At 48.7% G+C, this 141,577-nt stretch overlaps 4 protein-coding genes and 1 long non-coding RNA gene across 36 annotated transcripts in view; 2 read left to right on the forward strand and 3 right to left on the reverse strand.

The window, feature by feature from the left end:
- LOC103352267 (uncharacterized) overlaps positions 1–4,424 on the reverse strand; it is a 20,811-nt gene extending 16,387 nt beyond the window's left edge. Inside the window, exon 1 of the long non-coding RNA XR_001795649.3 lies at positions 1–4,424. This exon is cut by the window's left edge and continues 847 nt beyond it. This is a non-coding gene — a long non-coding RNA (uncharacterized lncRNA).
- Positions 4,425–11,001: 6,577 nt separating this feature from the next.
- Positions 11,002–30,766, forward strand: ECI2 (enoyl-CoA delta isomerase 2). Of its 9 annotated transcripts, none has more exons than XM_070074469.1 (10): positions 11,002–11,084; positions 12,738–12,931; positions 16,050–16,148; positions 16,376–16,564; positions 18,251–18,320; positions 20,717–20,819; positions 21,502–21,622; positions 27,519–27,608; positions 29,012–29,155; positions 29,753–30,766. In XM_070074469.1, exons 2-10 carry the CDS (start codon positions 12,824–12,826, stop codon positions 29,906–29,908), a joined length of 1,080 nt encoding a protein of 359 aa, XP_069930570.1. In that variant the 5' UTR covers positions 11,002–11,084; positions 12,738–12,823; the 3' UTR covers positions 29,909–30,766. The 9 variants fall into 9 exon arrangements, with proteins under 9 accessions (XP_069930570.1, XP_051711869.2, XP_069930572.1 ...); XM_051855909.2 differs by having other exon boundaries at positions 11,024–11,084; positions 27,519–27,629; XM_070074471.1 differs by having other exon boundaries at positions 11,030–11,084; positions 12,763–12,931.
- On the reverse strand, positions 16,152–51,778 carry LOC100352202 (testis expressed protein 56). 5 transcript variants are annotated; one of them, XR_007923330.2, is made up of 6 exons: positions 51,448–51,776; positions 44,385–44,583; positions 30,393–30,615; positions 27,741–29,996; positions 23,982–24,085; positions 16,152–16,777 (listed from the first exon to the last, which is right to left on the reverse strand). XR_007923330.2 is itself a non-coding variant. In XM_002720963.5 (5 exons), the coding sequence occupies exons 1-4, from the start codon at positions 51,635–51,637 to the stop codon at positions 23,999–24,001; spliced, it is 699 nt and encodes a 232-aa protein (XP_002721009.3). In that variant the 5' UTR covers positions 51,638–51,773; the 3' UTR covers positions 16,152–16,777; positions 23,982–23,998. The 5 variants fall into 5 exon arrangements, 3 of the variants coding, with proteins under 3 accessions (XP_002721009.3, XP_051711881.1, XP_069930576.1); XR_011388847.1 differs by having other exon boundaries at positions 27,741–30,615; positions 51,448–51,774; XM_002720963.5 differs by lacking the exon at positions 27,741–29,996 and having other exon boundaries at positions 51,448–51,773.
- A 63-nt stretch (positions 51,779–51,841) lies between these two features.
- On the forward strand, positions 51,842–69,938 carry FAM217A (family with sequence similarity 217 member A). The gene is given in 11 exon segments (XM_008274268.4): positions 51,842–52,155; positions 55,612–55,844; positions 60,364–60,438; positions 61,565–61,690; positions 62,673–62,769; positions 64,276–64,357; positions 64,478–64,491; positions 65,063–65,137; positions 65,226–65,293; positions 68,450–69,609; positions 69,612–69,938. Coding segments are annotated over 11 exon segments (1,998 nt in total). The 5' UTR covers positions 51,842–52,137; the 3' UTR covers positions 69,662–69,938.
- A 6,434-nt stretch (positions 69,939–76,372) lies between these two features.
- PRP4K (pre-mRNA processing factor kinase PRP4K) lies at positions 76,373–111,305 on the reverse strand. 20 transcript variants are annotated; one of them, XR_011388839.1, is made up of 20 exons: positions 111,080–111,305; positions 103,210–104,409; positions 100,092–100,265; positions 95,074–95,229; positions 93,933–94,014; positions 92,509–92,719; positions 90,617–90,690; positions 89,384–89,474; positions 88,635–88,782; positions 87,302–87,439; positions 86,501–86,654; positions 83,129–83,243; positions 82,419–82,570; positions 81,710–81,796; positions 80,500–80,777; positions 80,043–80,174; positions 79,486–79,531; positions 78,883–78,969; positions 78,067–78,112; positions 76,373–76,545 (listed from the first exon to the last, which is right to left on the reverse strand). XR_011388839.1 is itself a non-coding variant. In XM_051855894.2 (15 exons), exons 1-15 carry the CDS (start codon positions 111,118–111,120, stop codon positions 80,574–80,576), a joined length of 3,027 nt encoding a protein of 1,008 aa, XP_051711854.1. In that variant the 5' UTR covers positions 111,121–111,305; the 3' UTR covers positions 76,373–80,573. The 20 variants fall into 20 exon arrangements, 1 of the variants encoding a protein (XP_051711854.1); XR_011388845.1 differs by adding an exon at positions 83,901–84,024 and having other exon boundaries at positions 76,373–78,112; XR_011388844.1 differs by adding an exon at positions 83,901–84,024 and having other exon boundaries at positions 80,043–80,777.
- Positions 111,306–141,577: the final 30,272 nt, after the last annotated feature.

The raw sequence follows: 141,577 nt of genomic DNA on the forward strand, positions 1-141,577 counted from the left end.
GAGTTATGGTGCCAAGCGAACTGGCCACTTGGACAGCTCAGGCCACCCTTGCCTTTCCCCAAGTTGTAGAAGAAGAAGATCTGGAGAGAATGAAAAACTGGGAGAAAAAGATGGAGGAGGAGTTGACAGTCAATACCCCTGGCGTAAGGTAGAATTAATTATTGAGAAATTTCCTAGGAGCAAAAAGGGGACCATGTCGATTCAGTTACAATCTCCGGAGACAGCAGAACCAACCCTAGCAAGGGCAACCCCCAAGAAGGCCCCACAGTGCTATGCATTCTGTCGCAGACACTGTCCCAGATGGAGTGAAGGGAAAGGAACTAGCTAGGTGCGTACTAGAGAACACTAAAACAAACCTGTTTTCAAAAAATAATCCATTTGTAGAGGACGGAAGACCCAAGTCCAGCTTACCAGTAACAACCAGTAAGGAAATTAGGACTCAAAGAACAAGGGTCAGCACAGAAACTAGAGAATTTACGCACGCTGAACTTCAAAAATATAGGCAAGTACGGCCGGCGCCGCGGCTCACTAGGCTAATCCTCTGCCTTGCGGCGCCAGCACCCCGGGTTCTAGTCCCAGTCGGGGCGCCGGATTCTGTCCCGGTTGCCCCTCTTCCAGGCCAGCCCTCTGCTGTGGCCCAGGAGTGCAGTGGAGGATGGCCCAGGTGCTTGGGCCCTGCACCCCATGGGAGACCAGGAGAAGTACCTGGCTCCTGGCTTCAGATCAGCGGGGTGCGCCGGCTGCGGCGGCCATTGGAGGGTGAACCAACAGACAAAGGAAGACCTTTCTCTCTGTCTCTCTCTCACTGTCCACTCTGCCTGTCAAAATATATATATATATATATATATATATATATATATATATATATAGGCAAGCTTTTGCATAAAAGGGGACTTGAGACGTCGAGTTCTTATACAAGCTCTGGATTGAAGGAACCAATAGCGTTATAGTGAATGGATGAGAAATGAATATTTTAGCCAGAGTAGCAGAAACTCCGGTAGTACATGGCACACTTTGTCGGATAATGGACAACCTGTAACAAATGAACAATTGACTTTCAACCAGGCAGCAGAAGCTTGGCAGCAAGCCTCCTTCAATGCCCAGATCAAACGGAGCCTGGACCAAGCTGGAAGACGATGCAGGCAAATCAGCGTGCTGACATAGTCTCAGGAGGCGACCACCCCAGGGATGGCACCTGCAGGTCAAAGCATTAAAAATTTGATCATTAAAGTTCGGACCACAACATCTCCATGTCACTGTGGCCTCCGCCCTCCTGGGGGCCTGGGTAATGCAGGAAATTGCTGGCTACTTCCTCCAGGCTAGAGACCTTAAGGAGGGCTGGAATTTGTCATTCATTACAACCCAAACTCAGCTGCCACCTTCTTTGCAAAACCTAACGGGGAGAGATTCAAAAGCATTCAATGGAACTAAAATTCCAACTAATTAGTTTATAGAAAATATACCAAAATATTCCAACAGGGGCCCAGGAGCAGCCTATGAAATGGTGCAGGTCCGGTGGGCCCCAGATCACAAAATATCCCCATGAGGTCACCAAATTGTATCAGCCTCCCCTACCAAGGAAAGAGATGGGACCCACGGGATGGCAGGAACAATAAAACCCTCGGTGGGGAAACAGAAATTCAAAATTCCCAATTGGAGACAAAAATCCTGAGAATACAGTTAAAATGTGATTATATAGATAACAGATCATATATAAATCTAGTGATAAACTTTAAAAATGTAGATTATAAAAAAATTTAAATTTTTAATACATACAGGAAGCCAGTAACTATAATTAGAGATATAGAGGCAAAAAGTAAAAATAAATTAAACATTGAGAGCATTAGTGGACAAACCATAGAAGGATATGAAATCTCGATTAAAATTAAAAATTTTGATAGGGAAGATGTTTCAGGAAAAGCAATCTTGGCACTTGTCCCTTGTAATATTTTGGGAATGAATTGCATCCCAATAATATTTGAAGATGATATTCCCCTTTAAAAACTAGGAAAACAATCCTTAGTTGTTAGTAAGTAAATCCAACCGATTGAATTACTGATTACTAAAACCAAGCTTCACTAAACAATACTCATTAAAGGGGGGACATAAAGAAATAACAGCTAAAATAGAAGAGCTTCCAAAAGAAGAAATAACAGAACAAACCCAGTCCTTCAATTTTATAGCCCGGTATGGCCAATTAAAAAAAAAAAATGGTCATTATAGACTTACAGTAGATTTTAGAAATTTAAACAAAAATGTACCAACCATACCAGGAAATTTACCAGAAGTAGACAAGATTATGAATAAAACTACTATGGACAATCCTAAATACTTAATCACTATAGATTCAACTGATACGCTTGTCTGTATTCCATTATGTGAAAAATCAAGGAGACACGGGGACCGACATGGTCATAGCAGCTCCGAGTGCCTGGTTTACAGATGGCTCAGCCTTGGCAGACACTGGGAAGCTGCGCTGGAAAGCTGCGGCCTACAGACCCTCGGACAGACCAGACCGATCTTGACAAAGGAGAGGATAGGCAACTCGGCACAGCACGCAGAGATCCTTGCACTCTGGCTAGAAAAAACAACGCAGGAGGGACTAAAACTTATTTACATCTTTAGTGATTCATGGTGTGCACGCAACGGAATCACAACCTGGCCTAGTAAATGGAAACAAAATAATTGGCCAATGAGTGGCAAAAACACACGGGTCCAAAGAGAGCTGGACTGAAACAGCAGATTTAAACCTTAGAATAATGATTACCCACGTGGATGCCCACTCTTACAAAACTGACCATGAAACAAAATATAATGAGGTGGCAGATAAACTTAGTGCAATATCCCAGGTAGCAGCCATTAAAATTAAGACAGACCCCAATCATTGGAAAATCGACATAACTAAGTTAAAAATAACTAAAGAAGAGGGAAAATATAAGGAATACACTAAAATTAAAAAGAGAACCTAAATGGAAAATAGTCAACACAGATCCACTAAAAATAACAAAAGGAGAAATTATTCAATTACACCAATGGTTAGGACACATTGGAACGCGTGGAATCTACAAATAGATAAAAACTTACTTATTACGTGGCAACAGTGCAAAGATGCTATTAAAAAATATAACGACTGGGGCCGGTGCCTTGGCTCACTTGGTTAATCCTCTGCCTGCGGCGCTGGCATCCCATATGGGCGCCGGATTCTGTCCTGGTTGCTCTTCTTCCAGTCCAGCTCTCTGCTGTGGCCCAGGAAGGCAGTGGAGGATGGCCCAAGTACTTGGGCCCTGCACCCGCCTGGGAGACCAGGAGGAAGCACCTAGCTCCTGGCTTCGGATTGGCGCAGCACTGGCCATGGTGGCCATTTGGGGGGTGAACCAACGGAAGGAAGACCTTTCTCTCTGTCTGTCTCTGTCTGTCTGTCTGTCTCTCTCTCACTTTCTGTAACTCTACCTGTCAAAATAAAATAATATATATATATATAAAGACTGTCCAAATTTAAAACCTAGATTCAGACACAGAGAACCACCATCAAATTATAAAATTAGAACATGTACCTACCTATGACAAATCGACTTCATAGCACCATCACCTAAATTTCAAAATAAATGCCCTGCACAATGGTCGATACAGGAACAGGATAGGAAGCGCTAGAGAACGCAAGCATCCGGCATTCACACCTGAGGACACAGATTCACGTTTCAGCATCCCCACAGTTATTGAGAGTGACCAAGGATCCCATTTTACTGGATCTACAGTAAAAAGGTGGGCAGAAAATTTTACATAACATGGAACTAGCACATGGCATACAGCCCACAAGCCAGCGGTAACATACAAAGATTCAATGGATCAATAAAAAATAAAATACTCCAATCTAACAATAAAAAATCAGAAAACTCCATAGACATTGCAGTTTACAAATCAAATTTAAGGCCCAAGATAAACAGAGAAAGCCCACACAGGGAAAGCATAACACAGAACACTAATCACTTATTAGAAATGATACCACAACAAGACTCAAAACTAGAATAAAACCATAGAAGGGAACTTTAAAAAAGCATTAAAAAGAAAGCAAAGGTTCTCTCCACAGGGAATTATTGCCAGTGGACCGGGAAATGCCTACTGCACCACCGGCAATAATGGGCAGTTAGAACTCTCAAGAAGGACTAACCCACATTTGTTTAACCCTATCAACCTGGACCCTTCAACGGCAGACGTAACTATTACTCTCCTAATCACATTCTCGCCCTTGGCTGCTGCACTGAAAACCAGCTCCTAACCATCCTTACAGACACCCTGAAAACTACCCGACAATGCAGACCTGGGAGCTGACGGCACACCCCATCCGGACAGCACTGAAACACCTCCCGTCCTCTGACTATGGGACGCCTGCATGTAGGGTCAGCCCCTGCAATCAATCGCAGAGCTAATGAAACTCGTGATCTTTGCCCCCCCACCCCCACCCCACTCCGCCTGATCTCACAGCAATCGTCCTCACAGGACACCATCCCTTCTGCAGAAGGTGACAAGGAGCGAAGCAATACTGACCCGCAAAACAAGCTGGTTATGATAGACTCTGTGCCTAACTGAAACCTCGGCACAACGCTGATGGATACAAATAACTGGAACATAGTCTCTGCTAACCCTCTCCTATACACAGTAGACCTACAGGACCCGGATGCATCATACACGGGTTCCCCACCTCACCATTCCAATCAGACCAGCTACCAGCTGGGTAAACAATCATTATCCCCAACTATAACGAAGATAGTACACCTAGTCTCACCCCCCAGGAATGCATGGAAACAGATGACAACATCATAACTGACAACAGTATTGATGCTGAAAATTTAGTTCAAGAAAACATACACCAACTAATAGCCTGCCTTGAGGACTTACTCCCAGAACTAAATATTCATGAGCTCACTCTCCTGTACCAACTTCTGGCACAGTTAATGGAAACACATGTTGACAAGCTCTACAACCACTTCCAACAGGATGAGAAAACAGAACAATGAAACCTGATAAGCCTCCTCATTCTTCATCTCGCCTGGCAACTATCTAGTGCAAATGCAGATGCAACCGCCAACACAGCTACAACTGGTATTACCCCAACCCACAGCTGAACCAACAGAATGGATTTACTTGGACAGAAACTTCACCCAAATAGCCGGATATTTTGACCACAAACAGCTTGCCAAAAATATTTCTTACAACATGAGAAGTTTCTATGCAAAATATGCTTTTTGTCTTCACATTGAAGACCAATGCGGAGAACATTATAAAGCTAATAAAAAATACAGTGTTTGGCATTACATACACTTTGACACCACAAATGGAGGACCATCAGTGCATTCAGCTGACCCACACAAATGCGAGGAACTGGAAGTCTGGTGGCAAGTCACTGTATCCAAAGCAATATATCCATACTACCAGCAAATACTGGGAAAAGATGTAGCAGAAATACAACCAATTAATGAAAAAACAGGACTCGCTACATACATTTTCAATATAACCAGAGATGTGACAGAAAAAGATACGAGTGAGGGCACAACATTTAATGGATAATTTAACTGTAGAAATGCCATGAACTTCAAATTCTTCTCAGCACGGAACCAGTTCTGGTACCAGCCAGACATGATATCAGACGAGGACTACAGCTATGAAGATGAAGAGGAAGAATCAACAAGTACACCCTCCACTGCACCCTCCATCACAACAGAACAGCCTGCATCAACTCCACATGCACCATATAAGCATGCAAGATTTGAGGCACCCATCAAACCAGTACCTTTCCCGTACGCACTGGAATGCCCACAGCACGTTCAAGAACAGTGTAAGGAAAATACAACTAGATCACATGTAGTTGACTTTCTTAATTTACCATACTTCGGACAACTAAACATACTAACTCACACCAGTTCAACAATGGGCCCAATGATAAAGAATGTCTCACAACCAAGTGTAGAAAATTCATGGAAAATTATCAGATTAGGAATGCGGTATTGGACATACCCATTTGTATTAACAGAAACCATTCCACAAGGATTCAAACAGACAAGAATACATTATGGGCTTAATACTAAAAACACTCTCCAGTGCAAACATATTTCTAACACTTGCCTGGTTGGACTACATAAACCTGGGATTGAAGATATACAAGAGGAATCACTCAACCAGTGCAGTGGAATGCAAAAATAACCATCATCTGCATCCCACAAATCAATATGACAGTATCACCATCCTTCAGCGCCAAATTTAGATGGCATGCACATTTGGGAAGTGAATCAAGGACATGGGTCAACAGAACCGTCCAACTGACAACAAAAAAACAAAACAGACATACAGAAAAAAAAGAATTATAGACAGAAACATGACAATAGAATACACACTCAATGAGGAAAATCTTAACTTCACCTTTAACTCAACTGGACTCTGCAGAACCAATCTTGTCCACATTGCTCAACTAAATATCACAGAAATTCATTAATGTCACTAAACTACTGGAAAAAATAGATGAAAAATCACAAGGTAGTGGCACTTAAATAAGAACATTTCCAATCCTTGACTCACTATCCTTCCATGGCGCCAGATCAACCTACAAACCAAACCCTGAATGCATGCCTCCTGACTATGCATTCCTAGTCTGCGATGACTCACAAAATCAAAACACAGCAGTCCTCGACCCGCATGTACCACTGGACGTGAAAATAACAAACACCACTTCCAGGGGCTGCAAGAACAGCACTCGGCACAATACTGCATGTAATACGAACATCACTGATTATTCCATCCCAAAAATCCAAACCAAACACTCACAGCTACCGAAGTGTCCAGAGAACAGTTCACCAACATTGACGACTGTACAATATCACCTATCACAGGCAGACAACAATCAGCCCACTTTTAACAACATATGCACAAAGACTCCATAACATCCTATCACAGCAATTATCAACCCTCCCTTACTCTTCAATTACTAGCACCCCATTACGGGAAATGGACATAATGATTAAAGAACCTATTCTCTTTTTTTTAATTAAAGATTTATTTATTTATTTATTTGAAAGGCAGAGTTGCAGAGAGGCAGAGGCAGAGAGAGAGAGGTCTTCCATCCGCTGGTTCACTCCCTAGATGGACACACTGGCCGGAACTGTGCTGATCCAAATCAAGGAGCCAGGAGCTTCCTTTGGGTTTCCTCCATGGGTGCAGAGGCCCAAGCACTCGGGCCATCTTCTCCTGCTTTCCCAGGCCACAGCAGAGAGCTGGATCGGAAGTGAGGCAGCCAGGACTCGAACCGGTGCCCAAATGGGATGCCGGCACTGCAGGTGGTGGCTTTGCCTTCCACGCCACAGCACCAGCCCCGAAGAACCTATTCTTAATCACACATTACCAATTGGAAACTGGCAAAAGATCCGCAACCAAAAAATCTACGTTTTTCCAATTTCCTTCGGAAAATGGTACATTAAGAGGATCATAAAAACCATGTGGAAAGAGGACAATTTAACAGTATGCACAAACTAACATCCACACATTACTAAGCGGGATATGCCTGGAAAGACAGTATTGGTAACTTAACCATCAGAGAAGCACCAATGATACCTCCCAACCAAAAATCCCTCTTACAGTCATTATAAATCCCCAAATAACTAAAATAAAAGTAACTTTTTCATAAAAACATCAATACCACAAGAAAATGTAAACTATTGCCAAAAAGACGGATTTATAAATATCCCAATCTTACCAAAAAAAAATTCAATAAACCACAAAAACGACTACTAGGAATCTTTGAATGGATTGGAGAAATTGCAAATGCAGCAAAAACTGAGGGACTCAGAACAGAACTCACTACGCTTACCTGTGGGGAGCAACTTGGAGCAACTCGGACTAGACTAAGTTACTGGAATTAAGACTTATTCTATGCATCTGCTTTCCCACAATATGGCGCTGGGAGAGGAGGAAACAGCTTCTACACAGCTGCCTCCAGTTCAACCAATAAACAGCAGGACCTGCTCCTGATTGGAGGAGGGCAGCGTACTCGGCGTGTGGGTAGCAGAGTTGAGATTGGTGAAGAGGACTATAAAGGAGGAGAGAGACGGCATGCACCAGGAACATCTAAGGGGAACATCTAAGGGGAACACCTGTGCAGCCCCCGAGAGAGCCAGCCGGCGGTGTGCCGCTCCCCCGTGGAAGTGGGGAAAGTGGCAGGGGGAACCGCCCTTCCACGGAGGTGGAAGGGTCGGCAGCCAACCCGGGAAGAACCAGCAACAAACCCGGGGAGGGCCGAGCAGACGAAAGAACAGCGCAGGGTCCTGTGTCGTTCCTCCACGAAGAGGGGGAGTGACACTTACCAAGGTAAGAACTGATCAAATAACGCAGTCACGCCCATCCACCTCACCTGGAACCGTGATGCCCTGCTAAATAACCTACAAACACAACATACAATATCTAGACACCATTCAAACACCATACCAGAGCCAACAACAAGCTGATGAAAAAACTGATGGACAACTACCGATGATGGGTAAACAAACCACCTGTCTACAAGGGTGACGCTGAGTGGATCAAGCAGCTGATGAAGTCAGACAGATGTTTACAACTGGAATAGCACGAAGAACTCCCACCTCACAAGCCTTCTTACACCTGCAGAAGAACCTGGAGGCCCACCTGAAACCTGGGAAATCCACCTACCACAGATTTCAACAACAAACAAGGTTACTGCGCACAAGACGATGCTCATTCCAAAGAGACTCCGGCAGGAGCACCAGCTGAATGCACTATGGATAGACGGACAAGAATCTAAGACGGGTAGTCCCAGCCAGACATCACCATCCCTACGTATCGCAACAAGACGGCTAGAGTAGCAGACCAGGGAAAGTTGATTTATTATATGCTCTGAGGAAAACACCACAGTCATGATTTATGGCCACCCGGGAGACCAGGAGAAGCACCTGCCTCCTGGCTTCGGATCAGCACCGTGCGCCGGCCGCAGCGGCCATTTTGGGGGTGAACCAACAGAAAAGGAAGACCTTCCTCTCTGTCTCTCTCTCTCACTGTTCACTCTGCCTGTCCAAAAAAAAAAGTCACCATAAAACATAAATGTATACAAGCTCTAAGCAGGTGGGATGTCACCATGAACAACAAATCCGAAATTCCTATGTCACAACAAGAGAAATAAAAGCTGCAACTGGCAACCTAAGAGCCAAAGAATAATTATGGCAATCTATACTAGAAAGACTAATAGGCCAGTGCCACGGCTCACTAGGCTAATCCTCCGCGTGCGGCGCCGGAACCCCGGGTTCTAGTCCCGGTCGGGGCGCCGGATTCTGTCCCGGTTGCCCCTCTTCCAGGCCAGCTCTCTGCTGTGGCCCAGGAGTGCAGTGGAGGATGGCCCAAGTGCTTGGACCCTGCACCCCATGGGAGACCAGGAGGAGGCACCTGGCTCCTGGCTTCGGATCGGCGCAGTGCACCAGCTGTAGCGGCCATTTGGGGGGTGAACCAACGGAAGGAAGACCTTTCTCTCTGTCTCTCACTGTCTAACTTTGTCAAAAAATTAAATAATTAATTAAAAAATAAAAATAAAACTAAACGACCATATTAAACACAATTGTAAAAGCCCTAGAAACCTTACCAGAAGAAACCATGAAACACCTAAAAATGGCTCGTAAAAATGACATTCGGCTTCCAAAAGTGCTACACATCCTGAAAGACAAAATCGCCTGTGGTGAGTACGGTGAGAACACCCACAGGGGACGCAGCGTGGCTGGTTCCGTGTGCAGAGCTGTCACCCCCGGCACACCTGCCCGGCACACCTGCCTGGCGCACGGTCGCCCTTGGGAATATTTCAAGGCTTTGTTAAGGGAACCCTCACGGTTCTTGGAATAACTGTCGCATTCTTTGTTATTCTCAAATTATGTAAATATCTACTTAATATTCTGATGAACAAAGTTGATGAACACGTTAAACTGAGCACACACCGTGCTGCCTGAAAATGAGGAAGCATATGAAAACACGCAACCCTGAACTCATCAAAACGAAGGCGTGAGGAACCAGGAAATCTGTGAGTGATCAATTTAGACTCCTGAAAACATGCAAGTTCACACCCCGCGGCGTGACAGACCAACTCAAAACGCAGGTGTGCGATCTAAAGGCCCCGAACGTGCTAAATAGATCCTAAGATGTTCCAGGAAGCACGAGGCTTCCGGGGGTCAGTCTCTGGGGTCCGGGCGTGGGTTGCGAGGAGCAGACAGAACCTGCGCTCCCCCGCGGGACGAGGCGCCCACGCAGCCGGCTGCACCTGAGCCCCGAGACCCCCTGGAGCAAGCGAGGCAGCGAGCAGAGACCCTCTGGGAGCGGGGCCGGCGCGGGCTGACCAGCCGCGAGGGACAGCCTCCCGGGACCCGCGTGGACACGCGGCCCGGCCTCGGGACCTGCCACGGCCCCGAGCGCTCTGAGCACCTGACGCCGCGCACTGATTTAAAAGTCCTCGTCCCCTGGGGGCACCGGGCCGAGTAGGGCGGTCCGAGGCCCTTCCGAAACTCCTGGAAATCCTTCCCCGAGCAAACACCCGCGGGCCACTCACCTGGGCAACCTGGTTTAGACAGCCCAGGTTCCCGCCTCCGAGCCGCCCAGCCCTCGGCCCCGCCCCCCGAGCCAGGCCCGCCCCTGGCCCCGCCCCGCCGCGGCCCCGCCCCCGCCTCAGGCCCCGGCCCCGAGCGCCCCTCATTGGCCCAGCGCTCGCCGTGGAGAAAGTGGCCGGAAGCCAGGCCCGCCCACCGGCCCCGCCCCCGAGCCCGCCCAGCCAGCGGCCCCGCCTCCGTCCAGGCCTCGCCCCCGAGCGCCCCTCATTGGCCCAGCGCTCGCCGTGGAGAGTGGCCGGAAGCCGGCGCGGCTCCGGTCCCCGAGCCAGGCCCGCCCACCGGCCCCGCCCCCGCCCCGCCGCGGCCCCGCCCCCGCCGCGGCCCCGCCCCCGAGCCCGCCCCGCCCGCAGCCCCGCCCCCGTCCAGGCCCCGCCCCCGCGCGCCCCTCATTGGCCCAGCGCTCGCCGTGGAGAGTGGCCGGAAGCCGGCGCGGCTCCGGTCCCCGAGGTAAGCCTCGCGGCCAGGGCCAAGGTCGTCCGCCGGGCCTGGGGCGCCGCCCTCTGTGTCCTGGGCGGCCGCGGCACTTCGCCCTGGTGGCTCGCGGCGGGAGGGTGCAGAGCGGCCGCCGCCTGGACGCGCGGGCGCTGGGCGGCGGGAGGCGCGGCCGGCCTGGGCTCCGTGCCGCGGCCGCAGAGCGACCCCGAGCCGGGCGACGTGGGGTCCGGCGACTGGGTCCTGCTGCGTGGCTGTTTGCGACCCAAGCCCGTGCTCTATTTTTAAAAACCCGTTTCGCCCGTGTGCCCGTGCACACGCCAGCTTTGGGAGCGTTTACGAGTGACCGTATCCTCCACTTGGAGTCGCCCGGGGCCAGACTCCTGACGGAGGCAGTTTCGTCCTTTTCCGGAAAAAACAAAACAACCCCTCCCCCTCAGAACCGCTAAGGCTTATTATGGGCTGGCGTTACCGAACCCAGTATCCCAGGGTTCGGACGGGGCTCACGGTGCCGCCTGCAGGTTGGAGGTGGCAGCGTGGCTGGGCCTGAGCCCGCCGGGTGCACCGGCCGTGATGGCCGCATCTGCTCGCGGGTCCGCGGGGTCCGGTGTTGGCGCCCCCGCCCCGCCTGCTGCCTTTGCGGTGCCTGCTCCGCGCCCCCGCCCACTGCGGGGAAGACCCTGGCCTCGCGTCCTGAACGCCGGGCTTTCTGTCTTGATTTCTTGTGTCTCTCACCCATGTCCTGCCTCCTCCCACTGCATGTATGCTTTAAAAAAAAAAAAAGAGATTTATTTATTTGTTTGAAAGGCAGTTACAGAGAGGCAGAGGCACAGTGAGACAGAGAGGTCTTCCATCCACTGGTTCACTCCCCAAATGGCCGCCAAGGGCCTGGGCCGAGCTGACCTGAAACCAGGAGCCAGGAGCTTTTTCCAAGTCTCCCACATGGGTGCAGGGGCCCAAAGACCTGGGCCATCTTCTGCTGCTTTCCCAGGCCCTAGCAGAGAGCTGGATCGGGAGTGCAACAGCCGGGACTCGAACCAGCGCCCACATGGGATGCCGGCACTGTGGGTGGCGGCTTTAACCTGCTACGCCACAGCCCAGCCTGTGTGCTTTTAAAGTTTATTCATTCTCTCTCTCTCTAACTTTGCTTTTCTGACTTTCCTTCTCTCTGTGTAACTTTGCTTTTCAAATAAAATAAATGTTTTTAAAAGTTTATTTTTAATTATTTGAAAGGCACACAGAGAAAGGTCTGTGTTCCAGCCACTGGTTTGTTGTACCTGAAACGTCCAGTTCCGACCAGTTAAGTCTGCCAGGAGCTGAGCTAATGCCTGGAGCAGCCAGAGCCTGGCCAGGTCAAAGTCTGGAGCCAGGAGCTGGGTCCCCCACTTGAGGGGCAGGAACCCAAGTCCTTGAGCCATCCTCTGGGGAAGCTGGGTTGGAAACAGAGGCTTGACTTGAACCTGGCACTGTGTGCTGCGGGATGTGGGAGTCCCAGGTGGCAGCTTGACCCGCCGTGCCATGAGGCCTGCACCTGCGTGTGTGTGGAGAGACGTTTGCCAGCGCAAACACTGTTGATCGGCCAGGGCAAAGGCCGTTTCAGAACCTGGCTGTGCACTTCGGCCTCCTGCCGCCTCTGCCTCGTATGCTCTCTGCTGACTTCCCTCCCAGGGCCAAGCTCACGTGGCCTTCCTAGGAGCCAGCGCACCCGCCTGCAGGCCTCTCCTGGCCTTACAGCTGCACCGAGCCCCGCGGCGATGCGAGCCAGCGAGAAGGACTTGGAAAAGGCGGTGAGCCAGCTGCAGCTCCTGAAGGAGGACCCGGGGAACGCAGTGAAGCTGCGACTCTACGCCCTGTACAAGCAGGTGAGCGCCCGAGGGCTCCGCCTCTACGCACTGTGTAAGCAGTGAGCGCCGAGAGCGCTGGAGCCCATGACTCCTGAAGGAGACCAGCTGTGTGTGCTAACCTGCAGCTGCGTTTGAATCGCGGCCTCTCCTCCTCAGAGCGTGTGTGTGTGTGTCTGTGTGTGGGGGGGGGGGGGGGGTTTGGGGTCCAGGAGGCCTTGAACCAGTTAAGGAACACAGTAACCCCTCAGGACCACTGCCAAGTAAAAGAGACTTAGATGAGATGACACTGGAATGTGTAGACCTTATTTGGCTCCTGATTAGAACAAACCAACTGAAAAGCAGATTTTGAGACAATTGGGGACATTTGGATAAGGACTAAGTGTTAGGAGATACCCAGGAATGGTGTCACCATTATATAAAAAAAAGTTGGGGAGGGGGGCAGTGCTGTGGCGTGGCAGGTAAAGCTGCCACCTGCAGTGCCAGCATCCCAGACAGGCACCGGTTCAAGTCCCAGCTGCTCCACTTCTGATCCAGCTCTCTGCTATGGCCTGGGAAAGCAGTAGAAGATGGCCCAAGTCCTCGGGCCCCTGCATCCGCATGGGGGACCCGGAAAACACTCCTGGCTCCTGGTTTTGGAATGGCCCAGCTCTGGCTATTGCTGCCACCTAGGGAGTGAACCAGTGGATGGAAGACCGCTCTCTGCCTCTGCCTCTCCATAATTCTGCCTTTCAAATAAATAAATAAATCTTTTTTTAAAAAGTTGGTATTTTTTAGAAATTTATAGTAAATATGTAGGGGTGAAATGGTGAGATGTTTGAGATTCACTAAGCAAAAAAGAAGAAAAAAAAGGATAGATGAAGCAAGCAAGGCAAAATGTGACACTTGTTGAATTGGGATAAGGGGTTGGGAATTCATTATAATAGTCTATAATCTATATATATATATATATATATATATATATATATAAAATAGTCTATACCGGGTGTATGTTTGGGAAAAGTCATAGAATTTTAAAATGAAAGCTTTTGTAGATTTATGTATGTATTTATTTGAAAGGCAAAGGGACAGAAAGAGAAGGAGAGACAGGGAGATCTGTCTGCTGGTTCACTCCCCACGTGGCTGAAGTCAGGAACTGGCACACCATCCGCGTCTCCCGCGTGGGTGGCAGGGACCCAAGCGCTTGGACCCTCTTGCACTGCCCTCCCAGCACACTAGCAGGAAGCTGGATCAGGAGTGGAGGCGTTCACATGGGATGCCAGCATTACCTGCAGACCCAAAACACAACCTTTTAACCCCCCTAGCATGCGTGCCTCTCTGGGCTGCTGTTACCCGTCTTCCCATCCTGTGATGGGCATGAGACTCTCTTACTGAACTTTTTCTAAGACTTTATTATTTATTTATTTGAAAGGCAAAGAGTTACAGAGAAAGAGATCTTCCATTCTCTGGGTCACTCTCCAGATGGCCGCAATGGCTGGCCCTTGGCCAGGCTCAGGCTGAAGCCAGGAGCTTGATCAGGTGTCTGTGTGGGTGGCAGGGGGCTTAGCACTTGGGCCATCTGCTGTTGCTTTCCCAGGCCATTAGCTGGGAGCTGGATCAGAAGCAGAGCACCAGGGATTTGAACCGGCGCCCATGTAGGATGCCGGCGTTGCAGGCAGGGCTTTACCAACTACCCACAACGCCCACCCCGCCTCGCTCACTTCCGTACACAGGTGTGTTTCATAAAGATTTTAATCTGGCCTACAGAGAGAGACCTGGCTTTGCCCCCTGGCTTCTGGAGGTCATCTCTAAGCCCTTGAACTATCGTGCCTGATGGGGATGCTTGTGTGGGGTCAGACGATGTGACTTAGCAAGGAGGCTTCGAGTTGCACAGTCATGGGTGCACGATGGGCCCCCCAGTAGAAACTCTGGACCCCGAGGCGTATGTCCAGCCATTGGTTCTGGGAGAGCGACGCCGCCCTGACCCCGTGGGGAGGGCACTGAAGATGTCCGTGTTTGCTGCTTCCCTCGGCTGATGGCCTTCTCCCGTTAGAATCCATAAGCACGAGTGTAATGTCTCATGAGCCTTTCTAGAAAATGATGGAACTCGTGGGTGGTCTTGGGAGCACCTTGTGTCAGAGCGAGTAGGCAGGGCCAGCGCTGTGGTGCCAGCAGGTTAAGCCGCTGCCTGTGACGCCGGCGTCCCATATCTGAGCGCCAGTTCGAGTCCCAACTGTTCTGCTCCTGACCCAGCTCCCTACTGATGCACCTGGGAAGGCAGTGGACGCCACTCACAGGGGAGACCAGGATGCAGTTCCTGGCTCCTGCCTCCTGCCTGCCAGCCCTGGATGTTGCTGCCATTGAGACATAAGGATAGTCACAAGATAAGGGAAACCCTCACTGTGTGCGCTGTGTCCCCCCGCTTCTCAGCTGGTTGTGCAAAGCCACAGCCTCCTTTGCTTTGTTTTTCACAGCCTCATCTTTCCTCTTTTATCTTAGTGTATTTAAACTCTTTGAACAGAGTTTAAATGGCCATTTCTGAAAAGTAGCTGAGTGGGGTATTTCATTCATCTCAAAATACTCACTGCGTCTACCTTCAAACAAATGAAACTTCATTGCTTTTCACTTGCATGTCCTCCAGTTAAATGTCCCCAGGACCCGAGGCTCTGACAGCCCCACCCAAGCCCCCAGACTTGAGCTCTTGGCCAGGTGACCAGCAGTCCACCACTGGGTCAGGGTGTTCTTCATACCTTTAGATGAGCTGTCAGAAGGTGCTGTAGGTCCCCAGTGTCTGTGAGCAATGCCTTGAGATGCCAGTTTGTCTGAATGGTTTGACTGTGACAAATGGAATCATCAGTACAGAACTCCTGAACCGTTAAAATTCCTTGGAATGTACTTTCCCCAACCCTGTGTCTCGCGTTATGTTTATAGTCAGGCTTATTTTAGGGACTGAGCACCAGTAGCACCTTTTGTCTCTGTAGTCTTTTTTCCTGTTTGTGCATTTTCCGGAAGAGGGTAAGAGGAAAGTCTGGTGGGTAAGACCTTGTGAAAGGACTGGGAAGCAGCTGCCGTGCCAGCTGTGGGTATTTGGGACTATAAATATTTAGGGTTCTAGTTCGCATGAGCATTTGACCTTTAATCTCCCCTCTCCTTTTCACAGGCTACTGAGGGACCTTGTACTATGCCCAAACCAAGTGTGTTGGACTTTATCAGTAAAGCTAAATGGGATGCATGGAATGCCCTTGGCAGCCTGCCCAAGGTAATTCACTTGTGACTCTGTTTTTATTTGGTTTGTGGGACTTGCAAAGGGGGTTGGGTTGCTGCCTCTCGTGGAGCCATTGTCGGTGGTGCCTTTGAGATACGGGTGTGCCCCACTGACCCCGAGCCTCTTTTCTGTGTTCACTGCAAGGTGCTATTTATTAGTAAGCGTCTTAGGGTGCTTATTCATTGACGCCGGGCAGACGCTGTTTGCCATCTCCTCTTCAGGAAACTGCCAGGCAAGACTACGTGGATTTGGTGTCCAGTCTGAGTTCCTCATCAGAATCCTCAAGCCCAGTGCAGCCTGGAGCCAGCAGCAGATCACCTGGATATGAAACCCTGCTGGTGACCTCCGAGGGTGACATCACGAAGATCATGTTCAACCGGCCCACCAAAAAAAATGCTGTCAACACTCAGGTAGCGTTACCTGCCAGGGGGTTGTTCCTACTTTTCTTTCTTATTTGCTTTATTCAAAAATTGTAGTTTTAGCATTGCTCCTATTCCTATGGTATCTCTGGTTTGCTTTGTGCAGGGAGATGAGTCGTCCTCAGACAGCAGGGTTGGGTGTTCTTTGCTTAGACTTATGGGCTTCAGGGAAGTCCTGCGTACCCAGAAGGCACTGCAGCTTTCCTGTTAATGGAAGCACAAATCAGCACATTAATGTCGGCACAATATGTGTTGCTATAAGAGCGTGCGTGGAGGCCTCGTGGTGGCCAACGCGGCCCCCCGGAAATGTCTTCCCATGCCTGGACTGCAGAGTGCTCACAGGAGTTTATCTTCTACAAGTAGAGGGGAAAGGAGAGAAGGACTTCACCCTAGACAGAGCGTAGCTCAGCTCTGCTTGCAACGGCCCGTTTAACAGGGGCAACACTGAATCTTCCATAGAACTAGAATGATAATAAAAGAACCACTCATCCTCTCCCCTTTGGGAAAAAGCGGAGGAAGTTTATTGGCAACTTGCTGCTTGAACTTGGAGTCGAACCCAAGAGGGCTCTCACCGTTGGGCTTCCAATCTGCAGTTTCTAATCTACTGACTTGAAATACGCTTAAGAACTTCATGAAACTGCGAATGTGCCAGTTGATCCGTGTAACATTTAGCTCTTAAAATTCTGTTTCCATTTTCCCCTGGCCTGCTTCTCTGTAACCATAGGAATGGTAGCCACTCTCTACGGAGTGTCTAAATTTCCACACTGGATGTCTACTTAGTTCTCACGAGGAGCCCGTTATCATTATTTAACAATGGAATAATTCAATAGAGAAGTAACTGGCTCAAGTTCATAGAACTAATAACAGGAAAACCAAAACTGGAACCCTGATGTGTATCCACGTCTCCTAATCCTGACACTTGCCAGTCACCCTGGGGTGCCTGTCATCCTAACTATGAAGATAATGAGGTTGCTTCTCCGTTCCCTCCCTTGGTGGGAATGAGCACATCTTTATTCATGTACTAAGTAAAGCCCATGTCTTTTTTCAGCATCTTTATGTCCGTAAGTATCAGGCCTCTTTACCATTCTTTCCCACATTGAAATCCCATCAGTGGTGGAAACTGTCCCTGTTTTAAGTGCATGGAAAGCTACAGCGACAGGTCTGGGCTCTCCAGGAGTGTGGCTGCTCTGTCCTTGAACACTGTCGCAGCGTCTCAGAAGTCGCCACCTTGCAGCCTCTGCCCACCCTTCCTGGGTGCTCACTGTGTCCCGAGGCCACAGCGCAGACGTTGTCTCCCGTGCCCTCTGACCACCTCCCACCCCACCGCCCTCGCCGGCTGTGCCTCAGCTTTTCGCTGCTTCTCTGGTCCCACTTGAGCCCTGTAATCTCCTGTGAATTCCGAAAGCTCAAGGCCTGTGTCTTGATTGTTCCTTCTGGAATAAAGTGGTTCTAGCCCCGCCGGCATCCGCTGCAGCACCTGGTACAGAATGTGCACCAACTAATTGTCAAAGAATGAACCTTCTTTTGAGTGCTTCGTGCTCCCACTTGGGTTTTTACATGCAGCCATCGTGAGTGTTTGGCACTTTGCTTAGGGCAGGCTGTGGCCGGACAGAGTTACCCACTGGGTGCTGCGTCTCATTTTCAGAGCTCGTTCTCCTCCTCTTCCCGCCCACACAGATGTATCACGAACTTATGCTGGCACTTAAAACTGCAAGCGAGGATGACTCCATCCTGACTGTTGTGACAGGTAAGACACGTCCACAGACTCCTGGGCTCTGGGTCCTGTCCAGTACTGTGATAGTCTCAGCTGGGGCCTGGGGGAACATCCAGCCCGTGGCTGGAGAAAGCCCATGAAATCCTTTGGTCTGGCCCTGCCAAGGCAACCGTAGGTGGGACTTGAAATTCAGTCAATCTATAGCTGGCTGGTTTTTAAGTTGATTATTGTGTATGGCCTGTGAATGATGGTATCAATATCCAAAATGGCCCTTGACAGGATAAACGTTCCCCACCCCTGCCAAGTCATAAAAACATACACACGCGCACACGCACACACACACACACACATATATGTATACACACACATATATAATACATATTTGTATATAAAATGGATGCAGGATATCCACTCCTTAACAGCCATGAAAAGTTAAACATGTGCCTAAACACAGTTTGTATAACAGCAATCACAGTAGCCTAACTCACCGCAGGCAGACAGCTCAAATGTCCAGAACCAGAAGGGTAAATAAACAGACTGATGGCTCTTGATGCAATAAAAAGGAATGATAACTGCTACAAGAACGTGGATCAATGTTTTGAGTGTAGTTCAACAAAATAGAATAAGAGTGTGATTCTACAAACACGAAGTTCTGTAGTAGGTGAAGTTTTCATCGAATGTGATTTAAGCCTGGAAGTGACTGCTTTGAGATGGGTGAGGTGGCAGGAGAGAGCTCATGGGAGCTGCTTGGGATGATGGAGACGGGTGAGGTGGCAGGAGAGAGCTCATGGGAGCTGCCTGGGATGATGGAGACGGGTGAGGTGGCGGGAGAGAGCTCATGGGAGCTGCCTGGGATGATGGAGACGGGTGAGGTGGCGGGAGAGAGCTCATGGGAGCTGCCTGGGATGATGGAGACGGGTGAGGTGGCGGGAGAGAGCTCATGGGAGCTGCCTGGGATGATGGAGACGGGTGAGGTGGCGGGAGAGAGCTCATGGGAGCTGCCTGGGATGATGGAGACGGGTGAGGTGGCGGGAGAGAGCTCATGGGAGCTGCCTGGGATGATGGAGACGGGTGAGGTGGCGGGAGAGAGCTCATGGGAGCTGCCTGGGATGATGGAGACGGGTGAGGTGGCGGGAGAGAGCTCATGGGAGCTGCCTGGGATGATGGAGATGGGTGAGGTGGCGGGAGAGAGCTCATGGGAGCTGGCTGGGATGATAGGGACGGGTGAGGTGGCGGGAGAGAGCTCATGGGAGCTGCCTGGGATGATGGAGACGCCTGGTCAGCAGTTCCCCTGCACTGTATCTGAGGTTTTGCTTTCTGTGGTTTCATTTACCTGTGGCTAATTGTGGTCCAAAAATATTCATAAAAATTCCAGAAATCAGCAATGCATATAGTTTAATCTTTATGGTGTACTGTTATAGTTCTATTTTCTTATTGTTGGTAATCTCTTCTCGTGTTGTGTGTGTGTGTGTGTGCAGTCATCCATCAGTGTCTGTGGGGATCCTTTCTGGGACCCCCCAAGTAAACCACAGTCCACAGATGCTCAAGTCTCTTATATGAAAAGGCAGGGTATTTGCATATAACCTATGCACACCATCTTGAAGTCATCTGTGGATTCCCCTAATGCAATGTAAATGCTACATGAGTGGTTGTTACGCTGCGTTAGTCTCACTTCTTAATAAGAAAAACTGTCTGTACATGTTTAATACAGATGTGATTTTTTCTAAATATTTTCCATCCACAGTTGGTTGACTCTAAAGAGGCAAAACCTGTGCATATGGGAAAAACAGTCTTTGCTATAGTTTGGTGGTATCCAAAGTGTCAAGTATCCTCAGAAAATCTTGGCACGTATCCTACAAGGATAAGTTGGGGGGAGGGGGGACTACCGTGTCCCCTTTTGGATGGTGACCATGCAAGTATTCATAATAATCAAAACTTGTGAACATTTAAGAACTGGTCACTTTGTTTTATGTAAATAGTCCTCTAGTAATTACACACACAGTCTTTCAGTGGCTCTTAGGATAAAAACAAAACTTCTACAAAGCCCTGGGTGGTCTGGGCTACTCATCCTCACCCCATGCTAATTTCTTCGCCCCAACTTTTTCTCTGTCAGCCCGGGTGCCTCTTCTCCCAACCCATCATCCACCCCAGAACCTCGGATCTGCCGTGCCCACGCTTCTCTGTCCGGCTGATCTTGCCTCTGCTTTGGCTGTCGGTTCACTGTCCCTTCCTGTGCCTCTCCCTCTCATCAGAGTTGCGTTATCTCCATGGATCTGTGGATTCTTAAATCAATGCCCGGCTGTCTCACTGGTCCATAAAAGGACAGGAACTGTGTTTGCAGGGCCTGTCGCACAGCCTCTGTGAAGCAGACGCCTGGTATTTAGAGGACGAAGGGCCGAGCCGTGCATCTGGGAGTTTACTGTTTGCAGGTGACGGTGACTACTACAGTAGCGGGAATGATCTGACGAACTTCACTGATGTTCACTCTGGTGGACTTGAGGAGAAAGCGAAAAGCAGTGTCACTTTACTGAGGTGAGACGCTCGTGTGACTCATCAGAGTGATCTTGAGTTGAGCCCGAGTGAAGCACTTCCCTGTGCCAGCGAGGCTCATCTTGACGCTGGCCTCGCGTAGCTCTCCAGCCGTCTGCATCCACGGGCAGGTTTTCACCCGAGCACGTTGACGCGCGTCCCCTGTCCAGTCTCCTGCTCTGCACGAGCGTTCCCTGGAGGGCACGGGGTGACGTCCAGTCGCAGCCACAGTCCTCTTCCTGAGGCAGACGTTCAGCCAGCAGAACGGATGCCTCGGGCAGGAGTGCGGGGAGTGGGTGCCGGAAGTGGTCTCAGAGCCACAGGAAGCCGCCAGGCTTCAGCCTTCCCACCGGGTTTGTCCTCCTGAGTCTGTCCCACTGCGCGGGGTACTGCAGCACAGGCTCAGTGCCCTACCGTAACCTCTAAGACTGCAGCCGGCCTACAGCCTGCACGGGATACAGGATCTGAACCAAGCGCGGCCCAGAGGACCCACCCCATAGGCCTCCATCAGGTGCTGTCGAGCGGCTGTCCTGGGAGGATGCAGGGTGGCAGCCAGGGGTGGTCCCCAGGGAGCCCCTGCTGGTTGGCGGTGGAAGCACCCAGCCGCCCCCAGGACTTGTTTCCTCGGACCCCGACCGCCTGGCCTGTGCTCAGCACTGCTGCTCTTGTATCTCCGCGTCTGTAGGAATTTTGTGAACTGCTTCATCGATTTTCCCAAGCCTCTGGTCGCGGCGGTCAACGGTCCCGCAGTGGGAATCGCCGTCACCCTCCTGGGGCTGTTTGATGTTGTGTATGCCTCGGACAAGGTGAGTGGGCTCTCGGAGGCCGAGGAGCTCGGGGGGGTGGGGCGGAACCTGCGGGCTCCCCTGTAGCGCTGCTGGTGGCAAGTGGGCTGTGTGTGGTTTGTGGGAGAATGGACATAGAGTTTGCCCAAAGAATTCATCCAACTCGTTTGGCTGATTGGAGGTTTCCTTCATTCTTAACTCGGATTTTCCAGAACACCAGTGCTACTGTGAACACGGTCCCAACTCTGGGGTTCAGTGTTTAAATCAGACTGTGTAACAGCCCCCCTTTCCTGCTTTTACTTTCCTCTAAAACAGCCAGGAGACCCTGGAGAGCGTCTTACAGGGGTAGCGTCACCACAGATGATGCAGGTGGATCCTGTGTTTTTTCTAAGTGAATGGGAATTTAGATATTTAGAATTGTACAGTAAGAGACGAGACCCTTCTCTGCTCGCTCTCCTTGGTAGATAAGAAAACTGAAGCTCCAAGTCATGCCTTGCCCAGAATCAGATCCACCCTGTGTTCACCACTGAATTACGTAGATTTTGATTTTTAGTCTTTCTACGGCAGCAGTATATAGGCGTGTGTCCCAGGGGAAAGTAAAATGTTGAAAACCATGGAAAAGTATGCAGAAAAAATTTCAGTTAAAAAACACTTCATGGGAGGGAATTGGCAGATGCAGGTCAGATGTAGGATGAATGGGTCTAAGGACCTGACTTCCAAGGTGAGGACTGTAGTCAATCAGAACGTACTGAATAAGGACCTGACTTCCTGGTGAGGACTGTAGTCAATCAGAACGTACTGAATAAGGACCTGACTTCCTGGTGAGGACTGTAGTGAATCTGAACGTACTGAATAAGGACCTGACTTCCAACGTGAGGACTGCAGTCAATCAGAACGTACTGTATTCAGGATTTCTGCGTAAATGAGATGATAGCTGCTTTTACACAAGAGGGAAAATGGGTGTCTACGGGAGATGGTGTCAGTTTTTCTAGTAGTGTGTCGCTCCCCCTCTTCATGGAGGAGCGACACTAAACCCTGCGCTGTTCTTTTGTCTGCTCGGCCCTCCCCGGGTTTGCTGCTGGTTCTTCCCGGGTTGGCTACCGACCCTTCCACCTCCGTGGAAGGGCAGTTCCCCCTGCCACATTCCCCACTTCCGCGGGGGAGTGGCACACTGCCCGCCGGCTCTCTCGGGGGCTGCACAGGTGTTCCTCTTAGGTGTTGCCCTTAGATGTTCCTGGTGCATGTTGTCTCTCTCCTCCTTTATAGTCCTCTTCCACCAATCCCAACTCGGCTGCCCACACGCCGAATACGCTGCTCTCCTCCAATCAGGAGCAAGTCCTACAGTTTATTGGTTGAACTGGAGGCAGCTGTGTAGAAGCTGTTTCTCCCTTCTCAGCGCCATATTGTGGGAGAGCAGATGCATAGAATAAGTCTTAATTCCAGTAACTTAGTCTAGTCCGAGTTGCTCCCCACAGTAGTGCAGTCATTTCACTCTATCTTTATTATATGCGTATCTTATGGTACAGCAATGATACGATATAGCAATCATTTTACTATATATTATGTGTATCTTATGGTATAGCAATGATATGATATAGTAATCTATATGCGTATTTTATGTTATCTTTTGTATATCATACAAAATAAATAAACATACAAAAGTTTACTTTAAAAAAAATAAACATTATCGCACCACTCAGATAACCAGTGCTAGCATTCAGCTTCTTTGGCTTATCTGGTTTCCCCAGTCCCTGCCTGCTGGACCTAGGCTGCTTCCAGTTTTGACAGGAGAAGCCAAGACTAGAACTTGAAGCTGGAATTTGGAACCACCTCTGACTTTGGCTTCTGGGACAGTAAGAGCTGCCGACCTCCACCCTCGTGGGGGACGTGATCGTTTTACCACTGAAAGGACTCCAAGGGTTAATCACGATTGGCTTCATCAGCAATGCCATGGTAAACGCTGGGTTAATAGTTAACCCATGTACCCAGAACACGAGCCCGTACATTCTACCCATTCTCTACTGTGGGCAGTGGGTGAGGACGCCTCCTAGCCTCTCCGTCAGCAGGTGATACCATTCTTACATAAGGAGACTAGAAGGTAGAAGTTATACAATCATATCTGCTCGAGATGTGCCAGGCACTCTGTCACTACACACGTTACATGTAGATGTACATAACGTGTATAATTACACACGTGTGTGTACACATGTGTTCACGTGAGGCCGCCCTGTGAGGCCGATATTCTCACTCCCCTCGTGCAGCTGAGGAGTCTGGCACAGACAGGGTAGGAAGCTTCCCTAGAGTCATCCAGACCTCAGCCCGGCTGCCTCGCCTGCTCCCCCCGGAAACAGACGCCAACAGCTGTCAGCTTTGTGCGTACCTGTCTGCACTCCTCTGCTATGGTCGCCGTTTTTTCTCAGTTTCCTGATTATATGAACTTTTCTTAGGCTGTGTCTTCTCGGAGTAATTTCTTGAGTAAACATTCTTTGGGGGTCGAAAAAGAAGACAGGTGACATTAATAATAAAGTTGTATTTTATATTATTCTATTTATATGCTGTTTACATTATATCTTTATATCAGCTAACAAATAGGCATTAAAGTAACACCATGTCTGATTATAGGAGATGAAGACCTTTTAAGTATTCATTCAAAAGTATAAAGTATTTCCTAAATAGTTTTATACATATTCATATTATCAGTATATGTTAATCTTCTTTTGTAAAGAATTTATTGTTCACCAAGACACACGCAAAAATAATTCTTCAATCTAGAAAAGAAGTAAAACCAGTGTTCTGGATTCCGAGTCCTGAGTGCTGACCGTTACAGCTCGGGGCCGCTTCCCTAAAAGCTGTGTTCTAATAAATAAATTGTAGGATCTGAAGCCAATCAAAAAACTTCTGTAGGAAAATCAAGGAAACAATTTTCAGCTGACATAATGAAGGCTAATTTCTGGAAAATATGTATTTACTTATTTATGTATTTGTTTGAGAAACAGAGACAGAACACTCCCGTCCACTGGTTCACTTCCCAGATGCCCCCAGTGACTGGGACTGGGCCAGGCCAAAGCTGCAGGCACTCGGAACTCAATCCAGGTCTCCCACGTGGGTGACAGGAATCCAACTACTTGAGCCGTCACTGCTGCCTCTCCTGGTCTACACTGGCAGGAAGCGGAGCAGGGCATGGAACCCAGGCACTACGGCTGGGACCCAGGCATCTGAACCGCTAAGCTAAGTGCCCACCCTCAGAAGTGTTGCTGAAGTATATCTGCAAAACGCTACATAAGCAAACTAAGCTAAAAATGAGCAATGAAGAGGAATGAATGGCTCACAGATAATGGACTATAATAGCTCTTAAAATCACATGAGAAAGACATATAGTAAGAACATGGAAAATAAGCCACAAAGCGGGAGAAAGCATCTACATGATGTCTACCTGATAGAAGTTACAACTTGAATACATAAAGAACTCTTATAATGTAATAACAAGAACATTAAACAGACTAACTTTATAAAAATGGGCAAAATATTTTAACGGTTTCATCCCCAAGAAGACACACATGGCTGATAAGTACATGAAAAATGCCCAACGCCGTTGATCGTTAGGGACAGATGGATTAAAACCCCAGTGGGATGGAACTGCGCACTTTGGACCATGGTGAAGTAGGGAGACTTCATAACACTTTTTTTTTTTTTTTTTAAGATTTATTTGAAAGGCAGAAAGGAGAGAGAGATCTTCCATCCGCTGGTTCACTCCCAAATGGCCACAGCAGCCAGGGCCGGGCCAGGCAGGAGCCAGGAGCCAGGAGCTTCTTCAAGCGCTCCCACGCGGTGGGTGCAGGGGCCCAAGCACCTGGGCCATCTTCCACTGCTTTCCCAGGCACATTAGCAGGGAGCTGGATCAGAAGTGGAGCAGCCAGGACTTGAACTGGCACCTCTATGGGATGCCAGCACTGCGAGCCCCCTATGACAGGGTTTGAGGGTGTGGAATGATTGGAATTCCTGTAGACCACTGGTGGTATGTCACATGCTACAGCCACTTTGGAAGACAGCCAAGCAGTTTTTCTTTTTTTTTTTTTTTTTTAAGATTTATTTTATTTATGTTGAAAGAGTTACAGAGAGAAGGAGAAACAGAGATAGAAAGAGGAAAAGAAAAAAAAAGATGCTTCATCGGATCTGCCACGTGGGTGTGGGGGCCAAAGTACCGTGCCGTCTTCTGCTGCCTTCCCAGGCTGCACCACAGTGCTGCCCCTGCAGTCTTATTTTTAAGTTAAACATGCACTCACACGACCCAGCAGTTTCACTCCTGGGTATTTACCCATGGACACTGGAAACTTATGTTTGCCAGAGACCTGCACACAATGTTCAGAACAACTTTTTTTATTAGAACAATCTATACAAGATCTATCCTTTTCAGTTTCACTGAGATACAACTGAAAAATAAGAGTTGTATTCTGATCCAGCTCTCTGCTGTGGCCTGGGAAAGCAGTGGAGGATGGCCCAAGTGCTTGGGTCCCTGCACCCACGTGGGAGACCTGGAAGAAGCTCCTGGCTCCTGGCTTCAGATTGGCCATTATGGCCATTTAGAGAGTGAGCCAGTGCATGGAAGGTATCTCTCTGTCTGTCTGTCTCTCTCTCTCTCTCTCTCTCTGTGACTCTGCTTTTCAAATGAATAAATCTTTTTTTAAAAGTATATATTGGGCTGGCACCACGGCTCACTAGGCTAATCCTCCGCCTTGCAGTGCCAGCACACCGGGTTCTAGTCCCGGTCGGGGCGCCAGGTTCTGTCCCGGTTGCCCCTCTTCCAGGCCAGCTCTCTGCTGTGGCCAGGGAGTGCAGTGGAGGATGGTCCAAGTCCTTGGGCCCTGCACCCCATGGGAGACCAGGAGAAGCACCTGGCTCCTGCCATCGGATCAGCGCAGTGTGCCAGCTGCAGCGGCCATTGGAGGGTGAACCAACGGCAAAAGGAAGACCTTTCTCTCTGTCTCTCTCTCTCTCTCACTGTCCACTCTGCCTGTTAAAAAAAATTAAAAAGTATATATTAAGGTGTACTACTTGTGAGTTTTCACAGTAGCCTATTCATAGTAACAAACTGCTGGAAACAACAACAATGACACTTACTTGTGGAATATAAATAAATCGACGCTGGCATTGTGGCATAGTGGCTGAGCTGCCCCTGCAAGGCCCGCATCCCGCCTGCATCCCAGCTGCCTCACTTCAGTGCAGCTCCCTGCTAACGCGCCTGCAAAAGCAGCTGAGCATGCCCCACGCGCTTGGGCCCCCGTGCCTGTGTGAAAGTCCTGGATGAGGCTCCTGGCTCCTGGCCTCGGCCTGGCCCGGCCCTGGCCATTGCAGCCATTTGGGAAGTGAACCAGTGGTTGGAAGACTCTCTCTCTCTCTCTCTCTCTCTGCCTTTCAAATAAATAAAAAAAGAAATGTATAACTATTTCATCGTATAACCATATAATGGGTTACTGCTCGTTAATAACAAGGAGCAGACTGTCCGCATATGCATGAGTAAGGGGCCTCTGAGAAGTCTCACGCTAAGCGACAGAAACCAGACTCAACGGCTGCGGAGTGGAGAATTCCCCTCTGTCACATTCCAGAAGGGCAAAACCGGGGGCAGAAAGCAGATGCGTGGCTGTGTGGGGTGAGAGGCAGGGCTGCCTGCGGAGGGGCCTGGGGAACTTGCTGGGACGGGGGGCGTGTGGCAGGCAGGTAACGGTGTGGCTGCATCACTTTATGTCAGACTCCTCGAGGGTAACACACACTGGACAGGACTGAGTTGTGTTTGTGTTTGTACCATGAATCCTCCTTGAAATCGCTTTAGCATTTAAATAGTGTGAAGTGGTCATCAAACAATGACTTGTAAAAAGCACGCGTGAACAGTTTTGTCTTCTCTCACCCCTACCACGAGCAGGCGACGTTTCACACTCCATTCAGTCAGCTCGGCCTAATCCCGGAAGGATGCTCCTCGTACACTTTTCCCAAGATCATGGGCACGGCCAAGGTAACGTTGGGAAGCGTCACGGTAAGAGCCAGCGTGTCTTTGCCAAAAGTGAGCCCACCCTCTGTGCCTCCCCTTGGATGAAAGACATAGGAGCCACTTAGTTGCTCCACAACTCTCAAAGAAGAGTTTTACCTGTGGGAAGTGTCTGGGACAGGGGGTGATTTGAGAGATGGTGCCGGCGACTCCCCAGCCTCTGGTTGCCTGATGCCGGCTGCATTGCCGGCAGCACAGGGCTCATCCTCAGCTGTGTGGACTAGTAGAAGTGTCAGAGTTGTGCCAGCCTCCCTGCGTCCACTGAACCTGGGGGCCACTCAGCTGGTCAGCAGCACCCCCTGCAGGTGACGTGGTGACACCTTCAGGTCCAGGGTGGTGTGAAGTTCCCGCAGGTGGGAGGCTTCGTGGGGGCTGGCCACTTCCAAAGCCAGTCAGTCCCAGCAGCTTCCCATCCGGCCATTTGGCAGCACCACTAAGGGGCTGTGCCAGTCCACCCTGTGTTCACGGAAACCTCACCGCCCTGACTCCGAAGGGAGCAGGACACAGCTGGAGAAGTGGGCCAAGGGAGAGGCTAGGCCAGGGTTCCTCGGCTTCTCCTAGGTGGGGGTGTGGATTGAGCCAGTTTTCACCAGTCCTAGGCCCTGGCTGTGAGTGTATGCATTTTCAAATCTCACTTTGCAGCCACATTCCCTAAATTGCTATCTGAATTTGGTCTTTGAAAGGCTGGGCCGAACGGCTCTGCGGCTCAGAGCATTTGGCTTGCGCTCACTTTTCACTGGCCACAAACCAGGTGCAGAGAGGCTATCCGCTTGATGACTTCAATTTTTTTTAAGAAACTCAATGCAAGTCATCTTTGCTTCAGATGCAGCTCATTTGAGTGCCTGTGCAGGTAAGAAAAACTCAGAGCTAGACCACTGGGCAGAACTCCCGGGAACGGAATTTGGAAGGTTTCTGAAGGTTGGCCCCGCATCTTCAATGTTTCTTTGCTCCCTTTTCTCTTTTGTACCATTTCATAGTGCTTAAAGCAGAAAATGCTGCTGTGGGCTGTGTGTCAGCGTCCACGGCAGGTCACTGCTCCCAGGTTCCCAGTCCTGCCTCCGTGGAGACACACACACACACACACACACGGCAGCATGCATGCACACACACACAGCAGCACGCGTGAGCACACACACAGCTGCATGCACACACACGGCAGCACACGTGTGTACACATATGGCAGTGTGCGTGCACACACACACAGTTTGCAGATCGTTGCCCAGTGAGAGCACCAGCGCCCCCTCTGCTGAGGCCCGCCAGGGAGCTCCAGGGACCCCGGCAACGCCGTCCCCTGCAGTCGCTCGGTGCATCACCGAAGTTCGCTGCTTCGTTGCCCTGAGCGAAGGTCGCAGCCTTGCTTCCCCTTTCAGGCTGCGGAGGTGCTCATTTTCGGGAAGAAGTTAACAGCGGCAGAGGCCTGTGCTCGTGGGCTGGTCACTGAGGTTTTCCCTGACAGCACTTTCCAGAGGGAGGTTTGGACCAGGCTGAAAACATACGCAAAGCTCCCCAAAAACGTGAGTTTGCATCTTTTACTTGCAGGGACCATGGACATAATTTCCCAAGTCAGAAAAAGACACATTTTTAATGGGCTCTAAGCGCATGTAAATTTGGGATGGAAAAGAACTGTAGTAAGGCTGAGAATACTGATTTTTACAGAACTTAGCAAAGAGACTTTCTGTTCCGATGGGAGGGCGGGGGTGCTTCTTCATGGGGAGAACCAGCGGAGGAGGCGTAGCCATCCACCAAGGATGTGTGTTCTGCTGCCCAGGTGTGAAGCCGGGCACGGGGACTGCACTTCAGTAGCACGGGGTAGTCGCTGACCAACTGCTCTCCTACACCTGCTATTCCCAGTGAGGTCCTGGAACCTGAGGCTTTCCCATCCGTGTGGGACTTCTAGGAAATGTGCAGTTGCAAGCCTGGCCCCGCCTCCTGAGATGATCTGTAGGCGCGTTGAACTCTGGGAGTGGAGAGCGCTGGCTTGCATCTCCCCTGTGTCCTGGGACTTAGGAGGATTAGTCAAGGGAGCACTGCAGAAAGGACACTGACATCTCAGAACAGTCCCACTCCTCTGACGACAGCCCTTCGCCTGACTGTTGGTTCTGTTGTCTCAGGCCATGAGAGTTTCGAAAGAACTCCTCAGAAACTTGGAGAGAGAGAAGCTGCACGCTGTGAATGAGGAGGAGTGCAGGGCCATCCAGGGGCGGTGGATGTCAGACGAGAGCCTGAATGCCGTCGCGAGCTTCTTGTCCAGGAAAGCGAAGCTCTGATGGCCGCTGCGCTGGGAAGGCCGTGCTGTGACGTCGCCTCCTAACACCTCCGCTAACCTGCATCGCGCCTCTTTTGTTCAGTGCTAGTCTGTCGGTTGTAATGATAATATTTAATTAAAGCCTTGATGAATGAAATATTTTCTAAAACAAGCTTCAGCAATGTACTTAGAGGAGCAGGTGGTTAGACCAGCAGTCACAAAGCCCACGTCCCGGGCTGGAGCACCTGGGCTCGAATCCTGCCTCTGGCTCTGCCTCCAGCCTCCAGCCTCCAGCCAGTGCAGACCCAGCGAGGCAGAGGGGTGGCTCAGATAACTGGGTTTCTGCCTCCCAGGTGGGATAGTTCTAGTTCCCACATCAGCCCAGACGAGCGTCAGCCGTTGTGGGTGTTTGGGGGGTGAACCAGCGGGTGGGAGAGTCCTGTGTGAGTGTATGCGCGTGTTTCTCAAAGAAAGAAGTAAAAATTTCTGGTAATAGAGGGTCTTACATCTTTAGACAGGAATCGTTGTCTCCAAGAGCACTGGAACATGGTGCCTGGAGCCCTGCTTTGGAAAGCATTCACCGCATGGCACGCGGACATCATATCTTCATACACCACTATGGCACTCTGACGCCCACACGCCGTAACGGACTGGATCGGCCCGAACACCGAGAGCCTGCTCACCACGGACTTGAGGTCCTCCGTGGGCTGCATGTTCTTCTTCAGCCACCTGGCGAGGGGGCAAAGGAGGGGGATAGTCTTCCTGAGAACCCAGTCAGAGTCTTAGTTTCTTTCGGTAAAATGTACAGTATCACTGAGAAACCAATCAGAATCTGCTTCTTTTTGTAAAATTTAATAAAGAGGCGTGAAATTGGCAGGCAGTGTTCTGTCTCCACCATTGTTTCCTTATTTGTTTATAGCCTTCAGGCTTGTGTAAGACGGTGTTTTCTAAGACTGACACTCGCAAGCTGCCTTGATGGTCTTTGCAGCTTCCTATCTTGAATGATGTCACACATCTCGCTTGACCCCAGCTGAGGATGTAATTCCAAGGCCTACAGGAATTGGCATGGGCCGGTGCCGCGGCTCACTAGGCTAATCCTCCACCTGTGGCGCCGGCACCCCAGGTTCTAGTCCTGGTTGGGGCGCCGGGTGTTAGTCCTGGTTGCCCCTCTTCCAGTCCAGCTCTCTGCTGTGGCTGGGAAGGCAGTGGAGGATGGCCCAGGTCCTTGGGTCCCTGTACCCGCATGGGAGACCAGGAGGAAGCACCTGGCTCCTGACTTCGGATCGGCACAGCGCTGGCCATAGCAGCCATTAGGGAAGTGAACCAACAGAAGGACCTTTCTCTCTGTCTCTCTCACACTGTCTATAATTCTCTCTGTCTCTCTCTCTCTCACTGTCTAACTCTGCCTGGCAAAATAAATAAATAAATAAATAAATAAATAAATAAATAAAGAATTAGAATGGAATGTTTTGCTTTTCTAAATGCAATTTCTCCTTTTTGGCTTTTCCTTCAGGCATCAGCTTCCAAGTAACTAACCCACCAACCGCTTCACTCTCTCATTCCTTCTTTATTTGTTATGGTATAGCAGTTCCCCCTTTTCTGCATTTTCAGTTACATATGATAAACCACGTTCTGAAAAAAACTGTATGGAAAGTTCCAGAAATAAACCATTCATGGGATTTTAAGTGATGCACTGTTCTGAGTAGTATGGTAGAACTTCACAGTGCCCGTCCCACCTGAGACGTGAACCATGCCTTTGTGCAGTGTAGCTGTGCTGTGCTGTGTCTGCCACCCACCCCTTAGTCACCCAGTAGCCGTCTCGGTTATTAGACTGACTGTCATGGGATTGTGTGCTTGGGTGAAGTTAACCCTTATTTTATTTAATAATGGCCCCAAAGCACAGACTGGTGATGGTGGCAGTTTGGATATGCCACAGAGAAGCCACAACAAGCTTCCTTGAAGTGAAAAGATGAATGTTCTCAAAAAAAAATGCTGAGATTGCCAAGATCTGCAGTGTGAGAAGGTATTTTGAGAGATAGAGGCCAAATTCACATAGCATTTATGACAGCAGTTTGTTACAACTGTTCTATTTTGGGCCGGCGCCGCGGCTCACTAGGCTAATCCTCCGCCTTGCGGCGCCGGCACACCGGGTTCTAGTCCCAGTCGGGGCGCCGGATTCTGTCCCGGTTGCCCCTCTTCCAGGCCAGCTCTCTGCTGTGGCCCGGGAGTACAGTGGAGGATGGCCCAAGTCCTTGGGCCCTGCACCCCATGGGAGACCAGGAGAAGCACCTGGCTCCTGCCATCGTATCAGCGCGGTGCACCGGCCGGCAGCGGCCATTGGAGGGTGAACCAAGGGCAAAGGAAGACCTTTCTCTCTCTCTCTCTCTCTCTCACTGTCCACTCTCCCTGTCAAAAAAAAAAAAAAAAAAAAAAGAACCGTTCTATTTTGTTACTGCAGAAATTAACTTCTTACTGTGCCTAATTCATAAATTAAACTCTATAGTAGGTATTTATAGGAAAAAGCAGCTCATGTAGGGTTTAGTAGTGGCTTCAGGCATCCACTGATGGATCTTGGAACATATTCTATAAACATAAGAGAGGACAATCATAATCATAATTCAAAATGCTTATAGAAAAATATATGAATAGAGGCCGGCACTATGGTGTAGTAGGTTAATCCTCTGCCTGCGGCACCTGCATCCCACATGGGCTCCGGTTCAAATCCTGGCTACTCTTCTTCCAATCCAGCTCTCTGCCATAGCCTCGGAAAGGAGTAGAAGATGGCGCAAGTGCTTGGGCCCCTGCAACCACATGGGAGGTCCAGAGGAGGCTCCTTGCTCCTGGCTGCGGATGGCTCAGTTCCAGCCGTTGCAGCCATCTGGGGAGTGAACAGGTGGATGGAAGACCTTTCTCTGTCTCTACCTCTCACTGTCTGTAACTCTACCTCTCAAATAAATAAAAGTAAAATCTTTAAAAAAAGAAAATGTATGAATAGAAATAATTATTTTTTAAAGATTTATTTGAAAGTCAGAGTTACACAGAGAGAAAGGAGAGGCAGGGTGGGGGGGACTTCCATCCACTGGTTCGCTCCTCAATTGGCCACAATGGTCGGAGCTTCGCTGATTTGAAGCCAGGAGGCGGGAGCTTCCTCCAGGTCTCCTCTGTGGGTGCAGGGGCCCAAGGACTTGGGTCATCTTCCACTGCTTTCCCAGACCACAGTACAGAGCTGGATAAGAAGTGGAGCAGCCGGGACTCAAACTGGCACCCATATGCGATGCCAGCACTTCCGGCAGCGGCTTTACCCGCTATGCCACAGCGCCGGCCCCTAGAAATGATTACTGATGTCTGCTGAGCACTTACTAGTACTTAATGCCCAGCATCGTATTGTACCTCCCAAAATTACGGCAGAAGTTGAACATGAGATAAGTGTGACTGCTTCTACTCTTGCAGGTTGAGGTCCTGAGACAGAATGAAGTAGCTTAGCCAGGGTCAAACTCATGCTGAGGGTCAGGAGGGAGTCCCCCAGTCCACTGCGGCAGCCTGCGGCAGCTCCTGCCCATCCACCGATTACAGCGGAAAGATCTGGACAAGTGTGAAGACAGAACACTCGAAGACGCTGAAACTCAGCAGAAGCGGGGGATGGTGGAAGGGCTTCAGAATACAGAGAGGCAGCTGGGAAAGGAGGTTTCCCAGGCGTGAGAGAAAAGCAGCCGGGGCCGGGCATTTGGCACGGCAGGTTAAACTGCTGCTTGCAACGCCATCCACGTCGGGGTGCCTGCGGTGAGTCCTGCCTCTGCCTCCTGGGAAGAGGCCGCAGACCATGGCTCATGTGCCTGAGTGTCTGCCACACTAAAGGGAAGCCCACGTGGAGTCTGGATCCCTGGCCTCGGCGTGGCCCAGCCGCAGGTGTTGCAGGCATTTGGGGAGTGAACCAGCAGATGGATGATCTCTCTCTCTTTCTTGCTTTGCCTTTCGAATAAATAAAAACTGTAAAATAACAGGAGAGTAGAGTACACTACTTTCAACAGTGGGTAGAACTTTAGGCAGAAGATCCATAGGAACAAAGAGGACTTGGACGACACCCTAGACCAACCGGACCGAACAGACTTGTACAGAAGATTCCATCCAACCAACAACAGAATACATGTCTCTAAGTGCACATGGAACATTCTTCAAGATAAACCATGTATTAAGCCACTGAGCAAGTCAATACATTTAACAAATGGACCGTGTGGCATAGTGGGTAGAGCCGCTGCCTGTGATGCCGACATCCCATATGGGTGCTGGTTCAAGTCCTGACTGCTCCAATCCAGCTCCCTGCTAATGTGCCTGGGAAAGCAGTGGAGGACGGCCCCAAGCGCTTGGGCCCCTGCACCCATGGGGGAGACCAAGAAGAAGCTCTGGGCTTCTGGCTTCAGCCTGACCCAGCCCCAGCTGTTGTGGCCATCTGGGGAGTGAACCAGCAAATGGAAGAGCTCTCTCTCTCTCTCTCCCCTCCCTCCTTTCCTTCCTCCATCCCTCCCTCCCTCCCTCCCTGTAAATCTGAGTTTCAAATAAATAAAATAAATCTTTAAAAACACATGTAGCAAGACTGAAGTCACAACAACTTTTATGATCACAGTAGAATAAAACTAAAGTTCAATGGCAGAAGGAAACCTGGAAAACTCAGTGGAAATAAATGACACACTCTTGAGCAGCAACTGGGTCAAAGAAGAAATCACAAGGGAAACTGTAAAACACTTTGACCACGAACTGAAGCTCACAGGACGAAGGCAGGCAGTGCCAGGATGGAAACCTCAAGGCCTGCAGGCATCAGTGCCGCGGTGAGGTGCTGGCTGGGACAGCCTTGTCGCATGTCCTGGGACAGCCTCGTCGCATGTCCTGGGACAGCCTCGTCGCATGTCCGGTGTCTGGAATGGGGACTCCGGATGCAGCGGAGACCTGAGGGCTCAAGTAGCGGCTCCTGCGCCCATGCGGGGAACCTGGATGGGGTTCCCTGCCCTGGCCTCCAGCAGGGGCCATTTCCAGCCTTTCTCTCTTGCTCTCTCTCTCCCCCTCAAATAAAGACATTTTAAAAAGAAATCAACATCTAAAGAAACTAGAAAAAGAGCAAGCAAAAACCAAAATTAGCAGAAGGAAAAAAATAAAGATAACATAAAGAATTTTTTAAAATAAACCAAGAATTGGGGCTGGTGCCGTGGCTCACTAGGCTAATCCTCCGCCTGTGGCACCGGCACCGCAGGTTCTAGTCCTCGTTGGGACACCGGATTCTGTCCCGGTTGCCCCTCTTCCAGGCCAGCTCTCTGCTGTGGCCCCGGGAGTGCAGTGGAAGATGGCCCAAGTGCTTGGGCCCTGCACCCACATGGGAGACCAGGAGGAAGCACCTGGGTCCTGGCCTCGGATCGGCGCAGTGTGCAGGCCGCAGCGCACCGGCCGCAGCGTCCGTTGTGGGGTGAACCAACGGAAAAGGAAGACCTTTCTCTCTGTCTCTCTCACTGTCCACTCTGCCTGTCAAAAATAAAAATAAAAATAAACCAAGAATTGATTCACTGAAAAGATAAAAAAAAAACTTTAAGTATAATGACAAAAAAGGGAACTCCACTAAAATTAAAAAGAAAGGGGATATTATCATTGATTTTGCAGAAGGACAAAGGATAGCTATAAATAACTGTGGCCCCCAAAATTGGATAATCTAAATGAAATCGATAAATGCCTTAGACACACACCATGAATCATGAAGAAATAGAAAATTTTATATAGATTTATAAGAAGAACATATGAGGGTTAATAATCAAAAATCTTCCAACAGAAGAAAACCCAAGACCAGAGAGCTTCATTCATGATTTCTGTCACACATTCAAAGAAAAAGCACTAATCCTCAAACTCTTCCAGACAACTGAAGAGAAGGGACTATTCCCTCTGGGCTCTACGAGGACAGCAATATTCTCAAAGATACTACAAGAGGGGTTTAAAGTCCTGGCCTGAAGCGCCGGCAGCCCATATGGGTGCCGATTCTAGTCCCGGCTGCTCCTCTTTCAATCCAGCTCTCTGCTATAGCCTGGGAAAGCAGTGGAAGATGACCCAAGTGCTTGGCCCCTGCACCCGCGTGGGAGACCTGGAAGAAGCTCCTGGCTCCTGGCTTCAGATCAGCACAGCTCTGGCCGTTGCAGCCATCTGGGGAGTGAATCAGCGAATGAAAGAACTCTGTCTCTGTTTCTACCTTTCTCTGTAATTCTGTCTTTCAAATAAATAAAATAAATCTTTAAAAAAAAAAGATACTACAAGAAAAGAAAACCACAGACCAAATAGCTTTCGTGAAAACAAATGCAAAGTCCTCAGCGAGATAATAGCAAAGCCAAATACACATAAAAGGACTATACCCTGTGACCAAGTGGGATGTATTCCTGGAACGCAAAGATGGTCTAACATGAAAATCAACCAATGTAATATGCTACATTAAAAGGATAAAGGAAAAATCCGGGTGATCTCTCACTTGATGTGGGAAAAGCATTTGACAAAGTTCAACACCATTTCACAATTTTAAAAAAATCAGGAAAAAAGGAAGTGGCATCAACATAATATATATGAAAATCCATAGTTAACATCAGATCCAGTGATGAGACTGCAATCATCCCTCTAATATGAGCGTGTTGATTTTATATCACCTTGATGAGATACCTGAGGCTGGTAAATTCTAAGGAGGTTCATTTGGGTTCATGGCTCTGTCCTGAGGTCAAAGGTCTGCTCCCGGTGGCAACTTTCTTGCAGGCAGAGTCCCAAGGTGACACAAAGCGTCACATGGCAGGAGACAGGAAGTGGGGCCGGCACAGTGGCACAGTGGGTAAATGGCTGCTTGTGACGCCAGCATTCCCTGTCGGAGCACTGGTGTGCACCTGCCTGCTCCACCTTCACTGCACCGAGGAAAGCAGCAGATGATGGCCCAGGGGCTGGGCTCCCCGCCACTGCAGGCTGCTGGCTTCTGCCTGGCCTCGCCCAGCCCATGCCGCTACAGCTAGTTGGGGAGTGAACCAGAGGGTGGAAGATCTCTTTCTCTCTCCCTTCAAATAAATACAATAAATCTTTACAGGGAGAGAGAGAGAACGCGTGTGTGCGCGCACATGTGTGCGTGTGTTCCAGCTCCATCCCTCTTGTACAAAGCCACTGGTAATTTAGTCATGGAGTCTCCACCCTGGTGGCCTTAACCGGCCCTCATCACCTCCCAGAGCTTCCAGCTCAAAACACCACAGTCAGACTAAGCTTCCACCCTCTTAACACTGCACGACGGGGGTTACATTTCAACACAGGAAGCCTGGAAGGGGTGTGGAAGTACACCCTGATGTCCACACAACGCGATCACCTAATGACACCCTTCTCAGGATAGATCTGCTTACATCAGCCACACACGACTGTGAAAACAGAAAGAACCTGTACATAACTATGTATAGCAAACACACATACACAGAGAAAGAGAGTTCACGGAACTGGCCCGTGCGACTGTTGGCGCTGACGAGGTCTGACACTTGTAGGGCTGGCCAAGAAGCCAGAGAGGGCCCCCAGCAGGAGGCAGCCTTGCAGTGCTGAGTTCAAAGGCCATGTGGGATGGAATTCCTTCTCAGGGAACTTCCGTTGCAGGCCTTCAACTACGGGGATGAAGTCCACGTGCTTTACTCTAAGTGGACCGATGTCAATGTTAATCTCGTCTGGAGAACACCCTCACGGCAACGTCTCTCCTGGTGTTCGACCAAACAACCAGGGACCATAGCCTGGCCAAGCTGAAGCAGAAAAATCACCACCACGTGGAGTTCACCAGTGGGGTCACTCTGGCAGTCCTATCAGAAGTACTGGTGAACAGAGTAGACAAGACACATGGCCCAGGGTGGCTCTGGGCCTTGCTCTGCCTCTAGCCTGGTGTGCGCCCTTGGGAACGTGCCTGCCTCCGCTGGACTCCCCTTTCTCATCATCACAAGAGGCCCGGGTGGCTCTGCTCAGAGCTTGTACAATTAGAGAAAGGCCAACAAGTCCCATGCAGGCTGAAGGAGTAAGTGACTAAAGGGAAAGCAAAAGAGGCAGTGGCAACCTGTTCCCCTGGCTGCGTGAGAGTATACTGTTGATCCACCTTACGCCATTAGTTTGCAGTAGAAGCATCAAGCTTCTTCCTTGAACGCCTGCCCCGGGGGAGCTTAGCCTGGGGAAGTACTACAGCATGGTGAGTAGGAGCTGGAAGGACGGTGGGGGGAAGCAACGGCTGCCAATGCTGGCCAGCGGCAGGCTTGTTCCAGATGTCTATAGCAGATAGCACACAGCAGGGAGAGAACAAGGTCTACTGACTGTTAGCCGCTGTCTTTGGCTGCCACCATATGATGCCAGAAGGACCTTTAGAACCTAAACTGGAAGTCCTTGCACAGAATGTGCACCCCTTTCCTAGTCAATCCTGCTTTCCAAAAGAAAAAAGAAAAGAAAAACAACATTAGACCCAAGAGCCCATGTGAACATGCCATGAGCCAATAAATACAGTGTACAGGTATATAATTCATGTAAAGTGTCCAGCGGGGATTTGCAGTATTGAGAACACGGGGGTTGATACCCTGCCAAGTTCTCCAACAGGGACAATACAGCTCCATCTGCAGCTCGAGACTCTCAGCAGGGTCCCAGGCCTCCTGGGTTTTGTGCCTGCTGGTTTATTTACACAGCACGGACTTGAGGGAACCTTGTCAAAGGCAGCAGGCCTTGTGTACGGTCTGCCAGCTTTGTGGCCCTAAAACTACAACTGCCGTGAGCTATACTTTGAATGTGCTGCCCAGAAGTTCAAAGGGAACAAGAGAAGAGGGGAGAGAGAGAAATCTGGTTCACTCCCCAAATGTCTGCAACCACCGGGGCTGGACCAGACTGAAGCCAGGAGCCCATGTGCATCGCAGGGACCCAAGAACTTCGGCCACCATGCATGTTTCCCGGGCTTATTAGCAGGAAGCTGGTTCAGAAGCAGAGTAGCCAGAACTCGAACCAAACACTCCAATATGGGACACGGACCTCCCAAGTGGTGGCTTCATCTAGCGCATCACAGCGCCAGCCCCTGATGTGTTGGGAACTTAATTCCCAAATGCAGTGGTGTGAGAGGCAGTGGACCCCTTAAGAAGTGACTAAGTGGCTAACAGGGATTAATGCCTTCCTCAGGGACTGTGCAAACTCCCATTCTTGCTGGGTTGGCCTGATTGCCGTGACAGTGGGCTGCTAATTGTTGAGGTTGTCCCCCATGTTTTATCCTTCTCTTCTGAACATACCCTCCGAGCTCCCCTCACCAGATGCGGCCACCCAACCTTGAACTCCCAGCCTCTAGAACCATGAGCCTAAATAAACCTCTTTATTAATTACTGTGACAGCAAAAACAGACCAAGAAACCACGTGACGGAAAGACCCTGCTCTCGGTACTAGTGGGGATACACGTATAACCTGTGCAGTTGTTTGCCAGTGCAAAATCAAGGCCAACACCTACAGCTGGCTCAGTCCACGTGTAAAACTACTGTACTGCACATTCAAATGGCACTCGGTGCTTGTCACAATGCAATTTCACAGGAATTTTTCCATCAGCTTCACCATTCTACCAGATGCAAGATAAGATATTTTCTGGGGCTGGCTTTGTGGTATAGCAAGTAAAGCCTCCTCCTGCAGTGCCAGCATCCCATGTGGGCAGTGGTTCAAGTGCCCACTGCTCCACTTCCGGTCCAGCTCACTGCTAATACACCTGGGAAAGCAGTGGAAGATGGCCCAAGTGCCTGGGCTCCTGCCACCATGTGAGGACCCGGAAGAAGCTCCTGGCTCCTGGCTTTGGCCTGGCCCAGCCCTGGCCATTGTGGCCATTTGGGGAATGAACCAGCAAATGGAAGATATCTGTTTCTCTCTCTCTCTCTCTCTCTCCCCCTTCCTCCCTCCCGCCCTCCCTCCCTCCCTCCCTCTTGTGTGTGTATGTCTCCTCCTCTCTTTCTAATTCCGCCTTTCAAATGAATAAAATAAATGAATCTTTAAAATATATATATATATTTTCAGCACCATTTTACAGGTATCCAAGGACATGAGTCTGCAGCATTACTGGTGGTGATTAGAGTGGAAAAAGCTATTCTTGATAAAATGCTTCAATAAAAGCCAGGCTTGGCCTTGCTAAACCGTGTGCAATCTCAAGGGTGCTGGTGAAGTCACACAGGATTGAGAACAAACAACGCTGTCCAGGGGCTGTATTTACCATGCCACTAGGTGCCGCCCTGCATGGTTTGAGTGTGCCCCCAAAGGTGTACGTGCTAGAGACATCATCCCCAGGGTGGCTGTTGGAGGGATGAAACTCTAGGAGGTGGCGTGTTGGACAAGGTGCTGTGGTCATGGAGGCACTGCCCTTGGTGGTCTGGGGGAGTGAGTGAGTTCTGGCAAGAGTGAGTTGTTATAAGAAGAGCAGGTCTGGCCCCTGAGTTTCTCTGGCTTCCTGTCTCTTATTCTCTTTGCTGCACTGGTGTGATGCCACCCATGAGCACTTGGAGCCTCCCAGTCCTGCACTTTCAGTCTCCAACACTGTGAGCTCAATACACCCCTTTTCTCTAGGAAGTACCCAGCCCTGTGTACTTCGCTGCACCAACAGAAGGAGGACTGAGACACCAGCGGACAGGGCCAGGAGGCAGCATCAGCACTGGATCCTCTTGGAACAGAGTTCATGATACGTTGAGGGCACAATGGTCCCGATTCTCCTGTCTGTCCTGTCTCCAGGTCCCTGGCGATGCACTGTGGCTCCTCCCTCTGGGGTGGAGCCCATCTGCCCCCTCCTGGATCCTCACCCTGCTCTGCCTCCTGGCCTCCACTTCCATTTACAGCACCCGGGGAGCCCGTGGCACCCTTGTTTCCGTCTCAGCACTTGTTTCCCACACACCCCAACCTGCAGCCCTGGGAACACAGAAGTACGTCAGCCCGTCCGTGCTTTTAAAGAAAGCAAACGCACGCATGTAGAGAGACATCTGATAAAACAAAAGCTCACGTGTCATCCCTCTCTCTCTCTCTTTTTTTTTTTAAAGATTTCATTTATTTATTTGAAAGACAGAGTTACAGAGAGAGGTAGAGACAGAGAGAGAGAGAGGAGAGAGAGAGGTCTTCCATCTGCTGGTTCACTCCCCAGATGGCCGCAATGGCCAGAGCTGCGCCAACCCGAAGCCAGGAGACAGGAGCTTCTTCCAGGTCTCCCACGTGGGTGCAGGGGCCCAAGAACTTGGGCCATCCTCTACTGCTTTCCCAGGCCACAGCAGAGAGCTGGATCAGAAGTGGAACAACCAGGACTCGAACCAGCATCCATATGGGATGCCAGCTCTGCAGGCGGAGACTTAGCCCACTACGCCACAGCATCGGCCCCATGTGTCATTTCTTATATGCTGATGCTCTAGCTGGAAGATTTCTCTCGATGTGTTTCTCCCTCTCTTTCTGTAACTCTGCCTTTCAAATAAATAAGTAAATCTTCTAAAAAAATTACATCCGCTTCATGTGGAGACCTTATGGCTGGGAACTGATGGTTGTGAAATGTGAATTTTTAAAGATTCATTTATTTATTTGAAAGGCTGAGTTACACAGAGGGACATGCAGATGCAAAGAGAGGGAGAGAGCTGGTTCACTCCCCCAAATGGCCATAACAGCCCAAGCTGAAGCCAGGAGCCAAGAGATTCGTCAGGGTCTCGCATGTGGGTACAGGGGCCCAAAGACTTGGGCTGTTTGCCACTGCTTTCCAAGGTGCATCAGCAGGGAGCTGGATCAGAAGTGGAGCAGCCGGGACTTGAACCGGTGCCTATATGAGATGATAGCACTGCAGGTGGCGGCTTTACCCACTGAGCCACAGCACCGGACCCTGAATTTTTTTTAGAAGATTTTATTTATTTATTTGAGAGACAGAGTCACAGAGACAGGGAAAGACAGAGAAAAAGGTCTTCCATGCACTGGGTCACTCCTCAGTTGGCCTCAATGACCGGAGCTGAGCTGATCAGAAGCCAGGAGCTTCCTCCAGGTCTCCCACACAAGTGTCCCTAGACGCCCAAACAAATAGGACATCTTCCACTATTTTCCCAGGCCACAAGCAGGCAGCTGGATCAGAGAGGAGCTGGGACACAGGTAGAGGCTTAGCCCACTGTGCCACAGCACCACAAACCCCTCCCCAAATTTTTTAGTAGACCTCTAAAGCATGGTCAAATACTCTTAATTTGAGTAATCAGGAATTGTCACTTAAAATAACTTCTACCCTTCTCTGGGCACACATTCAAGGTGAATCTACTCAATGACAGCCTTCTTTCACACCGTCTTTCCCTGCTCCCCGTGGTGTGCATTAGCAGGAAGCTGGAGTTGGGAGCAGAGCTGGAACTCAATGCCAGGCCCTCCGGTGTGGCTGCAGGTGCCTCAAGTGGCATCCTAAACACCAGGCCATGCCTGCCTCCAGCTCCGATTCTAGATCAAGTCAGCACTTCTCGCCACTGTGGACACTGCACAGGAAATAGACAATGACGTCATTTCACTATGCAAACATGCCTGTGGAAGCTTCCAGCACTGGCAAGTCCATGAGCTGGAGCTCTCTCCCTGTATCTGTGCCTTTTTGTTTTAATTTTATTTATTTGAAAGATAGAGTTACAGAGAGAGGTAGAGACAGAGAGAGAGGTCTTCCACCCGCTGGTTCACTCCCCAGATGGTCGCAACAGACTGAGCTGGGCCGATCCAAAGCCAGGAGTCAGGAGCTTCTTCTGGGTCTCCCACGTGGGTGCAGGGGCCCAAGCACTTGGGCCATCTTCCACTGCTTTCCCAGGCCCAGCAGAGAGCTGGATTGGAAAAGGAGCAGCTGGGACTAGAAGCGGTGCCCATATGGGATGCCGGCACTGCAGGCCAGGGCGCTAACCCACTGCACCACAGCGCTGGCCCTGCATCTGTGCCTCCTAATCAGAGAGGCTCCATGTTTATAGCAAAGGATGCATTTCTCGGCTGGCGCCGCGGCTCACTAGGCTAATCCTCCACCTTGCGGCGCTGGCACACCAGGTTCTAGTCCCGGTCGGGGCACCGGATTCTGTCCCGGTTGCCCCTCTTCCAGGCCAGCTCTCTGCTGTGGCCCGGGAGTGCAGTGGAGGATGGCCCAGGTGCTTGGGCCCTGCACCCCATGGGAGACCAGGAGAAGCACCTGGCTCCTGCCATCGGATCAGCGCGGTGCGCCGGCCGCGGCGGCCATTGGAGGGTGAACCAACGGCAAAGGAAGCCCTTTCTCTCTGTCTCTCTCTCTCACTGTCCACTCTGCCTGTCAAAAAAAAAAAAAAAAAAAAAAAAAAAGGATGCATTTCTCCTGTCAGCCTGGCAACAACACTTTGTGAATACCTACTATGTGCCAAGTGTAGCATCATTTATTAGATATTGTCCAGCAATAAAACATCAACATCATCTGTCTGTCTGGCATACGCAGGGAAGCAAGTGTGTCAAAAGTAATTTTATTTTTGAAAAAGACTAATTGACTGACTTGAAAGGCAAAGCCACCAAGAGAGAAAGAGAGAGAGAGAGAGAGAGAGAGAGAGCACTCTTCCATCTGCTGGTTCATTCCCCAAGTGGCCTCAACAGCCAGAGCTGGGCCAGGCACAAGCCAGAGGCCAGGAACTCCATCCTGGTCTCCCACACGAGTGGCAGGGACCCAAGCACATGGACCTCTTCCGCTGCCTTCCCAGACACATTAGCAGGAAGCTGGATTGGAAGCCAAGCAGACAGGACTTGAACCAGGGCTCTGAATGAGATGCCGGCATTGCAAGTGGAGGCTTAACCCACTGCGCCAAAACAAGTTTCCAAGTAACCCAAACGTTCGACTTTGAGCACAAGAATCCAGCCAGTCCCACGTGCCCGTGGCTGTCACCTGGTCTGAGGCCACCCTCCTGCACCTGTGTAACTGCAAACACTCACAGTGAGTCTCCTGCTTCCACCCTCTCTTCCCTGGGGGCTGGAGAGGATTTGAGTCACATGGGGCCATCCTCGTTAAGACCCTGCATTGGCTTGCCATCTCTCTCAGCATAAGATCTGGTAGATTAGGGGTAGAGGCAAGGTTCTACCATGTCGTCCCACTGTGTCCTCGCCCCTGGTGACGCCAACCGTGGGGCTGGTGCTTCCTCACCCATCGCAGCCAGAAAGCCCCGCCTCTCAGTGTGTCAGCCCCTTTGCAGGAAGCCTCCCCAGCCCTGCTACCTGTCCGCTTCACTAGTCTAGGCGGCTACGGCCCAGGGCAGGCTCACACACCTGCTCCCGTTTCCTGAGTTTCTTCCCAGTGAGGGCTCCTCCAGCAGCACAGGGGGTGTGAAAGTGGGCTTGTGTGCTTTTGGAGAGAGTCACGCTTGTTTTCAAAGCCACTGTATTTCTCAAAGACCTCATTAAGTCATGTATTTTTTAAGCTTAGGCTTAAATAACATTCGCGATCACCTCACTCTCTCTGAATCTGTCTGCGTGGGCCAGAGATAGAAGACAGAGCCTACCTGACAACTATGGTGGACATCGGAGGCTCCTTTGTGTTCTTTTTCCACAAGTGGCATTTCTTCCACCCGTCACCTAGACTGTTGATGGCTTTCCTTTTCCACGAGGGCATTCTGCTTGGCTTTGGGGTCAGATGGACCTCTTCCGGCAGCCGGTACTTTGACAAGATCTTTTCCAAGCCGGAGAATTCAGGATCCTCACCTGGTGACAGATAAGCAGTGCTATAAGTCAATGTTCCTTTCCTTGTTTGCATAGCGAGAGTGACACAGCACTGATTCGAGAGGGAACATTCACGCCGCTTACTGATTCTTCTTTGGCTCAGTCATTCCTTCCTTCCAGCAATACAACTGAGCAACAACACTTAGATCTTCACCTGGTTCTGGACATAACAGATGCACCACAAATGAAGGAATGAATGAATGGACAAGCAATCAAGGCGTGCAGGTGCAGGACCACCACGAAGACCATCGATCTGCGCACGGTTCTCCAACTAGTGGCCAGTTACTCTCTATGATTATTGTTGCTATAATTCTTTTATTTTTGACAGGCAGAGTGGACAGTGAGAGAGAGACAGAGAGAAAGGTCTTCCTTCCGTTGGTTCACCCTCTAATGGCTGCTGTGGCCGGCGTACCGCACTGATCTGAAGGCAGGAGCCAGGTGCTTCTCCTGGTCTCCCATGGGGTGCAGGGCCCAAGCACCTGGGCCATCCTCCACTGCACTCCCGGGCCACAGCAGAGAGCTGGCCTGGAAGAGGGGCAACCGGGACAGAATCCAGCGCCCCGACCGGGACTAGAACCCGGTGTGCGGGTGCCACTAGGTGGAAGATTAGCCTAGTGAGCCGCGGCGCCGGCTGTTGTTATAATTCTTATTTTCTCTTTTACGGCATATTTATGCAGGCATAGACATTCTGAACCTTCTCAGAAGAAACTGAGTAAACTCTGACTTTGTTATCCAGCCCCAAAATGTGGGGCTCCCTTTTACTGATGATTTTTCCGAGCAAAATCTATGATGTAAGAATTCAACTAAAACAGCAGCAACTGAAAAAAGGAACACAGCCAAAAGCAGCAGCATGCTTGATGAGGGAGAACTGAAAATATAACTTACTGATCCTTTCTGATTCCCCAAATGCCTTTCCGGCCAACATGGTTTTGCTCACTCTGTTAAAAGCCGTGCTGGTGGGAAATATACTGCCTTGAGGGCCCCAGTAATTGGGAGCCTGGGCGTCTGGAGTTTGTGGCCTACCGTTGGAATGTTCTGGGTGGCCAGTGGTATAGCAATGATGCCAGCACAGTAAACCCTCCTTGAGAAAATGAGGTGGGGGCTCACATCCTATCTCAGCAGCAACGGAAGAACTGTGCTCCCTGGTGGGCCAGCAGCTTCGTGAGAGGCAGGTGCACAGGCCCGTCCTCTAGGTGACCTCATTTGTCATTCCCAAGAATAGGTGCAGAATGCGCTAGGAATGCAACATCTCAGATAAAGGAAGAGCTGCTCAGAATAGCTCAACTCTGTCCCAGCCCCCTGCCTGTAACAGGGTGTTCTTCTCGGCCCTGGCCCAGGGACCCGTGTGGCCCTAGGGCATAACACCTAGGGCGGACTGCTTTCTGTCACCTCTTAGGTGCAGAGCAAGCGTGGGCCCACACAGACGAGCCTCCATCCACACGCCAGGCACTGACTGACCACAGAGCCTAGGTCCCTGTTGCCTGTCTGTCAGCACTACATGCACTTCCTGTAACTGTGCTGGAGGGGGCGGGGGCGGGGAGGAGAGAGTTTTGTCTCACAAGATCAGGACGAGTCGGCAATGGTGCACGGTGAACCTGCTTCGTGGGTGCTGCTGCTCGTTGCAGGAGAAGGGGGGTCCCACACTCTCTGTAAGGGTTAGGGGCACGCTTCACCCAGTAGCTGAGCCTAGGAGAAGGCAGGCAAGGGCCGGAAAGAAGTCTTGGCTGCTGCTATAGAAATCTGTGTCCGCTGGCAGGGACGTGGGGTGAACACACTGAAAGCTAAGGTGACACCTGGCAGCAAGAATTCCATACTCCAGTCCCTCTCCTGTCAAGCCACAGTGAATTAAGCTTTGTGCAATTATTGTTTCCTTCAGTCATCCTAGTGTTCACCACACTCTCCATTTACAGCACAGACGTGGGTTCACGTTGCCCTGAATTGACCCCTAACCGAACTGCCAATCTGCAGCGGGACAAGGAGCTTGTGCTAGACACAGTTCAATGCACTGCCTCCTTCCTCCAGTCTTGTTGCAAAGGGGAAGGAAGGCAGGCAGGGTCGGCTGAACTGCAAGGTGTTTTCAGTGGCTCTGTGGACTTGTACCACAAGGGAAGCGTCTTAACTTCAGCTGGGCGCAGGTGGAGAACCCACAGCCAGTTTCAGAGCACTGCTGGAGCAGCTCTGCACCCCATCTGGGCGGATTGGAAAAGACGGCAGCTGTCACAGACCTAAGGCGGGGAGAGAAGCGGGGCCCCCCAGAGAAGCACGGAGCCTGCGTGGGAACCGCATTGAGTCGGCCTGGCTCCTCCTCCTTCTCCCAGCTGAGCCACTGACAGTCCCTGCCTTGGCCGGCAACAGGCAGAGACCCCAAAGCTCCAAGGCTTGGCCCCAGGGACCCTGGCTGGCAATCTGACTACATGGTAAAATGTCTCGATGCACATACGGATCCTCGGAGGCCTCCACATCACTCCAGTGGGTCACAACAGGACAGGGAAGCCTGGGGGCCAGCGGCTGTGTCCTTCCTTCCAGCGTTCCGTCCACCCAACGATCGCCCAGCTGGAGTACGAACAACGTTCTCCCAGTGCAAACCCAAGCAGAGGGCAGTGTCTTGCCTGCTTTGGGAACCAGAATTCCAAAACTAAACCTGAGATTCAACTGAATTAATTAGCTCAGTTCAGGTATTTGTTAACATCAATTTTTAACTTTTTGTGCCTCAAATGAATGGTGAAGTGTCTCAAACCCTTTGTTAGCAGCTAGGGATAAAACATACATAGACGTAAATATATATACACAAATATACATACATATATAGAGAGAGAGAGAGAAAGAGAGAGAATATACAACATTTGACAAAAATTACAAAGTCTCATGTTCTCCAAGATGAAAAATTACACTGTAGTATTCGGCACCACAGGGAGATTTACAATGTATAATTCACTTTGAATATTTAATTAGACCTTAGCACCAGCCTCGTTTGACATTATAAGCAAGTGTTCTGGTATTTGAGAGAAAATTGGTAAGCATAGAGATGCCTCAAGAAATGATTTGAAGTAAAATAATATCAAGTGTAAATTATAGAAGAAATGTTGCAGATATTGGACTATAAGCTGCTTGAAGGTCTTGTTTCTTATTTTGATGTTTGGAAAAAATACATGTTGGATGGACAGAATGGATGGGTGGATGGATGGAAGGGTGGATGATGGGTGGATGGATGGATGGGTGGGTGGATGACAGCCGGATGGATGGATAGACGGATGGGTGGATGGGTGGATGAATGGATGGAGGATGGATTGCTCGATGGGTGGATGGAGGGATGGATTAGTAATCAAATGTGATACAATTATATCAATCCATTGTGGGGTATGTGTGTATTCCAGTGACACAAATATAGGTAGCTTAAAACTTCAGGATTTAAGGTGATTTGTTATTTGCCCCTCGTAATGTTCTTCCACGTTCCTACTGGTCATGGACTTGGCCGTCAGCCTGTGAACGCACACACTGCTTCTGGGAGTGGCCCTGTGAGTCTCCACGGCGATGGAAACCTTGCTCCTGCTGCCACACTTCTCCCCGGACGGCCCCATCCCCCAGGTAAGCAGCCTCTCAAAGATTTTGGGAAAAGCAGTGAATCCACCAACAGATGTATCTTTTTTGGCATGAAAAACGATAATAAACAGAAGCTTTAAACTTCCTCCTTCTTCCTCCCGTCTGGATTGGTGCTGGTCGATCGGGGAGCTGGTGTGTGGACTGCATCCCATGCCGTACAATCAGTAACAGTGAGATTTCAGAGTAACCCCTTTATTGTGCTGTGACAACCAAGCAGCTAGCGGCTGTGGGCATTTTGGAGACAATTACCTGAGCCCCAGTTGATATAAATGCACGTGGTACAGGAGATCTTCACTTGTAATTTTTATATCATTATGAGTTAACTCCTTAAAGTAACCTGGTTTTCAGCTACAGGCATTTAGTTCTTTTTCTTTCCTTCCCCAGGTAACCAGGATAGTACAACAATACAATAATACAATAACCTGGTCACTTCCAGGTAACCGGAATAATACAACACAGGCAAAGCTTCCTTTCAGATGGAGAGGGAGCTGGTGGGGAGAGAGACCATCCCTACCAGAAGGAAGGTTTTAGACACCACACCAGTGAGACACTGGTATCTGTCATTACGTTCATGGTCTGATGGATCGAAGTATGAGAAACAGGGTCGTCTCTTCAGGTTGCACTTGGAAGACAATCACTGCACATTGGGAAATGAAACAGCTTTTTAGACTTCAGGGCCTTAAAAGCCAGGGTGCCCCCATGAAAGGATTCTCCCCCAGATCATGTCCCTGAATGCCAGACCTGGGGCTCGGAGGAAGGATCCCTTCACCGCGTCTCTAAGCTGACCGCCAGGCACAGGGAGGAATCGCCGCCCACACGGCTCAGAAGCAAGAGCATTTAACAGCAATGATGGCAGGTGCGCGAGGCAGTACCTGCCCGATGCCCAGGGTGCATCAGTGTTGACTAGTGCGTTCTGTGGGAGGCCACGAGGACACCACCCAAGTCAATACGTAATCGGAATCGCACTAGAAAACTACAACCCCTTTCCCCAGCCTCACAGCAAGACTCGCGCAGTTTCAGTCTGAAAATTACACTTTAATATCCAGGAATAAATTTGACCAGCAAAGTGAAAGACTTCAACGATGAAAACTGCAAAGCCTTGATGAAAGAAATTGAAGAAAACACATAAAATAATGGGAAGACCTTCCATGGTCATGGATTGGAAGAATAGTGTTAAGACATCCATACTACTCAAAGCAATGTATAGATTCATGGCAATCCTCATCAAAATACCAGTCACATCCTTCACAGACAGAGAAAAAACTCCTACAATTCATGGGCCGGCGCCATGGCTCACTAGGCTAATCCTCCGCCTAGCGTCGCCGGCACACCGGGTTCTAGTCCCGGTTGGGGCGCCGGATTCTGTCCCGGTTGCCCCTCTTCCAGGCCAGCTCTCTGCTGTGGCCAGGGAGTGCAGTGGAGGATGGCCCAGGTGCTTGGGCCCTGCACCCCATGGGAGACCAGGAAAAGCACCTGGCTCCTGGCTCCTGCCATCGGATCAGCGCGGTGCGCCGGCCGCAGCGCGCCAGCTGTGGCGGCCATTGGAGGGTGAACCAACGGCAAAGGAAGACCTTTCTCTCTGTTTCTCTCTCTCACTGTCCACTCTGCCTGTCAAAAAAAAAAAAAAAAAAAAAAAAAAAAAAAAAAAAAAAAAAAAAACTCCTACAATTCACATGGAAGCACAAAAGACTCTGAATAGCCAAGGTAATCTTGAGCGAAAAGAATAAATCTGCCAGCATCACACAGCTGATCTGAAGACATCCTGCAGAGCTACTAACACAAAACACAGCCTGGTGATGGCGTAAAAAGCGATGCACAGATCGGCAGAACAGAACCAAGTTCCTAGAAATAAATGTACACATCTACTAGACTGACTTTGAGAAGAAGGACAGGCTCTTCCACGCATGGTGCTGGGGAAACCAGAGACCCACAGAACAGGGGAGCCTGGTCCTCCCCCACTTTCACCTAAACGAAAACCAACTCAAAACGGATCACAGACCTGAAGGTGAGGCCAAACTGCGAAGAAAGCGTGGGGGAAACCCTTCAAGACATTGCTGCACGTCATGATCTTGTGGATAAGACCCCAAAGCCACAGACCACAGTGCAAAACTAAATAGAATTACACGCAACCATCGAAGACGCTTCTGCACAGCAAACAATCATCAGAGTGAAGATTCAACCTCCAGAATGAAATCAAGTAACGTGCCACCGACGGTGGGGGGGGCACTAACGTCCCCACATTGGTCACCGTCGGCCTTTTTCAGTGTAACCAGCATGATGGCCTCCAAGTATCTCCTGGATTTATCTTGCACTTCCTTGATGGCAGAGCGCGTGGACATCTGTGCTTCTGGATGACTTGTAGTCCATCCTATGAGGTTGCCTGCCCATAGATTCACTTGTTCTGGTAGATTCCTTATATATTTCTTGGTATTTTATATGTTCTTTATGTAATCGATATTGCAACAGATTCACAATGCTCTGTATTCGGGGGCGAGGGATTAGTCAGATATGAACAGCCACCTCTGCCACAATGGTTTTAAATTACGACACCAACACCTACTTTCCTTCCTAGGACTGCGGCTTCATTACTGTGGCAGCTGTACTTCGTCTTCTAGTTCATGAGTACGGGTGACTACCATCAGCCGTGCTCTCGCATTTCCCCACAAACAATCGGGAGACAGGCTCCGCCCAGCTCCACACATGGCCCAGCCATCCACTTTCCTGCCAGGTTTCAGGAGTGGCTGCCACTAAGTCTGCAGGCTGCCTAGCGCCCTCAGGGAAACGGTCAGCTGCTCTCGGGGTGGTGCCACCCTGGCAATCCGAGGAAGGGGCAGTAGGGAATAGAGCAAAGGAAGAAAGCTCAAAGCCTGACCTTCCACGTGGGCATTCTCTCTCTCATCTTAAAATCAAGTCCAAGGCTCAAATAGTAACCGCGGTGGTATTTTCCCCTTGGGCCATCTTCCCATAAGTATACTTTGCCTAAACAAGAGGACAGACCTCTCCTGAGTCATCAACGACTATGTAGACAAAAGGCACAACAAAAAAGCGATGCGTGCACGGATTAATTCCACGGTTCGCTCCGAGAGCAAGGTCCCAGGAGCCCGTGCACGGGCCACGGGTCTCAGGGACTGAACACACGTGCAGTGTAACACACGGGTCACGCGCCATGGCTAAGGAAGGCCGTCCGCACCAAGATGAAGCTCATGCTTATTAAAGAGAGTTCACAGGCACCCTCTCGCCACGTACATTTTTGCTGGTCCTCTTCACTCTTGTAGGAACAAAGTCTCTCCGTCAGATGACTTGGGAGCAGCACGTGGAGGTTAGACAGAGTCTCAAAGGTGCGGCACAGGACGTCAGGGTGAGCATAGCTCTTCAGCTGGCCTGCGGCGAGGGGCGGAAACTTGAGCCCGGTGGGGTTGTTGCTGGCTGTTCCCATGCTGGCCTGCGGAGTTACGGAGGACGAAGGCCGGGGCGGACGAGTGGAGAGCCTGGCAGCTGTTCTTCCTCCTGGCTTCCTCCCGTCACCAGCAAGGCTGCAGTGGAACCCACTTCCTGGCCCTTTGCATTCTGAGGGTCACAATGGCCCGGATGCTGGGCTGGAACCCGGAGTGTTCACCCCGGATCGTCCAAGCGCGAGACACCAATCTGTCAAAAACGACCTGCCGGGTCTTTCAGGGGTTTTCTGCAAACTCCCGCTTCCCGATCGGACACGAGTCAGTTCTGAGGGGAACGGGGAGCGTTCCTGACGGCAAGGGAGCAGCCAACTGCACACCTCGGGTGCTGTTTCCTCATCCGGCCTTTGGGAGGCCTGCACCCTCCATGTAGGCAGTTAAAGACTCCATCCACAGTCGAGGACAAGGAGCGAGTCACACCAGGAGAGAAGCACGCGCTCCTTGGCAGAGCTGAGGGGCAGGTGCGTAGTCCCAAGCGGAGGTGATGCCCAGGCTAACACAGGTAAGAAGCCAAATGGCTGTTATTCTATTAGGGTCTGAAAACGCCCACCGCCCGAGGGACGACTCCAAGAGACTTTCTCTCATGCAACCAGCAAAGGGTTAAAGATTTATTGATCCAACATGTTGGGGCTCTCTGAACATACAAGAACAGAGGAGCCTCGAGGAACTAAAGTATAGGGTTTATAAAGGCAAAAACCGCAAAATCGGGAGGGGGAGAGAATACACGGTTGCTAAGTGGTTGCTAAAATCTTACAATCAGCAATTATGATCTTAAGACATAGACAAATCCCATCTTCATTATTAGCCCAGGTAACCCAGGTTCAGCCTTTCTACTTTTAAGCTTGAGCAATCATGCTAGGGGGTTTTTGTGCTCTGCCAAGGGTGATGTAGTGCACTGCTATTGTCCGACTATTTGAGATCATAGTTTCAGACCAGGGTCTCACGGTGGGGGGGGGGGTGCTTTCCCAGAATGGAGTCTCAAGTGCCCCATAATGGAGTCCCTACTGTCAAGGGGCTACTTCAATTCCCCCGACAAGCTAGCACTGAAGAACATACTTAAAACCTTCCGTTATGGAAGCCGCTCTGTGCTGCAGGCCAGAGAGCGGACGACAGGGGTGGGCATCGGGACAGCAGCTGAGTTCCACTTGGGGTGCCTGTCGCATTCCACGCTGCAGTGCCCGGCTCAAGCCCCAGCTCCTCCTCATTGGATCCTGCTTCCTGCAAACGCGCAGGAAGGAGGCAGCAGGGGACAGCTCACGTGTCTGGATCCCGTCACCCACACGGCACTCGGGGTTCACTCCAGGCTCCTGGTTTCACCAGGCCCAACTCTGGGCATTGCTTGCATTTAGGGGATGAACCAGCAGAGGAACAATCTCTCTCGTCTTTCTCTGTCTCTTTTCAGAAAAAATGAAAATAAGTACATTTGAAAAAGAACAGAGACAATAGAAGTACTAACTAATCTTAAACTGCCAAGCTTGATAGCACAGTACAGAGTAAGACAGAAGCTGCCAGAATCTACTGCCAGTTTTGGCCAAAATATCAGAAATTGTCATAGCTGTGCCTTACTTCCAGGCTCTAGCCCAATTCCTCACCATTATCTACTCTGCACTGGTTAGGGAACCAAATTGTAGAACAGTTAGAACCAGGGAAGGCGAGGGAGCCACGCAGGCTACGCCAAAAGCTAATAGTGCTGGCCAGCTATTACCCAACTGGGAAACCCTTGGCTGAGACCATACCAGCACCTCGACTGTAACGTGTGATACGTCGGTGTCCAGAGGAGGAGACATGAAAGTTCGCTTCTTAATTTTCATCTTCCAAACTTAGAAAAACTTCTAAAAATAAACAAAAAGGTACACTTTCAATACAAACCTATTTAGAACATGTTTCAGAATAGTAAGAATCACTTGAATTCAGCGTGACTCTCATGATTTCATGGGTGTTTCGGAGGGAAGGGAATAAGTGGGGGTGAGGAGGTAGGAATACTCTGGCAGCTGGAGACGAATCCCCTGGCTTCTTTCTCCCAAGCCAAGTCGAGTGCTTTACTCTAAACCCTTATTTACATAAATAGCAAACGTTTTCAGCCACTCGACATGGCAGGGAAGTGATCTATCTGTTCAGGTGTGATACTTTATGCTCTGTGCAATGACCTGTGTTCTTTTATTTTTAAAGATAATATATATATGGCTGGCGCTGTGGCTTGCTTGGCTACCCCAGGTTCTAGTCCCGGTCGGGGCGCCAGATTCTGTCCCGGTTGCCCCTCTTCCAATCCAGCTCTCTGCTGTGGCCAGGGAGTGCAGTGGAGGATGGCCCAGGTGCTTGGGCCCTGCACCCCATGGGAGACCAGGAGAAGCACCTGGCTCCTGGCTTCGGATCGGCGCAGTGGCCATTTGGAGGGTGAACCAATGGAAGGAAGAACTTTCTCTCTGTCTCTCTCTCTCACTGTCTATAACTCTACCTGTCAAAAAAAGATAATATATATTATCTTTATATATAATATATTACATATATATATTATTTATTTGAAAGAGTAACCGACAGGGTGGGGGAACAAAAAGAGAGGGAGGGAGAGAGACTTCCCATCTGCTGGCTGACTCCCCAAATGGCCACAGCGGCCAGGGCCGGACCAGGCTGAAGCCAGGAACCAGGAACTCCATCTGGGTCTCTTAATTGGGGGGCAGGCAGGGTCCAAGCATTTGGGCCATCATCTGCTGCCTTCCCAGGTGCACTAGCAGGAGGCTGGATGAGACGTGGAGCAAGCGGGACTTAAGCTGGCGGTCCGTCGTGAGACGCCAGCATCGCAAGTGGCAGCATGACCTGCTGTGCCTCAGTGCCAGGCCCGACCCGTGCGCTCTCACTGGTTGCTGCACACAGCAAGTTATGGGATGCGCATAGCTCTCTGGGGCTGGTTGGCAGTGTAAATCAGAAGTGGGTCCCAGTCATCCACTTTCATTTTTAAATAAATTATCTGATGAATGCTTTTCTTTTTCTTTAATAACAAGTAAGGCATCTTTTAGGAATCAGTCAAAAACACTGTTAACTGTCATGAATGAAGGCTGGCCAGTGCTCTGTGGCTAACTCCCTGTGAGACCCTGGTCTGACCCAACGGGGTCTCAGCCTCTGGTGCTCAGGGTCTTTGACGGAACGAATGCGTTCTTGCTATGTACTGCTTTGCGTTCCTCTCATTTCCACTTCCACTCTTCAGTGACCAACAAGTGCACTTCAAGAAGTCCACGGAAAATAGAATTAAAGGATATATTTATTTTTATGTAAAAAAACTTGAAATCCACACATAACAGGGGGTGTCTTCAAAAATGTTCGTAGAAAATACGCATTAGGGGGCTTGCACTGTGGAGCAGGCTAAGCTGTCCCCTGAGACCTATATCCCACATGAGCACCGGCTGGAGTCTTCGCTTCTCCACCCCCCAGCCAGCTCCCTGCTTCTGCACCTGGGAAAGCAGCAGAGGATGGCCCACGTGCTTGGGCTCCTGACACACGTGTGGGAGACCCGGACGGGATTCCTGGCTTCGGCTTGGCCCGGCCTGAGCTGTTGTGGCCATCTGGGGAGTGAAGCAGTAGACAGAAGATTTCCCTCTCACTGTAACTTTTTCAAATAAATAAGCAAATCTTTAGATTTATGTGAACTACAGTATGAAGAAACTAGGCATGGATTTCAAAAATTTGGGGCATCAGTCTACACCCGTTTGAACTCTTTTTCCGTGAACTCTTTGAAGCGCCCTGTGTTTACCTCTCCATGTGCCCTGTTGTTTTCGACCAAGCAAAGCCTACGCCAGTGTCCTGTCTCACTGTGACGAGGAGTTGCTATAGAGGCCAGCGGCCTCTCGGGCACTAGCAGTGGATTATTAACTAAATTGATCCCGGAGCGTATGCTTTGCTGGTTAGGCTGATCCTTGGCTCACCACTTTCAGGTAAACATCAATCCCCTTTTTTTGTTCCAAAGAGGGTGGTGGTGTCTTCGAAACACGATCCCCACTCTCCCTGCCGCGGGACAAGCGAGAAGGCCAGCTGGCTTCCAGAAGACAAAGCGTTCTGCAACATTCAAAGAGAGAAGATCATCTCCAAGTTTCTCAAGGAAAGCGTTCTGAAGAGAGTGCTCCGCTCCCAGCAAATGAAGTGGCAGGCTCCCAGCTACCGGACACTCGAGCCGAGCTACGCCTTTCCTTGTACCAGAAAGTAAGTTCTGAGACTGAACCTGAAGCTATAATTTAAAGAGAATTTGTGGCGCCAGGCGAGGCCAACACGGCTCCAGAGCAGAGAACCTGAAGGCAGAGGACCTGGCGCTGTTCACAAGGGAGGGAATCCGGTCTTGCAGTAGAATCAGAGTTCAGGAGGCAACGTGTGGCCGACGATGCATCCCAAGTATTAGCTGCAGCACAGGCAGATGCAGGCGCTCACCTGACCAATGTGTTCATTCTCCTTTTGGAAATATGTTCACATTCGCAGCTATCCTGCTCTTTCCAGGGATAAAGCAAGGTTTTTTTTTTTTTTTTTTTTATCTTTTATTTAATGAATATAAATTTCCAAAGTACGACTCATGTGTTACTAAAGCAAGGTTTTTGCAACAAAACGGTGGCCTCCCAAGTAAGATACTCCAAGGAAGCAACGTGTTAGAGGTCAAGTTTTAAGACAAAGCTTCAGAGTAGGAACAGTTGCATACATTCTTAGAAAGGAAGGGTAGGAACACAAGAAGGTGAGGCTACGTAAGACGAATGCTTACGGAAACGGAGTCCTGGGCCGGGTCAAGAGTGATCGGCCGCTCCTCAAGGACAAAGCAGTTTCTGAAAAGAAAAAAGAACAGACCAGAGAGAGAGGCCAACCACTAATTACAAAGCGCTCATAAGGTGTCGTGCATGTTATTGGAATAATGTCCCGAGTTTCTGAAGACTTGGGCACGGTGACACTGGACAAGATGCTGTGGTTCCACGGAAGGGAGCCACGATCTTGGCAACACTGAAAGAAAAAGTAAAGGAAGTGGGCCAAGGGATGGGTAATATCACGGTGTGGAAATTCGGGCAGTTGGGCTCCGAGGTTGGGAAACTGCATCCCTTATCAGAGTATCTGGGTCCAAGACCCAGCTCTGCTCCCAATTCCAGCTTCCTGCTCGTGCGCAGGCAATGATAAGTGGGTCCCTGCCACCCACGTGGGAGTCCTGGATCGAGTTCCTGGCTCCTAACTTTGGCCTGACCCAGCCCCAGCCCCAGCTCCAGCTCTTACGGGCATGTGGCAGACTGAATCAGAAGATGGGAGTGCACTCTCTCTCTCTCTCTCTCTGGCTTCAAAATAATACATTTTTAAATTTTTCAATAGAAAAAAGCACTGTGGAGGGTAGACAGAAGTAAAAGGCTTTTGCCTGCAGAATAATCAGAAACTAAGAAAAGTTGCTACCGAGATTGCTTTGTATTATCCTGCACAGTGGGAAGGAAGGTGTTTCCCAGCAGGTAGGGGTCAGTACTGCTGCCAGGATGTGCCGAGTGGAACGGCTGAGTGCCCGGCCCAAGGCGGGCCTTCTTCCCTGACTTCACACGCCTCCACTGTCATGAGCGGAGTTTGCTAAGTGCTGTGGGATGGAGAGGGCCTGCCTTGTCCGACTTCATGTCTGAAAGCATGGTTGCACTCTGGATTAGGTAAAGAGTGCAGGTTTAAGGCAAGGCGAGCCTGAGTCTAACCCTAAAAACTAAATTCTGCGCAGGGCCGTGGGATGGCCTGGAAGGAAAGTACCTTCTCTTAGGCCAAGGACTGGTCCTAAAGCTGGACCTGGCCACTATGGGGAATGGCTGCCATCCAGCTCCTGGCTGGGTGAGGGCCAAGCCAGACCCTGTCACTACACGTCAGCACAGCCTTCCCCGCCAGCGTCAGGGAGAAGTAACCATGATTTTTTTTTTTTTTTTTTTTTTTTTTGGACAGGCAGAGTGGACAGTGAGAGAGACAGAGAGAAAGGTCTTCCTTTGCTGTTGGTTCACCCCCCAAATGGCTACTAAGGCTGGTGCACCGCGCTGATCCGAAGGCAGGAGCCAGGTGCTTCTCCTGGTCTCCCATGGGGTGCAGGGCCCAAGCACTTGGGCCATCCTTCACTGCACTCCCTGGCCACAGCAGAGAGCTGGCCTGGAAGAGGGGCAACCGGGACAGAACCTGGCGCCCCGACCGGGACTAGAACCCGGGGTGCTGGTGGTGCAGGCGGAGGATTAGCCTAGTGAGCTGCGGCGCCGGCCCATGATTTTGATCCTGATGTCAAAGCTTTCAAAAGTCTCCAGGGAAAGGAGGGACAGCGAAGTGGGGCGGTCACAGGTGCTCTCAGGAGTGGGAGGATCTGAGGAGATGCGTTTACGGACGGCACGTCCCAGAGGGACACTGGGGCATCGGGCATCAGTTCAGGGCTCTGAGACAAAGGGAGAGAGAAGGAACCAAACTCCGAAGCCAGGGACAGGGGAGATGGAATCTGCACACTTGTACACACACGCACTCTGTCTGCAGAGGCAGGAAAACTCAGCTGGATACAGCCTAGGAAGTGCTAGCCAGGACTCCAGTGCCTACCCCAACTCACTGTTTTTCAAGTAATCGTCAGCTGAGAAAAATTACTTAGTGTATCTAAGGTTCAGGTTACTCGTTTACAAAATAGGAATAACTAGTAAGACCTGTTTGCTTCATTGGGTTGTTCGTAAATTGGCTAATCCACACAAAGTGTTCAGCAATGTGCCTGGCTTATGGTAACCATCCCACGTACTCTGGCACATATTAGTTTTGCCAAGAATTAAATTCATTCAGCCATTTATTGAGTGCCTGTTTTATGCCAGGCACTTTGCTAGACAGAGCATGGGCACCACCTTTGAGGTGTTAAGAAGGTAGTGACTGATGTAAGTGAATGATTATAAGGAATTGTAAATAAATCCTGATACAACTGGAAGGAAGGGGTTTCAGCCCAGTGATGACACTTGGGATACCCCTATCCCATAACAGAATAGCTCGGTTCAAGTTCTGGCTCTACGCTCAACCCTGGCTTCCTGTGAACGCCTCTCCTGGGAGGCAGCAGGTCATAGCTCAAGTATTTGGGTCCCTGCCATCTACAAGACAGACCTGGATTGAATTCTTGGCTCCTGGCTATTAGGGGACTAAACTAGTGAATGGGAGCGTGCTCTGTGTGTGTGTGTGTGTGTGTGTCTGCCTCTCAAATAAATAAAATAAGATAAAATAACTGGAAATATAGGTTGTAGGGGAGGCAGCAGTATATTCTTTCTGAGCAGTAAAGAAAATTGACTTGTGAGCTAAAATTACATAACTATAGTTCAACTGTATAGGTAAAAAAGAGAGGAGGCGTTGTTACAGGAAGAGAAAAACTGATGTATGCCCTGGGAGGGAGAGGTATTTAGGAAACGGGTAAACCGTCTGACGTGTTTGACAGGTCATGTGTACTGGGAAGGAAGGCTGGTGAGCAGACACTTTAAGGCTGGCTGCAGAATTCAGATTTTATTCTTCAGGCACTGGGAGGGTTTTTGAGCAGGTTCACACATTGTAAGAGCAGTTTGGGAATTAGCCTGTGGGAGGGGAGGGCCTCCAGAAAGGTGGCAGGGAGACAGGCCTGCATAGATCTTACTCATTCACCCACACTGATTGTGCTCCTATTGTGTGCCAGCCCAGCTTCCTACCTCTTTAAAATGTATTTATTTATTTATATTCATTTATTTGAAAAGAGAAAGAGATAATGTTCTACCTGCTGGTTCACTCGCCAAATGCCTATAATAGCTAGGCTTGTGGTTGGCACTGTGGTGTAGTGGGTAAAGCTGCCACCTGCAGTGCTGGCATCCCCTATGGGCCCCGGTTCAAGTCCTGGCTGCTCCACTTCCAATCCAGCTTTTAGTTGTGGCCTAGGAAAGCAACAGAAGATGGCCCAAGTCCTTGGAACCCTGCACCCACATAGGAGACCTGGAAGAAACTCTCCTGGCTTCAGATCAGCCCAGCCCTGGCCATTTTGGCCACTTGGAAGTGAACCAGTGGATGGAAGACCTCTCTCTCTCTCTCTCTTTCTCTCTTTGCTTCTGCCTCTCTGTAACTCTGCATTTCAAATAAATAAATCAATCTTTTAAAAAAAATTGCTAGGCTTGGTTGAGGCCGAAGCCAGGAGCTCAGAACTCAACGCAGGTCTCCCACGCATGAACCCAAGTGTGTGAGTCTTGCCTGCTGGCTCCCAGAGTGTACATGAGGAGGAACCTGGAGTTGGAAGCACAGCTGGGACTCAAAAGACCCAGGAACTCTGACAGGGGTGCAGGCACCCCAAGTTGGTTCTTAACTGCGATGTCAAACACCAACCCCCGCTGGCACAGTTTTACAGTGATGAGAATTCAGTAATAAACTGGTTAGGCAAAGGCCCTACTCTCATGGAGTTTTACCGGAGAGACACACAATTAAAAAGGAAACAGGGCTACAAAGACAGTGAGGGGATGGGCAGTTGGCCTAGTGTTTAAACTATCCCATGTGGGAGTGCCAGTCTCTGGTCTCAGCTCTCCAATCCTTCTTCTGGCTGATGTTCTGAGATGCAGTAGGTGATGTTTCCAGCAGTCGGGTTCTTGCCACCCACGTGGGAGACCCCAGCTGAGTCCCAGGCTCCGGGCTTTGTGGGCATTTGGGTAGTGAACCGGCAGGTGGAAAATGTGCCTCCATCTCTCTCTCTCTCTCTCTCCCCCTTCTGTGTCTCTTTCAGATCAATGTATTTAAAAGAAGATTATGAGGAGTACAAAGAAGTAAATAAAAACAGGATGCTAGGAAATAGAGTGAGGTGGGTGAGACGGCTTCTTTCGGAAGGGAGAATGGGAACGCCCTGGGGAGCAGGCAGGCGGTGGATGGGGGCAGGGTGAGGGTCACAACCCCGAGAAAGCCTGCATCCTACACCCGCACGGGCATTTCCTGGGACGCTTCTCAGAGGGGCATGGAGTCGCGCCCCTGCCCGCGTGCAGAGCCAGTGTGTTTAGATATTTATGGGACCATCGGAGGGTTTAGAGCCACAGCCTGGTGTTCAGTCAGCAATATCAGCAACGGACAGCCAGTCTCCCTCACACGTCCAAGACTGACTACAAAACAGTATAAGGGACCGGTTCCTCCCCACTTACAACCACAGACAACCAGCTTTGTCCACCCCACTGTGGGAGACCACACACATCCTCACTTCTCCCCTCCTCCAACTTACGTCATGGCGCTGTCCCAAGAGGTGTGCCTTGGGGGCGCAGAACCGGACCTCCACAACCCAAATGTGTTTAAACACAGAAGGGAACGTTTTATTCCCCCCGTGGAAGAACGGCTGTTGACCGGAAACCCACCCGAGGCGGGCTCGCCCCGTCTCGGAGGGCCACGTCGCTTCCCTCGGCACGAATGTCAACCTTAGAAGTGTGCATGTCCACACCTCACTGGACCTGGATGGGCGCCAATACGTACGTTTAGCTCCGTCCAGGCTGCGGGCCAGGCCCGGGCCACGCGGAGCCCTCCTCGGCCGGCCGCTCGCTCGGGCCGTGCGGAGCCCGGGGCGGCCTCCGGCCTGCGATGGCCGAGAGGGCCGACCTGCCCCTGCGGGAGCCCGGCGCCCTGCCCTGGCGGCGCCGCGCGTCCCGCGGGCCTGGCGGCCGGGTGAGCCCCGAGTGGCTCCGCGCCTGGGCGGCCCCCGAGTACCGGTGGAATGCGGGGCCGCCGCGGGTGCTGCAGCTCCGCGGGAGCGGCCGGGAGTCCTGCCCGCTGGCCAAGGCCGCGGAGCCGCAGCTCCGCCCTCGCCTGGCGTCCGTGGGCCCGGCCTGGGCCCCCCGCCTGCCCTCGGCCCCGGCGCCGGCCCGCGGGCCTCGCCGGCCGGCCACCGCCCACGGCGCGGCGCTCGGGGCCGGCCGCTGCCCGCTGCCCTTCCTGTCCGCCCGCTGCAGGAAGGCCCAGTCGCAGGGGGCGCCCGTCAAGCCGTTCGTCCAGCACGCGGAGGCGCCGGGGCCTCGGGGCGGCGGCGCCCCCGGAGAGGACGCCGGGGAGGACACGTGGGCCTGCGGCGCCGCGGGGTAAGACGCCGGGGCCGCCTGCTGTCCTGGGCCCGCCCGCAGGTCCCGCCTGCTGTCCTGGGCCCGCCCGCAGGTCCCGCCCGCAGGTCCCGCCTGCCCGCCCGCAGGTCCCTCCTGCTGTCCTGGGCCCGCCCGCCCTCCTGCTGTCCTGGGCCCGCCCGCCCGCAGGTCCCGCCTGCTGTCCTGGGCCCGCCCGCAGGTCCTGCCCGCAGGTCCCGCCTGCTGTCCACGGGATGGGGACCTTGCGCCCAGCCCCAGACGCCCACCGCCCCGCGCCCCGGCCTCACGCCCCCCTCCCTGGGCTGGGGCCCGCTGCCCCCTCCAGGCAGCCTGGAGACACCCCTGGGCGCCCCACCTGGGCCGCTGCCCTCTCCCGCCTTCCTTCAGCCCCAGGGCTTGCGCCATAGGCGGTGGTGCGGAACCTACAGCACCACCTACCGCAGTCAGCACTCAGACTGCGGGGCGGTTTTCGTCCGTGGCTTTGTTTTGTTTCCCCCTCCAGACAGCCGTACCGCAGCCCCGGGAGCGCTAGGCTGGGTAGAGGACTCTGGCTCCTTTGCAAGCGGCGGTGGTGTTTTAGACCCCATGGTAGCTGGGCGGCGAGAGGATCCCCTGCGTGTACCTTTAAGACCTCTGAAATGTGCTTGCTTGCTCCGCTCAGATGTAGTTAGAACCCTGTGTTGAGTGCTTGATTAATGAATGAATGCAAGCAGATCCGGGGCCCTATTTTACAAGCTCCAGATACCTGACCATGATCCCCCCACCCCACACATCTGTGGTTCATCTTCTTACCTGGGGTCTCGCTTCTCCCAGTCTGTGGTCAGATCTTCAGTGGGTGGGCTCCTGGCACCTCCTGATGCGGCCTGCCCCTTGCCTTCCTCATTCCTGCTGCTTAGGGAGCCCTTTCTTTACCTCCGACACGGAAAGCCGAAGCTCATGCTGAACCTTATCCATGAATGTGTCTGTCTCACAACCTGTGCAGGATTGTAAGGAAAACCAGGAGCAGCTACAACAAAAGGGGGAGAAGAAATGGTGAGAGCTGTGGCAGCAGCCTACAAGCGCCAGACGTCTCTCTTGAGGTATGGTGGAAGCCACCGGACTGCACACCACAGCACCTCTCATCGCCAAGACCGACCGGCTCCCACCGGCTCTCACTGCTGAGGTTTCCCGTAGCAAACGGAAATTTTTTTATTTCTTTTAGCCGAGGGAAAGTTAGCCAACTTGTCTCCAGATCTTAATTGCAATTGAGTTTTGCTAAAGCCACCGGCCTACCTTGTGATCAGTCGGACACACTGCCTGATCGAATTTTCTCCCAGATGCCTTGTAAAAAATGTGGGTGAGGCAGACGGGATACCAGAAAAAAGACGCAAGCCCCTGCCTTTTAGAGACTTGTAAGCTGGCTGACTTCACGTTCCGTTGACTGGCCTGCCTTCACGGCTGACAGGTTTGGTCACTGGATAACTCACACCAACTTCCCTTTACTGTTTTCGGGTCAGGGTATTCCTCTGATCGGTTATTTCACACCCAACGGGATTCCACAGTGGAAAGAAGCTTGAGAATCTACCAGGCGGGTTTCCGAACAACTCATCCCACTGAGTTGGAACCTACAGTCTTTGTCCAATTCTTCATTTTAAAAAGCTCCGCAGTGCTTCTCTTGCAGAGATTAGATCTCATACCCCTTACAGCAGACAGCAGGCCATTACTTTTATGTTTGCTTTTTCAAAGCTTCCAGAAGAAGATACTGTGCAGCCTGCTGTCCAGGCCTCACCTGCCCTGTGTAGCAGAACACAGCGCTCTGTGGTACACTAAATCCTCAGGCCGCACTGAAGCCGGCTTCTGCCGGTTCCTCCGCAGTGTGGGCATGACGCCCACCAACGCCTGACGGCTCATTTGCTTTGCTTTTAATTCACAAAGGTTTTCTTGTGTAAAATAGTAAACAGCCGAGTTCAGTCTCAGAAAAATTTATTTTTGTATAAATTAATCACATCATCACTTTCTCTCTTTATGAAGAAATTATTAAAAACAAAAATCCCCCCACTTCTCACCCACTGCGCTCTGATGTCTGGAACATACACTCAAAGATAGGACCTTTGCCTTTTCATCCATGTTTCTTTCCTCTGAGTTTTCTCCAAGCCTTCTCACCATCCCGAACTCAGAATGAGTAGGGGGCGTTAGTGTCGCAGATGGCACCAGGATTAGATGTTCTTGGTTGCTGGGAAGTTGTATGAGTGTTCAGATCTGGCCCTCAGACACAGAGTTTGATGTGTGTGAAACGCCCAACAGGGCGTTCTACTGTGCTTTGAAAATCAGTTTCGAACACCTGCGAGTCACTGAACAAAATGTGAGCCGTGGGCTGTTGTAAAAGCCTGTCCAGTCCCTGAACAGTGGGTGTCGTCAAGCTCCAATGATTTGATGAGAGAACACTGCGTGTTCCTCGGAGATCCTGGGCAGTGTCTTTAGGAGGGAACGGGGATCCGAGCCTCCTGCCCTTATCACTCCTTACCCAAAGAGCACATGGAATGGTGCACGTGACCTCCTAGACTGTCCTCATGTGGCGCTCATGCCGGAAAAAACTATTGTTCTAGAACTTATCTCACTGGGATTTGGATGCGGAAGTACCTGTTCCTGAAAATAAGAACTCCCCTGGAAGGGATAATGCCGCCGGCGGTAAGAAGTCCCGGATGTTTATGTTCAAATTGGAACGCTCGTGTTAAAGGGGGTGGGCTAGAATGCAACCAGTCTCATGTAACTATTAATTCTGCTTTTCTTTCACACCCGTTCTTCCAGGCACAATGAACAAGGTAAGAATCAGTATTTAAACAACTCACAAAACACCGCTTTAAAATTATTTGTGTGTTCCTTGACATTTTTCTTTCTCAAAGTTAAACTTGCAAGGTTATTTCTGTAGAGTTCTTCACACAACTGAAACTGGTCACGAAATCAATATTTTGTTGCATATTAAGTTTGTTTCAGTGTAATACTGGAAGCGGAAATTGACATCCTGGTGAATGTGATGTTTTCTAGTCACTGATAAAAGAGAAGTGGTCTCAGGCCTCAAGACGGCCCAAGGCAGTGGGAGTTTACCAGTGGAAAGCTGATTTTCCACTTTTGATCAAACTTTAATAAAAGGATTTCCTTTATTCTATATTGTCTTATTCATGATATCCAGGGCCCATTGGGTAGCACCAGCTGGCATTTGTAGTAGATTATCCTAATTCCTGCTGAAATCAGTAAAAAGTGATTTCTCTGCTATAAGGGGGGAGCACTGGGCTTCAGGAAATGCGCCTTGGTTGGAATAAGAGCGACACGTTGCCAGAACAGGAATAAGCTGCAGAGGTATGTCGTGTCTGAAAGTCTCCTGGTGTTTTGTAGAACCATCTGGAAACCCCAGCAGAGAAGCCGAGGCTAGAACTTCACTTGTCAGAGCAGGCTCACAGAAGAACACAGGTGCGATTCGGTTCTTCATGCTCCTAAGTCGTCATCTTTTGCAAACGTGCAGTTAGTAAAGTGTTGTCCCTGCTTACTCTATTCTCAGAAGAGTGAACAGGACATATTCCAGTTGTGGAGTTCTCCTCTCAGTGAAGGAAGCACCATGGAGAACAGGTAAGAGAGTAGTTTTGTGTTTTTGTAAAACTCCAATTTACCTAAATAAATTTAAACATGGATGAGCCCACAAACCACCGGAGGAAGGAGCATTGTGTGTGATTAGTGAGAAACTGGAAATTCACCCTGAAACAGGAAGTGGCTGCAGATGCCACAGGACAATCCGCATGTGGATAAGCACTGAGAGTTCACGGCGCCCTTCATAGGAGGTTTCAATGGACAGTTTAGACTTTGCATTGAAGGAGAAAGGACTATAATGGGAAAGTACTACTCCATCTGCCAGTCACTAGCATTCTGTATATGTTTTACTCATAACTCAACCAATCTTAGAAGATGGGCACTGGGGCCAGCGCTGTGGCGCAGTAGGTTAATCCTCTGCCTGCAGTGCCAGCATCCATATGGGTGCCGGTTCTAGTCCTGGCTGCTCCTCTTCTGGTCTAGCTCCCTGCATAGCCTGGGAAAGCAGTAGAAGATGGCCCGAGTGCTTGGGCCCCTGCACCCACGTGGGAGACCTGGAGGAAGCTGCTGGCTTCGTTAGCTCAGCTCTAGCTGTTGCGGTTATTTGGAGAGTAAACCAGAGAATGGAAGACCTTTCTCTCCGTCTCTCTCTCTCTCACTGCCTGTAACTCTACCTCTCAAATAAACAAATGAAATCTTAAAAAAAAAAAAGAAGAAGAAGAAGGGCATTGTTGTCGCCACCCATGCTCTACAGGTAACATTGAGACATGGTGGCGCGGTTAGTAACTTGCCCAAAGCCGCACGTTTGATGGATGGTCAAGCTGGTTTGCAGTAGTAGCTTGGTTCGTTCTCATAGCCACTACACGGTATCGCTGCTCAGACTTCCCATGCACTTTAATTCTTGTTTTTTGGTCTTTAAACTACTTGGCATTAGAACCAGCTGTAATGCTTCCTGAAAACAGGTTACAGAGTGGCCTTTGGCCCAGCAGCTGCAACACTCACGCTCACGTCCCGCATCAGTGTCTGGGTCCCTTTCCCGGCTCTGAGCCCACTTCTATCTCCCTACCATTGCAGACCCTGGGGAGGCCGGGGATGGCTCCCGCATGGAGACCTGGACTGAGGTTCCAGCCCTGACTTCAGCCCGGCCCGGTTCACTGGGGAGTCAAGGAGTGGATTTTCTTGCCCCCTGGAGGCAAAGGCGTTCGAACACAGGCCCCCTGCTTCCTGGTCCCATGTTCCTGTCCCCCACGCTTCATGGAGTCGGGTCTGTTAAAGCTGGAGACGTAGGGTGACTTCCCTGTGGTTTGCCAAAGGCAAGGCGGTTTGCCTGCTTTTTAGCTATGTGTGCACGTTTTTATCGCTTTGTGTAGAGTCTTTTTTCAACATCCGTCCAGCCATGTTATTGTTTATGTAAAGTGGCTCTAAAGAAGGTACTGAGACCGCACGTCTGTCAGTGCATCCGATCTTTCAATGAAAGTATTTCGAGTTCTCTTTCTCTTATAAAACAAACAAACACAAAAACCCGCAAAAACCCTGGGGCCGGCATTGTGGCATAGTGGGTAAAGCTGCCACTTTCAACTTGGGCATCCCATATGGGCTCTGGTTCAAGTCCCGGCTGCTCCACTTCTGACCCAGCTCCCTGCTGATGTGCTTGGGAAAGCAGTGGAGGACGGCCCAGGTGCTTGGGCCCCTGCACCCATGTGGGACACCCAGAGGAGGCCCCTAGCTCCTGGCTTTGGTCTGGCCCAGCTCTGGCCATTTTGGCCATCTGGGGAGTGCACTAACTCTGTCTTTTCCTCTCTCTAACTCTGCCTTTCAAATAAATAGGTGAATCTTAAAAAAAAAAAAACAAAAACTTAGAAACTCACTATTTATGGCCTCTCTTGCAGTATTCATTTCAATAAAATACCTAGAAGTAGTACTCCTAAAATTGAAGCTCACCATTGGATAGAAGTCACTAGGAGCCAGCGCCACGGCTCAACAGGCTAATCCTCTGCCTAGCAGCGCCGGCACACCGGGTTCTAGTCCCGGTTGGGGTGCCGGATTCTGTCCTGGTTGCCCCTCTTCCAGGCCAGCTCTCTGCTGTGGCCAGGGAGTGCAGTGGAGGATGGCCCAAGTGCTTGGGCCTTGCACCCCATGGGAGACCAGGAGAAGCACCTGGCTCCTGCCATCGGATCAGCGTGGTGCGCCGGCCGCAGCGCGGAGGCCATTGGTGAACCAACGGCAAAGGAAGACCTTTCTCTCTGTCTCTCTCTCTCACTGTCCACTCTGCCTGTCAAAAAAAAAAAAAAAAAAGGAAGAAGTCACTAGGGACTATATCTGGGATAAGTTTTGCTTAATAGATGTTGTTTGCTTCCTTTTTTGTTTGTTTGTTTAAAATATTTAAAAAACCCATGGTGACTAACATAGAAGTCTTTGTTAAGTTACCTAACTTCAACTTTTTGCCTAATTCTTAGTAACATTTCACAGTCATTTCTTTTTTTTTTTTTTTAAGATTTATTTATTTGAAAGTTAGAGTTACACAGAGTGAGAAGGAGAGGCACACAGAGGGAGAGAGAGAGAGAGAGAGAGAGAGAGAGAGAGAGAGAGATCTTCCATCTGCTGGTTCACTCCCCATTTGGCTGCAACGGCCAAGCTGAGCCAATCCGAAGTAAGGAGCCAGAACCTTCCTCTGGGTCTCCCACGTGGGTTCAGGGGCCCAAGCACCTGGGCCATCTTTTACTGCTTTCCCAGGTGCACCATCAGGGAGTTGGATCCGAAGTGGAGCAGCTGGGACTCAAACCGGCGCCCATATGGGATGCTGGCACTGCACGTAGTGGCTTTACCCGCTATGCCACAGCGCCGGTCCCTTCACTGTCATTTCAGTTTGATTTGGATATCCTCATTTTCAGATGTAATAACTGCATGGAAAATATAGGCAGATAGACATAATTAGCCAGTTAGCCAGGTTTAATAAACTCATCATTTGTGCTTATACAAAGGAATGCCTGGTTAATATTTTAATCTATACTTAAAAGTGGATATAGTTATATATAGTTAGAGCATATTTGGGAGTCAGCATGTCTGGTATAGATAGCTAGCTACACATGCCATTTGAGGTACACATGAACCCATCTTTGATAAAAGCTACATACATCATTTTAATAGCATTTGAATTCTAATCAACATACTATTCATTGATTAAATTCTTTTTTAAAGGGAATTCAAAAAATCTTCCATGGAAGCTGGCTTTCATGTAAACAGCAGCCCCATAAGGCTGTTCACGTTGAAGCACTCCTTACCAAGTGCTGCGGCTGATAAGCAGGTGGGCTCTTTCCCCACACTGCCGACGCCCTTCAGTCTCTGCTGGCCTTACGCGGATGGAGACTTTTCTAAGGACGGAAGTGAGCTTCATAGTAATTCACGTTCAAATACGGAAAACAACGATGGCGAGACTGTATCTGCTCCAAATTGGAATGTGAAATATGGAAACAGCAGCGTGGAAGAAAATGTAACAGATGAAAGTGACTTATCAGAAAACGAGAAAGCGAATGATACTTTACTCAGCTATTTTAAAAAGATGGATTTGAAACTAAAGCCGGAAACCATTGAAAGCATTGAAGAGTCGTTCCCCGAGGAGCCCAGTGAAGCGTTTCCGTACCCCGACTTCCTGCCTGCGCCCTTCAACGCCCTGGACTTGCACAAGCTGGCCCTCTCCAAGTCTGAGAACTGGAAAGCCACAGTGGACGCTGCAGAGAGCTCTGTGGAACTCCTGATAGCCCGTTTGCTGGAACTGGAGCGACTACAGCACACAACCATCCAGAAAGAGAAGCCCAGACTACAGACTCCTTTCTGCGCCCCAGCACTCACCGAACGACCCTCTTCGTCCAAAGCTGCACCAAAAGGAAAACAGTCAAAAGTTTCTGACTCTTTGGGTTTTCAGGCATCTTGCACAGACAAAAGCCGAGAAAAAAGAAAAAACAATTCTGGTTCTTACAAGCCTGAGCAGAATGCTTCCAAATGGAATTGGAGCAATTCTGGCAGATATAAATGGGATTCTAGACCGCCATCTTTAAAAAGTTCACCTACCACAAAACAGCTGATGGCAACTTATGATGACTCTAAGAATCAAAGAAATTCCACTTTAAATCCATGCCAAGAACTCTCACCTAAACCCACTATTCCAGAAACAACTCAATCACTGGTGAAAATGGTCTCAGCGAGATGTCTGCCGCCAAGGTTTCCAATACCAGTTTCACCTATACCTTTGACTTTTCCTGAAAATCAGAGCGAAGAAATTAAGACATCAAGGACTAAAAAAAAACTTCATCGAAAAAACATAGCATTGAATAGACCATTCTGTATTCAGAAGCTAAACTGTCCCCTTCATTTATAGCCAAGAATAAGTGTTCACCCATTGACCAGAAATAAACCACTTATTTCATGTATCCCAGTGTGAGCAAATCTATTGCGAGGAGCCCAGCTCAAATACGGCTCGTCATTTCAAGATGCAGGTGTCTGAAAAAAAAAAAAAAAAAAAAGCAAAGCAGAACACCACACAGAACAGCCGCTTGATGTGAAGTGGAGTAGAGCTCTGAAAACCCTGGCCAAGACCTCCACGTATACAGCTCCTAGGCTGCACATTTAACAATCTTTTGTATGTTACGTTTCAAAAAAAGTCTTACTTAGTAAATTATTCTGTTCAAAAGATTGTTCTTTGATTGTGATTGTCTTCCAGCATAATTCAATCATCACTAAACAGTATAATTGATTTATTTCTGCCATGGGTGGTCTTTTATTGTACCTATTATAAGAGTGGCAATTACCACTGTTATTTAAATTTTTTTCTACAACTTTCTATTCTGGTACCATTTTCCCTCTCTTTCTATGTCTCCATAAAAAGTCTATCATTTTGGCCTATCCTTTGGGCATTTGCGTGGCCCTTTAAAGTGGAAGAAGCTGCTGTGTGTTAAATTAATATACGAAGTTCTCTAGATGCTCCCAAGTCCCTGTGGACTTTCCGCTGAGCGGTCTACTCCTTTTTTCTAGTCAGATACATCAAAGTCAGGTCAGTTCTCTTCTGGGCCCAGTGCATGCTCAGGTATGCAACAACTTTCTTTCATTCAGACCTAATAATTTCAAAATGTTGAAGGAGAAGCTGAGTCAGATCACTGGCCGCAGAATAGCTGAGTGGACCAGCAGATGGAGACCTCTCTGTCTGCCTTTCAAACAAATTTTAAAATTTTTTTAAAAAACTTAAAAAAGCAACCGCAAAGGTTCGTGTTTTATCCAAGGTTTAACGTTGCTGTCTGAACCCTGGTTGTAGAAATTTCACATATTAACTGGGAAAATGGAAAATTACATGACTGACAACTTTATTACACCTAAGAATCAGGGAAATAGGAGTGGGCCGTTGGCCTGGTGGGGAGGATGTGCTCGAGGGGCCAGTGTTGTGGCGTAGTGGTCAAGCCTGAGACTGGCCCCATGTGGGCACCACTTCAATCCCTTTGTGCTCCGCTTCTGATCCCTGCTAATGCAGCTAAGCAGGTGATGGCCCAAGCGCATGGGGCCCTGACAGCGTGTGGGAGACCCAGATGAAGCTCCTGGCTCCTGGCTCCAGCCTGGCCCAGCGCTGGCCGTTGCTGGCATTTGGGGAGTGAGCCAGTGGATGGAAGCTCTCTCTCCTATCTCTCCCTCTTTCTGTAACCCTGCCTTCCATACTGGAGTGCCTGCATTTGAGTCCTGGCTCCTGCTTCTGACTCCAGCTTCCAACTAACGTGAGACTCTGGGGGGCAGCGATGATAGCTTAGGTAACTGGGTTCTCGCCACGCATGCGAGGCACTTGGACTGCATTACTGCCTCGAGCTTTGGCTTGGTCAAGCCCCAGCTGTTGCAGGATTCTGGAGAGTGAATCAGAAGGTAGGAACTGTCTGTATCTCTTTGCCTCTCAAGTTAATCATTTTTTGTTTGTTTGTTTTGACAGAGAGAGAGAGACAGAGAGAAAGGTCTTCCTTCCGTTGGTTCACCCCCTAAATGGCCGACACGGCTGGCGCTGCGCCGATCTGAAGCCAGGAGCCAGGTGCTTCTCCTGGTCTCCCATGCGGGTGCAGGACCCAAGCACTTGGGCCATCCTCCACTGCCCTCCCGGGCCACAGCAGAGAGCTGGACTGGAAGAGGAGCAACTGGGACTAAAACTGGCGCCCATGTGGGATGCTGGCGCTGCAGGCTGAGGATTAACCAAGTGAGCCACGGTGCCAGCCCCCATTTTTAAGAGAAAAATTGGAAACAGTGGAGTCCAGGGCGTGTGTTCTGACCCAGTGGGTTGAGCTGGTACTTGGGAAGCCAGTATCCCATATCCCTTATCAGCACTCCAGTTCCAGTCCTGGTAGCTCTGTCTCCCATACAGCTTCTTGGTAATAAGTCTGGGAAAACAGTGGAGGATGGGCCAAGTGCTTGGGCCACTGCCACTCACTGAGGAGACCCAGATGAAGTAGGAAGATCCTGACTTCGGACTGGCCCAGCCCTGGCCACTGTGGCTATTTCAGGGAGTGAACCAGGGTTGGAAGATCTGTCCCTCCTTCAGTCACTCTGCCTTTCAAATAATTAAAAAAAAAATCTATAAAACACAAAAATGGGGCTGGTGTTGTGGTGTAAAGGCAGGTAAAGGCACTGCCTGTGATGCTGGCATCCCGTATGGGCACTGGTTCTAGTCCTAGCTGCTCCACTTCCCATCCAACTCATAGGAAAGCACCAGAAGACCCAAGTGTTGGGCTCCTGCCACCATGGGAGACCTGGACCAAGCTCCTGGCTCCTGGCTTCAGCCTGGCCCAGCCCCAGCCATTGCAGCCATCTGGGGAGTGAACCAGTGGATGGAAGATCTGTGTACCTCCCTTTCTCTGTAAGTTGGAAGACTTCTCTATTTCTGTAACTCTACCTTTCAAATAAATTTCTTTTGGTAAACACATTTCATATATACAGATTTGGGAATATAGTGATCCTTCTCACCCTCTCCTCCCTCCCGCCCTCACTCCCACCCTTTGTCCTCATTCGTATTTCCTCCCTTCATCTTTACAATGATCTACTTTCAGTTTACTTTATACTCCTAAGATTGACCCTACACTAAGTAAAGAGGTCAACAAACAGTAAGAAAAATCCACTCTTCCTCAGCCATAGAGACAAGGGCTGTAAATAATCAAATCTCAAAACATCAATTTCACTCCTACACATTTTTGGTATTCCATTAGTTATCACAGATCAAGGAGAATATGGTATTTTTTTGGTCTGGCTTATTTCACTAAATATAATGGTTTTCAGTTGCATGCATTTTTTGGCAAACAGGATTTCATTTTTTATGACTAATATTCCATACAACATGTATACCATAATTTCTCTACCCAGCCATCAGTTGGTGGACATCTGAGTTGATTCCATACCTTAGCTAATGTTAACTGAGCTGCAACAAACATGGGGGTACAGTTAACTCTTTCCTATGCTGACTTCATTTCCCTTGGGTAAACTCCAGAGTGGGGTGGCTGGGTCATATGGTAGGTCTATTTTCAGATTTCTGAGGTAGAGGTATCTCCATACTGTCTTCCACAGTGGCTATACCAGTTTACATTCCCATCAACAGTGGATTAGGTACCTTTTCCCCCACATCCTTGCCAGCATCTGTTTGTGGATTTCTGTATAGGAGCCATTGTAACTGAGGTAAGGTAAAACCTCGTTGTGGGTTTTTTTATTTTTTTAAGTTATTTATTTTAAAGGCAGAGTTAGAGAGGTGGTGGCAGAGAAAAAGGTCTTTTATCCACTGGCTCACTCCCCAAATGGCCCCAAAAGCTGAACTGAGCCAATCTGAAGTCAGGAGCCAGGAGCTTCTTCCAGGTCTCCCAAGTGGGTGCAGGGCCTTGGGCCATCTTCTACTGCTGTCCCAGGCCATAGCAGAGCTGAATCAGAAATGGAGCAGCTGGGACTTGAACTGGCACCCACATGGGATGCCAGCACTGCAGGCAGAGGCTTTACCTTCTATGCCACTGAGCAGGCCTCTTCTCATTGTGGTTTGGATTTGCGTTTCCCTGATGGCTAGTGATCCTAAGCATTTTATGTGTCTGTTGGCCATTTGAATTTCCTTTTTGAAAAATGCCTGTTCAAGTTCTTTGCCCATTTCTTAATTGGATTGTTTTGTTGTTGAGTTTCTTGAGTTCTTTAAAAAAAAAAAAAAAAAATGGAGTCCAGGTTTCCAGGACAGGCCTAATGAAACAATTTTGGTATCTATGGATACAGATTACAGATATTCCAGGTAATTTTAATATAGGTGGTTCTTGGACCACACTTTGAAAAAGACTTGATGTAACTCAAGTTTTCCATAACTTTTAAAACATTAACCTGTGATCAAAACTTCACACATTGCCCCAAGGTACCAAATGAAAAGTAAAAGGGCCTCTCCACCAGTCACCCCCCACATAAAACCACTGTAGGTGTTCAACATCACCCTTCCTCTGTGTGATGCACTGAGGTTAGGGGTAGGTAATTCAAATTCTGGAGAGAACAACGATAGCTTGTTTCTTCTTTCTTTTCCAACCTTGGTAGAAGAGTTGGGCTCAAATAGCTTTCTTAGAGGCAGGGATTATATAGTGTGCTTGGTTTTTAGGTTAGCTAATTTAAAGAATTTTCTGGAGCCATACCAACACAGTAGAAAAGCCAGGTTCTCTTAGTATAATGAATTTTACCTGTATTCCAATTAGTTTCAATATCCTAAGTAGTATAATATCCCTTCACAAGATGATGCAAAAAAATAGGCATATTTTCACTCAGTGCCAACTCACAATGAACTTTCTGGTTCCCATCAACCATTTTTGTGATTTTTGCAATTTGTTGTAACTTGAGTCCTGAATGTTACTTTTGAATCCACTCTCATTTTTGCCTTCTTTACCTGGATTTCATTCCCTCCCTCACAAATAAATTTTTATTTGTAAAATCATCAGGCAAGGACACACCTGTTTTGTTCACCACTGTATTCTGGTAGTTGGTACTCTGTGGGAAAAATTACCTTGTCCTTTTTCATTTTATTTTAATTGAAAGGCAGAGAGAAGCCAGATCCTCCACACATTGGGTTATTCTCCAAATGTCTCCAATAATCAGGCACGGGCTAGGCCAAAGCCAGGAGCCCAGAAGTCAATTTAGGTCTCCCAGGAAGGCGGCAGGGACCTAAGAACTCAAGTCATCACCGGCTGCCTCCAGGAAGGCACAGTAGCAGGGCCCTGGGTCCTGAGGCAGGCGCTCTCCATGGGGGTGCTGGACCAGCTGTGCCAAACACCTGCTGTGTCTTCATTATTGTGTGATGGACTGGGAGCAACACTGCCTGCCAGACAGCAAATACTAACAAGTTAGAGTGGAAACAAGGATTACACAAGAGGGCAAGCTCAAAAATGAGCTGCCGTAGCATTAACCCTTAGTGTAATGAAGGACGTCTCACTGGGGTACCAGGTAACCGTTTCTACACTACAGGACTAATTTGGTTACTTCCCATGTATGGAAACAAATCTGGGCTTTGATGTCTGAGGACAGTTTTTAAACTTAGACACAAACATATCTGCTGGTCCATCAGATATGTGGGAAACGTGTGGAAACAAAGCTCATAGGGCAAATTTCTCAGTGGAAAAATAACCTGACTACTGTATCCAGGATGCCATAGATCTAACAAGGAGCTGAAGTACCCACCCATTTCCCATTACCGCCCAAAGTTGCTCTAAGCATAAATGTAAAGTTGTCCATTTTAGTTACAGATGCAACCAGAAGTGGCAATTTGTAGGAAGAAGGGCTGTAACTATGTTGTTTATCCTGCTGACTGTGGAAAAAGGATTGGTTCAAATAAGCAATAAGGATTCATGAAAAGCAAAGTTCATGACTGGGGAAAAGTGTTATTAATGAACTAATGAATAGCCTTGGCTGTTTTTCAAACCTGTTGGATGCCAACTTCTACCACTATCTATTTAAAAATTTACCTTCCTTTAGAAGGCAGAGACCAAGAGTTCCCACTGCTGGTTCACTCCCCAGATGGCCCCAACACTCATCTAAGGCGTGTGTCTCCCATGAGACAGAACCACTTCGGCTGTTACCACTGCCTCGGGTCTACGTCAGCAGGGAGCTGTGCTGAGGAGCTGCAGTTGGGACTCGAACCCAGGTCCTCCCGTGGAAGACTGCTAGGCTACATGTCCATCCCTACCATTGCTTTTGAAGGAATCATTTGGGAAAGTTTGCCACACGCACAGAAGTAATTTTTTTCACAGAGATTCCGCCAGATTAACTTGTGTTGCTCAGTTGCATGTTTAGCTCTCCTGTACTGGACTCACTGAGACAGAATCTGTGTCATCCTTAGGTCTGAGCAGCCTGTTCTCAGGGCATACAAGGACCTCGTCCCCGGCCACCATCAGACCTCGTTACCACAGCCCCGGCCACATGACCTACTTCTTAGGACACCAGGGCTCAAGAGAGCAGTGCCCGGCTGCCTCCCGCTCCGCCCTCATCCACTAGGCCTGCGCTGCGTGCACGGGAGGCTAACAACGCTGCGGCCCTCCTAGTCGCTGTTCTTATGAGCTGAAGATTTCCTCTTTAAAGAAGTCGGCAGACTGTGCGTGTGCCCAGCGCCTGTCAGGTTTCCACATGTGGCAATGACTAATATGTACCATTATGGAAGAGGGTGTTACTGATTATGTTTTCACTAGGGAAAGCAGCAGAACCATACGTAACAGGAAAACCACCAAGCCTCTGATGGTCTGTACTTGGTGCTCTGAGATACTTGGATGTCCCGTGAGGAAAATGTTCGTCCCCAAGCTATTTGCAAGCCGCAGGTTCTGTGAAGAGCTGATTCCGCCTGGTAGACCGGGAAACTTCCCTGCACACCTGTCCCTGTTGCTAAGACTCAGAACACACATGAACCCTCCTGGGGACTGTGTGAAGACACACATTTAACTGTGTTTAATCCAGCAGGCCCCAATCATGCGAGTACAGAACACCTTTCAAAGCACATCCACTTGTGTCACTATTAGTCAAAAACACCTGAAGAACGCCAGGTAAGGACTGGTGTGTAGAACGAGACTCAATGTAAAACACCAACTCAAGGAAAGGAAAAATCAGGAGACAATATAACTAGAGGCATATTTTATTAAGTTTCCCAAATGTTGAGGGGAACATGTGCTACGGAAATGCCAGTTACAGTTTAAATACCACGGACAAACGGTACACAGTGAGCACTTTCACAGACCAGCGTCCACATCTTGATCACTAAATGGAAAGGTTCTTCCGAACAATCCCTTACCCTACATACAGAAGGAGAAGAGAAATTAAGGATGCCACAACATCTACCAAGCAAAATAACTGGAAACATTTCCAAGTCAACTTAGTTTGCATTACTGACATGTAAAAAACACAATGAACTTGCCGTGAACACTCTTAAGGAAGACTTCCCACCTAGCAGGGTGACCAAGTTCATGGTCAACACATGCTGAGCTAGGATACCATCAGGAAAGAAACCCTGACGAGGCCCACCTGCTACCGGTGTTGCTCTGACTGACCAGGGAAATGGCACGCTTGGATATATGGCTTCTTTCCTAACTGAGACACCTGGAAGGGCGTTCCTGAACTGCTTGACCTAACTCTCAATATGCGTGGTAGTTCTTCCAGATTTTAGCTCTGCTTACTACAAATGACCACAAAGGTAGAGAGCTCCGCAGGGAGACTGCAAATAAGGAAGTAAACCGAGAACCTTACGTCTGTCTGTCACATACCATGAGAGAACAAACATTTTGCATTATAAAAGTGTCTGAGTATTTTCTTAGGAAAAAGTTGCAAATATAATGTCAAGTTAAAAAGTCATAACATTTTAAAATATGAAGTTATTTTGAGGAAACAGTGAAATCAGCTAAGTCACTGGGGGTTCAAGAAAAAGGATGCTACTAATAAGGTGCTGAGTGAGCACACGCATTAGGAGAGCCACACTTATGACTAGATGCTCCCCTTGCTTAGAAACCTCCCAATTCCAAGCCCATTTCTCACGCCCTTCAAGAATAAGATCTACAGATTACGCACCTCAGTCTGACAATCACTTAGAATCATTTTTGCCAAGAAGCGTTAACAGCATAAATGACAGGAATTCCCTCTCAAACCAGAATGCAGTTTGAGACGGATCTTTCACTAAAAGACCTCAGTCTTAACCAAGGGGACACAGAATTCCAATTTCTGCCTTGGCAAAATGACAAATCCTAATTTAAAAAAAATTCACGTATCTGTATATAAAACATGGATTGCAGGGCTCCCTTCAAACATGTGAGTCTAGGAATGCTAAATCTGGGAATATAAAAAAATAGCATCACTTTTGTCCTTTCCCTTAAGAGGAAAAACTGACAATGGCTCTAAGTATTTCGTCCATTTTAAGACCATGACTGCAACACTTGTTAAAAAACAAGGTTGGTGAGGGGCAGCTGGGGAACAGCTACCCCAGGGGTTGAACAACGCTCAACACCTTTTCATCTGCCTCCAGCTCAGCTACGTCAGTGGCCGTCTTTTCCCAGGAGACCTCAGCGCCCATCTTGATACCCAGGTGTTACATGGGCGCTCATCCTCCAGTAACATCTGAGCACTGTTTTAATTTGGGGGGGGGGGGGGGAAGAGGCAGAGAGTATGAGCAAACAAGCACTCACAGATGAACACCACACAGCACTGCTACTCTAAATACCAACACTAATGAAACCCAAATCATAATGCTGAAAACTGAAAACAATTAGACAAAAACTAAATGCAGGAATCTCTTTTGGTTTTTTAATCTTTTATAGGACAGAAACCTTAGCTCATGTCTTCTGGTTGCCATCATCTTCCACTGAGCTGCACCTAAAACACAAAGAACAAGTAACAAGCAACTTTGTTTTTTAAAGAACAGGTAACAGTTTTGAAGGTATAAGATGAACTGTTTCTAGTGAAAATTAACTTACTTAAATAATTATATAAAATGAAGCCATAAAAATCACCAGAAGCATCAAAATGTTAACTATCTCAAGTGCGAATAACTAAACAAGACTTGAATATGCAGCACACTGTCATCAAAATAAAGTAACTAATGGTGGGAAACATCGCGATCCAGTTCATTAAGGTGGAAAAGCTGCACTGGGACGCCTTCTTTAAAAGGCTTCAGTCTACCTGAAGACGACAATCGCCTTGCATCTATGTTAGCAAGTCTAAGCCATGGAGAGACGGGGTGTAGGTTCAGAGGTGGCTTATTCTATCATCTATCACCTTCCTGGTGCAGTTCATCCCATGTCTTTAAATGGAGCAAAGCCCACCAGCAGAATGCTGCTACTCTGATTTTCCATTCTTGAGTGCACCAAAATGTGCATGCGGGTTGTAATTAGGTGCCTGGGTGGATAAAAAAATCCCATTTACAATTTAAAAAGATTATTAAACCCCCTAAAATCTGATCGCTTTTCATATTCCTCAGGGAGACAACCACTAGTTTACCCCCAAACAGAAAAGATTACATACACTTCTGAAAACTCACTGCTGTGTTAAATACGAATTCTTCTGTGTTGCAAAACCAAGCTGATTTACATGATTCTGTTTAAATTGTTGCTAAGTGTTTATCTACACATGCTGTCAGAAATAACCTTGTTAAGAAGGTGGAGCTGGTGTCTCAGCAAATCAGACCCCTTGGAGAAGGCGTGGAATGGCCTGTGCCCCGTTTTCCTTTTTCTCTTTCCGCACCATCAAAAGGAAAAGTGAGAAAATAGCAGAAACATTAGTTAAATCCTGAATCGCGGCCTGTAACCTACAGGAACAATCTCACTACACTGCAAGCTGACAACACTCGTAGGGATTTCTGATGAACTTATTAGGATCCGAATTATCAATAAAATGATAAACTTTTGGCTAAGTTTATAGTTTAACAACTAATACTTTAATTAAAGACTTTCAGAAAAACAAATGAAAGGTTGCTTGTAACTACTTATGGTTTACCTGACTTACCAGCTCTGAAGACAAAAACTTTTAAAAATGGCTACAAATGCCTTGTTCACAAAAGACTTTATTATCTAGTGATGCATACTGAGAACATACAGAAATCTGCATGGTCCACGTCACATGCAGTAGAACAATCTTCACTTTACAATAAGTGAGTGTCAACTGTTTTATGCAATAGACAACACTTTAAAGTCACATCCTTAAAGAAAAGCTTCATTTACAAAAGAAATAAAAGGTAAAGAAGCAATTACCGCTTTTAAAAAGCAGCTGCTTTGTTCAAGAGTGGAAGGTTTATGCCTGTATTGAAAGACAACATGATCACAAATAATGAAAACAATGAACAAATGAAAAACACTTTTACCATAAAGCAGTACACTTTCAAAATGACATACAAATAGTTAAAAATTTCATTATGTTGTCTATCTAACCTTTAAATATGAGGACTGTCAGAATTAGGCCTCGACATTTTTAATTAGTAAATGAAAACTACGCATCATTTCTATGTCACTAGGAACTATATTTAACAAAATGTATATAAAGTCTATAGCAAGTTGATTTAAAAAAGTAAAGTTAATAGAAACAGTACACTGAAGGCGCTCTATCCATCAAGCGCGTACTCTTCAAATTTTAAATGTGATGAACAGAACAGAAACTGTTAACTATGCCACGGTTGCGATGCCAAAAAATAAAACAAGATCAATTATCACACATGCAGGGAATTCTGCCACAAAGCTAATATTCCTTATTTGTCAATTGCTCCAGTAAAATAACATCCTAAAACACCAATGATGGTGATGGGTTAGCTTACCTTCAGTGTACTGAATGTTGGACACACCCTGCTTTACAAGGAGACCATCCCTGCAGGCAGGCTCAGAAGGAACAGACTCCCTTCGGCACTGACTACACCAAGGGCGTGCTGCTGTGGCCTGCACACACACACCTAGGGAAACGTGAATATAAACAGCATTTATGCTGGCCATCGCATCGGAGACCAAACGAAGCCACGTCTGCTAACAACAAGTCAACCACCCAGTAGTACTACTCATTCATAACAGATGCTTTTGTCTTTTATGTGAACTGCAACCATATACATTAGCACTGTAATTCTGTGCAGTCTTGGCAATAAAACAGTTCTACAGTGAAATTTCACATAAGACACAAAACAGATTAACTAACATTTCTAAAAGAAATATCACCCTTGGAGTTAATTCAAATATATCATGCTTCCTCAAATTTGCTGGAGAAATATTTATAAGTTTATATACATTAATAAACTGCTGTGAAATTTCTTCAGTCTTTGTATTTAATTACTCAAACCCTTGGAGTTTCTTCATCTCGTTTAAATTTTTTCCTGGATGAAGGCATGCTGTAGGGCCTGGTTGATGCTAATTCGCTTAGCTGGGTCCAACATTAGGATCTGGTCCAACAAGTCCTTCAACTGGTGCACTTTTTTACGCTGGTCTTCAGGAAGCCGCTGGCACCCAACCAAGTCAGCCAGCAGGTCCTTAGTTGGATTAATGGTGCTCATGACAGTAACTTTCTCCTAAAAGTAATTTTCAAAACGTTATCTCTAAGTTACTAAATATATGTAACTGAAATATAACTGAAGTCAGACTTATCCATCAACAATATTATAAATGTACATATCATTACTCTAGATCATCTACTGACACTTTACATGGCTCCCTCATTACTACGACCTTTTCAAGAAGCAATGACAATACTCAAAGGAAAAAGGTCGAACACAAGCGAGTAATGAAAACTAACAGGATGCACTTGCCCTTCCAACAATATATTCCCCCTACAACCACCCCTATGTGGCACCCAATCAGTGCTCTGACAAAGTTAGGGATGTTAATAGAATGAGATGAAAAATCAGGATCTCTTCAGCTTGGGAGGTCTGACAGCAGGTGCACAGAAGCCGCATCTCACGGAGGCTTTTAAGGGAGCGGGGCAGTAGGAGGCCAACAACTGAGAGGGCCGAGAGCAATGCCGCAGGCCCCAAGCCCAGCTGGGGAAGGCGCAGGTTCAGAGCAGTCAGGGGCAAATGCTGAGGCACAGTTCACGCGGTGGGAGCTTCAGCTTGTCCTCTGAGGAACTACACTTCGTAGGTAACAAGGAGTCATCGAGGGCTTTCAGGTAGGGAGAGTAACATGATCAGATTTCCTCTAAAAGAGATCACTCTGGCAGCAACAGAGGGGCTGGAAGAACCAAGACTGAGAGGCTGATCCAAGGGGAAGGGGTCAAGAGCTAACTATGACTTACATTAAAACAGACTCATTCTATTAGTGAAATATTTAAAAAATCTCTTCATCTTTTCTATCACAGTTATTCAGGAACTGGCCAACAACAAAAAGGAATTACATCCTTTTTAACGTTTCTTTTTTTTTTTTTTTTTTACAATGTCTAGTACCATTTAGTACCCAATTCATTAATAAACTAACCATTTAATGTAGCACACTTAAACAGACTTACCCTCTCCGTAACTTTATCAACTTCTATGTACATGAAGTTGAGATTTTGATCAAAATGTTGATCTTTGAATACACCTTTCCGTATCATCTAACAAAACAAAACAAAAACTTGGGTTTCAAATTGTTATGAAAAAGGCTGACCTACTAACAATATATAAGTCACACAGGGTAGCACTGAGTCTCTCTGGGTTTCTTTGATCTCAGATTTTCTTCCCTGGAATTTATTAACATGTTTGCAAAAGCCAGCACAAATGCTGCACCTAAAACTGCTTAACAACATGGAATTACACTTTCCCAGGCAATGATTTAAATTAATTACAATATCAGGTTGTACTTTCATTTCTCAAAATTGGAAAAATATTACACAACTAAGGCCTTTTTTCTTAGCAATTAGGAAACTTAATGACATTCTCCAGATTACATTCCAACAGTCCTACTGTGATACAGGTTAGACTTCATTAAAGCAAATACCAGCCCAAGATAATTTTATATCTAACACAGAATCTGAACAGTATCTAAAAACAAATGACTTTTGACCTCTAAGGAAAACATTCTTGAAGCAGAAACTGGTTTTGTAACCGAGGCAATAAGGCTTATTTTTGCTGGACGTCATACCTAGTGACTTTCCCAAATAGCCTGGTGGTGTCAGCAGTCCATCACGCTGTAGGAGACTGAGACCTCGAAAACACAAGCATATACGAATGTCCTACCTTATTTGGCATCTTTCCTTTGAGATCCATAGCGAGCTTCAGCATATGATTATTGGTTTTGCCAGGAAATAAAATCTTTCCAGTATAGAGTTCATATAACGTACAACCTACAGACCACATATCTATACCATAGTCATAGCTTTTACCTATAACTGAAAAGAAAATGGTAACTTTAATATATGAGGATAAAAATGGATGCCTACTATTAATTTTCATTCCCATTAATAGGGGACTAACTTGGCTTGGATTATTAACCACAATACCTTAATTTGGACATTACTTTCACATTCTTTCCCATTAACTCTTAACAGGGATTCAAATTGAAAGACCTAAAGGTGGGGATACGGGGGTATGGGAGAGAAACAGCAGGGCGAAAGCAATTGTGACTCTTCATCCGCTTTTGAAGGAAGTGCTAAGCAACCTCCACAAGGCAACAGCAAGTGAACCCAAAGGTCCCCTACAGCGCGTAAATGTAACGCGCAGACCTTGAACAGCCGAGAGCATCTCCTCCGGCTGAGGAGTTTCCACAACTGTCGGCTACTCCCGCCACAACTACCTTCACTCCACCCGAGGAAGAATTGCTACGGTTCCCTTCCTCAAGACTGCACTCGTGCAGTTGCTGAAGTGTGACGGAAACAGTGCGCAGACATGACACATGTGCTTCCACACACAGGATGGCCCAGGTCAAGGAACATCTCAAAGAAACTTACTGATTTCAGGAGCACGATAGAATCTACTGACAAGATAAGGCGTTATGTCATTGTCCGCGACATGGGAAGCCGACCCGAAATCACAAAGCTTTAAAATTGTTTTTGATTCATTAACCTGCAAAACATTTTTTTCAAGGACATTTAATTCAAGCCAGGAATAATTAAGATAAGAAAAAATAATTGGCTTTAAAAATTATATACATTCCAACACTGAGAACAATCATTGAAAAAGTATTTTTCTGTTCATTTTATAGCTCAATTTCCTAATTTTGAAAAATTAAGAGTTCTCAAATATTTGATTATAATTAATAACAACTCTTTTTCATCAGGGACATGGGACAATGCCAAGTAAATTTAATTTTAACAAATATTTTAAAACAGGTGGGGTAATGAGAAAAAATTTATTTCATGAAGCAAAGCATCTTTTAAAAATCCCCTGAATACCTAAATGACGTGAAGTGACTATTTAAAGGAACATAAAGATATTCATAAATAAGATATCAGACTCGCTAACTTTCAGTTGCCAGAAAATTAGGACGGCAACTAAAGCAGAAGGATTCTGATTAAACTGGACAAAAACATATTGAAAACAACCTCTATCCGAAGCTGCTAACCATCCCAAATCTAGCAACCACTTCAAGTCTAGAGAATACCAAATCCCTTAGACATAAAAAAGGTATTAGTCCAAAAAATGATAAATACATCTGGCAAAATGGCTAATGATGTCTGTATTAGTCGGTTTGTCTCTTTCCTTGTAAATACTTCCACATACACAGTAACAGTGACATCTGCTGAGCAAGGCTGGCGCTGCTCCCATGACTGCTGCCACTCATGAGTCAGAAGCAGGTTCAGGATTAACAAGTGAAGGTAAGTCACATTCCAGAGTCCCTGCCCCCCTTCAAAAGAGACACACATAAATTCCGAGTTGGGACTTGAACGTGGCCTACTGTTCCCACCCCAAACAAACTGAACACTTTAAAGAGCCCTGGGCAGGTCAGTGTCACAGACTGAAGGAACACCAGAGATGCCCATGGAATTAAGCAGTAAACAGAAATGACCACTTTCAGCTGTCACATCAATTACCATTCTCTTCATTCTGGGAGTCAGGAAAGCAGTTATCTTAGAGTGAAAGTTCCTTCGAAGCTTTGTTAGAAGCAGAAAGCTGTAGCTGGCACTGTGGTGCAGCAGGTTAGGCAGCCACCTGGCACGCTGACCTCCCATATACGGGAGCTTTGATTCAAACCTCAGCTGCCCAGCTTCCAATCCAACTCTCTGCTTATGTGCCTGGGAAGGCAGTGGAAGAGGGTCCAAGGCTTGGGTCCCTGCCACCCATGTGGGAGACCCAGATGGAGTTCCTGGCTCCTGGCTTAGGCATGACCCAGCCCCAACCACTGAGGCCCTTTGGGGAGTGAACCAGTGGATGGATGATCTCTTTCTACAACTCCCTCACAAATAAATAAATCAATGTTAAAAAAAAAAAAATACAAGCTGGATTACTGGAAAAACTCTTGGGACCTGCCACAAGGCCTTAAGACACCAGGACGGTTTCCAGGCTCACACGCTGCTTCATGCTGCACAACTCCCCAGGAAAGAGGTGGCACTTCACCACCGCCACGGGGAACCACAGCCTGGAAGCTTCGGGTTTTGATTAACAACCAACAGCTCCGCATGCTCTCTGAAGTTTACTTTTCCACAGGAAGAAGGGAAAACATTTCATTTCTGAAATCCATATGAAAATCTATACTAATTTAGCAATAAATTAAAAAAACGAAGTGCTAGAAATAAGAGCTTATGAGACTTAATTCCCACAGCAGTCACACAGATACCCACTGTACCTTTTGCAAATCCCGAAGAAGGATGATATATTTCCCAATTTAAAAAGAGAAAAAAAAATCATGTTTAAAACTATGAAGTTGGCTAGGCAACTCTTAAGTCATTTATAATGTACCTCCCATTTCACTATTACTCAACTCCCCTACTCCTAGTTCTATTAGACATACAATATAATATAAACACAAACTATGAAAAAGGAATATACCTCATTATTAACATGGTAGTCTGGAAGGAAAATTTTAAGACATAGAAAGAGAAGGGAAATCTGAATCACAGAGTTCAGTTATTGATAAAGAGTCCTTCATTATTTTCCCCAGAGGTTTTATTTGAAAGGTTGAGTGACAAGGAGACATAGGGAGATGTTCCATCTGCTGGTTCACTCCCCAAGTGGCCACCACAGCCAGGGCTGGGCTGGGCCAAAGCCAGGAGCTAGGAGCTCCACCCTGTTCTCTTGTGGGTGGCAGGGGGTCCAAGAATCTGCTGCCTTCCCAGGCACATTAGCGGGAAGCTGGATCAGAAGCCAAGTAGCCAGGGTTCAAGCCAGCACTCCAATATGGGATGCCAGGGTTGTAAGCAGCAGCCTAACCCTCTGCACCACAATGCTGGCTCCAAAGAGATCTTAAATTTTAATAAGATCACAATATTTTTAATAATTTATTTTGTCATCGCTCAAACAATTCCCAGCAAAAGAGACTTTACATGCTTGGCTTTTGCTAAGAACCTCTCATAAGCATTAACTACCAGAGTGTTGACATAAAGCATCCATTCTAAGAAAAATGAAATGCAAAACATGTGACTGGCAGGTGAGCTCAAATTCTCCAAGTTGTGAATTGTGACCGGCACAGAACAGGGTAAAGAAATGGGGGGTCGGGGGGGGGGGGGGAGGGAAGGTGTGCATGTGTTCATCATGCCACCATGGTGTGTGCTTCCAAATCTCAAAAATGCTATGAACACTATGGAATCCTAAGTCACTATGGGGAGAGGGTAAAAGACGGCCTTTCAGTACAACGCCTCAGCATTACCAAGCTTCAGTGTCTGGGCCCCAGGAGCCACTGCTTCTAAAGCAATGAAGACCAAGGGAGAAAAAGAGCACAACAGAAAAGTTACTCTTCAGTGCTTTCTCAAGCCAACTGCATACATCTACTGGAGAGAGGCTAAGTCTCTTGAAATGCCCCTAATTCCACGAGTTATAGAATCAGAGAACAAAGGAGCACGGACACTTCTTATTTGGAAACGTCACCCCATGCAGCACGTGTTTTAAGATACCACAGGAAACTCATTATCACTGTATAAAGCACCCCTGGGCGTGAGCATACCCTGAACCAATCCATCAACCAAAAGTGGGGGGAAAATTTCCTCTTCTTACTTCTCTCTAGGATGCCATGGGTCATTTCCAAAAAAGGCAAAATTGGAACCGCTTGTAATGGATTAGTATACTGAACTGTGCTTTAAAGATGTCATTTCTGGAATGAGAGTAATAATTACATTGCTAGTAAGAAGAGACACAGATGCAGAAGGCAGCCAGGTGGTCTGACTCACCAGGATATTGTCCGGCTTGATATCCGCATGGAGAATGTTACACCTTTTAAGGAGTTTCAATGCCAGGAACAACTGCTGACTGTATGATCTGACGGCTTTAATATGAAGACCAACATCCTTACCATATTTTTTTAACACCTCTCGTAAATTCATACTTTTAGAAAAAAACAAAAACAAAATAGTGTTAAAATGCAACATGGAAATATGAAAGACAAAAAAAATTTTAAACACGAATATTAGTTGCAAAAATGATTCACAATGAAAATACTCTGTTCAAGAAACCCCTTCCTTTAACACCTGACAAGCTGCTCTACGCTGAAATGACAGCATATCAAACTGTGCACACAACACCATTTCCAAATGAAAATCAATGTTCCAAATGAGTCGCAAGGAAGCTGTGTGGTGAAACTATTTTTATGTTACAGTGGGCTTAGATTTGAAAGCACAACAGTGAGGCCATAATGCAGAAGAGAAAAGCTGTGTTTCAACCCTCCCACTCCTATTTCTTTCACTCTGGCCTAATCCTTCTCTGAAGTATTTAATTTTCAGGAACCACTGCTGCTGGCCTGCTGGCTACGTGAGGTTAGTGCTGATGAGGAGTTTACAATAAATTAACGTTTATACATTCCTGACTGTGAAGATGCTAACTCTCAACCACAAGTCACAGAAAACAAAACAGTCAAAACAAACACAAACAAACTGCAAACTGACCAGCCAAAACTAATAAGCACCCAGACTACTTGCCACAGCTTTTACTCAGAATGAGGCTGAGAGACGAAGCAGCCACTTTCAGTTCTGTACCTGAGAGGCTCAAACACAAGACAAAGATGCTGCTTGTGGTAAAAGTGTCTGAAGAGCCGCAGACAGTGAAACTTGTCATCAGGATCAGCGTCATTCAGTTTTTTCAAAAACTCTAGTTCTTTCAAACCAGTCTTTTGCCTGCAATAAAAAGAAAAGTAGATCAGAATTGCACACATACATAATTTAGGAGAATTAGATAATATTCACTAGTCACAGTCTAATGTATCACAGGTGATCTGTGTATGCAGTTTATAACTTTTAAGTATTAACAAATCTACTGAGGAATAAAAAAGAGTTAATGCCTAAAAATAATGAACAAAACACTGAAAAGCAAATCCCCTCATCTGAACTCTCCTGACATAATTATTTCTAACAAAAATGGAACCAGTTTACTAGGCTTGGTTCCTTTGAGAGTAACACATATGTCTCATTAAGTTTTACCATATGGCTACCTGATGAAATTCTGGTTATGATTTGTGAAGAAGCTATATTCTGAAGTGAGAGTGCATTACAGATATTGGGGCCTTCCACCAAAAAACTTTGTATGCCTTGGGCAATCGAAGTCCTCAGTAAAAATCTACAACATTAAAAAATGTTTGTTTATTCTCATCTACTTGAAAGGCAGGGGCTGGGGAGCTGTAAGGGGACGGCGAGGGGGCTGGGAGTGAGATCTCCCACCCACTGGTTCACTCTTCGAATCTCACAGCCAGGAGACTGGAACTCCAACTGGGTCTCCCTTGCGGGTGGCAGGGGCAGTGTCATTCCCTGCTGCCTCCCAGGACGCATTTTCAGGATGCTGGATTGGTCATCTGCTGAGCCACAAGGCTCCTAGAAGAGTGTTTAACATTCAAAACCTTTAACACCAGATCAGCGTGTGGTACGGAGTAAGTACAGCTGAGGCAATTACCCAAGTCTATTAAAAGAAAAAAGACAACATATACACAGAAGATACAATCTCCATCACTATCTAATAAATCAGCTTTCACTTTTGGTGGGTCACAGTAAGTTAAATCAATATGATCATTTCATTTCTCACCTCTGGTTCCAAGATATTCATAGCAAAAGATGGCATAAGACAAGCAGTAGGAGGAAGGAGTCTAAGTGGGTATTAGTGTACACAGTAGGTACTGAAATGTACGGAAATGAATTAAATACAATCAGCCTGTGGTTCTAATACTTGACACACTTGCATAACACATGGCTATAAATTTTTAAAAACCTAGTCAAAAAGAACTCTTTTTGTCACTTTAAAACCATAATACTTGTTTTGCACTGACTGTGCCACACTTTCTAAAAATGGCATTTCTTGTAACCGTCGGTCTTCTGAGCTTACATGAGCTCGTTGTTTCTGATGATCTTCACAGCCACTTCCTGGTTGGCTCTCGCATTATCTCTGGCTCGTACGACATTGCTGAAGACACCCTGCCCCGTGTAGCCGTACACGTTGTAGCGCTTGTCCAGCACTTCACCTATGTTCACGCCTGAGAACGCAAAGCACAAATCAGAAGTCTGACCACAATGAACAGCATCAGAAAGCAGTACCTACGGCGCAGTCACTCAAAAACTGTGTCAAATCTCTACTGTGCACTCTTCAACCCAATGAGCGTTGCAAAGATCCGCCTCTCCACCGGCCATTATCTCAGAATGTGGCTGACACCACAACGCCCACTTTAGATCTCTACAAGACGCTTCTTTTGTCCTATCAGCTGCTGACAATTTGAATGTTCGGTAGGAAGAACTGCGCTCATGGAAGTGCTTCCAGTGGCAGTCCCCGTGACGAATGTTGCGTGACTGGCACCCAGAATTCCCTGTATGGTCAAGACGGCAATCTTCTGGAAGATTATCTCATGGCTGAAAGTAACTCTGAACAGGTTTAGGCGCACACGTCTTTACCTCTCACCTCAGCTGTGATACTGCCGGCCTGCTTGCTAGACTACAATGCCAGTTCACGCAGCTGCTGGATGCGCCCAACTTTTAAGTGACGGCACCGTGATGTTTTTTCAGGTCTCCAATCACATGTGACTGCTTCAGGCTACATGCTTTTACAAAGAACTCAAAAGTTGGGAAGAAATGTGAACTTACGGTAATAGCCTTCTGCATCAGTCCAGTTATCTCTAAGGTTGGGATTCTCTTTGAAATCTTTCCCAATGCCAGCAGCCCGAAGACGAGCACTCTGAAATAAAGGAGGCAATGTGAACTGTGCAGCCACCACTCAGAAAGGTCAACCACGTCCTTTAAACACAGAAGGGCAAAACCAATAAAAAGCATTTTACTCCAACTGAACTCTTACCACCACTTACGTAGATGTGATATAGCTGAAAAGTGATTGCCAAATTTCTTGTATTGCCACAGTGCTCAGAAAAAAAGATTAACAAAGCATCCTCAAAAGCATTCATCAACATGATTAAGGAATCACAAATGACAATGAAAAATCCAAACCAGATCGGATCTTCTATGGCTGCTGATTAGGACAGAAACTACACTGTCATGGAGCTAACAGCAGCACCCAAGTCTCTCTCCCATCGCTGTTCTGTGTCTTTTACTGCGCTATCCATGAGACACAGCCCGCCTCTCCCCACGCGGGTGTGACAGTGGCATCACAGCTGCACTGCTCGAGTCTGCGTGGAAAACACAATCACATCTCCTTCTCCGGCAGTCTTTCCCACGCAGCACTCTCCACGACACCCAGAAGATCTGAGCGGATGTGAGCTGCTGACTACTGCTCAGGTTCCTTTCAGCCTCCTGAACCCTGGGTGTCTTTGTTGCAATGTATCTCACACACTGCCAGTGTCTTCACAGTCCTACACACTGACTGGTTGTGTTGCGCTTCTCTACCGCTTCTTATATCTTCATTTTCTTCTAATTTATATTGAAAACAGCCCCACATTTTTGAACATGTTTACAATTTAGGACTTTTTCAACAAAAGGCAGTGATAAATTACTAAGGAAAAAAATAGTTCAATGACCAAGACTTCTTAGCCTATTTGTTAATCTGTATTTCCAATTCTCCAACAAATTCCCCTCATTTTCAAGTCTCACTATAAGAAGCCTAAAGTGGACTTTGTTACAAAAGACGCAAGGAAAAAATTAACACTGCCTTTTCTCACCAAACTACCACACACAAACGTGTATGTGTTTAGCTCTACGTCCGTGCATGGAGACATAACTTGCACACAAGTAAACATACATTTAAGTCAGATGCATGTGACTTCTATGCAGTTCTCAAATTGTTTTTTATCCTTCTTTCTACATGTATGACTTACAATTTGTATGTTATTCATACTCTTCCCTATTAGTTTTTAAAAAATTACTTACATCGAAATATGCAGCAAACATATCATCAGATTCTGTAAACATATCAGGCGCCAACAGCTTCTTCTGAGATGAACCTTAATAGAAATCAACAGTATTTTGAAAAAAGAGACACAAATTAAAACAAGTCCATGCAAAGCCACAAATGTCTTCTTTTCCCTCCTGCACATTAGTCTTCCATGAACAATAAACTGAAAATCACTTTATTATCCAATATAAAATGACCACCTTTTTACTTTACTAAGAGAGTGCACTTCAGAAAATTGAAAAGACCTAGATTCTTTCACCATTGTTCAAAGAATAACCTAATACCTAAAAAACAACTTTGTATTAAAATGCAAGCTCCTGTTTAAAAAAGCTACTTCTGATATTTATCTTATATCACAGTTAATAGTCCCACTGTAAGTATCAGTCAATATGTATTTGTCCATTAAGAAGTCTAACAATCCCACAGAAAGCGAGGTCAAAATAAATACGAGGGGCTGGTGCTGTGGTGCAGTGGGCTAAGCTTCTGCCTGCAGCGCTGGCATCTCACGTGGGTGCCAGTTCAAGTCCTGGCTGTTCCTCTTCTGATCCAGGTCTCTGCTATGGCCTGGGAAAGCAGAAGATGGCCCAAGTGCTTGAGCCCCTGCATTTGCATGGGAGACCCAGAAGAAACTCCTGGCTTCTGGCTTTGGATTGGCTCAGCTCCGGCCATTGTGGCCATCTGGGGAGTGAGCCTGCAGATGGAAGACACCCCCTGCCCCGTAACTCTGCCTCTCTAATAAAAAAAACTAAAATAAATAAATAAATAAAAGAGCTCCCAGAATTGAAGAAAGTATTGGTGGTAAACATACAAAAAATATGCTTACAGTAAGGAAAATACAAGTTAAAACTACAATGAGATAGATACTATCTCACTTATGATAATGGTTAAAAATCTGAAATCAAGACAATACCATGTTAACAATGCTCCAGCTAAGTAATCAGATGGGCACTGCTTGAGGCATGGGAAGATTATATGGTGGTATCAGTACATATGACTGTGTGCGTGCAGGTGGAATATGCAACACAAAGTATAAATGTTAATAAAAAGGCAATCCCTTACAATCAAAGGTAAATGGAAATAAAGATTTTAAATTGATGATGTAAACCTTCAGAGGAGAATCATTTCAAAGAACCTGAATGGAGTGGCCTCTGTGGTGCTGGTTCTACCACCAGCTACTTGGGCCATCTCGCACTCCTGCCCAGGTGCATGAACAGGGAGCTGGATGAGAAACAGACAGCACTTGAGCCAGTGCTCCAATAACGGGATGACAGCGTCACAGGCAGCGGCTTAACCCGCTGCACACATGCTGACCCCCTAAGTACAAATAATGTTTTTAAAACCTCTTATCTGAGAGAGATACAAATTGAAGTATGTATAGGTGATATGAAATCCTGACTGGGATTTACCGGAGATAAACAAGAGATAATGAAAACATCAGAGCTACAGATACTATTCAGGATGCATGAACTAACTTTGAGAGAACACTGGGGCCAGTGTATTGAGAAAAGCCACCAGCATCCCATATGGGCGCTGGTTCGAGTGCCAGCTGTTCCACCTCCCTGCTAATGTGCTGGGGAAACAGTGGAACATGGCCCAAATACTTGGCCTCAGCCATCCACTCCTGGTTCCTGGCTTCAGCCTAGGCCAGCCTAGGCCTTTGCAGCCATTTGGGGAGTGAACCAGAGGATGGAAGGTTTTCTCAGCCTCTCAAGTAAATCTTTAAAAAAGAAAAAACCCCATTCATTGATATATTCCTAATCTCTTACTTTTCCCTAATCCCAAATCTGCCCAAGACCTCGCACTATAACCTTACAGACCTAAAACTGCAGAGAAAGTGTGGCTCAGGACAGAAGCCCACCTCACTCACCATTGTTCTGCTCCACTGTCATCAGATTATGTTTGGCTTTCACTGAGGCCTCGAAAGTATCCACATTCTCCCGCTCGTACTCCTTGACATCGGCAGCTACGCGCTCCAGGATGTCGTCCGGGGAGGGCGATCGTGTCCGAGTGCTGCTCTGGGGGCTGCTGGGTTCAGACGGCACAGACATGTTGCTGTCTTCAGCAAGGTACTTGTATTTCTGTAATAACAACACAACATTTTCAGAGATCCGACGCTATCTGAACGTATAAATGTGCTAAGAATTCCCGTGCTGAAGAGTGCCAAATAATGTAAAAAAACAAAGGCATCCATTTGGTGCCTTCATCTGATCCACAACCTCTTATGTGGCTCTCAAATTCACAAATTTTATGTTTGATGCCCGTCAATCAGATGGCAAAACCAGATGAAATGCTGGTTATCAACTTATTCATCCCCACACTGTGACAGTCAGTGTGCTTCACCGTAGAAAGCTCAAAGTGCCTGACGGGGTCTGGTGCTAATACACACAGATATACCCTATTACCTTTCTAAAACTCAAAAATTTCTAGTTCTGAAGCACACCTGGCCCAAGAGCAGGAGATAAGGGGCTATGGACCTGAGCAAGAACAAAGAGAGATTCAGCCACGTCTTCAGGGCTGTCAATTCAACAGCAACCACTGCACCTATGTCCCAGGAAAGCCCGCCTCCCCTGGAACCGCAGTTCTGTATCAGACTCCGCTGATTCAAGTCCTCTCCCTCACCCTGACCCAGTCAGCTCCCTGATGCGTGGTGCGCTCTGCAAGTTCATGTCAACTGCCACGCCACTCTTCCCTCTTCTGTCCTCGTATCATCCAAACTTATTTTTCATTTTCCCAGATTTCTCCGTCTCCACTCCACCACTCACGTTCCCACCAGCAGGAGTGGTAAGAGAAGGCGCTTCACAGGGACTGTGGCTTGTGAGGGATGCAGTGGCCGCAGCTTTACCTCAGGGTGGCCACGCAAGCACTGACAACGTTGCATGGCAAAATGACTGTAAGTATAAAACACCCCTTTCCCACCCCATTTCATCATCTACCTTCAAACTAGTCTTAACCTGCCACTATTTTGTTAGACACTAAAATGTTTTTTCCCACGGGTAACAAGCATAGGTTTCTGCTCACTGAAAATCTTCCAGGTTATTTTATATTCTTTTAAAGGAATTCTCATGTCTAACAAAAGAAGTTTATATCAGTATATCAGAATTCTATGTATACAAAAAGGGGGAAACATTTATTTGTCCAAATCCCACAGCCATGACTGTACATGCACCCCTTTTCTAAAGACGTGCTCAATGGCTAACCACCACCACTTCTTGGTTGGAGTAGAGCATTCTCATTTTACTAATCCAGGGACACTCGAGGAAAACTGACAGAAATTTTACTGAAACCACACACCTGCACAATCGCCTGCCGTTGTATTCGTCTCTGTTCTATCAGGGCTTCTTCATCTTCTTCCTCTACATCAAAGTCTTCCAGGCTTAGAAACAAAAATTCAAACATGCCTGAAGATTCTAAAACTACAATTCTCACACATTTTAAAATTAAATGTTGGGACTGGTGTTGTGGGCCGGTGAGCTCAGCTGCTTTGCTCTCAATTCAGCTCCTGGCTATGTATCACAGAAAGCAACAGACCATGGCTCATGTCCCTCAGCCCCCGCCAGCCACAGGGGACACGCAGCTGGAGCTCTGGCCTTCTGGCTTTGGCCTGGCCCAGCCCATTTTCATGGTCATTTGGGGAGTGAATCAGTGAATGGAAGATTAATCTTTCCCCTTCAACTAGCTAACTAGCTAGCTAGCTAAAAGATGAGGTGGGCTTGGTGCCCAGCTCTGGCTCCTGACTTCTGGTTCTTGCTAATACAGATCCTGAGAGGCAGCAGCCACAGCTCAAGGGACTGGGTTCCACTCACGCAGAGACCTGACGGGCTCCAGGCTCCCAGCTCTGACGCCCAGCTGGAGCCGCTGTGGGTATCTGGGGAGCCTTTCCTTTGTTTCTCCAATCAATCAATCAATCAATCAATTAAAAAGTTCTGGTGTTCAAATGACAATAGAGTGACTATAATGATAAAGTCACTGTAAATTTCTCTTCCAAAACAAAACAAAAAAACACAGCTGGGAGGCCAGTGGGTGAATAATCCACTGCTGGAAACCACTTCTCTAAATTCACCTTGTTTACTTCTGGGGGACTCCATCTGGACAAGCGTGTTTACATTTTCAACATCCCGATTTCGTTAGACACTGAGCTGTCCTCACGGGCAGCTATGCCACCCGGTAGCCCCCACACTCCAACGGGACGATTAACCAGCACATCTGGTGGTCCCAACAAGAGCCGAGGGAAGGCTCATGGAGAAGGGCTGCTCAGCAGCTGAACTCAGAAGCCCACCACGCTGGCCACACGACCTACACACGTGACGCAAAACTAAAACTTGTGAATTCAGGCCTCGTGCATTTACAGTGCTCAGGCAGCTACTTAAGGCCTTCCGGGTCAAGCGGGTTTCTCTACAGTAGAAAAACGGCAGTGGGAAAGCTGCCTTCTTACTTATCATCAGACGACGACTCCTGCTCCACTTTCATCCCTTCAGACAGACTTCCTTTAAACTTGTCTTCCTTTACTTTGCTCCGGCTCCTCCGCCTACGCCCTCCGCGCGACCGGGACCGCCTTCTCAAGCGAGATCTGCTCCTCCGACCTCTGTCCCTGTTGGAGAGAACGACGACGGCACCTTTTCAATGAGACCCTCACAGCCCCAGTTTCCTTCTGAAACCTTTTCTTTTAATTCATTATCTGAGAAGCAGAGTGACAGAATAAAAGGGAGAGAGAGAATGAGTGAGCGTGCACATGCACTGTGCCTAGTGAGAGTGGTGGGGAGTGGATGATGGCGAGGCTGGGAGTCGGACACACAAGGACAGGAACCAGCTACCTGAGCCATCACTGCCGCCTGCACCGGCAGGACGCTGGACCAAGAGCCCCAGCGGACGTCTTAACTGCTAGGAAAAACGCCTGCCCTGACGGCAAGGGAAGCGGGGGAGGGTACGTGTGTCTGGAAGAGGCACGCAGCAACGCTACGCGCACTGGCTGTCCAACACTGTGCTGAACCCGAAGGCCCTCTAAAACAGGAGCGAGGAATCTTTTTCCTGCCAAGTGCCACCTGAGTATTTATAGTATTCTTCATGGCCACCTAAATCTTTCAACAAAAAATCAGCCTGCTATGGATTTACTGAATTTTGAGTCCCATCTGCAGTTGCCTTGGCAGACCAGATCAAATGATTTCATGGCCTTTATGTAGCCCACAGAGCAACTGTTCCCCACACCTGCTCTAAAGAAATCATTCATTATTTTTTAAAATATTTATTTGAAAAGAGTTAGAGACAGGATGGACCGACACACACACTCACGCAGTGTGGGAGGAGAGGGAGAACAACCCATCTCCCACCCACTGGTTCATTCCCCACAGCTGCAAAGGCCAGGGGTGGGTCAGGAGGAAGCCAGGAGCCTGCAACTCTATCTGGGTGCCCAACATGGGCAGCAGGGGCCTTCTCTGACTTTCTCGCTGCCTCCCCAGGTGCCATTAGCAGGGAGCTGGGCTGAACTGGCCCTCATATGAGTGCTGGCAACACAGGCAGTGGCTTAATCCATTGCACCATCAATGCTGGCTCCCAGATAGTGTATTTTTAGAGAAAGGTTATTTACGGTTAGCTTAATTGAAGATAACAAAAACACAGCCACTGCCCTTACCAGACTGAAATACTGACATGGTATAAGCTCTACTGAATCTACAGGAACGAGGGCCCACTGTTTCCTTGTACTCAGGATACCACGGCTGTGGCACGGATTCTGGAAGATGTGCTTTTTTAATTAACACACCAAAAATCAGCAGGTTTCTTTGAATTTCACCAGTTAGGGAGTATGATCACCAAGAGTCCATTGTATTTATTTTGTAAGCTGTTAATACTAACTCTACTCATTTTTATTATTATATAAACTTAGCTACTGTCTACAACTCTGGCATCCTATACGGGCACCGGTTTGAGTCCCAGTTGCTCCACTTCTGATCCAGTTCCCTGTTACTGCATCTGGGAAAGCAAGGCAGGATGGCCCAAGTGCTTTGGCCCCTGCATGCATGTGGAAAACCTGGAGGAGGCTCCTGGCTTCAGCCTGGCCCAGCACCAGCTGTTTTGTGGCCATTTGGGAAGTAAACCCGAGGATGTAAGATCTGTCTCTCCCTCTGTACTCTTTCAAATAAATAAATAAGTTGTAAAAAGAAAAAAAAAGTTTTCTATGCAAGCTAAGATGAAGCTAGGGCGCAAAACAGGAGTAGCTGGTTGCCAGGGGTTTGAGGGGAGAGACGGGCTGCCAAGGGGCACAAGACGCCAGGAGGTGGCAGGAAAGTTCTCTGCCTTGACCACAGCTGCTGTCTGTGTGACTGGATGTGCCTCGTGCTTCATAAACCCGGCTTCAACAGACTGCTGCTGGCAAGGCACCGCAGAGACATGCGAGAAGACAGGTCAAGCACGGTCCTCAGACACTCCATGGTGTCTTGAGTTCTGCTCCGTATCAGACAGAAGCAACAGCACAGCGCAGGCATCAAAGGGGCAGCTTCTATCAGAAAGGATCAGCACACTTCCTGACGAGATCCCATCTGAGGACACCACCCAGCTCAGACTTCTGAAACGAGCCACAGCTCACACCCTCCAGAATGTCTCGGGAACCACATCCTCGGAAGCATGGATGGAGAGAAAAAGGGGAAAACCGACCGGAAGCCTTCCAACAACAACTAGAGCCTGCACTGCCCTTCCCACAACAACTAGAGCCTGCACTGCCCTTCCAACTCGGTGGAAAATATCAGTCAGTCCCTTCACATTCTAACAACACACTTAAGATGCACTTCCTAGAGAAATGCTGGTTGTTTCAAAAACGGGTAAAAGGGCTGGCGCTGGGGCACAGTGGGCAAAACCGCCACCTGCAGTGCCAGCATCCCATATAGGCACCAGTTCAAGACCGAGCTGCTCTACTTCTGAACCAGCTCTCTGCTGTGGCCTGGGAAAGCAGCAGCAGATGAACCAAGTCCTTGGGGCCCTGCACCCGTGTGGGAGACCCAGATGAAGTTCTTGGCTCCTGGCTTCAGCCTGGCTCAATCCCAGCCAATGTGGCCACTTGGGGAGTGAATCAACAGATGGAAGACCTCTCTCTCTCTCTCTCTCTTTTTCTCTTCGTGTGACTCTTTCAAATAAATAAATAAATCTTAAAAAATACAAGAACAAAAACTGGTGTAAGATACTGAGAGGCACCGCACCAAACAGAGGGCTTAGACGTAATTTCACACCGTGAAGGACTAAGCCTTCCGCTGCAGCAAAGTCTGCGTGCCCCATCGGCCGACAAGACGATTCTGGAAAACTTACTAGCCCAAGATGAAAGACCTACAGTCACTATCTCTCCCAACTGACCCGAAGTCACAGCCACTAGGTGACAAATTTCACATTATTAGAAAGGAAGAAAACTTCCATTCAGCTTTCTCAGTGCCCAGCTCTTAGAACAGGCAGCAACGCAGGACTCTGCCATTACAAACAAACACCAATTAGAGAACTTTATAAAAAAAAAAAACATATTGCAAAACAACCATCAACTAAGAAAGCATATGCTATTTCCATAACAGGAATAAAATGCAATAAAAAAGCCAACAATGTCCTAGAAATGAAAGTATGAATATAACCCCCCCCCCCAAAAAAAAAGAAAAAAAAAAAAAAAAGAGGATAAATGAGGTAGAACAAGAAAATGTCCTAGGTGGAAAGTAGAACAAAATGCCAACCATGAAAGATGAGAGAAAGTTAAGTACATGAGTAGAGAAGGCCCAGTTAGAAAAAACAGAAAATGGGGCCAGTGTTGCAGCATGGCGGTAAAGCCACCACTGCAATGCCGGTACCCCACATGGTGGAGGTTCCTGTCCTGGCTGCTTCACTTCAGATCCAGCTCCCTGCTGGTGGCCTGGGAAAAGCAGCAGAGCATGGCTCAAGTGCTTGGGTCCCTGCTACACACATGGGAGGCTTGCAAGAAGTTCCTGGCTCCTGGCTTCAGCCTGGCCCAGTCCCAACTGTTGCAGCCATCTGGGGAGTGAACTAGCAGATGCAAGATCTCTCTCTCTCCCTCTCTGTAGCCGGCCTTTCATATAAATAATCTTTAAAGAAAAACAGAACAGTGGGGAAAAAAGTGTGGCAGACAGACAGGAAGACAATATCCCAGAGTAGGTGGCCATAATCCCCCTGCTGTAAACAGCCTATCTAGTGACCCACAAAATATACAGAAAAAAGATCCAGACACCAAGGTACATTACAGTGAAATTTCTTTCTTTCTTTTTTAATTTTTTGACAGGCAGAGTGGACAGAGAGAGAGACAGACAGAGAGAAAGGTCTTCCTTTGCTGTTGGTTCACCCTCCAATGGCCGGTGCCCTGCGCTGATCCGATGGCAGGAGCCAGGTGCTTCTCCTGGTCTCCCATGGGGTGCAGGGCCCAAGCACTTGGGCCATCCTCCACTGCACTCCCTGGCCACAGCAGAGAGCTGGCCTGGAAGAGGGGCAACCGGGACAGAATCCGGCGCCCCGACCGGGACTAGAACCTGGGGTGCCGGTGCCGCAGGCGGAGGATTAGCCTAGTGAGCCGCGGCGCCGGCCTTACAGTGAAATTTCATAACACAGGACATTTGTTATAAAAAGGGGAGAAATGTAAACCCTTTAAAAATGCCCAACAGGCTCTCTCAATTGCAGTACTAGAAAATCAAAAGTGGAACAGTTACAAAATTACCAAAGAAAAATAATTCGAACTTAGAATTCCATCCATGCCAAATCAGCAAGAGTAAAAGGAATTTTTTTTAGAGAGATAAGGTGCCACAATATATTCCTTCCAGTTGATTCTCTCAGGAAGCTTTTGAAGATGTGTTATCACACAAGGGGGTGAAACATGACAAAACGACACTGGACACAGGAGACAGAATGAAAACAGAAACAGAGACACCGGACTACCAGGATGGCACAGTGACCAGTGTGCATCAGACAAAATGCTTTGCCTTTAAAGTTTCTCGTTCCCTTAATTTTGTATTTTAGTTTAAAACAAGTAGCTGAGTCATCACCTGCCTCTCCCAGGGCGCCCGTTAGCAGGAAGCTATAATCAGAAACAGAGCTGGGCCTCCAGTCCCCGCGCTTCAGTACGGGTGTGCAGGCTCAGCCCTGCGCTCTCACCCAGTCAAACAAGCTTGTGTGGTGCTAAGCTAAGCGGGCCTCTGCCCCAAAGGCTTCACGAACTATCAACACTACAGGACTACAGTTACCACCTGTTTTACTAGTTCAAAAAAAAAAGTAAGCTTAGCCTCTTTAGTATTCCTCTGTCATAAAGAGAAACAAATGTTTCTTCTGAAGATTACTTAGCTGAGCTTCAAATGAGCGATAATACATTTAAATTCGAAGGGAAACTACATAAAAGAAAATCTCATCAACGGAGGCACTGGACTTCCAAAGCCTCCAACTCCCTAACTCGAAAGGGCAACACAAAGGTCCGTGATGCACTTTTACCTTCTCCGAGGAGACCTGCTTCTTCTCCGAGGAGACCTGCTTCGCCTGAGTGGGGAGCGAGACCTTCTTCTAATGGGGGTTCTGCTTCTTCTTCGGGTTGGAGACCACCTATTGATCGGGCTGACATCCTTGGATCTTTCGCGTCTACTCAGGATATCATCTCGAGGTCGTGTTCTTCAGAGGATCAAATGCAAATTAACAGAAAAATCGATCAAATGCAATTAATCTGTCCGACATATAAAGAGGAAATTGAGATGGTGTTTTGTGACAAAACTTAAATCAGAAAGCCACGATGACATTTTGGTGTTATGTTAGGACAGAAAAGAAGGCCTATGTCCCCTGATCTCACAGTCGGAAGAACTACTAAAAGTTATTCATAATGTTAGTCACTTGATCTCATTTCAGACAATAATTCTAAATCTGTCCAAGTAATACTACTACATTTATTCAGTCTGAAGTTTTTCTCTACATCTTGAAATTTTTACAAGAGTGTACCCCAAACCCTTTAATTCAAAATCACTTTTCAACACCTATTTCAAAAGTACCTCCCAATGAGTTTTATGCTTCTTTAATGTGGCATTTGTATTACTTAATTTTTAAAATTAGGTCTTGAATATTCCTTACTATTTCAGATTTGGATAAGCCATACCTGTCAGGCAATTAAAATAACCTTTGCCCCATTTGCTGAAAAACATAAAAATACAATGCCTTACACACTTGGACATGGCAGATAGAACCTGCAAGAATCCCTCTGATCCAGCCAAAATCGACAAGGTGGACTTTGACTCACATCCATAGCACTTCTTGGTAGGGTCACCTGAGGACCTATTTTTATACACAAAACCTCTGCACATACACCTTCTCAAAGACCACTTATAACCAACATCCTCCTCTTTGCCATCACCCTACGACCAGAGCTGTGGATCTCCTTTCTCCTGTCTGCTCAACAACATGACGGTTGTGTTTATTAACACTAGGAACTTATTCCTATCTAACTTTGATTTGGTACTCATTATTCAACCTTCCTTCGTCCCCTCCCTCCACCCCCAGCAATTATTATTCTATGTTCAGACTTTTTTTTTTTAGTTTCCATATAACATATTGTCCACAAGATCCACACATTTTTGCTGCAAATGACAGGATCTCTTTACGGCCAAGTAATATTCCACTGTGCACATTTTCTTTTTATCTAGTCATCTGTTGATGGATATCTTGGCTGATTCTATACCTTGGCTATTGTGAATAGTGCTGCCATAAACCTGGTGGAGAAGGTACTGCTTTGATATATTGATTTCATGTCTTTTGGATACATACCCAAACAGGGAAGCTGCAGGATCACGTCAGTTCTATTTCTAGTTTTTAAAGGACTCTCCGTAATATTTTTTCTTACTGGCTGTATTAACTTATATTCCAGCCAGCTGTGTATTAAAAGTCCCCCTTTCTCACTAGCATTTGTTACGCTTTGCCTTTTGGAACAGCCATTCTAACTGCAGCAAGGTGATACCTCATTGTGGTTTCTGATTTGAATCTCCTTGACAGCCAGTGATACTGAGCATTTTTTCATATATTTGTAGGCTACTAGTAATTATTTTTTCCAAAAAGAGAAACGAGAGTATTATACAATATCCTAGTTAATAAGGGTCTGGGGAAAAGGACGTAGTCATGAAGAACTTTTCTGGAATAAAAATCTGGCAGTAAAATTCCAACATGGTAAATGAATATACCTGGAGACTTTGCAAGTCCATTTCTTGAATCTAGTCTACAAAGAACCCACACACATCTTTGGTCATTTGTACATACAAATGGGAAAACTGGAACCATATTAAATTTTTATCAATTTCAAAAAAGGAATGATTAATTATGCCACACCTATACTGTGTCAATACCATGTTGCAGTAATAAAGAATGAAAAGGAATCTGTATGTACTGACATACAAGTGTTTTTATGGAAAAAAATAAGGCAAGCCGCTTATTAAATTGAGTCATCTGACTTTCTGTAAGAAAAAACCACATACACATAACTTATGTGCAGAGAGAAAGGCTACAGGGGCACAAACTTCCTTAGATGTGGCAGTAAAAGGATGGAGGGGGATCATTTAGCAACTTTTGCATTATGTGGATTTCTCTTTATTAGGTACCTCTTCTGGAATTAAAAAAAAATGTGTCAAATACTGAGCTCCAATACTTAATAAACTCCTCAGAATTTCCTCTTCAAACTGAAAAATCTACCAGGATAATTAAGGAATACTTCAAAGAACCTTCCCTAAGACAGCACTTAAGAATCAACATTCTTGAAATTTCTGAAACCATGATGATGTAAAGTTCAAGGTCAACTTATATTTACACCTATACACTGAAATTATTAACATGAATATATCCAACGGCTAGGAACTCATAACATCCTTTTTTTTTTTATAACATCTTTATATTGTATAAACCAACATCATTTTAATCATCAAAATTAGGCTGTTAGTTTCATAATAGAGAAAATACTTTCAAGGTAACTTACACTGGTCTAAACAACCCCTCCAAGAATCCAGTTATATGATCCTAAGTACACAGCTTCCTCACTCATCAAGCCACACGAGTCATGATAACCACATGGAGATTTATGAGAACTGGTACACTGCTGCAATCCATGAATTACGACCACTGCTGACACAGAACAAAATCACGGATACTATCCTTCCCAAATTTTAGAAGTACTACTTTTCTCAGCAGTGAGATAACTGTATGAACAGGACCAAAAAATGGTCTAAAATACACAGTGGTTTCAATGTGTAGTATTAAAATTTAAAATCACACAAATACAAGAGAATGGACAGATCATAAGCTTTAAACAGCTTACTCCCCGCCATGCCCTTTTAAAGTTTTCACCTATGTTGTTCAGTGAATAACCGGCCAAATTATCTGGATTTAAATCAAACACTAAATTAAATCAAGAACTAAAAAAATCAAGCTCAGTATCTGTAAAATGTTCATTGTTAGAAGTACAAATATTACTAGCTAATAAACTGGATTATGTTTAAAATTGCAAACTCACTACTATTTCATTTTTAATGGTTCTTTCAAGTCTGGCGCACTGGTAAACAGCACTGACGATTTGTAGACGAGTTACCTTGGAGAAGAGAGCCGCCTCCTGTCGGGTTCCCTTCGTTTTCGTTCTAAGGATCTGCTCTTTGCTCTTCTACCTGGAGACAGAGTCCGAGACGGGGATTTGCTCTGCTTGGACCGCCTATCATTGATGAGTGGAGACCTACTCCTCCTTGACTTATCGCGCGGCCTCGGAGACAAACTTCTTCTCTTAGGACTGCGACCAGGTCTTCTGCTGGGGGACCTGTTTTCTTTCCCAGATGAAGCATCCTTAGAGGGCGACTTAATTGGCTTCTTTTCTTTATCAATTTCAGAGCGTCTGGATTTTCTTTCTTTGGATCTTGATCTTCTGTCTTTGGATTTACCTCGTAAGTCAACTGGGGACCTTGACTTTTTACCTCGATCACGACTTCTACTCTCATTTATAATTGGCGATTTTTTCCTATCTTTTGACTTATTTTTGTCTTCGATTTTAACCTTATCATCGGTAGGAGATCTGGCCTTCCCAACTTTCTCTTGAGACCGCCTTCTCAGGGTAGGAGATTTTGATTTTCTTGCTTGATCTTGAGATTTACTTCTTTTGGATGGACTTTTTGATTTTTTCCTTTCCTTTGACTTGCTCCTAGTCGCTTTCTCTTTAACCACTTCAATACCTCCCTTACTTTTCTTTTTATCCGACCTGTGTCTAGTCCGTTCTTTGGATCTGCTTTTACTTCGCCTTTTTGTACTGTTTTTATTGTCCACAAGTTCAAGTTTTCCCCTTGTACCTGAAGATCTAGTACTAGCCCTATTTCCATTCCTCGCCTTTTCATGGATCTCCCCTTCTTCCTCAGAGCCAGACTCATAACCTTGTAGGATGAGCCCCATCCCAGACTGGACCTTGCCTTCCATTAACTCATTATCAAGTTCAGCTTTAATCAAAGCTCTCTGTTTTTCCAAGTCTTCTAGCAAAGCTAAATCATCAAGTTTAGTTCTTTTTGCTGGAGACATAGCTTCTTTGTCAGAAGCATCAACAGCCTCTTTCCTTTTGTGTTTCTTATGTTTATGCTTGTGTTTGTGTTTTTTATCCTTGTCTTCTTCTGAGGAATGTTTATGTTTCTTGTGTTTACTTCTGTGTTTATGCTTCTTTTTTTTGTGACGACTGTGTTTATTTTGAGATTGGTCTTCTGATACTTCTCCATTTTCTTCATTCACACTCTTTTCAGAATTATCAGCATCCTCCATCCTATAAATGCACAACTCATGTTAAAATCACATTTATCAAATATTCAGTCAGAACAACATAACAGTATTGACAGAATACACCTAAATGCACTATGTGCAATTAGTCACTAATTTTTTCAGAACAGCTCCAGACATTTATTTCAAGGAAGGTCTATGACAAGAACTGATCTGCGTGTTAACGGTGTATATACATCCCTAAGGGTTAAACCAGGAGTTAGGACTTGGCTTGCAGCTGCCACTCTCCAACCACATGACATTACGCTGGACCAAACAGAAGGACTTTTTCTAGGTCAACTAGCAGTCTAATATCAGCAGTTTCATATGGTTCAGCCCAATGTCTCTTCAGTAAGTTATTCAATCCCTCTGAATTCCAAATGAGAAATTAGTTTCCAAAAATATGTTTAGTTAGTAAGCGCTATGCTGACAGGAAAAAAATTTAAGGGGTAGGGTGTTTCTTTGCTTTCAAAATGTTTAGGTTATGCTCAGCTAATGAATTTAGGAGTCTAAATTAATTTATCAAGTTCTAGGTGTTTAGTAATTTCAGATTAAACACAGGTCTAATTATATTACAGATGCTCAATTTGTAATGGGGTTATGTCCCAAAAAACCTGTATTAAATATTGAAAATATTAAGTTTAAAATTTCATTTCATAATGTGTTCAACCTACTGAACATCATAGGTTAGCAAAATAGTATTTAACTTTCCCCTTTAAACTATTCCATAATAAATCATCACATCATAGAATATGAGATCAAAAGCAAACGTGCCATATACTTCAAATAGTTCTTTGTGAGGTAAAATTCATAGTCTATTCACCACTCTCAACAGTTCTTAAAAACCACCAACTACACGTGAACATTAATCAGGAGGCAGGAAAGTGAATATGTCTAAGGCCAACACCTATTTCCCTCGTGGAAACTGTAGGCCAGCGGGAAAGAAAATCCTGTAGAACAACCATGAAACACTGGGGAAGAGCATGACAGAAACAAATAAAGGTGTTCCAGGAACACTGAAGGATATGTTGAGAATGGTCAGGAAAAGTGTTTCATAGATCACAGGGGGAAAAAAAAACCCGATTATTTGTTAAACTAAAGCTATTTATGGGGAAGAGAGGAAATATTTATCAAGAAGGGATAAGTATAAAAGAATGGTTGAGTAACACTATTCTGAAGAATGAGTAAGGAACTAACCACAAGGGGAAAGGGACATTTCAGATAAGGAAAGCAGGTGTCAAAAACCCACAACCTTATACAGCAAACTACAAGATAAGCATTGCCAGGGTATCAAACTCGTGGAATAAACTAACAAGGTGGATGACAAGGCAAAGTGAGTGATCCTGGGAATGAGTAGCTGAGAGAGGACTAGAGGTCCCCAGAGTCACGGAGGCCCAGGAGCTGCAGCGCCATTGCTGGCTGGGTTGCAGTAACGACACGCTACTTCCGAGAATTATGGCAGAAGTCGGGGTATACAGCCTGGTCCTCTGGCCAGGTCTCATGTCTTCGGTAAACGATGAGAAATTATTAGCTGACAACAATGAGTGTAGGAAACACACAGCTACGTGGCAGCCTGCCAATCTTTATCTGCTATGTTGGACTATACAGAAGAGGAAGGAGGACCACAAGGGATGTGTACACAGAGCTGTATCCTCCGGCAAAAATCAGGCCCAAATCTCTCTAAAAGGAGTATAAGGAGACGCACGTAGAGTAGTGTCCCACAGATCATCAATGTTTCTGAAACACTTGGGGAAAAAAATGCAGTATTTTTGCATTAAAAATAAACAAACAAACAAACAAAACCCAGGGGCCAGGCCGTGGCGCAGCAGGTTAAACTGCTGGCAAGGGTGGCTCTCAGAATGGAGTGCCAGTTCGAGTCCTGGCTGCCAGGCTTCTGATCCAGCTCCCTTCTAATGTACCAGCAGGCAACAGACTGGGTCCCTGCCCACCACATGCAAGACCCAGAAGGGGCTCCTGGCTGTAGCCTGGCCCAGACTTGGCACTGCAGCCATTTGGAAAGTGAGCCAGTATCTCTACCTGTTACTCTGCCTTCCAAAAAAGTAAATAAATCTGAAAAACAAACAAACAAACAAACAAACAAAAAACCCACAGATTTAAGTCGAATATCCAAAGACATCTCAACTCCGCCGATAAAGTACAACAGCATAGTCATCCAGCTAAGCTCAAAGAATTGCTGAGTGATTGAGCAGTCCCAGAACCACCTCCTCCTAGTTACACAGTGGTGGCCAAGTTCAAGATCTCCAAGGTAGCTCATCCAGAAAGAGGAGAAAACAACAGCACCTACCTGCAAGGCACTCTGAGAAGTAACAGGTGTTAAATGCTTAGACTAGTGCTCGGCAAGAATCAAGTGACCCCAAAGCAAGCTGTTACTACTGTACAGCGGACAAACCCACTGATTCTCAACACCACCGTGAAGCTGACCGAATCCTGCCAGAGTATGGACTCCAAACTCAAATCACGCCATTGAACATGACACAGCTATCACTCACTATCTGGGGTAAGTTGCTCCCCCCTGCCTCAGCTTCTCCAGCGGAGAAAACTGAGGAGAAAACTGTCAACAAATCACAGGTTTGTCATGGTAATCACATGGCTTCACAGGATAAGTCTGCCCCATCGTGTGCTCAAGAAGCGTCCATGTGACAGATGAGTTACCGAGGAACGAGGAGGTTTAAGGGACAGGCTGAGGTCACACACAATCAAGTCAGTGCGAAGGCTGGTACCACATTCCGAGTCAGCCAGAGCAGCTCTTCCACTCGCGCCAAGGTGCTCTCAAAACGTCAGACTCTTCATGAAAGCTGATGGCTGCTTCCCACCTCAAATGAAAACTAAAATGCTTTAGAAGGGCCTGTACTTAACAGCCCAACTTCCCAACGCTCTGCCCCTGCTCCAGCCACACGGCATTCCTCGGACAACAGGTGAACTGTCCCCAGAGGGCCTGGGTGCTACCAACGTTCTTACTGCTCTCTCGCCAGGAATGCCTTCCCGAGACACACACTGCTGGCTCCTTCTGCCCACCTCAATGTCACCTTCTCAACCAATTCATTTTCATCACAACTCTCACCCTACACACATTCCCCTTCTATGCTTTATTTTTCTCCAAGGCAGCTGGCAGCACCTAATGTATTGTTGATCATAACAGAAGCACTAGGAGAGCAAAAATTTTTATCTGTTTAGTCATTGCTCTATTCCTAGGGCCTGGAAGATTATCTGACTTGTAGTGGGTTAAATAATAATGCATATTCACTACTACTACAAGCTGTATTCACGAATAAAGCTGTTTTTCACTACCTATTACAGACTCATAGTTTTTGAAAGTTGACTTTGCTTTTGCTGTTTTATGTTCAGTGCCTCACACAGCACATTCCCATCTGCCGAACATGCAATAACTATGATTTAAATGTAATCACCTCCTCCCCAAATTAAAATCTGGCTTTTGAATCTTCATCTTATCTAATGCTCTCCATAGACAATTTGCAAGTTTTCTGAGTTTCAATTCAAAATTCTTAAACAGTTCACAAAGAGAAAACAATTTCCTTCAACAGAAAATCTAGCTCCGAAGAGCTTCTGGGAGTCAGGCTGTCCATCAGGATGCCCAGAGTTCCTGTGTCCAGCCATTCTGACGAGTGACCGGATAGCACATCAAGAATAATGGCCACATTCCTGATCAAAGAGCCCAGGCTCCTCTGGGCCAATTACGGCCACCCTAACAATCCCAGAGTCCTCTCACACCAGGGCCAGGCATACGGCAAGCCTTCACTCTTCCCAGCTCTCTCCTGAAGCAAAGTTCACAGAAAAACAACAACTCACGCTTGACTAGGTCAAGCAAGAAAACTCGAAGTCAGTGAATCCGTGGCATAACACGTCACAATGAGCCTATGGGAAAGACAGTTACAAACAGGTTCATTAAGAGTTTCCTTCTAAGCTTTAGGAAAAGGTTTGTTAAATCTGATGGTCTGCCTAGGCAGTTTATATGGTCAATTTAGGCCATATAATTTCATACATCTGAATTTACACTTCGACAGTTACATGTTGCAATTCAGCATCACATGTTAAAAAGGGCAGACGTGTACACCAACTCGGTCTACAGCAGGTCAGTCCTAAAGCAAGTATTTACTGCGAACCTACGAAGTACTGGGTAACACCTGGAATCACATGACTTGGGAGCAAAGCTGAGTGGGACTGCAGACAACATGGGATGTTTAACAGGGCTGTTCATTTGTCCCCTTTCACTTCCAAACAACCAGGTGTTGGGGCTTCTGGCACAATGAAAGCAGTCATGCAACAACTTTATAAAGTGATCAATCACCAATAATCAGTATTATTTTGATTTCCCTTTCACATATTTTCCCGAAGAATAGACTTAATTTGGAAAGCATTTGATTTATGCTTTGAAAACACAGAGTACTTACTAACCGAAATTTGTGTGATGGGCAAGTTGTCAAGCCACACAACTTCAAAAATTAAATGGTAGCAAAGGGACAGACTACTCGTTTACAAGGAAAATGATGAACTCGGCTTCTCTGGCAAATCAGAGCACTTTAAATACACAATTGAGATTAACACAAAGTAAAAATGAGAATCAACCCAAAAGACCAACTAATCTTAAAAGAGACCTCCTATCTGCCCCCTTTTCCAAATCAGGTTGGGTAATTAGTTTCAACGAATTAGAAATGACCCATCCAACACAAAAAAATCTTTCTGGGACACTGGATAGAAATAAGAACTTACTTCATTTACTCAAAGAGGGTGGGCGAGAAAGAAAGACCCCGCACCCACAGGTTCACTCTGGAATGCCTGCAACACAGCCAAGCTAGCAGCTAGAGTCCTCCGGGGGGGGGGGGGTGGCAGAAGACCCCAGCAGCCCACCCATCACCTGCTGCCTCCCGGGGCAGGCATCAGAAGGAAGTCAGAAGTGGAGAGCAGCGACTCGCACCGATATGGGATGTGGGATCCAGGTGCCCAAAAAGGTCACTTAAAATGCTGCACCCAATGCCGGCCTCCCTAAAACGGGATTTTAAGAAGCAGCAGTAATGTACAGAGGTGGGCCAGCTCCAGGGCAGCAGTACTCGGTGCAAGCCTAGTTTCTTAATATCCGTATGTTTCAGCTTTCGCCAGTAACTGTATCCACCTCCAGGGGCTGCGGCAAGGGTTCAAGCAGTCAATGGCCACAGCTTTCAGCGAGCGCAAGCAAGCGCAGAGGGGCTGAACTAGACACTGGCCGCACCGAGAGAGCTTACAACGTCAACTTACTCATGTTTATTTAGTTGAAAGAGGAGCTTCAGAGAAAGCGATCTTTCATAGGCTGCTGCTTCTCTCCCCAAACGACCCCCAGCACCTACGGCTGGAGTCTGGGGTCTCTCCCGGGGGCTGCAGGGGCTCGGTGCATCCGCAGAAAGCAAAGGGCGAGGCCCAGGGGACCCCAGGCAGCGCCTCATCGCACGCGGCCAGCGGGAACAGCCACCCGAAACTCTCCCCTCCATGTCCACTCTACAGAACGTCCACTTCGGAACGCTCTCCCACCGTGACCACTGCGCCCGGGCACACCTGCGGCCTCACGAGCGGCCAGCCCAGTGCGTGCTCGTGTGTCAAATACGCTCAGCTCCACCAAGCCAGGACACACACGGCCCCACACACCCCACGGACAGCCCGGCGCCCCCGAGAGCGGCCAATAGCGCCATCTCGGCGCAGGGCCTGGACAAAGATGCTCATTATCACCAGCACTGGGGGTCCCCGGCCAAGGATCTGGCGGAAACACGCTGCACCCCTCTAAACCCAACAGACGGGCGCGGCACCCCAGGCCCGCACTGCTCCGCGAAGTCGCTCAGGACACACTCCGTCTAGCGCGGGGCGCTGCAGGTGCATGGGCGGTCGCCACGGAAATGCCGTCTGGAAATCCACTCTGTCTTCTAAAGGTCTTATTTTGAGTTTTCCTAGCATAAGCAGCAATTTCGCTAAGCAACGGCTGGCCGTCGCAGCCCAAGCCTGCTGTGCCCCGGCCGCGCGGACTCGCACACGAGCTTAATTACAGGCACCAAGTGGTTTGGTTTGGAAGTAGCCAGCACTTCCCACTACTTCCTCCAGCCGTGCTCCGAAGGCAGGGCCGGGCCTCAAAACCCAAAGGCTCTACCTTAACTTTGCCGCAAGTTTGCAAGTCGGCAAATAAGCAGCCAATAAGACGGAGGGGAGAGAGAGAGAGGAAGGAAAATAAATAAATAACAATACCGGGTGCTGGCGGGAGGCGAGTCCGGGGTGGGGAGATGCAGCCCCCTGGCCCCGGGGTGCCCCCGGCGGACCCCGCACCCCAGCCGGCCAAGCCCGCCGCCGCGGCCCCGGGCCCCCAGCGCCCACGCCGCCGCCCCCGCTCGGGCCCGGCAGGCACCGGAGGCGAGCTCGCCGCCGCGGCGGCCGCCACGCGCTCCAGACCTGTAGGGGCCGCTCGCGCCGACTCCTCCCGGGGCAGCAACGCGCGGCAAGGCCGCGGCAGCCTTCCCAGCCGCGCCGGGCGCCGGGGCCGCCCGCCCAAAGGCAAAGTTTGGCTGTCGCCATCGGGCCTGAACTTTCCCGCCCGCCCGGCCGCGCAGGGGCCCGCCGCGTCCCCCTGGGCAGCCGCCCGGCCCCGGGCTGCGGCCTCCGGCCCGCGGGAGCCCAGCACTCACTCCGGCTGTTCCCGCAGCGACGGGGCCTCCGCGGCGGCCATCTTGAACTTCCCGACTCCGCGGCGGCGGCGGCAGCGGCTCCCCGGACGGCAGAACCCACTGAAGTGGAGGAAGAAGGAACAGAGCCGTCGCGCATGTGCAGACAGCGCAGGGACCCGCGGTGCTGAGTCCGCGCTAAGAATCCGGAAGTAAAACCCTACATCCGGGGACGAGCGCGGGGCGTCGTGACGCCACTTCCGGGGCGCCGGGGGCGGGGCCTGGCCGGGCTCAGGGCGCGTGGGCCGCCGGCTTCCTTCTCCGGTGGCCGCCGAGGAAGTGGGGAAGAGTCTCGTTTTCGCGTGGGTCTCGCCTGCGGCTGACTGATGAGTGGGGCGCTCCGCGGCCCGGGCGCCCCTCTGCCCTGCGACTCCTTGACGTCGCTGACGTGGCGATGGAGCCTCGGGTCGCAGGAGACTGGATTCCGACTCTGGGAAGCCACATCTAGAATTGGCCAAACTAAGCTTGATTTTTTTTTTTTTTTTTTGAAGACCAGAGGGAAAGTAAAGTTTCAAAAAGGGACAGGGGCCGGCGCTGTGGCGTAGCGGGTAAAGCCGCCGCCTGCAGTGCCCGCACCCCTTACGGACGCCGGTTCGAGTCCCGGCTGCTCCACTTCCGATCCAGCTCCCTGCTGTGGCCTGGGAAAGCAGTGGAAGATGACCCAAGTGCTTGGGCCCCTGCACCCACGTGGGAGACCTGGAGAGAGCTCCTGGCTCGTGGCTCCTGCACCCACGTGGGAGACCTGGAGAGAGCTCCTGGCTCGTGGCTCCTGCACCCACGTGGGAGACCTGGAGGGAGCTCCTGGCTCGTGGCTCCTGCACCCACGTGGGAGACCTGGAGGGAGCTCCTGGCTCGTGGCTCCTGCACCCACGTGGGAGACCTGGAGGGCGCTCCTGGCTCGTGGCTCCTGCACCCACGTGGGAGACCTGGAGGGCGCTCCTGGCTCGTGGCTCCTGGTCGGTGCAGCTCCTGCCGTTACGGCCAATTGGGGAGTGAACCAAGGATGGAGGGCCTCTCTCTTTCTGCCTTTCAAATAAATAATAAACCTTTAGGAAAAGAAAGGGACAAAAACTTTACTAGGACTTTCTCGCCAAGCTCGCACGCTCAGTACTTCTATTCGGAGGGTGCGCGCGACATTCGTCAAGGGCGCGCCCCAGATTCTGGCTGTTGTGATTTCGCACACAGTAGGGCTCCCTGATCGTGGAGTCAGAGCAAACACACTCTTATTCAGTCGTTCCGCGAACGTTTACGCGTGGAACCACCGGGCCGACTTGTCACGCGAGCCGGCCCGTCCTTCCGGGGCGGAGGTCCCGCCCCCGGAAGTCCCTGGCCGCCGCGGGCCCGCCACTCAGGGAGGCGCATGCGTCCTTGCGTTCGGGGCGGGGACGCCGAGGGAGGCTGTCCGGCGCCCTGGGGCCGGCGGCGTCGCGCGTTCCCGCCCTCGGTCCGCCCGCTGAGGCCGGCGCCGTCTGCCCTTCCCCTGCGCGCCGGCGAGCTGGGGCGTCCGCTCTCGGTGCCTGAGCCTCGAGTCCTCGCGGGGCCCGCGCAGCCCGGGGAGGAGGTAGGTGCGGGCCCCGGGCCGAGCCGTGGACACCGCGGCCCTGGCGCCCCGCCGGCACGGAGACTCCGGGCACCGGCGAGCGCTGCTGGACGGCCGCTCCCGGGCCGGAAATCAGGGTTCGAGTCGCGTGGGACGCGGAGGGCCCGCTGAAGACGGCCACGACCCGCTTGGAGGCTGGACTCGGGATGCGGAGTTGAGCGGGGAGGACCCTGGCCTGATTCGCCCTTGGCGGCAGGACGTCTGCCCCGCGCGCGTCCTTCCGTGGGCCTGTCCACGCGCGTGTCCTTCCGTGGGGCTGAGAGGACCCTGGCCTGATTCGCCCTTGGCTGCAGGACGTCTGCCCCGCGCGCGTCCTTCCGTGGGCCTGTGTCGGGGCGGTTGCGGTGGAGCAGGTGCGCGGCCGCCCGGAGCCCCCCTGCGCCGGCTCCGCGGGACCCGGGTCTCGGCCCGCGCGAGGGTGCCGTGCCTGCCGCGCGTGTCCCCTGCCCACCAGGAACCACGCGGGGTCGCGGGCTGCCGCACTGCCCCGTAGCGTCGGGTGGCAGCTGGGGACGGCGTGTGTCCGTCACGCGTGGGAGGACAGAGTGCGGTCGGTGCAGGGCGGGCGGCGCGTGTCCTCTGCCGACCAGGCTTCGGGACGGCGTGTGTCCGTCACCCGTGGGAGGACGGAGGGCAGTGGGTGCAGGGCGGGCGGCCCGTGTCCCTGCCGACCAGGCTCCGGGACGGCGTGTGTCCGTCACCCGTGGGAGGGCGGCCGTGTCCCCTGCCGACCAGGCTCCGGGGCGGCGTGTGTCCGTCACGCGTGGGAGGACGGACTGCAGTGGGTGCAGGCGGGCGGCGCGTGTCGGGCAAAGCGCTCGGTTACCGCAGGCTCGCGTGTCTTGCGTGTTCTTTGTTGGCCGGGGACTTCGTGTGTGCACCTTACATACTTTGCATGCGACTTCTGCCTCTGTGCCGGAGCGGAGGGGTTTTTCACAGCTGTCCATGGTTTAGTATGTAACACATGAATGAGAAGTGATTTTTTATACAAGAAAAAATAAAATAACATAGAATCCCACCAGCAGGTAATTATTATTCACTCTCGGACTGCCCTCTCTCGTGTGTGCGTGTGTCCCGATTTTAGAAGTTGGCTGATATTAGAAATTCAGTTTGATGGCTTTCTGAGGACAGGAAGCAGCCAGAATGACAGGAGTAGGGTGATGAGGGAGGATTTGGAGGGGACTGGACACTTGCTGGGTAACACAGGCGGGCGGCGAGGGGTGGCTGGTTTAGGGACGGGCCGCGTGACTGCTCGTGGATGCAGTCCACAGGGAGCCCGGGACACACGGGCTCCAGTCAGCGTGGGCGGCAAGTGCCGGGGTCAGGATGTGCTCCGGAGGAGGCTGGAGGCTGGGTGATCGCCCGCGGGAGGTGGGAGGTGGAGAAGGCGGCTGGAGCGGTGTTGAGTGGCCGGGTGGAGATGCGGGCTTGGTCCCGCCCGCCAGGTTGCAGCCCACGCCCCGCTCCAGGTCTGGGCTGGGACCCCAGTGCGGTGTGTGGTCCGACCCTTCATCCCTGCCGACTGCTGCTCTGCGGGTACGCGAGTAGCTAAGTCGTGTCTGTCTAGAGGGCCGATTGCCTCTCCAGTAACATTTTCTATTTTAAAGTGGATTTTGCCTGATGCTGGCACCGCCATTCCAGCTTTCTTGTGGTTGCTGGTTTGTACCGCTGAACCTAAAGTGTGCCTCCGGTACACACCATATAGCTGGGTCATCTTTAATCTAGTCTGCTGATCTCTGCCTTTTGATTGTAAATTAATTCACATGTAGTGCTGGTATTTATCGAATTGGATTGGTGTCTCCTGCTTGTTTCTTCTGTCTTTTGTCCCCTGTCCCTCTATTGCCCTCTGTCGCGTGTAGTCAGTATTTGGTAATGCGGCGTTTAGTTCTCTAGTGATGTTTTTCCTGGTTACTGTCTTAGTAGCTATTGTAGGGCTGACCGTGTGTAAGGGGTCTTGAAAAAGAAAATATGCATTATCTTTTAATTCTTTTTCCCATGAACTTTTTGAACTTCCTGCCTGTGTCGTGTCGTAGTAGAATCCGCTTTAGATTTATGCTGATTCCAGTGAGATGGAGAGCTTTATTCAGTGTAGTTTTACTTGGTTTCCCTGCCTTCTTTTAGTGTTACGGTTATACGTGTTGTATCTGTAAGTGTTGTAGACCAAGTAATACATTATTATAATTATTACTTTATGTCTTTTAAAGACATTATGTCTTTTAAAGAGGATGGAAGTATGTATTTATCGCTTCTGTCATATAAGCCTAATTTATCATTTCAGTATCTGTTTATTTGTTTTGTAGATTCAAGCTACTCTGGAGTAATTTCATTCTTTTTTAAGATTTATTTTATTTATTTGAAAGAGTTACAGAGAGAGGTAGAGAGAGAGAGAGAGAGAAGTCTTTCATCCGCTGGTTCACTCCCTAGATGGCCACAACAGCCGTAGCTGCGCTGATCCAAAACCAGGAGCTTCCTCTGGGTCTCCCACGTGGGTGCAGGGGCCCAAGGACTTGGGCCATCTTCCACTGCTTTCCCAGGCCACAGCAGAGAGCTGGATAGGAAGAGGAGCAGCCGGGACTAGAACCCAGCGCCCCTATGGGATGCCCGCACTTCAGGCCAGGGCTTTAACCCACTGCGCCGGCTCCTGCAGTAATTTCTTTACTTCAGTACAGCTTTGCTCCTACCCAGCTCTTCAGTACTGTTACTAACAGATATCTTAACATTTCTATGTGTTCCAGGCCTAGCATTGTACTGTTAGACGTAGTATTACATAAGTTGCTCTTTTTTAAAAAGATTTATTTATTTGAAAATTGTAGTTACAAAGAGAAAGGGACGGGGCCGGCACTGTGGCGCAGCAGGTTAATGCCCTGGCCTAAAGTGCCATCCCATATGGGCGCAGGTTCGAGTCCCGGCTGCTCCATTTCCGATCCAGCTCTCTGCTGTGGCCTGGGAAGGCAGAGGAGGATGGCCCAAGTCTTTGGGCCCCTGCACCCATGTGGGAGACCCAGAAGAAGCTCCTGGCTCCTGGCTTCAGATCCGTGCAGCTCCGGCCGTTGCAGCTAATTGGGGAGTGAACCATCAGATGGAAGACCTCTCTCTCTCTCTCTCTCTCTCTCTCTCTCTGCTTCTCCTCTCTGTGTAACTCTGGCTTTCAAATAAATAAATAAATCTTTAAAAAAAAAATAAAAACAGAGAGAAAAAGAGAAACTGAGAGATCTTGTGTCTGCTGGCTTACTGTCCAAATGGCTGCAACGGCCAGCACTGGGCCAGGCCGAAGCCAGGAGCTTCATCCGGGTCTCCCACATGTGTGGCAGGGGCCCAAGCACTGGGCCATCTTCTTCTGCTTTCCCAGGCCATCAGCAGGCAGCTGGGTTGGAAGTGGAGCAGCTGGGCCTGTTTCAGGCGTGCATTGTTAAAACAGCTTTATTGAGGTATGATTTACATTTTAATATACATCTCAATGTTCCTTAGTAAGTTATGTAACTGGCGGCCATCGCCCGTTCTTCCCCAGCCTTGTTGAGGTCCAGCTGACGGTGTCGTAGATGTCCAGGATGGGCAGCCTGGAGTCTGGTCTCTACTGCTGTAAGCTCATGCGTGCCTGTCACCTCACGTGATTCCCTTCTGTCTTCCCCTCCTGCCTTTCTTTTGGTGAGGAGAATTGAGAGCACTCTCAGGAAACTGCAGCCTTATAGTCCTTTATTATTATTATTGTTATTATTTATTTATTTATTTATTTTTGACAGGCAGAGTGGACAGTGAGAGAGAGACAGAGAGAAAGGTCTTCCTTTGCCGTTGGTTCACCCTCCAATGGCTGCCGCGGCCGACGCACCACGCTGATCTGATGGCAGGAGCCAGGTGCTTCTCCTGGTCTCCCATGGGGTGCAGGGCCCAAGCACCTGGGCCATCCTCCACTGCACTCCCTGGCCACAGCAGAGAGCTGGCCTGGAAGAGGGGCAACTGGGACAGAATCCGGCGCCCTGACCGGGACTAGAACCCAGTGTGCCGGCGCCGCTAGATGAAGGATTAGCCTAGTGAGCTGCGGCGCGGGCCTACAGTCCTTTATTATTAACGGGGTCACCACGCGGCACATCAGGTGTGCAGAACTGACTGCCATAGCTGCAGGTTTGCATCCTCTGACCAGCTGGTAACCTGCGCTTGCTGCTGCGAGGTAGACTTCTTCAAAAGCAGCTTTAACGTTTCATTTTTCACTTTCATTGTATTTGAAAGGCAGAGGCAGAGACCTTCCGTCCTCTGGTTTGTTCGCCAGATGCCCCCAGCAGTGTTTTTACGTGTAAGTGAGGGCAGGCAGCGCGTTTTCCATGTCTGCCTCTCCACGTAGCATGGTGTCTTCCACAGTCAGGCACTCATGCTCACAAGCTGTCTTCTTGGCCTCCTTCCTTATTTTTAGTCTCTTCCTAAACCAGTGACAGTGCTTCTAACATTTTGGTTGCAGGATCCCTTTATATATTTAAAATATATTGAGGGGGCCGGCGCTGTGGTGTAGCAGGTAAAGCCAAGCCTGCAGTGCCAGCATCCCATATGGGCGCCAGTTGGAGTCCCGGCTGCTCCACTTCCCACCCAGCTCTCTGCTGTGCCCTGGGACAGCAGTAGAAGGTGGCCCAAGTCCTTGGGCCCCTGCACCTGCCTCTGCCTCTCTGTAACTGTGCCTTTCAAAGAAATAAATAAATCTTAAAAAAATATTGAGGAGCTTTCATTTGGGTGTTATGTCTGTTGATATTTATTGTAGTAAAGATTAAAATTGAGAAATTTAAAATACTAATTTAAAAAATCAATAATGACAAATTGCTTGTTAATATATATTGCACATTTTAATGAATAAAATATTTTCCATTGTATTTATCTCCATTCTGAAAATATGTGATTGCCTATTGGAATTGAAGTATGAATTTGGAAACTTTTGTAAGATGTATTTTATTCATTTGGAAGAGTTAGAGAAAGAGTTTTTTTTTTTTTTTTAAAGATTTATGGCTGGCACCGCAGCTCAATAGGCTAACCTCCGCCTTGCGGTGCCGGCACACTGGGTTCTAGTCCTGGTCGGGGCTCCGGATTCTGTCCCGGTTGCCCCTCTTCCAGGCCAGTTCTCTGCTGTGGCCCGGGAGTGCAGTGGAGGATGGCCCAAGTGCTTGGGCCCTGCACCCCATGGGAGACCAGGAGAAGCACCTGGCTCCTGCCATCAGATCAGCGCGGTGCGCCGGCCACGGCGGCCATTGGAGGGTGAACCAACGGCAAAGGAAGACCTTTCTCTGTCTCTTTCACTGTCCACTCTGCCTGTCAAAAAATAAATAAATAAATAAGTAAGACTTATTTATGTATTTGAAAGTCAGAGTTACACAGAGAGAAGAGAGGCAGAGAGAGAGAAAGAGGTCCTCCATCCGTTAGTTCACTCCCCAGTTGGCCTCAGTGGCTGGAGATGGGCTGATCCAAAGCCAGGAACCAGGAGCTTCTTCTGGGTCTTCCACCTGGGTGCAGGGGCCCAAGGACTTGGGCCATCTTCTACTGCTTTCCCAGGCCACAGCAGAGAGCTGGATCATAAGTGGAGCAGCCGGGTCTCCAACTGGTGCCCATATGGGATGTTGGCGCTTCAGGCCAGGTGTTAACCCCGCTGGGCTACAGTGCTGGCTGCAGAGAGAGATCTATCTACTGGTTCACTCCTCAGATGGCCACAATGGCCAGAGCTGGGCCAGGCTGAAGCCAGGAGCCTGGAGCTTCCTCCAGGTCTCCCACGTGAGTGCAGGGGCCTAAGCCCTTGCTTTCCCAGAAGCATTAGCAGAGAGCTGGATGGGAAGTGGAGCAGCTGGGACTTGAACTGGCACCCATGTGGGATGCTGGTGCCACAGGTGGCGGCTTTACCCACTAAACCATAACACCAACCCCTAGAAGTTGTCTTCTGAGTAAGTGCATTATCAGTGTTTAAAAATTGGAAATATGTGGTGTATGCATGTTTTATGGCTGACACTCTCCGTTCCAGAGCCCCTTACAATGTTCATGGGAAAATTATCAGTTTATTTCAATGCAAAAAAATTTTGAAATCACTTATACAAGTATCATTGCCAATTTTATTTTTAGTAGAATTAAGTGACACACTAATTCATAAAGCATCTATTACAAAACTTGTGTGATGAAATTAGCCTTTGGCTTGCCCTCGGCCTAGGAAGGGTTAGAAAGACCCTGAGACTGTCCCCTGACCAGCAGGGGGCAGTACAAGCACTCCTGACAAGGCGAATGGGAGAGGTCAACGGGTCAAGAACACACCGCAAGCACCGTGAGTTCTGTGGAAGCAGGAACCGCTTTATTGAGGAGGGGTTCAGGCTTACAAAGCTTACGAAGGACATGCGCAGTAGGGGAGCCAGTCCGCGAAAAGGTCACGCAGGCCCTGGTGGACCATGCACAGGGGCACCTTGAGCGAGGTATAGGGATCACGCGCTGTCCACGTGTCCAGAACTAAATCGCACCTATCCCTGCAGGTGGTCCGATCTCGCGCAGTTTAACCACGGCGGCTGCTGACACGGCCCCCGATCATCCGCCAGGCGCCACATTGTTAGGGACTATTATATGCAAAGCCCAATAACTTTTAGTAGAATTAAGTGACACACTAATTCATAAAGCATCTATTACAAAACCTGTGTGAGGAAATTAGCCTTTGGCTTGCCTTCGGCCTAGGAAGGGTTAGAAAGAAGCCAGGACTCCTACAGTTCCGTCTGTGAATGTAAGAAAGCAGTGATGGCTTAGCTTGGCGTGGAGCTGCCCTGACTGCCCTGTGCTTGGACTCGAGGAAATGCTGGACTACGGCAGGAGAGGGAGCCAGTGGGACGGCGGGCAGGCAGGGGGCTGTGAAACACAGCGGGCTCACCTGAGCAGGTGCGGGTGCGGCTCACCGGGGCTCAGCTGAGCAGGTGCGGGTGGGGCTCACGGGGGCTCACCTGAGCGGGTGCAGGTGCAGGTGGGGCTCACGGGGGCTCAGCTGAGCAGGTGCAGGTGCGGGTGGGGCTCACGGGGGCTCAGCTGAGCAGGTGCAGGTGCGGGTGGGGCTCACAGGGGGCTCAGCTGAGCAGGTGCGGGTGGAGCTCACGGGGGGTGGGGGGGCTCACCGGGGGGCTCAGCTGAGCGGGTGCGGGTGGGGCTCACAGGGGCTCAGCTGAGCAGGTGCGGGTGCGGCTCACGGGGGCTCTGCTGAGCGGGTGCGGGTGGGGCTCACGGGGGCTCAGCTGAGCAGGTGCGGGTGCGGCTCCAGTAAAGCTGGAGTTCAGAGTTCTGGCAGAGTAGGCATACCTCAGTCTGACGTAGATCTGGCCTTAGAACATTTTACCAACCCCGAAGAAAATGGTTTTGTATAATCACTGGAACTTTATATTTCTTTGATTTATCCTGCTCTGTTGCAAGCACTGTTCTAGACATCAGGAAAGCAAAGGTGGCCTGAAATAGAAAAGGTGTGCTCTTGTGTAGCTTACATTCTGGCTGGTAGGAAAAAAGCAGTTCGAAGGCGCTGGGGTCAGCTAGGTTCGACTTTTCGCCAAAAGCTGCCCTGAGCCGGTGACAGCTGAACTGCGCCTGGAATGTGACAAAAAGGGAGCTGTGTGGCAGAGGCGTGTTGCGAGCATCAGCAAGTGTAAACACCCTGTGATGGGAATCAGTTGATGCATTCAAAAGACAAGGCCCGCCTTCCGCTTAGAAAGGTCGTGCTGGTTATAGGATCGCAGTACAGCCAGGAGATAAGGTGAGCTTAACCTACTTCTCCTGGAAGATCTCTGCGAGAATTTGGTCCACTGCACTAACGTACTGTGCATGCGTTCACCTAACAGCCTCACTCGTGAAATGTGAGTTTACGGGCCTGCCGTGAAATGTAAGTTTACGGGCCCGGGTTACTCCTGGCACTCCTCCTGTCCGCGTCCTTGGGCTCCTCCTCCTTCCTGTTCCCCTGCAGGCTTGGTCCTGAGCCCCTTTTGTTCTCACTCAGTGCTCTAGGTTACCGGTGTCCACTGTTTTGTCTTTGTGTGTTGACTACTTGGGAATCTCATAAATATCCTAGACCTGGGGCCGGCATTGTGGTGCAGTGGGTTAAGCCTCCACCTACAACGCAGGCATCCACATGACCCAGGGGCGAGTACCAAATTCTGGCTGCTCCGCTTCCGATCCAGCTCCCTGCTAACGCGCCTGTGAAAGCAGTGGACGACGGCCCAACTGCCACCCACACGGGAGACCTGGCTTCAGCTCGGCCCATCCCAGGCCCTGTGACCATGTGGGGAGTGGATCAGCAGATGGAAGATCTCTCTGTCTCCCTCTCTTTCTGTAACTGCCTTTCAAATAAATAAATAAATCATTTTTAAAAAGTTTTTTTTTAATATTTATTTATTTGACAGGTAGAGTTATAGACAGTGAGAGAGACAGAGAGAAAGGTCTTCCTTCTGTTGGTTCACCCCCCAAATGGCTACAACGGCCAGAACTGCGCTGATCCGAAGCCAGAAGCCAGGAGCCAGGTGCTTCCTCCTGGTCTCCCATGCGGGTGCAGGGCCCAAACACTTGGGCCATCCTCCACTTCCTTCCCGGGCCACAGCAGAGAGCTGGCCTGGAAGAGGAGCAACCGGGACTAGAACCAGCACCCATAATGGATGCCGGTGCCGCAGGCGGAGGATTAACCTACTGTGCCATGGCGCTAGCCCCTTAAATTTTTTTTTTTAACTAAACATGTCTAAAACGGAGTCCCCAATCCTCCTCCCCTCTGAATTGACTCTGCTGTGTTCCTCATCTCAGTGCATGCCACCTTCATTCAGGGTTTCTCAGACCAGTCTACATCTAGTTCCTCTCCAGGTTCTGTCCACTTGCACCTTTAACCGAATCCACCCATTTTTCTTTTTTCTGATTCTGTCGTCACCGGCGTCGTCCAGGCCGCTGTTGTGTGGGAGCGCCTGCAGTGGCTTCCTTTGTGATTTCTCTGCTCCTGCCCCCGCCATGCTTAAGCCGTTCTCCACCTGGAAACTGGAGGGCGCGTTTCCGGTTTTGAGTTAGAGTGTATCACTGCCCCACTGGAAACCACTAGCAGGACTGCAGTGCTTCCGATGCAACCCCGCTTCTGAACAGGGCCTGAATGCCTTCCTGGTTTTATTTTTTAAGATTTATTTATTTATTTGAAAGGCAGGGGCCGGCACTGTGGTACATTAGGTTAATCCTCTGCCTGTGGCGCCAGCATCCCATATGGGCGCCGGTTCTAGTCCCGGCTACTCCACTTCCAGTCCCGCTCTCTGCTGCGGCCTGGGAAAGCAGTGGAAGATGGCCCAAGCCCTTGGACCCCTGCACCCACATAGGAGACCAGGAAGCAGCTCCTGGCTCCTGGCATCGGATCTGCGCAGCTCCGGCCATTGCAGCCATTTGGGGAGTGAACCAACAGAAGACCTTTCTCTCTGTCTCTCCCTCTCACTGTCTGTAACTCTACCTCTCAAATAAAATAAATAAAATCTTAAAAAAAAAAAAAAAGAAAGGAAGAGTTACAGAGAGGCAGAGGCAGAGAGAGAGAGAGGTCTTCCATCTGCTGGCTCACTCCCCAAATGGCCACAATGGCCAGAGCTGAGCCGATTGGAAGCCAGGAGCTTCTTCCAGGTCTCCCACATGGGTGTAGGTACCCAAGGACTTGGGCCATCTTCCGCTGCTTTCCCAGTCCACAGCAGAGAGCTGGATCGGAAGTGGAGCAGCCAGAATAGAACCAGTGCCCATACGGGATGCCGGCACTGCGGGCAGCAGCTTTACCAGCTGTGCCACAGCGCGGCCCTGTGCCTGGATGGTTTAAGCCAGGCTCAGCTTTCAACCTCATAGGCCTTGGGTTAACCCTAAAGCTGCCATGCTCCTTCCTATCTGAAGGCTCAGGGTGTTTGCTACTTCTGCTCCCTGGATTTCTCTTTCCTCACTCACCTACTTCCATGTTGGCTTAAATGTCAGTTTCCCCGACAGCCTTTCTCCAAATACCAGCCCTCTCTCCGGTCCTACAGCTTTCTTAACCCATTCTGTTACTTTCCCTAACAAGCCTTGCCAGACTTTTATCAGTGTGTTTGATGCATCTTCTGTCTCCCTGGAAGCTAAGCTACATGACATCAGTTCCTGTCTCTTGTTCGTCCTTCCAGACCTCGCTCCCAGCACAGTTCTTCCAGAGTCGTGGGCGCCTGTGCAACACGGTGGTTGGTGAATGAGTGTAAGAAGATAGGGGCCTGAATGAACACGGTATCACAGGAAATAGCCTGAGGAAGATGGCCTGAGGAGCTAAACCCTTTGCGAGCTAGCCATGGGTGTGTGATAGAGCTACCTGGGGAGGAGGGACCCAGGGAATACTGTGAGTGAGTACACCAGCAACCTTAGGGTTTTTTTTTTTTTTTTAAGTTTTATTTTATTTATTTGAAAGGCAGAGTTACAGAGAGACAGAGAAGACACAAAGATCTTCCATCTGCTGGTTCACTCCCCAAATGGCCATAACAGCTAGGGCTGGGCCAGACCAAAGCCAGGAGCCAGGAGCTTCTTCCAGGTCTGCCACGTGGGTGCAGGGGCCCGAGGACTTGGGCCATCTTCTCTTTCTTTACTAGGTGCGTTAGCAGGGAGCTGGATTGGAAGTAAAGCAGCCAGGTCTTGAACCAGCGCCCCTGTGGGATGCCAGCATTGCAGATGGAGGCTTAACCTACTACGCCACAACCTGGGCCCCCAGCCCTAGGATTGTTAAAAAAAATTGTGGTAGCTGCCCACTGTGCAGGAACGGTGTCTGTGGACACTGTACGCCTCAGTGGGACCCTTGGCTTTTCCTGGCCCTGGTGATGCCAGCCAGGGAGGTCTGGTTCTGAGGATCTAAATGCTCCGTCCCAGTGAGGGAGCCTGGAGAAGCTGCCTCGTGTCAGGCCGTCTGTGGAAGCCCACTCGTCCCGGAGTCAGATGCTTGCCATCAACGCAGAGCTACACACTTTCCCGACACTGACTTCCCGTTTCACAGGCTTGTGAAAGCCGGACTAGCGAGGAGACAACTGCCTGCAGTGAAACTTAAAGTGGCGCTCGTCTTCACAGCTCGTGCTGAGAATTGATCAGGTCTGACTGTCGCACAGGCCCAGGCAGTCTCCCGAGAGAGATACAGCCACGAGCAACAGACCAGAAAGCAGAAAATGAGAAGAAAGTTGAACCACTCACTTTGACTGTTTGAGTCTGTCTTTAAAATGAGGCAACACTGCTTGAAACAAGTGAATGGGTTGAAATTCTTAGATTGTGATCTTTATTCATACTTTCGTTGGAAATAATTGGGCTACATGATAGAATTTTGTAATTTTAGATAAATGTTTACATATGTACATATATATGTAACTGTATACCGCAGAGATTAAATTGGAGGGTGATTAGTTGTGGGGAGCAATCCGGACTAGACTGAGTTACTGGAATTAAGACTTATTCTATGCATCTGCTCTCCCACAATATGGCGCTGGGAGAGAAGTAAACAGCTTCTACACAGGTGCCTCCAGTTCAACCAATAAACTGTAGGACTTGCTCCTGATTGGAGAGCAGCGTACTCGGCGTGTGGGCAGCCGAGTTGGGATTGGCGGAGGAGGACTATAAAGGAGGAGAGAGACGGCATGCACCAGGAACATCTAAGAGGAACATCTAAGGGAACACCTGTGCAGCCCCCGAGAGAGCCGGCCGGCGGTGTGCCGCTCCCCTGCGGAAGTGGGGAATGCGGCCAGGGGGAACTGCCCTTCCACGGAGGTGGAAGGGATAGTAGCCAACCCGGGAAGAACCAGCAGCAAACCCGGGGAGGGCCGAGCAGACGAAAGAACAGCGCAGGGTCCTGTGTCGTTCCTCCACGAAGAGGGGGAGCGACATAATGGTGCCGTGACTCGGATATGAAGCCTAGCCAGGGTCTTGTGTTGTTCCCCCACGAAGACGGGGAGCGACAATTAGTCATTTAAATAATTTATTGTAGGATCGTATAAAGTCAAGATCTTAGTACATATCAAAGATTCAATAGATGAAACTTTCAGTTCTGCTCTACAAAAATTCACGGAGGGGCTGGCACTGTCAGGTACTGGGTTAAGCTACCATATGGGCACTGGTTTGAGTCCCAGCTTCTCCACTTCCGTTCCAGCTCTCTGCTAGTGTACCTGGGAAAGCAGCCAAGGACAGCCCAAGTGCTTGGGACTCTGCACCCATGTTGGAGACCCGGAAGAAACTCCTAGCTCCTGGCTTCCGCCTGGTCCAGCCCTAGCTGTCTAACCATCTGGGGAGTAAACCAACACATGGAAGACTTCTTTATTTTATTTATTTTTAAATTTTATTTGAACGAGTTCTCCCACCCCCCTCTACTCCCTCCCACACTCCGTAACTGCCTTTCAACATAAATAAAAATGTTTTAAAACATTCATCAGGTACCTCTTAAGTGCTAGTAATTCTCTTCCAGAAACTCACCTGTCGTGTAGAATAGTTTGGCGCTTACGGCACCGGGGCGTGCTGCTGTTGGCCGGAGACTTCAGTGCGTCCATGTGCATCCTCCATAAGAGGGCAGCAAAGGACCAGAGTGAGTGTCTTAGGTTCTCTTGCAGCAGAGTGGTTCACATCCCCGACTTAATAGAAGTCTCCCAAGAGGGAGGGAAAACAGAGGGCATGAGCCTGGTTTTACTTAGTTTCTGGGCTGCCTTTCATGCGGCCTAATGTGGTTTTTGAAGCGCACAGGTTATCCCACAGCGATGCTGTGTCGATGTTGGCCCTGGGGCACAAAGTCTGAGTTTGAATCCTGGAAGCAGGCCTTTAAAGCTTTGTAACCTGGGTAGACTGCCTAGTGATTCTGCTTGGTTTCCTCACATATTTAAAAGGAAGGAGTTGGGTGAGGGGCAGGAAGAATAGCAGTGACTCCTTCACATGTTTTTTTGTTTTTGTTTTTGTTTTTGACAGGCAGAGTGGACAGTGAGAGAGAGAAACAGAGAGAAAGGTCTTCCTTTGTGTTGGTTCACCCTCCAATGGCCGCCGCGGCCGGCATGCTGCGGCCGGCGCACTGCGCTGATCCGATGGCAGGAGCCAGGTACTTCTCCTGGTCTCCCATGGGGTGCAGGGCCCAAGGACCTGGGCCATCCTCCACTGCACTCCCGGGCCACAGCAGAGAGCTGGCCTGGAAGAGGGGCAACCGGGACAGAATCCTTCACATGGTTTTAACAAACAGAATATTTGTCCTGAAGAGGTGAAAATGGAAGATGGAGCTGGAAAAAACTAACCCAGTTGCCTACCTGTCTTCAATGTTCAGTATTTACTTTAAAAATTAAAAAAAAAAATCCCTACTTAAGATCTGGTAAAAGGAAATGGGTATTACTGTCTGTAGCTACTTGTGTTTTTAATTAAATGCATTCTTGTGTACTAGCCAGTTATCATGTAGGCACATAATTAAAGCCGATTAAATGCATGTGAACACACTCTCTTCCTGTCTCTAGTGACATTTCATAAATCTGGTCACTAATGATTTCTATATGAATTAAATAATGGTCGACACTCTGGGTCTGTTTCAGCCTCTCCTCATTCTTACGGTTGTACTGGGAAAACGATAGATTGGTACTCTCTTTCTTTGATGTTTTTCATTTGTTAATGCTCTCTTGATTTTCTTTCCCCTTGTTTTTCCCTTTGCTGTAAAGCTTTATCGATTGTAGTTCTGTTTTCCTTTCTAATCTCTTGTGCTTAGATTTCTATCAGCCGTATTTGAAAAGCGTCTTTTTAAATCGACAGTGAGAGTTTGTCAGTATCTGTGTTCTCCCGGCTCTCAGACGTTTAGTCTAAGTTCCCGTCCTCCATTGTGAGATGCTTGTATTTTAGGAAATAAACTTTTGTCCAAGATTATTGTTTTCCGTTTCTTTTATCTGTGCCTTTTTCAAAAGAAAAGATTTTACTTATTTATTTGATAGGTAGAGTTAGAGAGAAAGACCTTCCATTTGCTGGTTCACTCCCCAAAAGGCTATAACAGCCAGAGCTAAGCCAGTCCTAAGCTAGGAGCTTCCTCCGGGTCTCCCTTGTGGGTACAGGGGCGCAAGCACTTGGGCCATCCCCTGCTGCTTTCCCAGCCCACAGCAGAGAGCTGGAGCAGCTGGGACTCGAACCAGAGCCCATATGGGTGCTGGCACTGCAGGCAGCGGCTTTACCCGCTACACCACAGCACTGGCCCCAATTCATTCTCACTGATGGCCCAGGCAAGGTCTTAACTTCTTTTTTACGTTTAGTGTGGATTAAGCATCCATGAAACCAGTGTCCAGTCCAATAGCCAAGAGAGGCCCACATCTGCCCTTCCATGGACCTTGTGAAGTCCTCCCTGATGTGCATTTTCTGAGTCCCTCATTCTTTGCCTTCCTGCACTTGGGGCATCCAATATCCCTTTATTTTTTGGCCATTATTCCTTTGTTTTACATGATTTTAGATGTTTCCTAAAACTAGTATTTAAAATATTAGTTGTTTTTAATCCTATTTATTTTTTCTAAAGATTATATTTATTTGAAAGGCAGAGTAACAGAGAGAGGAAAGGAGAGACAGAGAAAGAGTTCTTCTATCCTTTGGTTCACTCTCCAAATGGTCGTATGGGCTCTGGGCCGGGCTGGGCCAAATTCAGGAGTCTGGAACTCCATCTGGGTCTCCCACATGGGTGGCAGGGGCCCAAACACTTGGGCCATTAGCAGGGAGCTGGATCAGAAGTGGAGCAGCCAGGATGCAAAGCAGTGTTCCAGTATGGGATGTTGGCATTGCAGGCTGCATGAACTTCTTCACAACGCACACCCCTTAGTTCTGTTGTTTGTTTGTTTTTTTAAAAAGAAGATGTGATAGGTTCACTTTTTTTTTTTTTTTTTTTTTTTTAAGATTTATTTATTTGGAAGGCAGAGTTACAGACAGGCAGAGGCAGGGAGGGAGAAAGAAGTCTTTTGTCCTCTGGTTCACTCCCCAGATCGCCACAATGGCTGGAGCTGCACTGATCCAAAGCCAGGAGCCAGGAGCTTCTTCCAGGTCTCCCATGCGGGTGCAGGGGCCCAAGGACTTGGGCCATCCTCCACTGCCATCCCAAGCCACAGCAGAGAGCTGGATCAGAAGTGGAGCAGCTGGGACTCAAACAGGTGCCCATACGGGATGCCGGCACTGCACACACACACACACACATGCGCGCGTGCGCACACGCACACACATACCGACATGAGTGGGAGTGGGGGAGGGGAAGCAGAGAGAGCCGCTCTGCTGGTCGTGGTCTCAAGTGAGGAGAGCCATCTCCCCAGTTGTCAGCCTCCTGTGGTTATTTACATGGCCCCTCCCCTCCCTGCTGGGTCCCAGGCGGAAAAGATCCATCCTGGGGAGGGCAGTTTGATTGACAAGTAGATGTGTACAGGGTGGGTGGGGCAGCTTCCAGCTCAGCAGATCTAGCTGGTTTCCTGCCTGTTCTGTGAAAGCTGTGGGTGCTGGTATCAAGGCTGTGCTGTCTCTGTCCAGTTTCCTGCCAGTGTGCTGGGAAGGCAGGGGGGGATGGCCCAACGTTTGGGCCTCTGCCACCCGTGGGGGAGGTCTGGATGGCGTTCTGGGTTCCTAGCTTTGGCCTGTCCCACCCTGGCTGTTGTCATTCAGGGAGTGAACTGCCAGATAGAAGATCTGTGTGTGTGTGTGTATGTGTGTTCCCCTTTCTCTGTCACTCTGCCTTTCAAATAAATAAATCTTTTAAAAACATATAGTCTTAAAATGTAAAAAAAAATACAGCTATAATTTTAATTACTATTTTTGTTATTGGTCCCTTTTTTTGAATATTTATTTATTTATTTGAAAGGCTGAGTTCCAGAGTGAGACTGAGAGAGAGAGATCTTCCATCTGCTTGCTGGTTCACTTTAATGGCTGTGACAGCCAGACTGGACCAGACCAAAGCCAGGTCCCCACGTGGGTGGCAGGGACCCAAGCTGGTATGCTTTCCCAGACACCCTAGCAGGGAGCTGGATCGGGAGTGGAGCAGCCAGGACTAGAACTGGTGCCCGCGTGGGATTCCGGCATTGCAGGCAGTGGCTTTGTCCACTGCCCTACGATGCTGGCCTGTTACGGGTTCTTTTCTAGCCAAATAAAGCCATGCTCATATAAGAAGCACTGTTCAATTTTTTATGGAAAGTTTTGCTTTTTTTCGTTTTGGTAAGAGCTTTATTGGGATGTATTTCACATACAGTGCAATTTACCTCTTTAAAGTGTTCAACTCTGTGGGTTTTAATATGTCCACAGAGCTGTGGACTGCAGTCAATTTTAGCACATTTTTTTTTTACCTCCCCCAAAAGAAATTCTGGACTTATTAACAGTACTCCCCACTTACACCAGCCACTGTTCCCCTCTCCACCCAGCCCTAGGCAGCCACTAATATACCTTGTGTCTGTTTGAAATTGCCTATCCTGGACATTTCATAGACATGGAGTTACACAATAGGTGATTCTTTGTGACTGGCCTCTTTGTTTTGAAGATTCATCCATGCTGCAGCATGCGTCTGTGCGTCATTCATTTCTGCTGTGGAGGGACAGCCATTGTATATGTACATGTATATTCCGCATTTGTTTTTCCGTCCATCAGCCGACGCGCTGGTGGGTGATCTCCACCGAGGGGCTGTATGAATGAGACTGTTGTGAGTGCTCAGGTAACAGCGTTTTATGTGGCCTGTGTTTCATTTCTCCTGTACCTGAGAATAGGTTGGCTGTGTCAAGTCGTCGCTGTGTGTTTACTGTTCCGATGAATCGCCTGAGTGTTTTCCAAAGTGACTGCACCACTTTACCTTCCCACCAGCAGTGGGTGCAGGCTCCGATTTCTCCACTTCCTGGACAACATTCACTGCATGTCTTTTGGACCGTAGCCATCTAGCGGGTGTGAAGTGGTATCTCACGGGGTCCTTGGTCTGCATTTCTCTGGGAGCTAATTCTATCAAGCATCATTTCGTATGTTTCTCAGCCATTTGTACATGCAGTCAAATCCTTTGCCCGTTAGACTTCTGATTTTTAAATTGTGATAAAGCATATTTGCCCTCTTAACCATTTTTAAAATTGATTTTTGCTTATACACTTGAAAGGGAGATGGAGATCTTCCGTATGCTGGTTCATTTCCCCAAAGACCTGCAGGAGCCAGGGCCCCAGAACTCAGTCTGGGTCTTCCACATGAGTGGCAGGAACCCAAGTGTTTGAGCCCTCAGGTACGGCCCCAGGTGCGCGTTAGCTGGAAGCTGGAATTGGAAGCAGAGTAAGGGCTTGACTCCAGGCCCTGCAGCAGGCATTTAGGCATGTCAGATGCCATCTTGACCACTGCGACAAACGTCTGCCCCCATTTAACCTGTTTTAAGTGTATATTTCAGGGGCACTGTGTCCATTCGCAATGTTGTATAATCATCACCACCGTCCATTTCTAGAATTGTTCATTGTCCGCTCCCCTTAGCCCCGGGTAACCTCTGTCCTACCTTCTGTCCATGAATTTGCCTATTCTAGGCGTCTTGTGGAAGTGGGATCACACAGAGGTTATCTTTTGGGGTCTGGCTTTCATTTTTCTCAGTATCTTCAGGGTTCATCCATATTGGGTCATGTATTAGCATTTTATTCCTTTTTGAGACTGAATAATATTCCATTATCTGTGTGTACAGTTGTCTTTATCCATTTATCTGTGAATGGGCACTTAAGCTGTGAATAATGCTCTTATGAATATAGGAACAGGTATCTGTTTGAGTCCCTACTTTCAAAGCTTAGGGGTATTTTCATATAATAATCAATAAATTCTTGCTCTTTGTTCCTGATGCTTGGCACACAACTTTCTCTAAAACCCTTGGGGTTTCTAGAGTAATGTCTTTTTTTTTTTTTTTAAGATTTATTTTATGTATTAGAAAGGCAGAGTTACAGAGAGAGAGAGGGAGAGGGAGAGAGGAAAGGAGGGTAGGAGGGAGGGAGGGAGATATCTTTCATCCACTGGTTTACTCCCTCAAATGACTACAACAGCCAGGCTGGGCCAGGCTGAAGCCAGGAGCCAGGAGCTTCTTTCAGGTCTCCCACATGGGTGCAGGGGCCGAAGCAATTGGGGCATCCTGTGCTACTTTCCCAGGTGTTAGCAGGTAGCTGGATTAGAAGAGGAGCAACCGGGACTTGAACCAGCACCCATCACCCATATGGGATGCTGGCGTCACAGGGGATGGCTTCACCAGCTACACCAGAATGCTGGCCCCCTTCTCATTGTGGTTTTCACTCCCCTAATGAATAGATGATGTTGGACATCTTTTGTTAAAGGAATCCCTAAGTAGCTTATTCTTTTCGATGCCACTATAACTGGGACTGTTTATTAATTTCAGTTTTGGAAAGTCCATTGCTAACACACAGAAATAAAACTGCTTTCATACGGGTCTGGTATCCTGTAGCCTTGCTGAGCACCCTTATTGGCTGATACACTTTCTTGTAGATTCCTTAGGATTTTCCTTACACAAAATCGTATTATCTGTAAATAGAGATGGTTTTACTTCATCCTTTACAGTCTGGAGGCCTTTTATTTGTTTTTCTTGCCTAATTGCATTGGGTAAAACCTGCAGCATAATGTTGAGTAGAGGGGACCAGCGCTGTGGCACTGTGGGCTAAGCCTCTGCCTGGCACCGGCATCCCATATGGGAACTGATTTGGGTCCTGGGTGCTTCACTTCCAATCCTGCTCCCTGCTAACGGACTGGAAAAGCAGCAGAGGATGGCCCGAGTGATTGGACCCCTGTACCCATGTGGGAGACCAGGAGGTCTGGCTCCTGGCTCCTGGCTCCTGGCTTCCGATTGGCCCAGCCCCAGCCATTGTGGCTGTTTGGAGAGTGAACCAGCGGCCGGACAACCTCTCTCTCTGTCTCTCCCTCTCTCTATCTGTAGCTCTGCCTCTCAAATATAAAAATAAAACTTTTAAAAAATACATTGTTGAGTAGAAGTGAGGAGAGCAAGGGTCTTTCTTCCTGTTCTTTGAGACAAAGCTTTCAGTAGTTCATTTCATTTATTCACTCTGTAACTCTTTCAAATAAATAAAATAAATCTTAAAAAAAGTAAAAAGTAGATGGATGACGTGCTGAGCTTACTCACTAAGTGAGGGGCAGCCCTGTGGGGCGTTCCTGCAGGCAGAGAGTGTCAGGATGGAACGGAAGAGTAGGACGCCTGTCTGGTGAGATGGCTTTCAGCAGCGGGGGCAGAGCCGAGGCCGCTGGCAGCTGAACCCCCTCCCCGTAGCCGGGCAGCTCGTTTCTCGCCGGGCCTGTGTCTTGGTTCGTTTTGTGCTGCTGTCACGGGAGCACAGGCTGGCTGCTGTGTTAGGAGCAGGAGCTTCCCTTCCTGTCCTACTAGAGGCCGGCGTCTCACAGGGCTGCGTCTGCTGAGGGTCTGCTCGTGGTGCCCCCCGCCCCCCAAGACAGAAGGGAGAGAGGGGAGGAGGGAGAGCTGCCCTTTAATATCAGTATGCATCCATCCCTGAGGGCGGAGACCTGGTGAGCTCTACACTTCCCGCCCGGCCCAGGCCCACCCGCTCCGGGTTGCACTGGGGACCAAGTTCCCCACACAGCTTTCGGGGCGGGGGGGGGGGGGGGGGGCGCATGCAAGCCATGGGCCAGGCTTCTGTGTGTCTATCATGGCCGCTTCTTGACATCTGTGGAAACCCTTCTCCTTTTTCGTGCCTTCTGTTCTGAACGTAAAGTCTCAAGCCTGCTATCTAAATTCACCGAGCTACTTGGTTCTTTTTCCTTCCTTCCTTCCTTCCTTCCTTCCTTCCTTCCTTCCTTCCTTCCTTCCTTCCTTCCTTCCTTCCTTCCTTTCTTTCTTTTTCAGGCAGAGTGAACAGTGAGAGAGAGAGAGACAGAGAGAAAGGTCTTCCTTTTGCCATTGGTTCACTCTCCAATGGCCGCTGCGGCCGGCGCACTGTGGCCGGCGCACCGCGCTGATCCAAAGCCGGGAGCCAGGTGCTTCTCCTGGTCTCCCATGGGGTGCAGGGCCCAAGCACTTGGGCCATCCTCCACTGCACTCCCTGGCCACAGCAGAGAGCTGGCCTGGAAGAGGGGCAACGGGACAGAATCCTGCGCCCTGACCGGGACTAGAACCTGGTGTGCCGGCGCCGCAAGATGGAGGATTAGCCTAGTGAGCCATGGCACCGGCCGCTACTTGGTTCTTAAAACCATCCTAACTATGTATAAAATGAAGGCGATATAGTTCATTTTAATTTTACAGTAATATTAAGAATGCATTACAGTTGTAAATTGTTAAAAGAAGTTTGCTGGTCAATAACTCTTCTAAGCACTTTTGTTCAGTGCTGTTTGACACATAGGGCTCCTAAAGTAGCCACTGGTTCTGGCTGTTGTTCGCTTGTACAGAAATAATTGAAATCCTCGTGCAAGCTGGCGTACACTAGGGGCACACAGAGCCCCGGCAGTGCCCTCAGCAGCACGTCCAGGTCAGCCGAGCACACCTGCTGGTCAGGTCTCCCCGTCTCAAGTTCCGTTCGGATTTTTGACTACGACTATGAAGCTCAGAGGTGGTTTTCCATTAGATTATTTTCAGTGCTGCAATCCTTCCTTTAAACAAGGAAGGCAAGGAAGCAGCGGAGTCCAGTGTATGTTTCCTCGCCGTCACAAGCTTCCCGAAGGAGAAAAGTCCACGGGAAAATCATTTCCTGTTGGAGCCGCGTCGTCACCTCCTGGTGATCGGCGCTGCTTCTGTTTCCATTTGCAGGTTGGTGAACTGAGCTGATGCAGCCAGCGCCACCATGAACAGGCAGCAGTAAAGTGAGAACAGCAAGCAGACTCCTTGCCATCTAATCATCTATGTGTCCTTCCTGGTTCACAGATCAGATGGCTTTTGCCTTCATTGTGTTTGCTAGGAAAGAGAGGAGGAAGGGAGAAGAGAGAACGCGGGCAGGGCAGAGGGAGGCGGAGGAAAGAGAAGGAAGAAGCAGTTAACTGCAATGTCCGCACCACTCCTGAGTGATGCCTTTGTGTGTTTTTTAAGATTTATTTATTTATTTGAAAGGCAGAGTTACAGTTGGCTCACTCCCCAGATGGGCACAAAGGCCAGAGCTGGGCCCTTCTGAAGCCAGGAGCCAGGATCGTCTTCCAGGTCTCCCGCATGGGTGCAGGGGCCCGAGTACTTGAGCCATCTTCTACTGCTTCCCAGGCCGTTAGCAGGGAGCTGGATTGGAAGTGAAACAGCTGGGACTCCTAACAGTGCCCATATGGGATGCTGGTGCCAAGGCAGCGTCTTTACCTGGTGTGCCATAGTGCCAGCCCCGAGTCCTTTGTTTTTATTTGTGTGTACAGTGAATCTTCATCTACCTCCTCACCCCTGCCAGCAAATAGGAAGCTCTGAGACAAGTGTAAAATTTATTTCCAAATGCAGGCCTCCTGCATTAGCTCCCAGGACTCAAACCCAGGCACACTGATACGAAATTCAGGCATCCCTAGCAATATATTAACCACTGCCCCAAATGCCTGCCCAACCGGGATCTGGTAGAATTCTGGTTTTCAGACCCTAGCATCTCAATGAGTTGATGTAAGAGGACAGTGCTATATGCTATGACACTGTTGTGATTCGTAATGAAAAAGACGAAAAACAAGACTGCCACTGCTATGCTTTGAGCAGATCAGAGCTTCTCCACAGAGAAATATTCTCCTTTGCATATTTCTTTACTGATCACTATCATTTCCCAAAGAGCATAGTGCTGTATTCTGAGCATAATATTTCAAATTGCATTTACTGTAGGAAATCTAGAAACTGTTAATAAACATTAAGAAAAAATAGAAACTACCCATAATCCCATTCGAGGCTGTGAACCTTCTCAATCCTGTTTGTTCTGATACACACACAGAAGATGTGTGTGCACACATCTACACACACGCCAGCGTACTTGAAGGGTCAGATTATGCTGCTGTTACGTCATCTGCTTATTTATATAAACCAGGTGATGAGATGATTGTCAGTGCCACCTGATACCAGCAGACGTGGTGAGTGCAGAGGTCTGTATCACGTGGACCTGCTCAGCATGGATGCCGCACCCGTAACTGCCGCGCCGGTGGAGCAGCCACGAGGCTTGCTAAAACGTGGAAAGACTCCCATCATGGTTAGCAAATGGGGCTTCCCTGGGCCCTGATGCCTCCCCATTAAACACCGCCTCTCCCCACTCCAGCAGCCAAGTGGTCAGCACCCAGCCCCTCAGAGGCCCCCAGGACCCTGCTGCAGTGCTGTGGCCAGCCTGCTTTCTGACCTGCCAGTGCCCATACCAATGGTTAGACCTTCTGGATATCACCCTTGAATGCATCATGATTCACCAATATTTCCGGTAATATTTCATCTGGCAAGGGGCCGGCACTGTGGCACAGCAGGTTAAAGCCCTGGCCTCCCATAAGGGCGCCAGTTCGAGTCCCAGCTGCTCCACTTCTGATCTGGCTCTCTGCTGTGGCCTGGGAAGGCGGTGGAGGATGACCCAAGTCCTTGGGCCCCTGCACCCACGTGGGAGATCCGGAAGAAGCTCCTGGCTCCTGGCCTCGGATCGGGCTCAGCTCTGGCTGTTGCGGCCATCTGGGGAGTGAGCCAGCAGATGGAAGACCTCTCTCTGTCTCTGCCTCTCTCTCTCTAACTCTGTCTTTCAAGTAAATAAAATAAATTTTTAAAAAAATTTCATCTGGCTTTTGTTAAATCTGTATTTTTAGGAGCTTCTGACAGATTTCTTTGGAATTTCGAAACTTGAGGCCGTAGGTTTTCCTGGGAAATGGACCTCTAGGTTACCACAGCACTGAATGGGATGATATAAACTCTTGGAACAGTGGCTGGGACGCACAGATCTCACTCACGCACAACGTGGCCTGGAATGGGAGCTTGTCCTTCCCCGTTGACCAGGAGCCATGGCAGTTAGTGGGATTCGTCGCTTTGCGTCTCTAAAAGCGGATGTTCGGCGCATTTCTCTTTTGAACATGATGTGAACATCGGCTTTCACTCTTCCAAATCCGTTCTTATTCTCCTTTAAGGCCTTCCTTACTGTCCATTGTTAGCACACTCATGCAGTTTTCAGCTGTAACCTTTCTAAGTTTCTTGGTCTTGGGGATTTCATTTCTCACATTATAGAGCTAATTTTATAATCTGACCTTTTGCCTTGGAGTTCATACTGGTTAACCACCCTCATCTTCAGCTGTGTTGAAAGGTTTATTCAAAAAACACACATGTCTGCAAGTTTTTGTTTACCCAAACTTTCAGAATATGTTCCTGTTTTTTTCCCTAGCATTTATGATACGGCTTTGAACTTCATTTAAAAAAGTTTATTTACTTAAAAGGCAGAGTGGCATACACACGAGGTGGGGGGGGGGAGGAGGAGAGAGAGAGAGAGAGAGAGAGAGAGAGGGATTGATTTTCCATCCCGATTCACTTCCCAGAGGGTAGCAACAGCTGGGGCTGGACCAGGCCAAACCCAGGAGCCTGGAACTCCATCCAGATCTCCCATGTGGGTGTCGGGGGCCCAGGCACTTGGGCTGTCTTCTACCCTTTCTCAGGCATGTTAGCGGAGAGCTGGATCAGAAGCATGCAGTCAGGACTCAAACTGGGGCCCTGAGACAGGATGCCCACGTCCCAGATGGCAGCTGCACCTGACCACAACCCCACCCTGGCTTGGAGCTTACTGTACGTGGGCCCTTGGAGGGTGTTTCTCCTCACTCCAAGCTGGAGGTGTCTGTGGCCACCACCGTGTAAAGTAGCCCTTGGCGGATTCGTTCAGGAGAGGAAGGCAGGAGCCTGCCCGTGGGCTCTCTGTACGACGTGTGTATGTTCTGAAGTTCCTCTTCTCAGCGTGCGCGCTTCTGCCACCGCAGCCTCCCACGTGGTCTCTGGGCTCGGCTTCCCTCAAGCATCACTGTGGTATTTCAAGGCACCTGTCAGAGCAAAGAGCCATCAGTGTTTTCTGGTTCTGTGTGCAGCGATTCCACACTCGCCGTGACCGGTAAGACCCTGTTTGTCTGCTGTGCACACCTCCTTGTCTTCCTTGCAATTCCTAGAATTCACTCCTGTCTCAAGGCCCTGCGCTTGCTGCTCCTCTGCCTAGAGCTGTCTTCCTCCCATATCCAGGCACAGTGCACTCCTTGGACACCCAAGCTGCCACGTAGAGGGGTCCCATCTTCTGAGAACGCGTGGTCTCCAGGGGCCTCCCACCCGACTCCCACATCAGCCTCCTCTCGTTGTGCTGTATTTACTGCCTTCTCCGCCTTAAAACTATGCAAGGGGCTGGCGCTGTGGGGTATGCTGCAACACCAGCATCCCCTGTGGGTGCCAGTTTATGTCCTGGCACCTCCACTTCCCATCCAGCTCCCTGCTAATGGTCTGGGAAGGCAGCAGAAGATGGCCCAAGTGCTTGGGCCTCTGCATCCACATGGGAGACTTGGGTGAAACTCCTGACTTCTGACTTTGGCCTGACCCAGCCCTGGCTGTCGGGACCATCTGGGGAGTGAACCAACGGATGGAAGATCGATCTCTCTCTCTCTCTCTCTCTCTCTCTGGGGGGGAGTGAACCAATGGATAGAAGATCTCTCTCTCTCTCTCTCTCTCTCTCTGGCTCTGCCTTTCAAATAAACAAATATTCTTTTAAAGACTATACAGTACACAATTGTACCTTTTTTGATAATAGGCCACCAAACTAGGTCTAAGATCTCTAAAATCCGAGGTGTTGCCTGTTTTTGTTGGCTGCTGTTTGCCTAGCACTTGGCAGTGTTTAGCATATGACAAATATTTGTTTAATTAATTTCAGCATTAGCAACGCACACTCTGGCCACACTGGCAAAAGACTCTGTTGTCCGCTATGAATCTGTCCAGATTTAAGCTGTTTCCCATGAAGGTTCCTAAGAAGGATTCTGGTCGCCGGAGGTTCCAGTCCATTTCACGCAGTAGCTAAGGAATGCCAGCTCCACAGGCAGGAGTCGAAGGGGCCCCTACACCCGTCCAAGTGGTCCTTCTTCAGAAAATGCTAGACCTGGGTTTCGTTTCTGTAGCCAGTGACAAGCATTTTTGTCTTGCAAACTAGAGAGGATCCTGCCTGGACAGCAGCCAGAGTGTGAGTCTTTGGGAGCAGTGTCCTTTCTGTCCTGGGAAGCACTTTCTTCTAGCCACTTGCATCATGGCAACGTCGAGTGCCCCTTCGTTGAGGACCAGAGCTCCTGGCTTTCTCGCCTCCAGGCTCTGGGGGTTGTTTAAGATTTGTGTTTTTGGAAGGAACATTTCCATGGTGACAGCCGTAGCTTCCGCCATCCTTGAAAAACACGAGGACCAGTAGGGTAATCTGATCCCTGGACGACTACCACACAGATGTCCTTTGTATCTGCCTGCACACGAAACTGCTGGGCAAGCCCCATTTCCATGCATTTACTCCCTTCAATGCTCTTTCTAAATGAAGCATTTTTAAGATTAGGAATGAAAGACTTGGGCTGGCAAGTTAAACAGGCAACGGCCTATGTTATGTTAATGGTCTGAACTCAGTGTAGGGTGAGTGTAGAGGTGCAGTGTATGAAGGGAGAGATTGTTTGGGGAGCAAAACAACACTGCAGCTCTGGGCAGCAGTTCCCAGCGTGGGAAGAATTAACGCTGTGTTCAGAAAGACGACTGCTTAAAGGCAGCGTTCGGCTTCTTTTAGACAGGAAGTTTCGTGTTGGGTTATTAAAATCAACTGGTGAACTTTTACTGACATGGAGCGGCTGGGCCCACTCTCCCCTGGCACAGCTCCTGTGCTTACTCCTGCTCCTCACAGGCCTCGCGGGAAGAGGCTCACAACCCAGCATTTTTCTTCCCTGAGCACCGCAATGCATTTGCAAGACACCGTGGAACAGTGCATCCTGAGTTAGTTTCAGGTAAGATGAGGGAATAAGAAAATAAGAAAAGGTCCTGAGGATCAGTGGCAATTAAATCATGAAAAAGTAGTGCAGCAGTTCCGAGCGTTCTAGTGGGAGCCGTCTCCAGGGCCTCTGTGGTACTCGGGTCCCGAGCTTACAACGCACGGAGCTTTATCCCACCTGTGCACGTGTCCCCACCTCCCTGAGGTCGTCTGGGTCACCTGTGACATTTAACACAATGGACATGCTCTGTAGGTAGCTGTGCTGTGTTATTCAGAGAACCTTTACAAGGGAAAAACAGTCTGCCCGTGTTCAGGATGGCTGCAACCATCGTGGACCCAACCACGTTTCTCATCTGTGGCTACAGAGGGACCTGGCTGCTTGAGCCATGGCCTGCTGCCTGCCAGGGTGTGTCCAAGCAGGAAGCTGCATCCAGGAACTGGTTAATGAACCCAGGTCGTGCAGTGCAGCACCAGAGGTTCTCAAGAGGTGTCTAATCCTCTGTCCAAACGCTCGCCCCCGTGGCCACTGTGAACAAGCGGATGCTGGGGGCTGGCGTTGAGGCACAGCCTGGGAAGCTGCCACCTGTGACCGGCATCTCATGTCGAAGTGCCCTTTCATGTCCCTTCTGCTCTGCTTCCAGTTCGGCTTCCTGCTAATACGCCTGGGAAGGCAGCACAAGGCGGGTCCCTGCCACACACATGACAGACCCGGCGGAGTTCCTGGCTCCTGGCTTCCACCTGGCTCAGCCTAGTTGTTGGCAGCCATCTGGAGAGCGAACCAGTGGATGGAAGATCTTTTTCTCTCCTCTCCCTCTCTCTACCTTTCAAATAAGTCAGTAAATAAACACATCTTTTTTAAAAAATAAGGTGATGTTGAAAAGCACAGCACTGAAGTAAGTGCATGCACTGCTGCCCTGGTTGGCTATTATCAAGCAGCGTGTGCCGTGTGCAGTTGTCTAGGCCTGGGAGTGCAGCAGGTGTGTCAACACCAGCATCACAGACACGCAGAGAGCACGTGTGACAGGAGTTTCTCAGCTCCATCATAACCGCATGGGATCACCGTCTGTACGTGCAGCCCGATGACCACGCCATCGTCAGGCAACGCGCAGCTGTATCTTACTGTTCTTTTGTGTTGTATTTCCATGAATGAGGTATGCATTCTTTCATACCATTCTTAATCTCTGTTATTTCTACTTCTTCAAGCTGACTTGACATACTATGTCCTTTTTAAAACACGAATTGTCGCTTTCTCTCATTAGTGCGTTTGCCAAATGAATGCTGAGCACCTGCTAGATCCTGTGTTTAATACTTCCATATGCCACCCAACTTAATCCTTGCATCAGTCTTGTGAAATACAGGTATTATTCTCCTTTTTTGCACAAAGAAAATCGGTTCAGAAGCATTGAGGAAATTGCTCAGATTCACAGTTTTGGGACTGGCCTTCAAAAACAAGCTTCCAAAGGCCAGCACACACTGACAGCGCAGTACCTCCAGGTGATCTTGCGTCTCTGTGGACGGCTTCTGTTTCTGTGCTACGAAGAAGTTTCCAACTGCTAAGTAGTCAAATTCCTGTGGAACCCGGGCTTTCTCCCATGCTGATGAAATCCTTCCCACTGCAACTTTATAAAAGTATTGAGGTTTTTATTTTCTGTAATACTTTTTTTTTTAAAAGATTTATTTTATTTATTTGGCAGGCTGAGTTACAAAGAGAGAGGTAGAGACAGAGAGGTCTTCCCTCCGTTGGTTCACTCCTCAAATGGCCACAACGGCTGGAGCCGAGCCAACCTGAAGCCAGGAGCCAGGAGCTTTTACCAGGTCTCCCATGTAGGTGCAGGGGCCCAAGGATTTGGACCATCTTTGTCGCTCCCCCTCGTCGCGGAGGAACGACACAGGACCCTGCGCTGTTCTTTCGTCTGCTCGGCCCTCCCCGGGTTTGCTGCTGGTTCTTCCCGGGTTGGCTACTATCCCTTCCACCTCCGTGGAAGGGCAGTTCCCCCTGGCCACATTCCCCACTTCTGCAGGGGAGCGGCACACCGCCGGCCGGCTCTCTGGGGGCTGCACAGGTGTTCCCTTAGATGTTCCCCTTAGATGTTCCTGGTGCATGCCGTCTCTCTCCTCCTTTATAGTCCTCCTCCGCCAATCCTAACTCGGCTGCCCACACGCCGAGTACGCTGCTCTCCAATCAGGAGCAAGTCCTACAGTTTATTAGTTGAACTGGAGGCAGCTGTGCGGAAGCTGTTTACTTCTCTCCCAGCGCCATATTGTGGGAGAGCAGATGCATAGAATAAGTCTTAATTCCAGTAACTCAGTCCAGTCTGGATTGCTCCCCACAGATCCCCCTTTCTTTTTATTTTTTGGCGTTGATACGCGCCTGTCTTCGGTGTCCCGCGGCACACACTCTGCTCTACTTGCTAGAGTTGCCACAGGCTCTTACAAGTCCTATCAATCAGGCAAACCGAATCCGGGTCCTCTCTTCGCCATGTTGTGAGGAGGTTTTTAGGCGCTGATGCGTGCCTGTGTTCGGTGCCCTGCAGCGCATGCTTTGCTCTGCCTGCAGGGGCTTACAAGCCCTAACAATCAGGCAAACCGAATCCAAGCCTTCTCATTGCCGTATTGTGGGGGAGACTTATTAGTGTTGGTTTGTGCCTATCTTCGGTGACCTGCAGCTCATGCTTTGGTCGAGCTGCTTGCTGGTGCTTACCGCCTTAAATCAGGCAGACCGAATCCAAGCCTCCTAATTGTTGTATCGTGGGGAAGCCTTACTGATGTTAATTCGTGCCTGTCTTCGGTGACCTGCGGCGCATAAGCTGCTAGCCGCCCAGGTGCTCATCGCCTCACTTAATCAGGCAGACCGAATCCAAGCTCTCACATTGCAGTGTTGTAGGGAGGCCTTATTTTTCTCTATTTCTCTATCTCCGGGCATTCCTATTTCTCCCATTTTACTTCTGTCTGCCAACATTCCCATTTCTCTCACTTTACTTCTAAACTTCTGTTTCTCTTATCCCCGCAGCTTCCCGCTCTCAT

The sequence above is a fragment of the Oryctolagus cuniculus genome, chromosome 5 (assembly GCF_964237555.1).
Source record: "Oryctolagus cuniculus chromosome 5, mOryCun1.1, whole genome shotgun sequence".
In the NCBI taxonomy this organism is placed as follows: Eukaryota; Metazoa; Chordata; class Mammalia; order Lagomorpha; family Leporidae; genus Oryctolagus; species Oryctolagus cuniculus.

Bases quoted from the DNA above. Each gene is read 5' to 3' on its own strand.
- PRP4K (XM_051855894.2), bottom strand. From the start codon at position 111,120: ATGGCCGCCGCGGAGGCCCCGTCGCTGCGGGAACAGCCGGA. The intron at 100,266-103,209 runs GTAACTCGTCTA...GATCCTCTGAAG, and splicing joins AGGCGGCTCTCTTCTCCAAG to AACACGACCTCGAGATGATA. The intron at 92,720-93,932 runs GTGTGTGGTTTC...TTGTTATTACAG, and splicing joins AACGGCAGGCGATTGTGCAG to AAATACAAGTACCTTGCTGA.
- ECI2 (XM_051855909.2), top strand. From the start codon at position 12,824: ATGCGAGCCAGCGAGAAGGACTTGGAAAAGGCGGTGAGCCAGCTGCAG. The intron at 12,932-16,049 runs GTGAGCGCCCGA...TCCTTTTCACAG, and splicing joins TCTACGCCCTGTACAAGCAG to GCTACTGAGGGACCTTGTAC. The intron at 21,623-27,518 runs GTGAGTGGGCTC...TACCACGAGCAG, and splicing joins TTGTGTATGCCTCGGACAAG to GCGACGTTTCACACTCCATT.
- LOC100352202 (XM_002720963.5), bottom strand. From the start codon at position 51,637: ATGGGAACAGCCAGCAACAACCCCACCGGGCTCAAGTTTCCGCCCCTC. The intron at 44,584-51,447 runs GTACGTGGCGAG...ATCTGTCACCAG, and splicing joins TGAAGAGGACCAGCAAAAAT to GTGAGGATCCTGAATTCTCC. The intron at 30,616-44,384 runs GTAGGCTCTGTC...CCCCCTCGCCAG, and splicing joins ATGTCCACCATAGTTGTCAG to GTGGCTGAAGAAGAACATGC.